At 41.5% G+C, this 144,179-nt stretch overlaps 1 protein-coding gene and 1 long non-coding RNA gene across 3 annotated transcripts; one reads left to right on the top strand and one right to left on the bottom strand.

The window, feature by feature from the left end:
* Positions 1 to 76,090: 76,090 nt before the first annotated feature.
* SMPD3 (sphingomyelin phosphodiesterase 3) lies at positions 76,091 to 143,978 on the top strand. Of its 2 annotated transcripts, XM_033940135.1 has the most exons (7): positions 76,091 to 77,422; positions 103,817 to 103,892; positions 111,967 to 112,122; positions 121,947 to 122,036; positions 134,454 to 134,517; positions 135,359 to 135,521; positions 143,025 to 143,978. In XM_033940135.1, the coding sequence occupies exons 1-7, from the start codon at positions 76,091 to 76,093 to the stop codon at positions 143,124 to 143,126; spliced, it is 1,983 nt and encodes a 660-aa protein (XP_033796026.1). In that variant the 3' UTR covers positions 143,127 to 143,978. The 2 variants fall into 2 exon arrangements, with proteins under 2 accessions (XP_033796026.1, XP_033796027.1); XM_033940136.1 differs by lacking the exons at positions 134,454 to 134,517; positions 135,359 to 135,521; positions 143,025 to 143,978 and adding an exon at positions 123,763 to 123,837.
* Positions 85,054 to 132,581, bottom strand: LOC117358659. The gene is made up of 2 exons (XR_004539052.1): positions 132,465 to 132,581; positions 85,054 to 85,315 (listed from the first exon to the last, which is right to left on the bottom strand). It is a non-coding gene; the product is annotated as an uncharacterized LOC117358659 (long non-coding RNA).
* Positions 143,979 to 144,179: the final 201 nt, after the last annotated feature.

Raw genomic sequence — 144,179 nt, 5'->3', positions numbered from 1 at the left:
GGGAAAAGATTTATATGCATGAAATGTTTAGAGGAAGGATGAGTTTTGTGATTATATATAGGAAATTTGGGGGAGGGAAATAGTATAGGGAACATCAATTATCTGGGTTTTTTTCTTAGCTTAGAAAGTATTTTAGGCAACTGTGAGGTTATTAGATATAGGATAGGGTTTTTCTTATTGATTTGGTTTTAGTTAGAGTAGTAGGTTGGTTTCAGGAAGAGAGAGTCTACTAGCAAGAGAGAGTCTGCTAGCAACAGCGCACCAACGTGGTACCCCTACACAGAAAGGACAGAAAGCTTCAAATACCCTAATCTGGTGAAAAAGAAAACTGTACAGAGGGAAAGTAGAATTTCATTGTCTAGATTTGATATACAGCATTTGTTTATTAAATTTTATTTCTATTTTAAATTTTGAATCCTTAGTGCTTCTTTATATCTATTTTGTTTATGGTTTAATTAACATTTTTAATTCCAGTTTAAATTACATTTTATTATATATTTTTTTTTTAATGTAATTCACTCCTTCTCCTGGGGAAAGGTATCAATTTAACCCTCGGTGTTCACGACTACAAAATAAATCTTATTTCAAGAGGGATACCTTTTACCTCAATCTGAGAAGGAGGGGGTTACATTTATCCCCTCCTTCCATCCAGTATGTGCTCCCCTTTCTTTCTCCTCCCCCCTTTCCTTCAGCGTCTTCTCCCCTCTCTCCTACCCACTTTCCTTCAGTGTCTTCTCCCCACTCTCTCCTCCCCATTTCCCTTCAGTGTCTGTTCCTCTCACCTCTCCCCCTCTGTCTCCACTTCCCTTCAGTGTACTTCATACGGTCCAGCAGCCCTTTCCCTCCCTTCCGATCGCTGCGGTCCAAGCATCTCCCTCCCTCCCTTCTTCTCACCTTCGCTGGAAATTTTCATTGGCTCCGAGCAGGCCGAGCCTTTTTCTCAAGTTGCGTGCAGCTGTCTGAAACTTCTCCTCTGATGCAACATCCTGTTTCCGATTACGTCAGAGGAGAAGTTTCTTTTTTTATTATTATTTTTTAATTCTTTATTAAATTCATAATATTCACAAGCATAAATCATGTTTCATTAAATACAGAGAAGGAAACAATCCCAAATAAAATCTTTCTACATAAATGGTATAAATTTATTTCTCTTCCTTAGACCACAATTTAGAGGAGTGGTAATCAGAATCTAATGGAGATAGAAAGGTATGACACATTCAAAAGAAAAAGGCTTAATGGGCTGTCTGTTGTAATTCTAACTTGAAATCCATTCCTTGATCAATCCTTAATGATCTTTTTAACTTTTAGAAACTCCCTCAAATGGTCTGGAGAATAAAAAGTATATTTTATTCCCAAATACCTAACCAGGTATTTACAGGGATATGCTAAAAGAAACGTAGCCCCTAGTTTAAGAGTCTCTTGTCGTAGGGATAGAAAATCTTTTATTCTCTCTTGCGTAACTTTTGAGACATCCGGGTATATCCAAAGTCTTTGATCTCCAAATAGTTTTTGGGAATTTTTAAAGTATAACTTTAAGATCATATTTAAATCTTGCTCAAAAACGAAAGACACTGAGAGTAGCTCTTTCAGTATCTATAGACAAAGTTTGTTCCAAAAGAGCAGAAATATTCCCAAAATCAATCTGTTTGTCTTCTCCGTTCTCTTTTCTGTCTTCTTTTCCCCCATCTTTATGAGGAATCTTTTTATTTAGTAGATAATAAATTTTATTCAATGGAGGAATATTGTTGTGGGGAATTTTTAAATTCTCAATTGGAAGCCTATTGTTGTTTATTTTATACCTATAAAATCAATAAAAATATTTTGAACAAAAAAAAAAAAGATCAATAGGCGGAGTTCCAGATAATAGTGGAAAATTCAAGATACGGAGGTTCAATCTTTTGTTGTAATTTTCAAATTGTTTTAGTTTACGATGTATTGAGGAATTATCTTTAATCATTGCTACTTTAAATTGTTGCAACTGCTGTATATCATCCTGTGTTTGTCTAGCTTGGTCTGAAAGATCTTTATTCACTGAGTCAACAGTTAAAGTTAAATTATCAATTTTAGCAGTAATAGTTGTTACCTCCTCAGTAGTTTGAGTCAATTTAGTCTCCAGACATTGAAGGAGTGTCCAAATGTCTCCTAAGGAGCCTCCATGGGAGCGGGAGAAGATCTCTTTCTCTCCAGTTGGTTCTTCAGCTGCACTACCTGTGCTGGCTGTGTGCCCTCGCCAGGAGACTCCGCGGATCCACTTCCGGGATTGCGAGTCTCCTGCAACAGAGCCCCGGTCATAGTTGGACGCGAAGGAATAGAAGGAGCCGGAGGGAACAGCGATGTCTCCAGTCCCGAAAGGTGGACAGGCTCTACAAAATCTCTCCCCAGTGCAGGGTAACATCCTCCGGATTCTTTGGCAACCAACGGCAGAGCTGCGAAGAAGCGGTCTACAGTTTGCTGGGCGGGTGTAGAGACAAGGGCCTGCGAGGGATCAGCCCTAATCACCCTCTTCTGCTTTGAATGTGGCATTCTCACTAGAAGAATCAAGCAAAAGCGGTAAGATAAAAATAATATTCAGACGGAAGGCACCAGCAAATGCGATGTTCCTCCGTCTCTCCAACAGCTACTCACACCGCCTCCATTTTGACCGCTCCTCCACAGAAGAAGTTTCAGGTAGCCAGGCGCAACTTGTTTAAAGGTTTGGCCACTCGGAGACAATGAAAATCGCCAGCTAAGTTAGCTAAGGAAGGGAGGGAGGAAGATGCCTGGACCGCAGCGATTGGGAGGAAGAAGGGAGGGGGCATGATCACAAGGGGTTTTAACTAATTTGTGAGCATTTCCTCACTTAACTTTGGGGACAAGGCCATTCACTGCTCCACAGGGCGGGTGAATGGCCTTGTCCCCCGTACCCGTGGCAACCATTTTTTTCCCTCCCCATTTCGGCGGGTTACCCATGGCTAGCCATGGGTAACAGTCACTGTGTCATTCTCGAAATGAACCTTCAATATCTGCACTTTATTGTAGAAAATTAAGAGAAATTTAACATACTTAGCTAATAGCTAAACACGTATACTTTGGTGTAGTCATCTACCAATAGCGTTCCAAACACTCAAGCATTCAATGTCATCAGGCTTGCAATGCTGTTCAATTCCTTGCAACAAGGCCTCACACTGTGGATCTGTGGTGATGGTCAGTTATCAGTTTAACATCTTACTCGGCTGTGTCATTAACCACCTTCACTGTGTTGACAAACTGTTCAGCAGTATGAATCTTCAGACCACCTGTCCATTGGCTTTGCCAACCATTCACTGGTAATACAAAGAGTGTGAAACAGGAAATGTGATTCATGTCCAACCAAGTCTCCCAGTGATGTGCTTCGGTTTACCTATTTAAAAACTGGCTTGCCCCATTGAAACTGTTTGGGTACTGGTGTGTTCAAGTAATGTCCTGTTTGACACTGTCAGTGAGTAAAGCATGTCTTCTGTCAGGTACTATCGGTAGTTATATTTACACTTTTAATCTATATCCATAGCATAATGATAGCATTATCACCTGTTTAGTGCAAAATTATCAGCCAATTTCAAGGGATTAAATGGATTTTGGTGGTGCTTATATTCATTGGCTTTGAGTGATCCTAGGATAGTCCTAAAAACCTCTTGCACGGTTTTGTATAAGGGGGTTAAGTTAAGGATAAGAGATAAGGACTTGTATACCACCTTTACATTCAAAGTGGTTTACATACAGGTACTCAAGCATTTTTCCCTATCTGTGCCGGTGGGCTCACAGTCCTTTTAATGTAGCTGGGGCAGTGGAGGATTAAGTGATTTGCCTAGGGTCACAAGTAGAGAATGGCACAGGGACAAATTTGTCCCCATCCCCACAGGAACTCAGTTTCCTTGTCCCATCTCCACGAGTTTTGTCACAATCCATGTCCTTGCCCCAATCCTTAAAACTCTGCCCTTAACCTCATAAGTCTCGAACACATGATTTTAAAGTGTTTGAGGCTTGTGCAGATGAGGACAGTGCTTGTAGGAATGGAGCAGGGACAGGAAAAGAATTCGTTGGGATAGGCCGGGAAAATGAGTTCCTGCGTGGACAGGGAAAAATTTGTCCCCATGTCATTCTTTAGTCACAAGGAGCAGTGTGAGTTAGAAGTACAGCGGAATAGGATTAAACTGCTGAACACCCACTTCTTCTTCCCCTAAGCAGGAATTTCTCAGAATTTCCTCCAAATAAACTTTTTTTTTTTTTTTTAGAGTAGTTACTATTTTGTATGCAGAGGCTGCTTATATATCTTTGTAAAACACAGTTTGAGGTTCCATTTATACCTTAATGAAATACTATAAAGTGGAGAAATGGGCTCAGTAGATGTTTGTTTTCCAAAGATGAATATACCCATTGCAGTGCTATAATGCTGAGTCCAGTAAGTCCTTGATTGCTGGGGGAAAAAGGATTCTTTTACCTTGGTTCTTGTTATATTAGCTCTTATGAGGGGGTGCTGAAAAGTTCTCAGCCCAACCAACCAACCAACTAACTAAATTTTGACCTTTATTTTGCCACTCTAGCTGGAAAGAGTGTTATCTTATTTCAAAAAATTCTATGTTTTAACATTGATTCAGATCATTGCTTGAACCATATCCACGTCATTCTCTTCTCAGTTGGTCTGAGAACCTTTCAGCACCCTCTCGTATATTACATTCCTTCCGCCATGAGTATTTTGGGTGTAGTAATTTATCTGTTGAGCAGCCACATAAACCTGCTAGTCTGCGTGGTATATAGAGTATTTTATGGCACTACAGAAAAATATTGAAATTGTTGGAGGAAGAAGAAAGACAAAAAAGGTCTTTGGTAAAATTTCTGGTTTAACAATTTCTGTCTCAAATGCATTTCCTAGTCAGTAGTGACCCTGCATCCTGACTAGTGTAGGAGTTAATAGAGCAGGAGATGTTTGTAAGGAGAATCCCTATTACCATATATGTAAATATTTATTTATTTATATATTTTGTTTTCTATTCCGTCCTCCCCAAAGAGCCAAGGACAGATCACAGGTAACAGGTTACAATTTGCCATAGTTACAGTACAACTTTTTCTGGAATAAGTTATTATCCTAATACAACACATACTAGGGATCTAATACCGATATACATAACATACAGTTTACATGTTAATTAGTCATAGTTACAGAGCAAGATTTTTCAATACAAGTTTTTATCCTAACGTGACACTTATTGAGGGTCTTGTATCAATATACATTTTTTTGTCATCTACTGGTTGTGGGCAAGGGAGTTAGGTGAACAGGTAAGTTTTTATTGTTTTCTTAAAGTTGAGGAGTCCTTCAAGGGATCTAATCTGTGGGGGGCAGTTGATTCCAGTGGCTCAGTATGAAGTGAAAGTAGGAACATCATTTGGCAGTTTGCAGTTGAAGAGCACAGCTAGGGGGCATTTTGAGGTGTATTTTATCCTAGGATCGAAGGGACCTGTTCGGCATGTACAGAGGAAGCTTGATAGTCATGCAGCCCGGTGCCATGTTGTGCAAGGATTTGAACGCTAGCATCAGGCCCTTGAAGACACAACATTTGACTATGGGCAGCCAGTAAGCTGATGACAGATCCTGGGAGATAGGGTCACAGGGATCGAGGTTTTTTAGAAGTCTGATTGCCGCGTTTTGTACTCGCTAGAAATGTTGTATATTCTTTGCCTTCAGACAGTTGAATAGCGCATTGCAGTAGTCCATGTGGGAGAGGACTAAGGCATAGAGTAGCTGGATGAAGTTGGACTCAGAAAAGTAGTTCCTTATTTTCTGGAGTTGGCATAGGTAGTAAAATGAGGAAGATACCACTGAGAGATGTGGTTGGAAAGCAACAGGTTGGAGTCAAAGAGTATTCCTAGGCTGCGCGCTTGATCTTTCACAGTTAGGGTAATCAAGTCCCAGCCTAGGGAGGGACGGATATAATTGCTGTGTTCTTTGCGGATCCAAAGGAGTTCTGTTTTGGAAGCATTTAGTTGTAATTTGTTGACGGACATCCAGTTTTTGATTTCTGAGAGGTAGTTTAGGAGTTTTGCAATCTGGGCATCACAGGTTTCTTCTAGCAGTAGGTATAGTTGTATGTCATCCACAAAGGAGTGAATCTGGGTTTGGTATTTGCAGGCTCTGTCTAGGACAGGTCTAACGTAGAGATTGAATAATAGGGGGGATATTAGAGCCCCCTGCAGAACACTGTATTTGATTAGTTTTGGTTTTGATAGCACATCATTGAGCAGTACACTTTGGGATCTATTATTCAGGAAAGAGGCAAACCATTGTAACGCAGCATCTCGGATACCAATTTCAGAGATCCGTGCAAGGAGGAGAGGATGGTCAATAGTGTCAAATGCTGCACTGAGATCTAGCAGCACCAGAAGGACATTGTTACCCTTATTCATGAGTTTCCAGCAGTCATCGATGTCGAGAAGGACAGTTTCAGTACTGTGGAATTTCCTGAATCCCATTTGGAAGGCAGATAGGGCTCCTTGTTCATCGATGAAAGAATGTAATTGGTTTAGCACTGTTTTTTCAAGGATCTTGGCGATGAAGGGTAGGTTGAGACAGGTCTAAAGTTCCCAGGCACGTTAGGGTCGCGTATGGGTTTCAAGATCGGTCTGAAGAATGCTGACTTCCAGTTTGTGGGCACTTTGCCTATTTGTAGAGAACTGTTGATGAAAGGAAGGATGGAGTCTACAAAGGCATCTTTCACAGCCATTAAGAGGCGTGGCAGACATGGGTGTAGTATCTCGGTGATGTCATCGTGAGAGACAGTTTTGAAGTAAGTTAGATTCCAATTTGTAGAATTTTCTTGTCTGTTGGGGGGGGAGGGGGTATGATATCTGTAGCGTGGTGGAGTCGAGGAGACTGTATTTTGTCTACTTTGTCAGCAAAGTAGTCTGAGAGTATTTCGCTATCAAGTTTGGTGTTAAGGCATTGGTTTTCTCCTTGGAACGTTGTATCTTTTTTGTTAGTTTTAAACAGGTTTTTTACTCTATAGGGGGTCTTCAATAGTTGTTGGGAGTAGTATATCTTTTTAGCCTCTAAGGTGGCTTCTTTATATTCTTCATGCAGTTCCTTCCATTTGGACCTGTCACAGATTTGTACCATTTTCTTTCTGCTTTCGTTAGTTCTCTTGTCTTAGTTATAATAAGTGAAAATATTTACGTATTCTGCATTCTTAAAGCAGCAAGAATTAATGGCCCCCTTTTATCAAGCTGTATAAGGGGTTTTTTTAATCACAGGCAGCTGCGGTAAAAGCTCCAACACTCATAAGAATTCTGTGAGCATCGAAGCTTTTACCACAGTGGCTGGTGAAAACAAACCCTTACACAGCTTAATAAAATGGGGCCAATATGCTGTGCAACAGTATAAAATTATATTTCTGTGGAAAAAAGGCAGACTATGCCATTTTGTTGCATTTTCTAAATAGAGTATATTATTTTCAGGCTAAAGACACAGATCAAGGACCGAATGTGTATTGAGATCTGAAGGACATCTGGACAGCTTTCTCAGGGTAAGTTAACATTTATAAGGATACTAAGGGGGGTAATTCAACAAAGGGTACTATTGGCCATATTCTATAAATGGTGCTTACATTAGCGATGCCTATGTTCAAGATCCGCACCTTTAATTTTTATTTTTTAATTGGCTTAGTCAGCATGGTAATCAACCACATCAGTTTTCAGCCAATTAAAAAAAAAAAGCATTAAATAATCTAAGAGTTTGGCGCCAAACTGTGAGGATGCCTAGCAATGCTTGAGGCACCCTTCCACGCCTAAGGATGCCTTACAAACCCTATGTTAAAAAGTGCACATGGTTATAGGCAGAGAATAAATGTGGTTGACTTAGGCATCGTAGGCTCCGACAAAGGTGCCACCAAATTAGATGAGTGAAAAGCTGACCTAATGGAGCAGTACCTATATCTAGGATGCCTAGCGATGCCTAAGCCTGCTTAGGCACCGCTAGGCGTGATTCTATAAATGGCACCATATTTTTGATTGACAACCGCTCCAAGCTTGGCGCCATTTATAGAATCTGTTCCTAAGTGCGTTAGCACACAGCAATTGCATTAGTGTATGCTAACCGCTAATGATGCCAACAGGAATATATTGATCATCTTTAGCGGTTAGCATACACTAATGCATTTACGCACATTAATATGCTTAGCACTCTGTTGAACCTCTTTCTAAGGAGATTTTTACTAAACTTCAAAAGCATCCCATAAAGGGCAGAATTTACTCACTCTTGATACTGCCTACTTATATCTAAACATCACAGCATTTAATTTTTTCTTTCAAAAATCTTCATATACCACACAGGTTATTTCAATAAGGAATCAATAGACAGTGCAAAATATGCTTCAAAAATACTTATAATCTCTATTTCAAGTTTCAAGTTTATTTAAAATATTTGATTTGATCGCAAAATCCAAATCCAATTCGATTTACATTTAGTTAAAATTGGGTTAAAATAAAAACTAAAAACAAGACAATTAGTACTATTTTAATAAAATAATACATTTGAAAAAGGGAGGAGGAAAAAAAAAGGATTAAATACAATTCATAAATAAAAAAATAAAAAGGGATAGGTAATGAAACAAGAGGTTGGGGAAGGTTACCCACTTAATTTTCACTTAGCAGTACTCCTAGTCCACTGTAAAATAATAAAATTTAAATGAATCAGTTAAAAGCGTCCTTAAAAAGCCAACTTTTTAGGAGACTTTTAAACTTACTAAGTAATTTTTCTTCTCTTATGTTGATCGTAAGCTGTAATTATCATTTAAGGGTTTCATCTATACCACCAGTGATTGTTGAACTGGAACCGTTACTTAGTTAGTTGATTTCTTAACTTTTATTTACTCAGATTCGATGCGGCCTGCGTTTCGCGGGGCCATCTTTGCTCCCACTGCATCAGGGCTTTTATTACAATGGTGTCTACAGATCAAAAAATCTTTTGTTACTCTTAATTCATCTAACGGATAATCACTATAGTATACAGCTTTTTAAATCTTCTTACGTTAACAGCAGTATTGTACCTCTCATCTGTCGATTCCAATCAACAAATAAAAATGGCTCCACACACGTTAAAAAGACTGATGTCTATCTAATTTGAATTCTGACTCCTATCGTGGAACTCACAGACAAGTTACTTAAATTTATTTTTATTTATATTTATTGCACTATGTAAACAATCCAGGAAACAATTAATGTCAGAAACTTAATAAAAATACTTAAAGGTAGAAAATTAGTTTAGATTTTTTAAATTATTTTCTTTCATTTTCTTACACACTTGTTTGTATTTGAGATAAATGAGAAAACAAAAGTTGTTCGTAAACACTTTCTTCCATGAAAGTGCAATATCTACTCCATTGACTTATGGCTGCCAATCGCGGTCCTTCTCAAGGATTTTCCTCTTGACCTGACAGATGTATTTGTTTAGCACATCCAATTTTTCCTTATCAAGCTCCACAGTGCAGGAGAATCAGCTTTCAGTCTTACAATTCCATTTCTAGCCTTCCTCCTTTCTCCAACATATCTGAAAAAAAAGTCACCACTTCTATTTATATCTTTAGTTATTTTTCTTGTTCTTGCGCATTTGCTAGCCATATTTCCTTCTTCGCTTCTTTGAGTTTTAGCCAATAATCTTTTCTGTGTTCCCTTTGTTGTGTTCTTCTGTATTTCTTGAACACTGCCCATTTTGCCTTTATTTTGTCAACCAACTCTTTGGAGAACCATGTAGGTTTCCTTTTCTCTTACATTTGTTTTACTTTCCTCACATAAAGATCTGTTGCCATATTAATAGCTGCTTTCAGCTTGGATCACTGCCTTTTCTCTTCTCCTATATCTAAGTGTCCTGTCACTCCTTCTTCTCCTATGTCTAAGTGTACTCTTTCTTCATTTACTTCCCCATTTTACTAAAGTCAGCCCAGCTGATATTCAGCTAGTGGCAATCAGGGGCTTGGGTTTTTTTATGCTGATTGTTGCCACCTAAATTAACCCTGGGCACCAGCACTAAATATCCAGAGCTAATTGCGGAGCTTATGTGGGTCCTGGCTAATTTTCAGCCATGACTCACATAAATTTAAAAACGAAAAAAGAAAACCAGGTCAGACATCTCACCCGTTCTGATCCCACCTCTTACACTCCATAGAAAAAGGGGGCAGACCCTTCACCTCCATGAGCCCCTAGGGCGTATCTGAAGAAATTCCTGTGTTATTTGTGTGTGTGTGTGTGTGTGTGTGTTCTAGGGGTAAATCGGGCAGAAGCGATGCCCACTTGGTCCTGTGTATTGCTAGGCTGCACTCCAAAATGGCTGCCATGACCTCTAGTGGCAGCTTTGTAGTACATTGTTTTATTCTACCTTACCTTGAACACTTTTATTAGGAAGGAAAATAATAAATATGTTTAAAAAAATGTGGTTAGAGTAACTTATGGGCCTGGGTCCTCCTCTCTAAGGTTCACTAGCCCACTCACCAGGCTACTTAAGATACTTGTGTAATGCTCTATGTTTATGTTTATTAAAAACTTTCCATACCGCATAATATCCTACAAAATTATCCAAGTGGTGTACAATATATAATACATATTCATTAAAAAAAGGAACTCCATTTAAAAATAGGATAGAGAAGAATAAAAGCAAAAGTTAAATTTTTTTTTCATCAAGTTTCAAGTTTATTAAAAATTTGATTAATCTCTTATTCAAAATTCTAAGCAATATACAAAAAAGTAAAATTACAAAATTTCTGGGGGAAACAAAACAAACAAATAAGACTAACCTGACAAAACATATTAAACAAAAGGAAGAAATGGGGAAAGAAATACAAGTTGTTGACAGTAAATAAGACAAGTAGGGGAAAAAAACAATAGGTGCTGCTGTTCTAGAGACAGGTATGTACTGTTTCATACAGATTTTTCAGAGGGTAGGAGGGGGGTCAGTGACCACTGGGAGAGTGTGGGGTTATAACTTTATCCCTCTAGTAGTCATCTGATAAGTTTGGGTATCTTTTTGGCACTTAGACGCTCTTAAAACTGGTTTAACTCACAGAATCAAAGTTCCATCCAGGACGTCATGAGAAAAGCTTGATTACCACCACAAGAAGTCCAAGTCTAAGCCCACCCAGAACACACCTCCAACATGCCCCCCCCCCCCCCCTCTTTGTTTTGGACACACAGTGGCTGGGATGCCTTGCAAGACAACCAGAAAGATGGTTTCTAAAGTCTGTATTTGGAAGATTTGGCAAGAAAAATGTTGATTTATGCTGTTTTTTGGACACATTAAAGTTTTGAAAATGTCCCTAATAGTGGAATTAAAAAATTTTCAACGAAGAGCGACCAAAATGATAAGAAGGATGGAACTCCTCTCATATGAGGAAAAACTAAAGAGGTTAGGGCTTTTCAGATTGGAAAAGACTACTGAGGGGAGATATGATTGAGGTGTACAAAATCCTGAATGGTGTAGAACGAGTAAAAGTGAATTGATTTTTCATCTTTTTAAAAAGTACAAAAACCAGGGAACAATCAATAAAATTACATGGGAATACTTTTAAAAGAAATAGGAGGAAAAGTTTTTTTTTTTGTTTTTTTTTTTACTAAAAGAATAGTTAAGCTTTGTAACTCATTGCCAGGGTTTTAAAAAGGTTTGTACAAGTTCCTGGAGGAAAAGTTCAAAGCATGCTATTGAGACAGATGTGGGAGAAGCCACTGCTTGCCCTGGATTGATAGTATGAATTGTTGCTACTATTTGGGTTTCTGCCAGGTACTGGATTGACCACTGATAGAAAAAGGAAACTGGATTAGATGGACCATTGGTCTAACCCAGTATGGCTGTCCTGAACATGGGGGGAGAGCTAATGAGAACACTTAGCTCTCTCTCATAGCTCTGGTGCAAATATTTGCTCCGTGGTTTCTGAGGCCTTTTCCCCTTTCTATATAGTAAAAAGTTCATTCGTTGATTTTCTGGCATTAGGGGTCAGGTCATAGTTGGCACAGTACCCAGCAAATATATAATTGGAATGTATAGTAGTAGTTGGCTTTATGTTCCTGCATTTCAGCCACTTTAATATTGTTTTTCACATAAAGTGCTACTTCTCCACCCCTTTGGCTCTCCCTATATGGTAATCCAGTTGGATTTGGGTGGGTTTTGATGGCCTCACACTTTCCACCACAAATGCAGTGGTTAGAGTGGCTTATGAGCCCGGGTCCTCCTCACTATGGCTCACTAGCTCACTCACCATGCTGCTTAAGACACCTGTGTAATGCTCTACTAGGCTTTCCCGTACTAGGTGCTGCTGTTCTAGAGACAGGTATGTACTGTTTCATTCAGATTTGGGGTGGGTGGGAGGGTGACCACTGGGGGAGTGTGTGGGTTCATTGCCTAATCCCTCCAGTGGTCATCTAATCAGTTTGAGTTCCTTTTTGGCACTTAGACACTTTCAAAACAGGTCTAGCTCCAGATGCCTAAGTTCCATCCAGTACATTTTGGGAAATGTTCGATTATTAGTATTTAACAAAATTTTATTTCTTTTTTGTGTTCCTGGGTAATAAGTGTCCTATCTGAATTGCCTATACCACACAAGTATAGGAAATCGGTATCATTCCCCTAAAACTTTGCTTTTGTGACCAGGATATGGATATTTTGAAATTGACCTTTTATGCAGAACATTCCAGATTAATTCCAAGCTGAGTAAACTGAAGGGCCTTTTTACTAAGGCGCAAACATCGGGAAGATGCATTTTGCTATGTATGCGGCCAATTCATCAAGACAAGAGGGAAAGCGTATAATATAGAAGCATCTGCTAAGATGTGTGATTCCTACAAAGCATATTTTGGCATGCCTTTGGGGATTAAGACAAACTATGGGCACCTCACTTCTCATGCAAGGTAAGACAATTTTGTTTCTCACCAGGATGGCGGAATTTTCTGCTATAATTTCTTAGAATGTGTAATTTTTAAAAGTGAAAATTTTTAAATTTTCACTGTTATTTGAAAATATATCATATTTGAAATATGAAGCAAGAATCTCATATAATTTATTGTTTTCATTGCCACAATTTAATTTTGTTCTACTCCAGGACAGTACAGAGGGAAAAAGAGAGTCATGAAGTTTGCTATCCCAAGAATTTGGCGGGAACCCACTAACCATTCAAGCAACTGCATGGTGGACCTTTCCAAATGTCAAACTGGCAAGCATGCATCTGCAATCACTTGTCCAGACATTCATTCATCCATCGCCTCAGTGCCACATTGCCCTGAGCTCTCCATACACACTCCCCTAGAAAGAGAGGAGCTCTTCAGAAGAGAGCAGCAAATCAGAGTGATGGAGACGTAGATCCAGATTACAATATCAGTTGTACAGCTGATGAGAGAAACCCATACTATCTATACCCAAAAAACCTCAACGACTTGATCAGAGATCTTGGTCTTACCAAGTTCAGTGCCAAGCTTTTGATGTCTAGGCTCAAGCAGTGGAACTTGTTGTTGTGTTCAAATCACAGATTAGAGGATGTGTCACCAAGCTTCTTCTACCTCCTTCAACAATCAAGATAGGCTTTGCTTCTCCCACAATGTGATTAATCTGTTTGAGGCTATTGGAATCACCTGTAATCTGAAAAAGAGGCATCTCTTCATTGATAGCTCATCCAGGAGCATCAGTGCCATGCTGTTCCATAATGGCTCACTCAGTGTACCTCAAAGAGGATTACAACAGCATCAAGACTGTATCTTTTTGGACCTAATTAAACAAGAGTAGCTCAATGCCTATATTTAGTATTGTAAACCGCTTAATACCTATGTTCAAGTGGTATATCAACTGCAATAAATCCAAATAGTCAGAGCTCTAGATAAGGAATTGGCATCCTTCAAGTACCTTCAAGACATCTTCCCTAATCTGTCTGAGGCAAAGGTTAAAGCTGGTGTCTTTGTTGGACCACAGATAAAGAAGATCCTGGAGTGCAAGGAATTTCCTAAGAAGCTAATTAGGAAGGAGAAAGAGGCTTGTAACAGCTTTGTTGCAGTGGTTTGGAGATTCCTGGGCAATCACAAGGCCAAAAACTATGTGGAGTTGGTTGAGAATCTGGTGAAGAATTACAGTAAAATGGACTGTAGGATGTCTTTTAAAATCCATGTCCTTGATGCTCATCTTAAGACATTCAAGGACAATATGGGAGCATACTTAGAGGATCAAGGTGAGTGCTTCAAGCAGGATATACTGGACTTTTAATGTCACTACCACAGACAATATAATAAGAACATAATGGGAGACTACTGTACATCTGGGGGCTGATTCATGAAATTGACTTATAGTACTCGTATAATCATAAATCTCGAAAAACTACTCACTTCTAAATCTCTGATCATCTTTGTATAATTTCAATGTTCTGTAAATACATGTTAATTGTGATTCATATGTTGTTTTTTATGACTTCATAAGAATGAAAAGATGAAAATTTGGCATTTTCACATTTTAGATAGGTAAATTGCAAAATTTGACTATCCATATTCCCTGCAATCTGTCACAGAGCCTATGAAAAAGCAGCATTGCAAATATTATACCGATCCCTAGAACAACAGGAAACTAAACAAGCAGGACAATAGATTATTACATGGACATTACACATTTAAGTTTAAGACCACACATTTAGTGGTTCTACTTAAATAGATAGCACATTTTAAAATTTGCATGAAGATATCCCAATAACATCTAAATATCAGTTTAATTTTTGTCTACATATTTCTGTTTCTAGCATGTAGTAATTTGTAATATGTTCTGCACTTGTTGAGTCTATCCCTCTAGCAGTATGTGGCTTGAGGCCATGTATTCTGGAATTCTGGATTTTCTATGGAAGGATCTCTAACAATTCAACTTGTTGAGTTTTCTCAGTAGGTATATTGATGTTCCAGAACTCATAGTACTATTTACAGTGCTTTCCTTCTCTGGGTAGGGTCCATGTGTAAGTTCTGTTCCTGAGTGTCTGTTGTAGGGTTCTATATTACTTCAAAACATACTTGCTACTGGAGAAGTTTTATGCTGCTGTGACTGAGATGAAGCCACAATAAGACTTTTTTTTTTTTTTTGTAAAGTAAGTTCTGCACTCATTGTTGGAGAAATGGGACTTCTGTGTATGCAGAGTATATGTTTACAATTAACACCATGAAAGTCCAATGTACAGGATTAGTAATTTTTGTGGTAATTTTGCTAAGTATAACCAGCATATAGTTTGGCAATCGCTTGACCGGTGTTCTCAGTGAAAGGACCCTTCCTTCCTTCCTGCTTCCCTCTTGGATTCTTTGAGGAGTAGCACCAGCTCATCATCCCTTGAGCTGCTCTGGAGGGGGATGGAGGTAAAGCATACCTGAAAGTTTGCTGAGGGCATCAGATACCTTTGGGTGACTTGAAGAAGAGATGTAGTAGGAGTTTATTTAGTATCTTCATTTCCAATAATTGTGGCTGCAGATATAAGAGAAAAAGAGTCTAAGAATTATTAGCTATTACTTTCTATCCTTGCCCATTAGAGAGGAGCGCTTAATCTCACTCCTTAGGCCTTTTTTTCCTGTCTTTTCCCCCTGATAAGAGCACAGAACTGTGGCAGAGGTACAAATAAAATATAGGGCAAAGGGTCATGAATTAGATATACTGCCTTTCTGTGGTTTAATCAAAGTGGTTTATATATATTATATGCAGGTATTTTCTCTGTCCCTAGTAGAATCATAATCTTAAGTTTTTTTGTACCTGGGGCAATGGGGGGGGGAGGGGTTAAGTGACTTGCATAAGGAACTGAGGTAGGAATTGAACCCAGGTCCCCATTGGAATGCTCTTCCATTCTGCTCAGGGAATGTTCAGGTATAACCTAAAGCTGGTAGCTTTGTAGCACTGAAAGCTTGTTACAATAAATATTAATTAGTCATATAAAGGTATCATCTTTATAAACTGCTTATGTTTTGCATAATTTTGTTTTTGATGGGTTAACAAAATATTTACTCTACTTCCACCAGCACAGCTGTGGTAGATAAGATACAGGTACCGACAGATCATCTGCTACATGTTTCTGAGCCACCAGGTTGTTTCTCATTAGGAAAGTCTTCTTTCTTCCTTTCTACATCTTCATTTTGTATGATTTATTCATCTCGTACAGTCTTTCAAGATAACAATTATATCCTAATTAGATGATTAGCTGGTTTGGCCATTAGCCAACCTTCCCATAAACTAGAGCATCAACTATTTTCTTTGTCTCTTTCTCATTAAACTGCTTTTATATACTTTTCACATAAAATGGTGATTACATTATTAAGTAAAATGGCAGCTTTGACAACTGTGCTATTAAGACAACATGCAATACAAACTTAGAACATTTTGTAACACAATGAAGTGCTAAAATCTACTATCCTTATAATCAGATTTCTGACCCTAGACAAAGGGAAATCAATCTTTAAAGGATTTTCTTAGGTAAATTGAAGTGTGTGAAAAATTCCCATCTGAAATCTAGCCCTCTCTGTTTAGAAAAAAAGTTGAGTGATGGGGACTAGGGCAGCAACTGGGAGTATAGCTGTGTGAGAGGAATTCCAAAAGGCTGTGAGGGTGAGAGAAACTCAGGGAGAAAGCACGGGCTGTGATGGAGGAAGTTTGCTAGGAGAACGACACATGATTTGGGAGAGAAGAAGAGCAGTTAGAGGAAACATAAAGCTGCAGAGAGAAAGGTGAGTAGAGAGGTAATGATGGAGAGAAGAGGCAGAAAGCTGAGAAAAAGATAAGAAATGAAATGAGAGGATGGGACTAGAAGGAAGTGAGATGAGAGAAGGTAGAGAGACAGGCTGTGAATAAACAGACACATTGAAGAAAGAGAAATGCAAAAAGAGTGGAAAGAAAATTGAAAAAGAATTCACCAAAGAAAAGGAACATGAGTACAGAGAGAAAACACAAGAAAAGATTTAAAAAAATAAGCAGAGAGTGAGGATAGAAAACTACAGACATAAAGTTTGGAAAATTGTTTAAGTTTAGTAAAATTTCTTCACTAGCTGGGAAGGATCAAGGATAGGGAATAGCTGAGTGCCTAAATGTTAAGGGGATGTTACTCTTCCCCTACAAATAATATAGTTGCCCTTCTCCTACAGCCCTGTGGTCACCAGATAAAGAAGTCATTTTACTGAAGGAACATGGGGGAGTGGTGGGAGGGTGACTTACAGTATGTGATGCCTTGATCTGAAAAATCTCTTAAAAATTGTTCCTCTTTGACAGCTCTGCAATGGAGAGAACTGAAAGTGGCATGGAGAGGAAATCATTGTTTTCACAAAAACAAAACAATCATCCCTCTGATACATCCAATGGAAACCAAGTCATAATGGACTAAGAGGGCTCATTATGCTACATCTGCCAAGTGAAATAACATGACAACAGCAGAAAAAGGGGCATGAGAGATGGGTAGAATTTGGAAGAGAGTATGAGGTACACTGCCTCCAAACTCTGTGTTTCATGGTTTGGATTCTCTCTTGGATCAGCTACTGGCTGGTAAAATGTAACTTAACCAGCTACTACTACTATCCATTCAGTCGTGTCCGACCCATGGATGCCCTGTAGGCCTGTCCTCACCATGATTCCCTGTTTTCCATAGCTTCTTTCAATTACTTTATGTTCATTCCCATATCATTCTTGATGCTATCCAGCCAACGGGCATTTGGCCTCCCCTGCTTCCTTTTACCATTGACCATTCCAAGTAGCACCTTCTTTTCTAGTGAAGTTACCCACATCACCAGGCAATATTCAGTAGGAGCTAGCTATCTCCTACTGAATATTGATGGGTAATGCTTAGTGGATAGCCAGGTGTTTTTTGGCCTGTTTAAACCTAACTGGCCAGTGTCTAATATTGACTTGGACAATTAAATTTAAACCAATCAAAAACCATGCAAATATTCAATGTCAGTCATCGTTATTGGCTCAGCATTGAATATCCAGGCTGACCATCAACCATTGGAGTCAGCCCGGCTGACTTATGTGGCCTCAATATTGGCCCCACAGTGTCCAAACACGGGTCCCAGAGGAGGCAGAAGCCATCTTCTCAATCTATGGATAAATGCTTCCAGTGTGAGAAGATTTTCATAAAATCCTTCTGAAAATCCTGATATGTTTATTTTGGAGCCAAGCCAAAGTTTGTGTGTGACTGAATTGCTGCACACTATCCTCCTCTTTTACAAAGCCACACTAGAGTTTTTAGCACCAGCCATGGTGGTAAAAACTCTGACGCTCATAGAATTCCTATGAGGGTCGGAGTTCTTACTGCTGCGACCAGCGCTAAAAACGCTAGCGTGGCTTTGTAAAGGAGTACCTATGTTTGGGCCTGAGAAGAAGCCAGCCCTGATCAATGTTATTCAAAGTACTTTGTCAAAGTACTTAAGTAAAAATAAAATGAAATGTATTTTTTAAAATACAGTAAAAAAACACATTAAAATTTTACTTAAATGAAAGTAAAACTGTTATTGCCTAATATAATACTTTATGAGTAAAAAGTGTCCTAACTACAATGAATGGAACTATTACTAATATTTTTATCTCAACAACTTTATTGTTCCACAATTTAATCCATTTTACTTTTAGTAAATTTTGAAAATACGAGGGGGTGCTGAAATGTTCTCAGCCCAACCAAGAAGAAAATGATATGGATATAGTACAATCAATGATCAAAAACAATGTCAAAAACAGATAATTTTTTTTCTACAAATTGGCACTTAACAAAATAAGATAGCATTCTTTTCAGCTACAGTGGCAAAATAATGCTCAGAATTTAGGAAGTTGATGAGAACTTTTCAGCACCCCCTCATAACTGTTGCTTATATGAGTGTGCTTTGAGTCATTATTAAACCAGCACAGCTAAAAAGACATCAACAGAAAGTGGATTACTCAGTCTGATTTAAAAAGTTCCTTTAAATTAGGCCATGCTGCAATATTATTGATATCTTTTGACTGAGACTGCAGATATTGATCAAAGGCATATCTGTCTGAAACACTCGACTTCCATATAGTAATGAATACTTTATCATTATCATTGTCATTATCATCTACATTAGAAGCAGTGTGGTCTAATTCATCATTTGAATCATCATCATCATTGTTCTAACAATTTTTCATCTGATGGCAAATTTTATTTAAATATCTGAGCCCATTTGACAGTGCCCATTTACAACATCCTTAAGGCTGTACCCATGAGACAGTGGGAGACTCTTGTTGTATATAGCCTATTCATAGGAAGGCTGACTAGGTATAGAGTCTAAAAGGTTCCAGATTCTGGAATTTCCAGCTATTGCACCACTCTATTGTCATTGAAACTCTGAAAAGAGTCAAGAGCTCCCAAGTCTCACTAGTCAGTGCTCCTGGGAGAGATACCTGGATTTTGGATTCTTTGGGGAGGAAAGCCTTTCAGAATGCTATGCAAGCTACCCACATACGTTCTTACCAGCTCTTCATGAGTGTATATTGTAAGTCCTTCGTGAACATTATGGCAGAATTACAGACACTCTGCTACCTTAGAAAGCTGCAGAATGCCTCCAGTAAGTAGCCAAGCTGTGGGAGTGTCAAAAGTTCATGGCAAGGGCAGCCTAGGATGCTTTTGATGTGGTGTCCATGGAATGTGCATACTCACCTAGCTGTATACTTCTGACCTAGAACCAGTTGTTCAGGAGCAGCTGGTGGATGTCACCTACTGAGGTGATAACCTCTTTGGTGAAAAAGTAGAGAAAGTTGCTAACCTTTCAAGCACTATCAAGTCTCTATCCTGGCTCACTCCTGCTGCAAGCTTTTCTTCCAGGAGGTATTCCAGGTCAAAGAAAGCCCTGCTATCTTCAAAGGCTTAGGGTCCTTCCTACCTCCCATCCCTTCCCAGTTGGCACAGAACTTTCACATTCATCTGAGGCAGAAAACTCAAAAGTCCCAACCAGCTCACAAGACAAAGCAAGGGATAATCTTTTGACTGGTTCCACAAGAGCATAACTGCAATATATGTAACTGTAACAGATGTCTTGCCAATAGGAAAGAGGGTGAAGTTTTTCCAGGAAAGGTAACCTCAGACCATTGGATTCTCAAAATATTTGTTTATTTGATTTTTTAGCCCATCTTCCCAGTGGAGCTCAGAACAGGTTACATACTTCATTGGCAAAGATTCTCTCCAAATTGCCCTCCCCCCACCCCCCAGAGCATCAAAGTTAAGATCTCAGCATCAAGAATTGGTTTCATAGGAGCTCTCTTCCTTTTTGCAGGCCAATATGGTCAGACCTGTTCCACAAAATATTTCCTGTCCACAATGAGACAGGAGGATTACATCCCATCTTAGACTTCAGGGCCTTGAACAAGTAGTTGGCAAAAGAAAAGTTCAGAATGATTTCCCTAGGCACTTTAATCCCTATGATTAAGACACAGAATTGACTATGCTCCTTGAAATTAAAGGATGCTTATTCCCAGACACATCTCAGTCACAGGAAGTATCTAGGATTTCATATAAGAAAACAGCACTACTATTACTCTATGCTGTCTTTCAGCCTCGTGTCATCTCCCAGGTTCTTTATAAAATATCTAGCAGTAGTCGCAGCATCGCTATGAAGGCTGGGAGTACACATTTTTCCCTACCTGGACCACTGACTGTTGAAAAAACACATCAAAGGAAAGAGTTCAGGTATATATGACCAGAGCTATTCAGGTGTTGGAGATGCCTAAAGTCCCGTCTACTTCCCATTCAAAAATTGCAGTTCATTGGAGCCCTGCTAGACATGGTTGAGGACCAGGCTTTTCTTCCAAATCAGCATGCAGATGTCCTTGTCTACACTGCACTCCAAATCTAACAAAACCAGCAGGTCACAGCCCATGTCACGACTTCACTGGAAACTGGCCCATTGTCCCTAACTTCCTAATGATCACAGCCCATGGGAAACCTATCAGATGTAGTCACTGTCACTCTTGTATTCCAGGACTCTCTTTTGTGTTGGACAATTCAATCCAATATGATAAAAGGATTTCCATTCCAAATTCCTACCCTATGAAAGATGTTGATTACAGATGTTTCCAACCTGAATTGAGGAGCTCATGTAGATTGGCTTCACATTCAGGCTCAGTGGTCCTCCCAGGAGTTTCAGTTACAGGTACATATCAATTTCCTGGAACTGTGGTTGACATGAACTTTCTAAAAGCTTTTAGAGATCAGCTGACACACCAGATTATTCTCATTCAAACAAACAACCAGGTTACAATGTATTTCATGGAGGCACAGGCTCATACCTCCTTTCTCAGGAAGTAGTCAGGTTGTGGACTTCAGCAGTCAAACACATCACAATGCTCCTAGCCACTTATTTGGTGGAAAATAGCAACAGTCTGGCATAAAGACTGAGCAAAGTGATACAACACAAGTGATCTCTCAGCAAACATTACATTAGTGACTTCTATTCCGCCAGTACCTTACAGTTCTAGGCGGATTACAAAAGAACATAACTGGACATTTCCAGGAAAATTACAAATTAGGGTGCTGTTTACATGGTTGAGACTTTGAAGGGAAATTTAAAAGAGTGGTTGAGACTTTGAAGGGAAATTTACAAGAGTGGGGATAGACATGGAGATGTGTTATGATTTCTTGATAAATATTTTGAATAACAGGGTTTTGATTTCTTTTCGAAATGATTTGAAGTCGGTCGTTGTCAGCGTGTTGGAGATGGGGTGATCAGGTTGCTAGTAGGTTGTCATACATCTTCTTGTGCTGTGTACCTTTGAATGGGGGTGAGTAAATAGGGTATGAGTTCTCCTTTGTCTGGTTGTTTTGTTCCAGTTTAGGCGATTGTTTAGATATGTGGGAGCAGTGCCATTCATTACTTTGAATAATAGACAGTAGAATTTGAATAGTATTCGCACTTGTATAAGTAGCCAGTGTGAGTAGGTATGCGGTGGTGATGTGGTCATATTTTCTTAGTGAATAGATCAGTCTGAGGGCTGTGTTTTTACTGTCTGTAATTGTTTTATCATCTTTGCGGGGCATGGCAGGTAGAGGATGTTGCAGTAGTCCAATAGTCCTAGGACTAGGGATTGGACTATGAGCCTATATTGCTCTTTGTTGAAAAATTTTCTTATTTTTAGCCCAAGAGATTTTCCAAGTGTGGGGCATCTCCTTGGAGGAGTATGGGGCACCCCCTTGGAGGATCTCATCACCATTTATTTGAACAACAAAGTCCCTTAATACTATTCTAGACAAAGATCATACAGCAGACTAGCCTTGGATGCCTTTCTCCTTGATTTGGGGACAGGTCTTCTGTATGTGTATCCTCGAGTACCTCTCACAATGAAGAACTTAATGAAACTCAAGCAGACAGAAGAACCATGAACTTCATTGCTCTTTATTGGCCAAGATAGATATGGTTCCTGCAATCTGGAGCTTTGGAGACTGGAAATTTTTCTAACCCTCATCACCTAGAATGAAGGGTCACTCTTACATCCCAACCTCCAGGCTTTGGCCCTCACAACTTGGATGTTGAGAGGTTAGTAGCTGATTCTTTCCAACTACATGAGTGTCTCTTGTGTTATGCTTGTTTCCAGGAAAAATTCCACTAAGCAGTTATATAATTTCAAGAAGACGAGGTTTGTCATCTGGTGTGAGAGCAGGGCCCTAGATCCTTTTCCTGTTCTATATAAATACTGCATGAGTACCTTCTGCATATAATCAGTCTGATTGCAAAACCAACTCAAGGTTCATCTAAGTGCAATTGGTATTTATCATCAGCAAGTAGAAGGTAAACCTATCTCCATATAGCCTCTAGTTGTTTGATTCATGAGAGATGTTCTATTACTCAAGACCCTGGTAATATGGGATCTCAATACCCTCCTCACCCACCTGATGAAAGCTTAATTTGAGTTACTTGACCCTGCCATCTAAAGTTTTTGACCTGAAAGGTCTTATTTTGGTAGCAGTCACTTAAATGTGAAGGGTTATTGAGCTCCAAGCTCTAGTAGCTGATTCACCTTGTATCCTTTGACTCTAATACAGGGGTTCCCAACTTGGAGTGCCCACACCCCCAGGGGGTGTGAGATGGAATTTTAGAGGGTGGAATAGTGGCTTGCGTCCCTTAATGGCAAGTCATGAGACATCAATCATCCAGCTGCCAGTGTGCCATGAACAGTGGTAGTAGGTGGTTGTGATATTACTTTTATAGGGGGGGTGAATATTGATCAAACATTTCCTAATGGTATGGAGTATAGAAAAAGTTTAGGAACCACTGCCCTAAAAGGATGAGGACAGCCAATGTTAAACATAGCTTATCCAGTTGACTAGAAAAAGTTTAGGAACCACAGCCCTAAAAGGATGAGGACAGCCATTGTTAAACATACCTTATCCAGTTGACTAACAAACAGCATATGTTTGAAGAAAATCTTATGAAGTGAGAGAATTGAAAAATCATCTTGCTATGAAAAGAGGGGATTTGGAGTCTCTTGATATTTTGACAGCAGTAGACACAGAGAATGTATTAACTGATGAAAGAGTGTCAGGCTTCTTATATACCTGAGTACCTTTGTTCATAGAAGATCTAAAGGGTTTAAAGAGAGAGTTAAGACGATCTGAGAGAGTGTGGAGAAAATATCCCTTAGCACTGACTTTAGAGCAGTATAATTTAAAACTGCAACATTATACTTCTTCAGTTTCAAATGGTATAAATAGTTATTTCAATAAGATAAAAACTTCTTCAAAATTAAAGGATTTGTTTACAGTAGTGAATCAGTTAGTTCATGATAAGAGGGTGATAGAATCTAACCCATGCTGTATTGGTAGTGAAGATTTATTGATGTCTTTTATCCAAAAGATAACACTTATTCTGGATCAGTTTAACAGTAAAAATGCTTCCAACTGAGATGGAGTGTTCTTTGAGGGATGAACAAGTGGAGGGGCATAAAAAAAAAGTCTAAGTCCTAAATACTGAAAGTAGCAGCAGGGAAATGTCAATTCTCAAAATAAAAACGTCAAAATGAGGGGGATATAAGAACATAAGAATTGCCGCTGTTGGGTCAGACCAGTGGTCCATCGTACCCAGCAGTCCGCTCATGCAGCAGCCCTTTGGTCAAAGACCAGCGCCCTAACTGAGACTAGCTCTACCTGTGTACGGTCTGGTTCAGCAGGAACTTGTCTAACTATGTCTTGAATCCCTGGAGGGTGTTTTCCCCTATGACAGACTCCGGAAGAGTGTTCCAGTTTTCGACCACTCTCTGAGTGAAGAAGAACTTCCTTACGTTCGTACAGAATCTATCCCTTTTCAATTTTAGAGTGCCCTCTCATTCTCCCTACCTTGGAAAGGGTGAACAACCTGTCCTTATCTACTAAGTCTATTCCCTTCAGTACCTTGACTATTTCGACCATGTCCCCTCTCAATCTCCTCTGTTCGAGGGAGAAAAGGCTCAGTTTCTCTGTATGGAAACTCCTCCAACCACTTAACCATCTTAGTCGCTCTTCTATGGACCCTTTCGAGTAGTACCATGTCCTTCTTCATGTACGGTGACCAGTGCTGTACACAGTACTTCAGGTGAGGGTACAGCGGCATGATAGCCTTCTCCGATCTGTTTGTGATCCCCTTCTTTATCATTCCTAGCATTCTGTTCACCATTTGCGCTGCCACCACACATTGCATGGACGGCTTCATCGACTTGTCGATCATAATTCCCAAGTCTCTTTCCTGGGAGATCTCTCCAAGTACCGCCCCTGACATCCTGTATTCGTGCATGAGATTTTTGTTACCTACATGCATCACTTTATACTTATCCACGTTGAACCTCATCTGCAATGTTGATGCCCAAACCTCGAGCCTGATTATGCCACGTTGCAGATCTTCGCAATCCCCCTGTGTCTTCACTACTCTGAATAACTTCGTATCGTCCGCAAATTTAATCACCTCACTCGTCGTACAATGTCTAGATCATTTATAAAGATATTGAAGAGCACAGGTCCAAGCACCAAGCCCTGCGGCACCCCACTGGTGATGCTCTTCCAGTCCGAGTATTGTCCATTTACCCCCACTCTCTGTTTCCTATGATCCAGCCAGTTTTTAATCTACGTGAGTATTTCACCCTTTATTCCATGGCTTTCAATTTTCCGAAGTAGTCATTCATGCGGAACCATTAGCCATGCTCTTCAATCTCTCCCTAAGTACGGGGAGAGTCCCCCTGGACTGGAAAACAGCTAACGTCGTTCCTCTGCACAAAAAGTGTTGCAGATCAGAGGCTGCGAATTACAGACCAGTGAGTCTCACATCAATAGTGTGTAAACTCAAGGAAATTCTACTTAAAGGTAAATTAGACACGATATTGGATGAGGGGAATCTAAGGGATCCCTGTCAACATGGATTCACTAGGGGCAGGTCATGCCAATCCAATCTTATAAGCTTCTTCGATTGGGAGACAGGAAAGCTAGACTTGGGAGAGTCTCTGGACATAGTGTACTTGGATTTCAGTAAAGCTTTTGACAGTGTCCCACACCGTAGACTATTAAACAAGATGAAATTGATGGGGTTAGGTGAGAAACTAACTGCATGGGTCAATGATTGGCTGAGTGGAAGACTTCAGAGGGTGGTGGTCAACGGCACCCTCTCTGAGATATCGGAGGTGACTAGCGGAGTGCCGCAGGGCTCAGTCCTGGGACCGTCCCTTTTCAATATATTCATAAGGGACTTGACCCAAGGGCTTCAGGGTAAAGTAGCACAGTTCGCCGACGACGCCAAACTGTGTAATATAGTAAGTGAAAGCAATCTCAAGGATAGTATGACGCAGGATCTGATCACGCTGGAAAACTGGTCCTCGACATGGCAGCTGGGCTTCAACGCTAAGAAGTGTAAGGTCATGCATCTCGGCAGCAGAAATCCATGCAGAACATACACCTTGAATGGAGAAACACTAGCTAGGACTTCAGAAGAATGGGACTTGGGAGTAATCATCAGTGCAGACATGAAGGCTGCCAAACAAGTAGAGAAGGCCTCATCCAAGGCAAGGCAAATGATGGGAAGCTTCGTCAGCCGCAAACCTGAAGTCATAATGCCACTTTACAGAACCATGGTGAGACCTCATCTGGAATATTGTGTGCAATTCTGGAGGCCACATTACCGTAAAGATGTGCTTCGAGTTGAGTCGGTCCAGCGGATGGCCACTAGGATGGTCTCCGGACTCAAGGGTCTCTCATACGAAGAAAGACTGGGCAAATTGCAGCTCTATACTCTAGAGGAGCGCAGGGAAAGGGGTGACATGATTGAGACGTGTAAGTACTTCACAGGTCGTGTCGAGGTGGAAAACGACATATTCTTTCCCAAGGGACCCTCGGTCACAAGGGGGTACCCGCTCAAATTCAGAGGAGGGAAATTTAGTGGTGACACCAGAAAGTATTTCTTCACAGAAAGGGTGGTAGATCACTGTAACAAACTTCCGGTGCGGGTGATCAAGGCCACCAGCGTGCTCGACTTTAAGAATAAATGAGACATCCACTTGGGATCCCTACGAGGGTCGAGTTAAGGAACTAGGTCATTAGCACTCAGACTTAACGAGGTAGGTCAGTAGAGTGGGCAGACTTGATGGGCTGTGGCCCTTTTCTGCCGTCATCTTTCTATGTTTCTATGTTCTATGTTTAACCTTGTCAAACGCCTTCTGAAAATCCAGTTATAAAATGTCGACCGGGTCGCCCTTGTTTATCTGTCTGTTTACTCCCTCAAAGAAGTGCAGCAAGTTCTGCACCATGAAAAATAAGGTGTATAAAATTATTGGTCAGTTCTGTTTTAGACAAGGAAAGATAAGAAGGTTAAAAGAGTATCTAAAGGAAGAAAATTACAGGACAGTCATTCAGAGCATAATAATGCTATGTTTTGATTACTGTAATGGACTATTAATCGGGATATTTAAAAATCTGTTGAAGGCACTTCAAGTGACTCAATATTCTGTTGCCAGAACTGTTGTGGCGTGTTCAAGAATTGTGCATATTACACCAGTTTTGAAGAGATTGTATTGGTTACCTATTGAACTGAGGATTAGATTTAAGATTTTATTGTTAGTTTTTAAGATGTTAAATGGCTATATGTCTCTGTGATAATTTCCTCCAGTTTGAAGATTTATCAGCCACCAAAAGAACACTGAGATCATATAATGCAATATTATTAGAAGTGCCCTCCGTTTGTGTGGTAAGATTATCTTGTGTGGTAAGGAGTATCTTAATTTGTATCTTAATCTTGTGTGGTAAGGAGTATCTTAATTTGATTTTTTTTTTATGTTTGCGGCCCAAGATTATGAAATGCTATTGGAAGTAATCTAAGAGCTTTGTCAAAGATGAAATACTTTAAGAAGGGTTTAAAGACCTTTTTATTTCAACAGTTTTATGGAACAGATTAGATTTCTCAGGGAGAAATAAGCTATACCACAATAGAAGATGAAGAATGATAGAATTGTTTTGAAGTCTGATGTTTGAGGAGGAGGGGGGGGGGGTTCGTGTTCTTATTGTATTTTATTATGGATGCTAAATCTGTACTCTGCCTAGAATGCTAGATAATAATGAAAATAAATAAATAAATCATTCTCCTTTTCTTATGCCCAAGCCAGACTAACTCCTGAAGGTCATGTCACAACTCACAATGTCAGAGCTGTGGTTGCATTGGTAGCCCACTTGAGGTCAGCCCCCATAGAGGAGATTTTCAGAGTTGTGACATGGTCTTCAGTACACACATTCACATCTCACTACTGCGTAGAACAAAACTCCTGATGCAGCAGTTGGTTTGGTCAGTTAGTCGATCTTCAGATCTATTTGGGGTTTAGAATCCAACTTCACCTCCCTAGGCTCAATTTTTGTTCTGTTTTGGCTGTTAAAATTATTATAATTGATTATAAAAAGCATAAATGTAAAAAGAAAGGGAGATAGAAAATTGCTGTAGTCTGTGAAGAAGGCCTTGTTACCCCCTTTTTTTAGTTTCGAACAGCCTGTTAGCTAGGGATTCCCTCGTGATAATATATTGTTCTGCTTGTCCTTAGAGAAAGCAAAGTTACTCACCTGTAGCATGTGTTCCCTGAGGAAAGTAGGACACATGTTCTCACATACCCACTCATCCTAAATGCCTACTTACACTAGTATCCTATAATTGCCATTATAGAATTTATGCTTAGTACATAATATTTTGGGAACTAACTTTAGACAACCTTTCTTGAATTGACACCTATGAGTATACATTCTTTTACTATACTCAAGACCATGTCTTTATCTATTGAGAAAATCCTTCAACTGATCCACAAGAACATCTATGAACTCTCTTAAATGCTCATTTTCAAAGCACATAGACTTACAAAGTTACATAGTTACATACAAAAAAGATAGACATCCAAAAGACAGCATAAAATGGAACATGGACGTCTTAATAGTAAAAAATGCCCAACTGGGCATTTTCGAAACTGACTTTCTAGATGTCTTTCTGGCTGTTTTGTCTACAGTGCCTCTAAATCTTAAATAGGCGTGTTAGAGGCATGTTTTGAGCAGGCTTAGGCCTTGGATTTTCTGCAGGGATAATCAAACTTTTAACAAAACGTCCAGGATACCATTTAGATGTTTAGGCCTAGACCTCTTTTAAAAATGAATAAGGGTCAAAAAGGTGGCCAAACTGACCAGATGACCACTGGAGAGATTGAGCGTGAACCCCCCTTACTCTCCAAGTGGTCACTGACCCTCTTCCATTACCCAAAGGTGTAAAAAAAAAAAAAAAAAAACCCAGTACATTTTAGCCTGTATTATAGCTTCAGATGGCCACACAGAAAGCTGAGCAGAGCAGATCAGAGGGGCACTCTTATTTATTTATTTTTTATACTGTTCTCCCAGGAGAGCTCAGAATGATTTACATGAGTTTATTCAGGTAATCAAGCATTTTCCCTGTCTGTCCTGGTGGGTTCACAATCTATCTAATGTACCTGGGGCAATGGGGGATTAAGAGACTTGCCCAGGGTCACAAGGAGTAGTGTGTGTTTGAACTCACAACCTGAGGGTGCTGAGGCTGTAGCTTTAACCACTCTGCCACACTCTCCCACTCTAAGGGGTACTGCAGTGAATGTCACATAAAAAATTCCAGGTACATATGTCACTATAACCTACTTATATTATACCTATACTAGCTGATGCCCCGGCGTTGCACGGGTATTTAATTATAGCAATAACACTGTAAATGGATTCAAATAAAGATACTTTATAGTGGTGAATGAAATTATTTTTTTACAGCTTTATAAAAAGTACAATATTCAAATTATAAAGTGAAATATTTGACAAAATGAATACAATACAACTAACACAAAACTTGATTATAAACAACATTTTTAGTTTCACCTCCAGGAGCAAGAACATATACATTCTTGGGTGAACCCACCCTTGAGCAAGCAACATAGAGTTGTCCATGGGAAAAACAGGGGGATCTTAAATCCACTCCACAGTATGTAATAGTCTGTCCTTGTGATTTGTTGATTGTGATAGAGAATGCAAGTCTCACTGGAATTTGCAATCTCTTAAACTGAAAAGGAAGATCTGTTGGAATAAGTGGTATCCGCGGGATAAATACGGTTTCACCTTGTCCCTTTCCGGTTAAGATAGTCGCTTCAATTACATTGGCCAGTAACCTCTTTACACAAAGCCTTGTGCCATTGCAAAGTTTTGGTGGGTCAAGGTTGCTAAGTAAAATAACTGGAGATCCCACAGCTTTTTACATTTTTTCCATTGACTTGAATGGGTGAAATCAGATTTTTATGTTTGTAGCTCCGCCCACGTGTGCAGGTGGGCCGCGAGACCCCCAGAACATATCACCCCAGGTAGTGAGGGATCTGCATACCAAGTTTCGTTCAAATCGGTCCCACAGCTTTTTACATTTTTTCCATTGACTTGAATGGGTGAAATCTGATTTTCTGTTTGTAGCTCCGCCCACATGTGCAGGTGGGCCGCGAGACCCCCAGAACATATCACCCCAGGTAGTGAGGGATCTGCATACCAATTTTCGTTCAAATCGGTTCCACAGCTTTTTACATTTTTTCCATTGACTTGAATGGGTGAAATCTGATTTTCTGTTTGTAGCTCCGCCCACGTGTGCAGGTGGGCCGCGAGACCCACAGAACATATCACCCCAGGTAGTGAGGGATCTGCATACCAAGTTTCGTTCAAATCGGTCCCACAGCTTTTTACATTTTTTCCATTGACTTGAATGGGTGAAATCTGATTTTCTGTTTGTAGCTCCGCCCACGTGTGCAGGTGGGCCGCGAGACCCCCAGAACATATCACCCCAGGTAGTGAGGGATCTGCATACCAAGTTTCGTTCAAATCGATCAAGCCATTTTTGCGTGATCGCGGCACATACACACACACATACATACACACATACCTCCGATTTTATATATATAATAATATATAATATATAAAATATAAAATAGAATAGATAGAAGATAGAAGAAGAAGATAGATAGATAGTGAGTCCTCCAAATCCTGCTTAACCTGCTTAACCCTAAACAGTTTATATCAAACCAAACGTAATCAGCATATAACTAATACATACATAGGTAAATAGATAAACACTTCTAAAGCATTTACAATCAGAATCATAATTCAAGAGAATGCCTCCACAAACAAAGTTATTTTCAACAGTTGCTTAAATTTTTGAATATCAAAAAGCAGCCTCAACTGTCCTGTCAACCTATTCCATAATAATGTGCCTGCAACTGATATTATAGATGCTCTTGTATTAGCATAATATACGTTTGCTAATTCATCTGTTGATAATCGAAACATTCCCTCTGATCTTAATGATCTATGAGGCTGGTAAAGCTTCATCAATTGTGTCACGTACCAAGGGATATTATAGTAAATAACTTTAAAAATCAGACCCAAGACTTTGAAGACAATACAAAATTTAATAGGCAACCAGTGGAGTTTTCTCAAACTTGGTGTAACATGTTCAAACCTGATTCTGCCGCATATGAAACGTGTGGCTACTTGCAAGGCTCTGCACCATGTTGACAAAATGACTAAATAAAGTGCATTACACTGCAGGTTATAGTGACATGTATGCCTGGGACTTTTTAAAGTGACATTCATTGCAGTACCACCTAGAGTGCCCCTCTGCTCTGCTTTGTTATGCTCAGCTATGTTCAGCTGTCTGTGGTCAGTTTGTTAAGAATGCTGTCTGCTTGGACGTCTCAATAGCTTGTCTTTGTGCATTTTTCATTTTGACGTCTTTGTATTCGAAAATGGCCAAAAAAGGTGCACAGATTGGTGTCCTGCTGTTTTGAAAATGAACATTTTCTCTACAGGATTTCTGGACATCTTTCCCAAAACGTCCAAAATCAGACTTAGACATCCTTTCAAAAATGCCCCTCCACATGTAACTTTGTATGTCTTTGTGTTTTGAAAATGTGCCTCATAAGGAATCTTTTAGAAAGGCACGGTAGCGATGATGCAGGAACTACACCAAATTTGTCAGGAATTGAACAGGATTCAGTGCATTTACCGTGGATGCATCACTACCGTGGCTTTGTTAAAGACCCTCTTAATGTCTTAACAAGTATCCATCAAGCCCCATAGCTTTGTCCACTGCTAGTTTCATACTCACCCTTTATTTTGTAAATAGTGCAACATTAACCCATCTACCAACTATACCCTTGCCAACAATTTGTTCCTTCTGCAATCTCTTGTTCAGTGCATGCCAAATAAATATATTTTTCAGTGTTTTGCTTTTTTCTTCTTCCATTGCCCACAGTTCTACTTTTCTCCTCTGAGTTCTACAATCCCATCTCCTCTCTCTTATTTCATTGGCATTCTTGAAATTTACCATGCAGCAGTGTTTAATTTAACTAGAGAAAGATTCAATGAGTTATGTTAAAAAAAGGATAAAGAAGCATATTATAAGGGCTTATTTAATATGAATGCTTTTATCTACTGGTATTTTTTAATTAAAAAAAATAAGCATACAGAGGTTGAAAGGCAGGTTATTACTGCCTTTCAGATGACTTCATTAAAAAGGATTTGCCCATGTAATCAAATCCTTTTATATAGCACAGTTGATTTATCTTAAGAAATGAATGCCTCCTGCTGGCTCTGGATTATATATTTGTTCACACATTTAAACTTAAAATTCTATCATTTATTCACTTTAAAATCATTCTTGTAGATATAGGAGGCCCTCTCTTGTTGGAGTTTTGATTTAAGACGCAGAGTTGTTGGGAGTGTACGACTATTCTCTCTCTCAGTGTGCATTGGTATTTTTGAATCCCGACTTTCCATCTTATTTATTTAAAAGACTGTTGTCTCTTTTTACACTCTTATTGTACTGTATATCTCAGTCTAGGTAAACTAGATGGGTCTTATAGTCTTCCCCCCTCGTTTACTAAGCCTTGACAGAGGTTTCTATCGCAGCATGGAGCGCTAAATGCTTCAGCCCTGCTCCGACGCTCATAGAATTCCTACGAGCATCGGAGCATATAGCGCTCCGGGACCCGATAGAAATCTCTGCCAGGGCTTAGTAAAAGGGGGCCTTTATTTGGTATCATATTCATTGTCTGATGATCTTACGGATTTCAGCATTGTTGCTTACATTGTTAGAATTTGCTAGTAATCACAGCTTTGCATATAGGCAATTGATTTAATTCTCTAAAGCAGGCTTTTACAAAGGTGTACTGCTGCACCACGCATGCTAAATGCCTAGCCGCCCATAGGAAAATAAAAGTACCTCAACATTTAGCATGCACTGCTTGGCAGCACAGCTTTGTAAAAGAACCTGTAAATTATTTTCAGAAAAGCTAAAACTGCAGGATTCCACATTAGGAGTCACCGATCAGGGAAAGGATCTAGGTGTCATCGTTGAGGATACATTGAATCTCTCAGATCAGTGTGTGATGGCAGCTAAGAAAGCAAATAGAATCTTAGGAATTATTAGGAAAGGAATGAAAAGCAAAGATAAAAATGTTATAATGCCTTTGTATCGCTCTATGGTAAGGCCAGACCTCAAATACTGTGTGCAATTCTGGTCACCTTATCTCAAAAAAAGAGCCGAATTGGAAAAGATATAGAGAAGGGTGACAGAAATGATAAAAGGGGATGACTTCCCTATGAGGAAAGGCTAAAGCAGCTAGGGCTGTTCAGCTTAGAGAAGAAATGACTCAGCGGAGATATGATAGAGGTCTATAAAATACTGAGTGGAGTGGAAAGGGTAAATGTGAATCACTTGTTTACTATTTCCAAAAATACTAAGACTAGGGGGCATCCAATGAAACTACTAAATAGTAGATTTTTAAAAAACTGATACAATTTTTCTTTATTGAACATAGAATTAAACTCTGGAATTTGTCTCAGAGAATGTGATGAAATCAGTTAGCATAACGAGGTTTAAAAAAAGGTTTGAATAATTTCCTAAAAGAGAAGTCCATAGGCCATTATTGAGATGGCTTGGGGAAATCCACTGCTTATTCCTAGGATAAGCAGCATAAAATCTGTTTTACTCTTTTGGATCTTGCAAGGCAGTGGCATAGCAAGAGAAACATGACGGTAGATAAAGACCAAATGGCTCATTCAGTCTGCCCTTCCATAGTAACCATTATCTCTTTCTCTCTCTGAGAGATCCCACATGCATATCCCAGGCCCTCTTGAATTCAGACACAGTCTGTTTCAACCACCTCTTCTGGGAGACTGTTTCACACATCTACCACCCTTTCTGTAAAAATGTATTTCCTCAGATTACTCCGGAGCCTATCACCTCTTAACTTTATCCTATGCCCTCTCATTCCAGAGCTTCCTTTCAAATGAAAGAGACTCGACTCATGTGCATTTATGCCATGTAGGTATTTAAATGTCTCTATCATATCTCCTCCCCTCTCCTGCCTTTCCTCCAAAGTATACAGATTAAGTCTGTCTCCATATGCCTTATGATGAAGACCATGCACCATTTTAGTAGCCTTCCTCTGGACCAACTCCATCCTTTTTATATCTTTTTGAAGGTGCGGTCTCCAGACTTGTACACAATATTCTAAATGAGGTCTCACCAGAGTCTTATACAGAGGCATCAGTATCTCCTTTTTCCTACTAGCCATACCTCTCCCTATGCACCCTAGCATCCTTCAAGCTTTTCAACCTGTTTGGCCATCTTAAGATCATCACATACAGTCACACCCATGAACTGCTCTTCAGTCCTGCACATAAGTTCTTCAACCCCTAAACTGTACTATTCCCTCGGGTTTTTGCAGCCCAAATGCATGACCTTGCATTTCTTAGCATTAAATGTTAGCTGCCAATTTTCAGATCATTCTTCAAGCTTTGTCAGGTCTTTCTTCATGTTATTCACACCATCCTGCATGTTTACTCTATTGCAGATTTTGGTATCATCCGCAAAGATGCAAATCTTACCCAACAACCCTTCAGCAATATCATCTATAAAAATGTTAAAAAGAACAGGCCCAAGAACAGAACCTTGAGGCACACCACTGGTAACATCCCTTTCCTGAGAGTGATCTCCATTGATTACTATCCTCTGTCGCCTTCCACTCAACCAGTTCCTGACCCATCCCAAGGGCACTCAATTTATTTATTAGATGTCTGTGTGGAGCACTGTCAAAGGCTTTGCTAAAATCTAAATACACCACACATCTAGCGCACATCCTCTATCCAATTCACTGGTCACCCAGTCAAAGAAATTGATCAGATTTGTCTGACAAGACCTACCTCTAGTGAATCCATTTTGCTTCCGGTCCTGTAATCCATAGTGAAGTTGGTGCCCGGTATCGCCACGCTGTGCGTCCCCCACTCTTCCCTGCCACTTGAGCACCCCCTCCCCCCATGACCAGAAAGTGATGTTAGAAGGGAGCAGAGACTGGTGTAACCATAAATTGGAAGATTTGAAGAGGTTCGCGAGAGGAGGAGAGGCATCAGTGTCCCCTGCAAAGATGGTATCCGAAGTGGTCTGTCCCCGCCCCACCCCTTAATATGCCACTATTGCCTGGTACTTGTGACCTGGATTGTCCACTGTTGGAAACAGGATATTGGGCTTGATGGACCTTTGGTCTATCCCAGTATGGTAATTCTTATGTTAAAATCACACACCCTCTGAAAGCCTTAGTGTTATTTATTTTTATTTTTTTATATACCACTTTTATCCTAAGTGGTTTGCACTAGCCAGGTACCCTGAGAGTTTTCCCCTATCTATCTTGGTGGGCCCATGGTCTAACTATGGTGTGAAGTAGGATTGAGTGACTTGGCCTGGGTCACAAGGAGCAACACTGAATTTGAACCCACTACCTCAGGGTGCTGAGGCAGCAGTTCTAACCACTAAATCATTCCTCCCCATTTTGGATTTAGATTTCATCCTAGGTTATCTGATATTTATTATCAAGTTTTACTCTCAAATATTGCCCAGAATTATATCTTAAGAAAAGACTGTTGCGGGGATATGTGGGACATAATACTTTCTATAGACTGCTTTGAGGTGTAGGGGATGTCTAAATTCCCCATGTACTCCTCAGTTCAGAGCTGTATAGTTATATAATCTCGGAGAGAGCGAGACCAAAAGGCTTTGAGCATGCGCAAATGCTCAAAGCCTTCTGGTAAGAGTTCGGTAAGAGTTGTATAAGCCTTCGGGTAAGAGTTGTATTTGTGGTGCTGGGGGGGATGTAGGATCGCAGGGGAGGGGGGGTGACGCGAGCGGGGGGGGGAGGATTCCGGTTCACAGGGGGAATGCCGGATCAGAATGTAAAAAAAAAATTGTAAATCGCACTCACATGTATAACACGCATGATTATGCACGGTTTGTAAAATCGTGTATAACGCGCGCGTTATATGCGTGAAAATACGGTACTCTTCCTCTTGGAATGAGAACTGATGTGCTTATTTTCTCAAGACAGATATTGTTCTGAGATATTCTCTATTACGAGGGAGTGCTGAAAAGCTCTCAGCCCAACCAAGATGAGAATGACAGTTATGGTTCAATTAGTGATCTGAAACAATGTCAAAAACATAAAATTTCATTTCTGCAAATTGGCACCTAATGAAATAAGATAACACTCTTCTCAGCTACAGTGGCAAAATACCACTCAGAATTTAGGAGGTTGGTTGGTTGTGCTGAGAATTTTTCAGCACACCCCCCCCTCATATGTTTTGCACATAAGTTGATTCTACAGTATTAGAAGTACCCTCCCCCTCCACACACACACATACCCTCTTACATGGGCATTCTGGTTTTGAATGCACTTAGTAAGTATCAACACAGTCTATCAAGTTAGCCCAACAAGGTAGCCAAATTTGACACTGCACAGATTTCACTTCTTGTAATAGTTAAAGGCTCATTAACATAAAAGATCTGGACCTTGCTATTGTTGACCTATGCTGAAGTATTTTACATGTTAAGGTATTTCTTACTGTTTAAGTATTTTGCCATGCTTTGGAACATTGTTTTGTTTAAGAAGACTGACAAGTATAAAAGCAAAGTTGCATAGAGCTGAATTTGAATTAGCACACTCAGGGATTTGTCTGGGCAGCCTAGATAGGCTATATGTCAAATGTTGTTTTGAACAGATGTCTGCCATCATATTGAATGATAAATGAAGATGGCAAGACTTTTTTCAAGTATACCAATGAAACAAGGGAGATGGAAATGAAATTGTAAGACTCAAAGGAAAGTTGGTAAATCGGATCAGAGTGTGTTAGTAAATGGAATTTGCTCGAAATAAAGTAGTGAAGTGTCTCAGGGTCAGTGCCAGGCAAAATAGTCTATTGTAAAGAACAAAATTGCAGAGCAACATGGATTTAGTCAAGAGAATCTTGCCTCACCAATTTACTGCATTTCTACAAAGGGGTGAATAAACATATGGATTAAGGTGAGCCAGTCAATATGATGTATCTGGATTTTCAAAAAACATTTGACAAAAGTACCTAATAAAAGACTTCTGAGGAAATTAGAAAGTCATGTGACAGGAGGTAATGTCCTGTTGTAGATTAAGAACTGCTTAAAAGGTAGAAAACAGAGTAGGGTTAAATAGTCAACATTCTCAATGGAGAAGGGTAAATAAGGACATAAAGAGTTGCCATACTGGGTCAGACTGAAGGTCCATCAAGCCCAGTATCCTGTTTCCAACAGTGGCCAACTCAAGTCACAAGTACATGGCAAAATCCCAAGGAGTAAAACAGATTTTGTGCTGCTTATTCTAGGAATAAGCAGTGGATTTCCCCAAGCCATTTCAATAATGGCTTAAATAGCGAGGTTCCCCAGTGGTCTGTGCTTGAATTTCTGCTTTTTAATATATTTATCAATGATGTAGAGATGGGAATAACTACATAGAAACATAGAAAATGACGGCAGAAAAGGGCCACAGCCCATCAAGTCTGCCCACTCCAACAACCCTACCCCCTTGAATTTACCCCCCTAGAGATCCCACATGTGTATCCCATTTCCTTTTAAAATCCTTCACGCTGCTGGCCTGAATCACCTGAGGTGGAAGTTCATTCCAACGATCGACCACCCTTTCGGTGAAGAAGAACTTCCTGGTGTCGCCATGAAATTTCCCACCCCTGATTTTCAGCGGATGGCCTCTTGTGGCAGAGGGGCCTTTAAAAAAGAAGATATCATCTTCCACCTCAATACGGCCGGTGATATATTTAAACGTCTCTATCATGTCTCCTCTCTCTCTACGTTCTTCAAGTGAATATAGCTGCAATTTATTCAGCCTTTCTTCATACGGGAGGTCTTTGAGTCCCGAGACCATTTTGGTGGCCATTCTTTGAACTGACTCAACTCTCAGCACATCCTTTTGATAATGTGGCCTCCAGAATTGTACACAATACTCCAGATGAGGCCTCACCATGGATCTGTACAATGGCATTATAACTTCGGGCTTCCGGCTGATAAAACTTCTTCGGATGCAACCCATCATTTGTCTTGCCTTTGATGAAGCCTTCTCCATTTGATTGGCAGTCTTCATGTCTTCGCTAATGATCACCCCCAAATCACGTTCCGCCTTGGTCCTAACTAAGGTTTCACCATTTAGTGTGTAAGTTTTGCATGGATTCCTGCTGCCGAGGTGCATGACCTTACATTTTCTAGCATTGAAGTTTAGCTGCCAAGTCGAGGACCAATGTTCCAATAGAAGTAGGTCCTGCGTCATACTGTCTGGTAAAGTGTTCTCACTTACTATGTTGCATAGTTTGGCGTCATCGGCGAATAATGTGATTTTACCCTGAAGCCCCTGAGTCAGATCTCCCACAAATATGTTGAAGAGGATCGGGCCCAAGACCGAGCCCTGAGGCACTCCACTGATCACCTCCGACGTTTTTGAAGGGGCACCATTTACCACCACTCTCTGAAGTCTACTGTTTAGCCAATCACCGACCCATGTAGTTAACGTCTCTCCCAGTCCCATTGATTTCATCTTGTTCAATAGTCTGCGGTGCGGAACGCTATCAAAAGCTTTACTAAAATCCAAGTAAACGACATCCAGGGACTCACCCACATCCAGTTTCCTTGTTATCCAGTCAAAGAAACTAATCAGATTGGATTGGCAGGACCTGCCTCTGGTAAATCCATGTTGGCGGGGATCCCGTAGATTCTTCTCGTCTAGGATTGTATCTAATTTATGCTTAATTAGTGTTTCCATGAGTTTACTCACTATGGATGTGAGACTCACCGGTCTGTAATTCTCAGCCTCTGTCCTGCAGCCCTTTTTGTGGAGTGGGATTACATTGGCTGTTTTCCAGTCCAAGGGGACTTTTCCCGCCTTCAAGGAAAGATTGAAGAGCACAGACAATGGCTCTGCCAGGACATCACACAGCTCTCTAAGCACCCTGGGGTGTAGATTGTCCGGTCCCATGGCTTTGTTCACTTTGAGTCTTGATAGCTCACAGTAGACGCTGCTGGGTGTAAACTCGAAATTCCAGAACGGGTCATCTGAGCTATGCCTTGCTTGCAACTGTGGACCGGACCCTGGCGCCTCGCAGGTAAAGACTGAGCAGAAGTATTCGTTTAGTAGTTCGGCTTTATCGGAATCTGATTCTGCATAAGTCCCGTCTGCTTTCCTAAGGCGTACTATCCCATTTGTGTTTCTTTTCCTATCACTGATGTACCTGAAGAAGGATTTATCCCTTTTCTTAATGTCCTTTGCTAGATTCTCTTCTATCTGAAGCTTGGCCTCTCTGACTGCCGTTTTGACAGCTTTGGACTTGGCCAGATAGTCTTCTTTTACTGCTCCTCTTCCTGAATGTTTGTAGGAAACAAATGCTTTTTTCTTTTTCTTAACGAGGTCCGAGATTTCTGTAGTGAACCACTGGGGTCTGTTATTCCTCCGTCGTTTGCTTGTTGTTTTTATATAGCGATTTATTGCTTCATGTAGGGTAGATTTCAGGTTTGCCCACATAGCCTCTACATTATTGGTTTCGGCATGGTCTTGCAGTGCCCGATGGACGAAGTCTCCCATGCGTTTGAAGTCAGTGCCACGAAAATTTAGGACCTTTGTTGTTGTGGTCGATCTGGAGAAACCCTTCCGAAGGTTGAATCAAATCATGTTATGGTCGCTGGAAGCCAGCGTATCACCTACCGAAACTTCTGATACGCTGTCTCCGTTGGTGAGTACCAGGTCTAGTAACGCCTGGTCCCTGGTGGGCTCCAATACCAATTGTTTGAGCTGTGCACCCTTTATGGAGGTTAACAACCTTCTACTGCCGCTAGTTTGTGCGGTAAGTGCATTCCAATCTGTATCGGGCATATTAAAATCCCCTAACAGTACTGTGTCCCCACGCAAGGTGATGTTTTCAATGTCTTCGATCAGTTCTATGTCCTTGTCTTCCTGTTGTCTAGGAGGTCTATATACCACACCAAGGTATAAGCATTTTTCGTTCCCTCTGGCCAGGTTCACCCAGAGGGATTCCCCGGAGTATCTAACATCTGTGATTCTGGTAGTCTTGATGTTTTCTTTAATGTATAGTGCTACCCCTCCTCCTAACTTTCCCTCTCTGTCTCGACGAAGCAAGTTGTAGCCCGGTATAACCATATCCCACCCGTGTGAGTCCGTGAACCAAGTCTCAGATATTGCCACCACATCTAGGTCTGCGTTCATTATTTCAGTCTCCAATTCCAGAATTTTGTTGCCCAAACTGTGTGCATTAACATACATTGCCCTCCATACCTTATTGTTGTTAAGTCCCTGTGAAGAGATTCCCTTCTGATTTAGTGTGACTCCCATTTTATCTTGTATAGTATGGGTACTTACCTTGGACTCAGAAGTGTGGTTGTGGCTCGCCACCTCAGGATAGTTTCTTACTGCTCTGGAATGTGAGTGGATACCCTCCCCCAACTTACCTAGTTTAAAGCCTTACGAAGTAGGCGGGCTAGTCGATGTCCAAATACGTTTTTACCTCTCCTGGTCAGGTGGAGTCCGTCTGGTCCCTGCAGTCCCTGTAGCGCCTCTCCGTGGTCTAGGAATCCAAAGTTCATCTCTATGCACCATCTGCGAAGCCACTCATTAGTCCATTTGATACGCTCTTCTCTGGCTTTGCCTTTGTCTCTTACTTGGAGGATCGATGAGAAGACCACCTGTGCTCCTATCTGCTTTAACTTCTTACCCAGGGTTCCGAAGTCTTCGGGTATGTTCTCCGAGGTGCTCCTGGCAGTGTCGTTCGTACCTACATGGATGAGAAGCATAGGGAAATGATCATGAGGTTTTAGAAGTTTATCTAGACAGGTGGTGACATCTTTGATCTTGGCTCCAGGGAGACAGCAGACCTCTCTGGAATGCATATCCGGTCTGCAGATTGGTCCCTCAGTGCCCCGCAGCATGGAGTCCCCAATGACCACCACTCTGCGCTTCTTCCGCGGGGGCTGAACCGTGAGCTCCTGAACTGAAGTTATGTGCTGGGTATCTTCTTGAGCCTCTTCTGGTACCTCCTCAGCGGTTCCATCTTGTAAGATCTGGAATCTGTTTCTTAGGGTGAGTTGTGGGGTTGATGTAGAACTACCCTGTTTGTGAGAAAAGAAAGAAGAGGAAGAGGTTACCAGCTGCCAGGATCCAGCATCTCCAATCATTTCCTGTACCCCAATTGTTGAATCTAAAGCTGGAGGTTTGGGTGTCACGGGGATGGACTTGTCATGGGTCTGGTCTGTGATATGGGACAGCTCCTGGATGACACCATCGATGAAGGCCTCGTCTTCCCTGATGCTCCTCAAGCGCTTCACCTCCTCCCTGAGGCTCCACAGTTCCTGTAAGGTGTCCTCGTCTAACTGTCCTACCTCCTCAGTCTGGGTAGAGGCTGTAGTGTACCGTGGGGGGGTGGCCTCGGACTGCACAGAGACTTCTGCCCTCCTTCTAGTGTCACCCACCTCCTTCTGTACACAGTCCTTGGCCATCCCCTGGGTCCCTCCGGTGACTGGAGTGTCGAACTTGATAGTAGTCTTGGTGCTCCGTGTCCTCCCTGCCATATCCAAGTTGCTGTTAACTAGTGAGATAATTTAATTTGCTGATGACACAAAGTTGTTCAAAGTCATTAAATTGCAAGAGGATTGTGAAAATTTATGAGAGAACCTTGAGAGATCGGGAGGCAGGACATCAAAATGGCAGATGATGTTTAATGTGAGCAAGTGCAAAGTGATGCATGTGGAAAAGAGGAACCCGAACTATAGCTACATGATGCTGGGTTCCATGTTCGGAGTCACCACCCAGGAAAAGGATCTAAGTGTTATTGTTGAGGATATGTTGAAACCCTCAGCTCAGAGTGCACAGCAGCTAAGAAAGCATATAGAATGTTAGGAATTATCAGGAAAGGAATGGAAAACAAAAGACGAACTATTATAATGCCCTTATATCACTCCATGGTGCAACCACATCTTGAATACTGTGTGCAATTATGGCTGATGTATCTTAAAAAAGATATAACAGAATTAGAAAAGGTACAGAAAAGGACAATGAAAATGATAAAAGGGATGGCATGGCTTCTCTATGAGGAAAAGCTAATGTGGCTAAGCTCTTCAGCCTGGAGAAGAGACAGGTCAAGAGAGATCTGATAGAGGTCTATAAAATACTGTGTTGTGGAAAGGGTAGATGTAAATCTCTTGTTTACCCTTTCCAAGGTGGTTGCCAAGGCCAGAAAGATAGTGGCTGCACCAAGAAGAGCGTAAACAGTAGAAAAAAGGAGGTGATTATACCCCTGTACAAGTTGCTGGTGAGACCATATTTGGAGTATTGTGTTCAGTTTTGGAGGCCATATCTTGCCAAGGACATAAAAAGACTCAAAGCTGTTCAGAGGAAAGTGACAAAAATGGTATGGGATCTGGGCCAGAATATTGTAAGCTCTTTGAGCTGAGACCATCTCTTGCATGTTTGTTTTACAGCGGTGTGTGTGTCTGGTAGTGCTTTAGAAATAATAAATAGTAATAGTAGTAGTATGTATCTTTTGTGTCAGGAAGCAGTCAGAATGTGACGTTAGGCAATCGGCTTTGCTATGCCGCTTAGAGTCACTTACCTGGCAGGGAAAAAAAAACAGTCTGGCGGTCAAACTGAGCTGAATTATGCAACTGCATGAGGGATCTCTCAATATGGGCATAGCTCCCTAAATGTTTTGAGACTGGGGTACCCCCTTTGTAGATTTCTTTGCCACTCATTTGAACAACAGTTTTCCTCACTATTTTTTTCAAACTGGAACCACACAGCACTAGTCTCAATGCCTTTTGCATACATTGTGGCAAAGGTCTTCTGTATGCATATCCTCCCATACCTCTCCATCATAGAGAAAACTTTGTTAAAATGTATGCAGTACAGGGGATCCATGGTCCTCATTGCACCTTACTGGCCAAGGCAGATTTGGTTCCCTCTACCTTTGCATCAGCTTTCAAAGGTTCTTAGAGACTGGACATTATTCCTAAGTTGACCCTCCTATAACCTTACCCCCTCTTTTACTAAGGTGCGCTAACTGATTAGCGCACGCTAATCGAATTAACATGTGCTAAACGCTAATGCATTCATAGACTAACATGTATGCGTTAGCGTTTAGCACGTGCTAATCGGTTAGCGCACCTTAGTAAAATGTCCTCTAGTTCAGTGTTTCCCAACCCTGTCCTGGAGGACTACCAGGAAGTCGGGTTTTTGGGATAACCCTAATGAATATGCATGAGAGAGATTTGCATATAATGGAGGTGAAAGGCATGCAAATCTCCTCCATGCATATTCATTAGGGCTATCCTGAAAACCGGACTGGCTGGTGGTCCTCCAGAACAGGGTTGGGAACCACTGCTCTAGTTTACATTCTGTGGGCAAGGCTGTAGACCCTTTACCCTACCCTACAAAAAACTGTAAATACTTTCTATACTGTCACACAGAAAATGGAGTCTCTTCTACATCCCAAACTCCAGTCCCAAGCCCTCAATACCTGTGTGTTGAGAGGTTAGACAATGACTCTCTCCAGCTGCATGAAGGTGTCTCAGTGGAAGAGGTAACATAGTAGATGATGGCAGATAAAGGCCTTCTTGGTCCATCCAGTCTGTCAAAAATATGCATATTTAATTTTAGCTGCCCTTGCCATTTTCAGGGCATAGACCATAGAAGTCTGCCCAGCATGTACTTAATTTTCAACTACTGGAGTTGGCATCGAACACATTTCCTGCCCAGTCAGATCTATAATATCTAGTCACAATCAGAACACAGACCATACAAGTTTGCCCAACACTTGTAAACTACTAGATTTGTTGCTTAAGCACAGCTAAATTGATTTGATTCTATTCTTTTTCCATATAGGAATTTTTTTGTGTTTATCTAATGCATTCTTGAATTCCATTTTCATCTCCACCTCATCCTGCAGGAGGGCATTCCAGGCATCCATCATCCTCTCCATGAAAAAGAACTTCCTAGTATTAATCCTAAGTTAAACCCCCTGTAACTTCAATTCATGTCCTCTAGTTTTACCGTCTGGTGTAAGGGCAAGGCCTTTGACCCTTTCTCCTGCCTTACACAAGAACTCCTTGATTACCATCTATACCTTTCTGAGTCTAATCTTAAAACCAACTTTGTAAGGGTCCACCTCAGTGCAGTTGACTCTTAACATCAGTGTGAAGAGGGTAAACCAATATCTAAACAGCCTTATTGTAGTTGGCATTCAATAGACTAACAAAACAATCCAACTCCCAACTGCTTTTGATGTAATCATAATCACTTCTACACTTTCCACAGACCACAAGTTAGCATTATCTAAATCCCAATCCTATTTTCCATAAAATAAATATAGTTCTCTGAACATAAATGGTTTAATAATACCACATCTAGCATGTAGGATCCTGACCTACACGGCAATGCCATGTTTTCCAAGGAATAAATTATATTTCTTTATATGTCATGATTTTTACAACATGTCCCTGATGAAGCAGTTATTGTGAAATGGACGAGCCACCGTCAGGACTGTACTTTAAGATTGGATTAAGGACTAGACTTTAAAGATTGGATTAAAAAGATACTTTGAAAGATTGGATCAAGGATTAAACTTTAAAGATTGGACCAGAAAAGATTGGATTAATTATTTGATCAAAGGACTGAATTGGCCCAAAAGGATCAGATCAACAGATTGATTGAAGGACTACACAGCTGATCTTTATAAGGACTTCTTTGGGTTTTTTTGCATCATTCCAACATAAAGTTAAGTGCATTTTGGAACATTATGAATATGTGGATGTATGTTTTAAAATGTTAGTGATGTTTTCACTTGATATTTTTGCACACAATGAATTAAGTTGTTAATATATTTAAAAAAAAAGATTTAAATAATGTAAAAATAAATAATAAATTAGATTTTCAAGACCAAGGGTCTTTTATTCCTTGAAATTAGACTATTAACATATTGACTTTCTCTCTTTGTTTGGGTGACATTACACATTTGTGAGAGAGGGGTTTTTTTTTTCTCTTTTTTTGACACTATCTTAATAATACCACATCATCCCCATCCAACCAATCCTCATTCATTGCCATTAAATCAATATCATTATTCATCAATACATCATATAAAAATACTTCTTATTTTTACTGACCTCATATTCAATACAATTTTAGATTATATCTTTTTCAGGTATTCTAGTTTTATTTAGAAGATTTGAATATGATGACATTATTTCCATAAGTGACCTCCCAGCATTAAACAGCCTATCTCATCCTGTATTGCAATGTCCTCTTTGAATATGCTGCCATGGAGTACCCAGTGGCACATTAATTAGGCTGTTTGAATAATATGGGCACTGATGGGGTGCAGAGTATTCATCTTTCTGGTCTCATTTTTAATTTATACTTCTAGAGATACTGTCTGCCTAATTGGAAAGTAATGTCTTTTTAATATTAAATTTTGCTGTAGTGCAGTCATTCAGCAGAAAAATATTGTAACCCCTGACATTTCAAAAGACCCTTCCAGACCAAAGAACAGCTTATTTATCTGTACCACACTGAATATTTTAAAGACTTCCCATAGTGTATAATTTTTCTTTATGCATATTACACTCGCCTGGTAAATTTTTTTCAGAGGGAGTAGGGCAAGGCAGTAATATTTATCGTTTTCTATTTGATGTCATTGACTCACTCTAGAATGAGGGAAAGCAGTTTATGATACGAATAGTTCAAGCTTACAAAAAAAATCAGGAGGAAACCTATGACCCATTTTTGCTTATGATTTGATGTTTTCAAGCTCCTTTTTAGTAGTCACCTACAAGTTACTTTTTGGATCACTTGCTTTTAGACAAGGTTTTCAAAACTTTTTGTGTAAAAGTATTTTGCACAGTAGATGTTTGGGAATGATTTCTCTCTGTGTTGGATATGTATGGCTGGCTCCTTTAATCATGTGTTCTGTGTCAGGTAATTTAAAAATGGATTTTGTGGTTTTCTAGTTTATTAGACTTGAGTATCAGGAGAGGACAGGTTAATAATAGTCTAAAGCAGGAGCTCTTCATCATGTCTTTGGAACACAATCTGCTAGTCAGGTTTTCCGAATGTCCACTATATATATATATATATATATATATATATATATATATATATATATATATATATATATATATGTGTGTGTGTGTGTGTGTAAGATAAATTTGCATATGCTACCTCTATTGTATGCAAATCTATCTATGCATATTGATTGTGCTATCTTGAAAAATTGACTGACTTGGTATGTCTCATGGACAGGGTTGAGAACCCCTAACTTAAATAGTGTTTAAAAATAATATGTTATAAATGAACTACAATATTGGTATGGTTTTTGAAGGTCTTGAATTCTTAGCTTTGGAAACAAGGCTGGTTATAGATGTGATTCCATATGTTTTAGGATTTGGGAGAGTAATTTTATAACAATGGGGCTCATAATCAAAATAAAAATACGTCTAAAAACCCACCCAAGTGAGCACTTGGATGATCTAAAAGACAGGTCCTCCAAGTGCCGATAATCAGAATGGGTTCTTAGACATATTCAGAGACTTTTTAGGCCTCTGAATCCCGCTGTACACCCAGAGCAGAAAGAGACGTTTTTGAAAGAGTGAGGGCGGGAGATGGGCGGGATGTGGGCCGACCTAAACTTACCCCCTCTTTTACTAAGGTGCGCTAACAGATTAGCTCACGCAAACTGATTTAGCACATGCTAAATGTTAACATGTCCATTATATTCTAATCGGTTAGCGCACCTTAATAAAAGAGGGGGTTAGTCGTACTGCAGTGATAATCAAAAGTTTTTCAAGGCTGTCTGGACGTTGTGACTTAGATGACGTAAAACCAGATCTAAGGGCCAGATTCTGTATAGGACACCTGGTCTCAGAAGCTGCCTAAGTGGCTTTTGAGATTCGCACACAGGCGTCCTATATAGAATAGCCTAACACCATGATTCTCTAACCGGTGTATATCTCATAAGCGCCAGTTAGAGAATCAGGTTGCCGCTGAGCTGATTGCAGCAATGGAATTTCCCTGCCACGATCAGTTTAGCGACCGTGGCAAGGAACCCTTCCCCCCCCCACCTCATGAGCCCTCCTGGAACATAAAACTACTTCCTATACTTAAATATATAAGTGACCTGTAAGCCTGAGCAGGGATGCCTAGTTCCTCCTGATGTCACCCCCCCCCCCCAAGACATCTCCAAGTAGGAGAGATGCCCATGCCCAGTCCCTCCTGCCGGAACCCCGAAAGCCGCCCCCACCCCTGAATGTCTGCACCCAATTCCTCCTGCTGCTACCTTGCCCAGACATCCACTGGCAGGAGGAGTGCCCAATTCCTCCTGCCAGTACCCCCATCCCCCCTTAAGATCATCGGCAGGATGGATGCCGAGTCCCTCCCTCCCTCTGGGAGTGTCATAAGGGAACTGACCAATCAGAATCATAGACTACTCCTAGTACATCCCAGAATGTACTGGGAGAGAGGCCTAAGATTCTGGCTGGCCCAGGTGCCTAAGGCCCCTCCTATGGAAAGGGCCTTATGCACCTGGGCCAATCAGGGCTTTAGGCCTCTCCCCGGTGCATCCCACAATGCATTCAGTTGGAGGCGGGCCTGCCAGACAGAGAGAGTAAGCATCCCTCCAGCCAGCCAACTTAAAAAAGGTACTGTGGCGTCCGGGTGTGTTTTAGAGTGTGTGTCAGGAGTGTGCTCTTATGGGGAGGGGGGGTTACCAGCAGGAGGGACTGGGCATCCCTACTGATGATGAACTTGAGGGGATACCGGCAATCCCTCATGCAGATGATCTTAGCGGAGATGGGGATACTGGCAGGCAGTGGCGTACCTAGGGTATGTGGCACCCGGGGCCCATCATTTTTTGACACCCCCCCCCCCATGTAAAAAATTTTTTTTTATTTTTTTTTTGCAATAACCATGAAATGGAATAAATGGTCAGAATAGAAACAGGCAGTGAAAATTTTCTTTTATTGAACCTCATATATGTAACCATTATTCCAAACATAACATAACATAAATTATGTCTAAATTGTCATGACATTAGAAGTACATATGGAGTAGTTGCAGGTGATGCTTGGGACAGTTCTGATTGTGTTAGTTCGGTTTTATGTGTTTTTTGAATAGAAGGGTTTTTATTTCTTTTTGAAGGTTTTGCAGTCTGTGGTTGATATCAATTGGTTGTAGAGTTGGGGGTCGAGTGTTGCAGCTCGAATGGCTAGGAGGTTGTCGAACAGTTTTTTTCTTTTGACGTTTTTGGTTGGAGGGTGTGTGAATGGTGCACAAGTTCTCCTATGTCTGTTTGAAGTGGATTGAATTATTTAGCTGAAGAAATTAGTTACCCCCCCATTCCACACACATTAATTCTCTTCCATTTTTGTTCCCATTATAAAAAACACTGATAAGTTCCCAGAAAAAAAATACATTAAAATAAGAAGTGAAAACAAAGGCCCCTACAGATGAGAACATAACATAAGAATAGCCTAACTGGGTCAGACCAATGGTCCATCATGCCCAGTAGCCCATTCTCCTGGTAGCCAATCCAGGACACTAATACCTGGTCAAAACCCAAAGAGTAGCAACATTCCATGCTACCGATCCAGGGCAAGCAGACACTTCCCTCATGTCTTAATAACAGATTATGGACTTTTCCTCCAGGAATTTGTCCAAATCTTTCTTAAAACCAGCTACACTATCTGCTTTTACCATAACTTCTGGCCACTTCATTTTTAAGTTTAGATCTTTCCTTTCAAACAGAGACCTTGCTAGATGTCAAATACAGCACAAGGTAACTTCACATGGACTTAGCTGTGCAGGAAATGTGAATCTCCTCATACACCCACCATATAGTGCAAAAATGTGCAAAGGTCTGTTTTTTTCTTTCAATCACTACATAGCCTAATGCCACACAAGCAGCGCTGTTACAAACATATTCTGTAGGTCAATGCTAAGGATAACAAAGTTTCCTTCCTTGGACCAGAAGGAGATAAACCACTGGAAGAGATCCCAAAACAACACCCAAAGACCCACTCAGTGTGTGAATCAGTTGAGTGGAGTGGACTAACTGGGGGGTGGAAATGGGCCCGGAGTTTGCTCAGCAGAATTTCCCAGACCACCTCTTCCTCTCAACACATTGACACGCTGCCACCATCACCACTAGGAACACCTCACTGGGTAGGCCAGCTATGCTATAAACTTTATAAAACACATTATTATATTTTCTTATAAAGCACATATTTTAACTGACCTCTCTGACATCCTCAGCCTTTCCATTCACAAAAATAGAAGGAAGAAAAGTTCCCATTTCCTGCTGTCTCATGTCCCCGGCCTATACAATATTTTTTTTCTGCAGACCCTTCAAAAGTTTGACCAAATCCTCGTTTCACTTGCATTATAAAGTACTGAGGATGCCATCTCTCCCCAATCCCAGGTCCTAAAGTCTAAGACAGTAGCGCAAACTAATGCTGCCAGATACAGGAAAAAAAAATTTTGATTCGATTCAGCCCTATTGAATTGGTTTTTCAATTCGATTTTCCTGCCCAGTTGGGTGATTTTTTTCAAAACTCCTGGTGGGTTTTATAGCTTTTTCACCCCCTTTGGCTTCTCCTAACCACACTGGCGCTGTTGTGTAAATAAAATAAAGAAACAAAAAGGACTTTTCCTCTTTCTGTTAAATCCTAGCTCACGTTTGCAGTCCAACACCAGCTCTGGCAGGATACACATTTCAAATCTGACATGTTATAATCACAAAACAGAAAATAAAATTAATTTTTCTACCTTTTGTTGTCTGGTTATATTTCAAATCTTGTTGGTCCAAGGCTCTGGTTTTCTTCTGATAACTTGCTTGCCAGGGTCTCCTTCTTTCTGCATGCTAACCATCCATCTGCCAACTCTGTCCTCCCTTTCCATTTCCCTTCCCTTCCCAGGAAGTCTGGTATCTTTCCTTTTTTTCATCTCCCTCCACAGATCCACCTTTTCTTAAATACCCTTTCATCCGGCATCTCTCCCTCCTTCCCCACCATCCCAGAGTCCACCATCTCTCCCTTTCTTTTCCTAATTACCCTCCTATCCAGTATCTCTATCCCTCCTCCACACCATCCCTTGTGTCCAATTTCTCTCCCTTTCTGTTCCTTCCCTCCCTAAATCCCATGGTCCATCATCTCTCTCCCTCTCCTCTATTTTCAGACCCATTATTTCTTCCCCCCCAAAGTTTGGCATATGCATGTCTCTTTGAACACCCCCTTCCCTCCGTGTACTTCTAAATCATGGTCCCCCCCCAAAGGCCCGTCCCCCCTTAAAGGTCTGCCTGTCCCACCTTGAAGGCCTGCACCCCCCTTGAAGGCCTGTCCCTTCCCCTTGTAGGCCTGTCCCCCCCTTGAAGGCCTGCCTGCCTTTCCCCCCCTTGAAGGCCTGTCTCCCCCTTGAAGGCCTGCACCCCCCCTTGAAGGCCTGTCCCCCCCCCCTTGTAGGCCTGTCCCCCCCCCTTGTAGGCCTGTCCCCCCCTTGAAGGCCTGCACCCCCTTGAAGGTCTGCACCCCCCCAAAGGCCTACACCCCCCCCGAAGGCCTGCACCCCCCTGAAGGCCTGCCTGCCCCCCTTGAAGGCCTGCACCCCCCCCCGAAGGCCTGTCCCCCCTTGAAGGCCTGCCTGCCTGCCTGTCACCCCCCTCCCCCTTGAAAGCCTGCTTGCCTGCCCGCCCGCCCCACCCTGAAGGCCTGATGCCCCGACCCACCCCGAAGGACCGCTCGCCCCCCTGGCCTCCCCGCACCACCTATGAAGCAGCCGCAGCAGGATCGCGAAGTCAGCGTCAGCGATCCCTGCGCTGCTTCCTGCGCCACGGTCCCGCCCCTCCTCTGACGTCAGAGGAGGGGCGAGATCGCGGCGCAGGAAGCAGCGCAGGGATGCTGACGCTGACTTCGCGATCCTGCTGCGGGCTGCTTCACAGGTGGTGCAGGAAGGTCAGTGGGGCGAGCGGTCCTTCGGGGGTGGCGGGGGATTGAACGGCAAGGCCGGGAACACCCCCTTAGGGCTGGCACCCGGGGCGGCCCGTCCCCCCCGCCCCCCCCTAGGTACGCCACTGCTGGCAGGAGGAATTGGGCACTCCTCCTGCCAGTGGATGTCTGGGTAAAGTGGCAGCAGGAGTAATTGGGCACTCCTCCTGCCGCAGACATTCAGGGGTAGGGGGTAGCTTCGGGAGTTCCAGCAGGAGGGATTGGGCATCCCTCCTGCTGGGGTATGTCTTGGGGGATGGTGGCAGGAGAGACTGGGCATCCCTGCTGCCGGTAGTCTTCGGTGGGGGGGGGGGGGAATCACATGGGTTCACCACTACAATAACTCTCAGGCTTGCAGGTCACTTATATATTTAAGTATAGGAAGTAGTTTTATGTTCCAGGAGGGTTTACATATTTGTAATGAAATTAAAGAGATAAATGGAAATTGAACCTCAACTCTGTTGTTCATTGTTAACTGCATTGACTACTAGACTATTCCATCCATTTGCTTGCTGCATTTTTAGGAATAGCCATAATATCTGGAGCTGTCATTACAGCCCAGTATCTACTGTCACTATCACATCTTTTGGGGGCTGGGAGGGCGTTAGCAATCACTGAGGGATTAAAAGGATGTCATTACTTAATCCCTTCAGTAGTTAGCTGGTTAATTAGGGCACCTTTTATGACTTAATCATGACTGAAACAGGTCTAATAAAATCGTTCTTCTCTTTTGCTCTGGGCCTTTTTTTTTCTGTTCCATTATCACTGAAAAAGTCCAGGTTTTAAGCCCTCCCAAGTCCTGCCTAAAACACAGCCCCTTGTGATTTAAATGAACTGCAAAGTAAAACATCCCAATTCCAAATTTCAAATATCATGACTTAGATGTTTTTTTGTGAGAAAAACAGCCTTCTGCCACTTTATGCCGATTTTGAGATGCTTTCACTTTTGAAAATGAGTGCCACGGTTAGATATCCCTGTGGCTTGACATGGGTGTTCTTAATGGAGCAAAATACTTCTAAAAAGTTTCAAGATCTTTTTATTTCTGTGTTGTTTTCAAAATTAAAATTTTAAACCACTGTTAGTCTGAAATTTACCGAGAGCTAAGCAAATTTAACCTGGCAGAAGTAGACAATGACCTATATACTATGCATCCAAAGACACAGCAGGAAAGCAGAATGACTCATACTGAGAATTCCATTAAGCAAAAACTGACTTGGATAAGAAGTGAGGTCAAGCTATCTGCTGGGATATAACCTTAGCTGCGTGGGCAGGAAAAACTGGGCAGACTGAATAGGCCAATTGGTCTTCACCTGCTGTCATTTATTTTGTTGCTATGTTACTATGTATTGTAAAGCATAGGCCTCCAATAACAATGTTACTTTCTTTATGGCTGAATGGGTCCCAGTGAAGGTAGCTGCAGAAACAGCAGGTCATGCTCAAAGTATCTTGTCCGTTAATTCTCTCTTGCTATCTCATCTACAAGTATGAAAGGCACAAAAAGAAAATATTGAACATGATGTTAAGGAAGTCGCTTGAATCATCTACTCATCTAATAATTATTTAATCTATATGTTTTAAATTTTTTGTAGAGCTGATATTCAGCCCTCAGGGGTCAACAGTCTTAAAGATACTGACCACTGCAGGCAGAATATGACCCAGATACTCAATGCCAGGTATAATCCTGGTACCGCTATTGGATATCTGAGTCTTGGCCTTATAAAGAAAGTTATTGAATAAAAGACCTCAAAGGAGCAACGGACCTGTAGCCTCAATCCCACTTTACGTTAAGCTAATGGAAGGCCTCGTAGCTAAAGCCCTAAACGTATACCTAGAAAACCACAACCTACTCCACCCCACACAGTCTGGCTTCAGAACCAACTAACTACAACACTGAGGCCCTACTAGAAACACTTATGGACATCGCAAGACAACAGCTCAGCACAGGCAAAAAAAATGCTGATCATACAACTAGACCTTTCCGCAGCCTTTGATCTAGTAGACCACGACATTCTTTTACAAACTCTATAGGAATTACAGGAAAGGTACTAACATGGTTCAAAGGATTCCTACAAACCAGAACTTATAGAGTCAAAACAAACAAAGACTAATTTTTGGGCTGAAGAAATGGGAACACATAAGCCCCTACTATCAAAAACTCCATTGGCTGCCCCTGGAGGCGCGAATCCTGTTTAAGTTCTCTTGTCTGTGTTATAATCAATATTTGGTCTGGCCCCCACTTACCTAGTTTCCTATTTTAATCTGGCAAGTTCTTTTAGGCCCACACGAAGAATACATTTGTTCACCTATCCGACAATAAAGGCCTGCCACTACAAAAGATTCTTGGACAGAACTCTTGCCTTCCAGGCAGGCAAATGGAACGATTGGCTTAGTAACTTTATCACGCTCTCCTCATCCTACTTCAATTTTAGAAAATTGGTAAAAACGAGTTTGTTCGATTGATTTGTAAACTAAGAATCTACACAGCTCTGCTAAGAACTATATAGCTTTCCAATTCTTTCATTATGTAAGATTGTACTGTTCGCTGATTGTCCAGTGCTTCTTGCTGTAAACCGCCTCAAACTTCCATGGCGTTGGCGGTATATAAGAATAAAATTATTATTATTATTTAGTTAGTTAGTTTTATAGACCATCCTACCCAGGAACTCAGAACGGGTTGCGATACATTCACAATGTTTTTGAGGCATAGGACTAAGGGTACATTCATATTTTACTAGAGATATAGGTAAGAGATATAGCGGCTTATTCATAATATATTGGCAGCCCAATGTACTGTACTCACATTTGATGTGGAGGTAGGGATCAGAACATTTCCAAATTGATGTTAAAAATCAGAATTAGGTAAAAGGTTCTGATAATTTTCCTTTTAAAAATTATACCACATACACCCTGTATTTAATAAACACAAATGTTACATGTATACACACATATCTCCCTAATTCTATATAGTGCGCCACAATTAGGTACTCAAATGAAAATTAAATGCCCAAATAGGAGTAAACCAGTGGTTTGGCCACAGGGCCCCCACACATACTTTTAGCTCAAGCCCCCTCCACAACTGAGTAGATATTTGTCTTTTGGCTCCAGTATGGGAAGTTGATACGAAGGCTTTGAAACTCATGTTGATGCAGCTATGTGATAAAACATGACACGATGGAATAGTGCAATGAAAACCCGAAGCAGTTGCAGCTCCTGAAGATGCTGGTTCAGCGAAACACAGTGTGGTGTCACCATAGTGCGGTGTCGAGCTGGCTGAAGAAAAGTTTTCAGTAAAGATTGGAGTGGTGGTGGTGGAGAACCAGGATGTCAGTTGCAGCTAAGATCATTGGAAATTTTATCAGAGGCAACATACAGCATATAAAGAGCTGGCGAGATTACTACTGATACAGAACACAGCAGTCAGACTGATCTACGGTCTGAAGAAGTATGACCATGTTTGCCGTTTTATTGTGAGCTGCATTGGCTGCCACTGGAGGCCCGGGTACTGTTTAAACTGGGTTGCTTTTGTTATAAGGCTTTATATGGCACAGCTCCTCTCTATTTGGTTAATAGATTTTCCATAGCTTCATATAAACACAGCAGGAAATCTCATGGTCTGTTTCATTTTCCTCCTCCATAGGGCTGCAAAAGTAAGAAATTTTTCAATCATACTTTAGCGGTTCAAGTAGTTTCCCATGATAAAGAATTCCGACCATTGTTGCTTACAGCTTACTCTTAAAAACATTTTAGAACACAGCTGAAGACTTATCTTTTTTCTAAGTACTTGGTCAATTAATTTATTCCTGTCTTCTAGACCAGTGGTTCCCAACCAGGTCCTGCAGGACCACCAGGCCAATCAGGTTTTCAGGCTAGCCCTAATGAACATGCATGGAGCTGATTTGCATGCCTGCCACTTTCATTATATGCAAATCTCTCTCATGCATATTCATTAGGACTAGCCTGAAAACCTGATTGGCCTGGTGGTCCTCCAGGACAGGGTTGGGAACCACTGTTCTAGACTATGTTTACTGTTTATACCTTTTTGTAAACCGCGTTGAACTTACTGTTACGCGGTTAGTAAGCACAATGTTATGTTATGTATGTTACTGGTAGTGGTAAAGTGAAAGGAGCAGTGGTTGAAAGAACTTAAATCCATTCCAGATTTTCTAACTCAGTGGGGATCTTTTTTCTTGAATTTCTCCTTTGAGTTATATAAGGAATATGTGAATTTATTTATGCGCACGGTGTGGTTACATAAATGGTATTTATAAATGTATGTAATTAAAAAGCTTGAAAAACTGATTGTTTGGCAATAAATGTATTAGAAATTGCCCAATAGGCTTCTTGCTGATATTGTATTATAGGGAAGTAAAAAAGGTACAGGGGAAGGCAAGGGCGTGCATGCATGTGGCGAGGAGAGGAGGAGTGGCGCCAAGCCCTTAGCAAGATGGCGCCCAGAACAGACCACCCCCCCCCCCGCCCTCCTTACTACAGCACTGCGTGCTTGCATTCTAAACATTTATGCATGCAGGAGCTGCTATATGTGGGTGCCTAAATTATACTGTAGAATTGCCCTTGCACATTTTCAGGGCATGATTAGGCTTCTTTCCCAACTTTCGGGCATTTTTTTGTTTCACATATTTTTGTATTCAGAATTTTTAAACATGTTTTAGAACTTTTTAACGTTTGCTAATTTGTAGATTAATTGCACACTGAATATAATAAGGCATGGTAATAAATTGATTTTGTGCTACTGAACGTTCATCCCTAATGCTAAGCCATTACCAGCCTCAGCCTGTGGGATGCTTCCGCCCAGTTCAGGTAAACTTATTGCATATACAGTACAGCTTGTACTCCTATGGGTGCACCTTTGCCTGCATCTCATTTGGGCAGTTTAAAAAAAAGCCTTTTGAATAAATCTCTGTTACAAGTGAGTAAATGGCTTTTAAAATTATCCCCATAATACATAAACATGATTCCAGTTTAGAATGATTAATTAATTAATTGATTAGATTAATGTTTTCTTTCAAAACAATAAGAAAACAAGATAAAATATCACTTTAGTCACTCAAACAGAAAATCAAACCTATAATTTAGGATAGCAAGGCAGCTCTTTGTGTGTTATTTTTTTAAACACTTAGCAGTATACACTTAACTGTGAAATCCTAATTCTTTTGCCCTATTCCCATGTATGTGGAAAAAGCTCTTGATGAATCAGTCTGTGGGCAAGGCAAGTTTCAAAGGCTTTTACTTTCGTTAATATCAATTAGTCGTCTTCTCTCAGTCTGGCTAAAAAGAACAAAGTGTCTTCAGAGGGATAGCCATGTTAATCTGGAGTAGCAAAAATTACATTGGCTAGTGGCATTTTGTATGAGGACAAGAGTTCATTTGTCAGATGCGACTTGATTCAACTCACCAAACAACTTTTTTATGGAATGCTCTTCCTATCCCCCTTTGCTCAGAGCCATCATATTCGAGGTTCGAGGTTACTTTAAAATCGCATCTGTTTTGGCAAACATATGACCACTTATTGGAGTTGGAGACTTGACCAGGTTGCCTGTTGGCTTACTTCTTCCTCTTTTAGTCTTCTCATGTCTGTCTTCTTTCCCGAGTTGCATACCAATGGATTTCCTTTCCTTCTTTGTTGCTGTAGTTGATAAATTGTTCTATGTATTCCCCATTTGGGCAGTATATTTAGAAATTACTAAACATAAGCATATTGGGCCTAGTTCTATGAATGGCGGAAAGCACCTACCGTTAGGCGCTATTTATAGATTCATGCCTTGCAGTGCCTAAATTGAGTTAGGCACTAGTAGGCATCTACAACTTAGGTGCTGTTATATTAAGCCAGGGTTTTCTTAGCCTAAAATACTGGTGCTTAAAGTAGGCACCTACCAGTACCTAACTCAATCCATGTCCAAACTCTACCCCTAACAACACCTACTTTCCAGGTAGGCGCCTCAGTGTAGATGCATATATTGCGCCTACTGAATTAGGCACCTACTGGTTCATTTTTAAAAAAAATAAATTGGTTTTTAATGGTGCTTTTCAATTAACAGTGCTGATTGGATCAATTAAAAAAATTAAGTTAGTCACTTAGATCATCTAGGTGCACCAATCCAGGTACCTAATGGTAGGCGCTTTTTATAGAATCAGGACCATTCAGCTCTGATAGTCAGATAAGCAGCTAGTGACAGCCAGATTTATAAGGTGTGTCAATAAAATATCAAATATAATTTTGTTCTTTGGTTTTATTCATCCATCTTATGGTCTTGTTTTGGTTTCTGCTTTCTTTATATTTAAGAACATAAGAATAGCCTTACTAGCCCAGTAGCCTGTTCTCATGGTGGCCAATCCAGGTCACTAGTACCTGGTCAAAACCCAAAGAATAGCAATATTCCATGCTACCGATCCAGGGCAAGCAGTGGCTTCCCCCATGTCTTTCTCAATAGCAGACTATGGGCTTTTCCTCCAGGAACTTGTCCAAACCTTTCTTAAAACCAGCTACGCTATCTGCTCTTACCACATCCTCTGGCATTGCGTTCCAGAACTTAACTATTCTCTGAGTGAAAAAAAATTCCTCCTATTGGTTTTAAAAGTATTTCCCTGTAACTTTATCAAGTGTCCCCTAGTCTTTGTAATTTTTGACAGAGTGGAAAATCGATCCACTTGTACCCGTTCTACTCCATTCAGGATTTTGTAGACTTCAATCATATCTCCCCTCATATAAATAAAGAAAGGATGTACACACAGACGAGCCTAAGTAGGATATGGATCTCCAGTTTTAGAATTAGGCCCACCCTTTCATGCTGTCCAGAAAAGGAAGAGGTATTGGCCAGCACAAAAAGACTGAAGGATAGTCATGTGAGCAAGAAGAAGCAAGCAGAGGCTGTGCGGGCAGAGGGAGGCATAAGCCATGTAACAAAAAGATGGGAAGTAGAGAATGACATGGGGACAAATTTGGCCTCGTCCCCGCAAGTTTTGTCGCTGTCCCTGCCCCATTCCTGTAAGCTCTGCCTTAACCGTACAAGATTTGAACACTTATGATTTTAAAGTATTTGAGGCTTCTGCAGATGAGGATGGAGCTTGCAGGAATGGGGCAGGGACAGGAAAAGAACTTGCAGGGACAGGACAGGAAAATGAGTTCCCGCATGGACAAGAGAAAAATTTGTCCCCATGTCATTCTTTAATGGGAAGACAGCATCAGCATATGCTGGAGAATCTTAAGGAAGCCTGTGGTCACCAAACTGAAGTTGCAGCCTCAAAGGTAGGACTCATAAGAAGAAGGAAAGAGAAAGAGTCTGTGCAATTTGTCTCCCCAGCTCCACTCTGTTCAGTCCCACTGGTTAACCTATGAGCCTTAAAAAAATAAAAAAAATTCTGGCTGTGCTAGGGACATAGGATTTAGTTATTACAGGTCTGCACAGAATGTACAGCGTGCTACCACCTTCCTCTTACTTTCATAAATAATGTCAATATCCTTTCAGATTATTAATGCCCTCTGTTTTTTAGTTATGACCTAAACAATAGGCCAAATCAATTCAGTAGATGTGGTATATGTACAGGAGGAAGATAAGTTAACAAAGTAAGAACACTTAAAATGATAAAATAAGACATGAGATTAAGATGAAAGTTTATAGTTTCCATGCCAACATTTTTTCCAAGAGCTTAGCCAAGCAGATATTGGCTTTGTGAAATCAAGCTTTGCTCAAAGAAGAGTTAACTCTCTCCAGTAAATTTATTTATTACCATAACCAATCATCTCACACAAAAATCTTTTATAAACTTGGGTTCTTGATAAAGACAGACAGAGAATATGCCCTCTTATTAACCCCTCCCCCCTTCCTTTTACAAAGCCCGGAAGCTCTTTAAATCTCTATGAGCTTCAAGGCAGTTACCGCTAAAGGCTGTGCTGAAATCTAAGTAAATTACATCTATGTCCTCGATTCAGCTCTCTGGTCACCCAATCAAAAAATTAAATCAGGTTCGTTTGACAAGATTTACCTTTAGTAAAGCCATGTTGCCTCGGATCCTGTAACCCATTAGATTCTAGAAAGTACATTATCCTTTCTTTCAGCAACACTTCCATTATTTTTCCAACAACCGAAGTGAAGCTTATCGGCCTGTAGTTTTCCGCTTCATCCCTGTGACCACTTTTGTGAATAGGGACCACATCCGCTCTTCTCCAGTCCCCAGGAGCCACTCCCGTCTCCAGAGATTTGTTGAACAAGTCTTTAATAGGACCTGCCAGAACCTCTTTGAGCTCCCTCAGTATCCTGGGATGGATCCCGTCCGGTCCCATCACTTTGTCCACTTTCAGTTTTTCAAGTTGTTCATAAACACTTTCCTCCATGAACGGCACAGAATCTACTCCATTTTCCCATGTAGTTTTGCCAGACAATCTCGGTCCTTCTCCAGGATTTTCTTCCGTGAACACAGAGCAGAAGTATTTGTTTAGCACGTTTGCTTTTTCCTCATCACTCTCCACATATCTTTTAGCATCTTTTAGTTTAGCAATTCCATTTTTCATCTTCCTCCTTTCACTGATGTATCTGAAAAAAAATTTTGTCTCCCTTTTTTACATTTTTAGCCATTTGCTCTTCCGGCTGCACTTTTGCTAGATGTATCTCCCTCTTGCCTTCTTTCAGTTTCACCCGGTAGTCCTTTCTGTACTCCTCTTCTTGGGGTTTTTTTATATTTCAGGAATGCCAACTCTTTTGCCTTTATTTTCTCCACCCCTAGTTTGGAGAACCATGTTGGTTTTCTTTTTCTCTTGTTTTTATTTTTTTCTTCACATAAATTTCTGTAGCCATTTTATAGCTCCTTTCAGCTTAGACCACTGTTTTTCCACTTTTCTTATGTCCTCCCATCCTAACAGCTCTTTCTTCAGGTACTCTCCCATTTTATTAAAGTTCATACATTTGAAATCTAGGACTTTTAGCATCGTGCAGCCGCCCTCCACTTTAGCTATTATATCAAACCAAACCGTTTGATGATCACTACTTCCCAGGTGAGCACCCACTCGTACATTAGATATACTCTCTCCATTTGTGAGGACCAGATCCAATATCGCTTTTTCCCTCATGGATTCCGTCACCATTTGTCTGAGCAGAGCCTCTTGAAAGGCATCCACAATTTCCCTACTTCTTTCCGATTCCGCAGAGGGAACTTTCCAGTCCATATCCGGCAGGTTGAAATCTCCTAACAGCAGCACCTCCTCTTTCTTTCCAAACTTTTGGATATCCACAATCAGATCTGTATCAATTTCCTGCGATTGAGTCGGAGATCTGTAGACCACACCCACATAGATAGAAGTTCCATCTTCTCTTTTCAGAGCGATCGATATCGCTTCTTCCTCTCCCCAGGTCCCTTGCATTTCATTCGCTTGGATATCAATCCTTACATAGAGAGCTACTCCTCCACCTTTTTGACCATCTCTGTCCTTTCTAAAAAGATTATATCTAAGTATGTTTGCATCCCATCCATGGGATTCACTGAACCACGTCTCTCTGATAGCAACAATATCCAGGTCTCCCTCTAACATCAGGGCTTGCAGATCATGAACTTTATTGCTTAGACTGCGAGCATTTGTGGTCATCGCTTTCTAGCTATTTTTCATCAGTAATCCTTTTTGTATAGTTTCATTTTACTTCCCAATGCAACGCTAAGAAGTGAGTTGCTAATATTGTTTGTGTTGCAATCTTTACTACCATCACATCTTGTCTTTTGCTGGGGGTGGTCTCTATAATTGTCCTTCATACATACGCCACCCCCACCTTCTAGTTTAAATGCCTAGAAACATATTGTCTAAATTTCTCTGCGAGGATTCTTTTTCCTGCTGTAGTAATATGTAGCCCATCAGTACAATATAGCTTCATGTCCTTCCATGAATTTCCCCATCCTCCTATGTACCTAAAGCCTTCTTAATGACACCAGGCTTTGAGCCACCTATTGAAGTCTTCTGTGTTTTTAACTCTTTGCTCTCCCTTTCCAAATGCTGGCAGTACTTCGGAAAAAGCTACAGTCTTTACAAAAGGTTTCAAGCCCTCACCAAGCTCCTGAAAGGCTTTCTGAGTTGCAAGTGTGGAGTTGTTGGCTAGGTCATTTGTTCCCAGATGGATAACCAAATCAGCTTTAGACTTTTTAGTTTCTTCCTTAATTATAGACAGTATATGTTGGGTACTCCTAGTAGCCGAGGATCCTGTGAGACACTTCACTACTTTAGGCTTTTTGTCTTGTGTTTCAATGTTTTTTTGTTTTTTTTTTTTCTATTATCACTTTTTCTTTCCTCTGTTTTCTGTATTTCAATGTTAATGCCTCTGATGATAGCATCCCCTAAAAGCAATAATTTATTGGCTTGAGGTTTCTAACTCTTCCTTTGTGAGTGCTTCTCTTGATAAGTTGCCTTCACTGGTTCCAGTTCGATTTCAGTTCTTTCTTGCTCTAATGGAGGAAAGGAATTCTGTAGGTGCAATTGTGAGAGTGTATGTTTCTGTGTCACGTGTCGCAGTCTGCCTGACCCTACTGTGATCCATTTATTCCTTGATTGTATTACTCTTTGAGGCAGTGGTGGTGTTCTGTAAGATGAACTATAGGGTCTAAATTTAACTGAGGGAGGAGGAGTGGTCATGGATGTATTCCATGGTCTAGTCTGTTTTATTGGTTATAATGACGTTTGCCGTTGAGGCGACTTGTATGTTACTTGCAAATTTATTTTTTGATGTATTTCATGGTCTGCCAGTTTTATTGGTGATAATGATGCTCGTCGTTGAAGCGACTTGTATGTTACATCTGTTTTATAGTGATGTTTATGTTGATATGATTGGTATATTAAATGTAATGCTTTATGTTGTATGTAAATGTGTAACTCGCCCTGGATAAGGGCGGGGGATAAATAAACAAGCAAACAAACAATCATCTGGACTAGTTTGCTGCGCACCCTTTAACTAAGATGCCACTTCCTCACATCTTATTCAGCTACACATATAATTTGCCTTTAATGTAGCCTCATGATTTAGTCCAGCGTCTTCTATATGGCTCAGCTGCACTTTTCCCTTCAGCTACCCATTAAGATGTTTCATTGTATTGAACTGGCATTATGAGCATCATATCCATGTTATTTGATTGTTCTAATGCATGCCTTTTAATATGTTTCATTTATATTATGCAGACATTGGAGATATCATATCTGTGTTTTATGAATGTTCTTTCCATGCTGCCCATTATGGTCTCATTTGTACTCTGCTCCCATTTCTATTATGCAATTGTTCTACTATCCTGTTTAATGTGTATACTGTATCATGTTACTCCTATTTCTAGGATTCAATTTGCCATCTCCAAGTTTATCTTATTGATTGTATTTATATTTATGCCTGATCATTTCCCTGTTGTTATGCCGTTAACAACATTGTAGGTTTTATGTCCAGCTGTACTTTGTTGTACATTGCCTTAGGTAAATCTAAAAAAAAAATGAATAAATATACAGGGCCTATCCCATGATCTCCTTTTTAAATATTGGTTGCAATTTTATGAGCTCTACCTTTAGGTGATTTGAGGCTATAAAACATATCAAACTATTAAAAAACTTCAAGAGCAAGATTGATATAGGCTGAGTGATTGCCCATGGTGGGGCTATATTCATAATTTAAAAAAAAAAAAAAAAGATTGTGGATTTAATTAGACATTAATATATTAAGGGACTACACTGGAACCTGTAGATGATTTCTCCAAGTGATGGCTTTATGGAATATTATGACAATCAAAATAGTAATACTATAACACTAAAGGGGGGGATATAGTTATTAAGGTGCAGAAAAAAAAAATCACTTTAGTGTACTGTAGGAGAGGCTAATCTGTGGAATCTCAGAACCTCAGGTTGGTGGCTCCCATGGTCCTAGAATAACAATCAACCTGACAAGCTGTGCAATTTATAGAGCCCTGGAGCATCAGGCCACTAACTTGCAGCCGGATACTCCCAAACCACATCTTAAAGGGGTCGATGCATAACAAAGAATCTAATTCCCCCCCCCCTTCCTTTCAGGACCCTCCCTTCTAAACATAAGCCCTCCACTTCAAAGAGCACACCCCACCACAAAACCCCATCCAAAAGAGCCCCCCCCCACCACCACCACATGACCCCTGACCACATATCCCCCTTTCCCCCAAAGCATCGCCCTCCCATAGCTCTCTCCCCTCCCTCGGGGCCTACTTGTTCAAATCCCTGCTAGGTAGGGATTCTGGACGGGAACCATCTCCTATCCTTACCGGCACTAGTTTTAAAACAGAAACTGGTAACCCCTAGTTAATTTAATTTGAATTTCTGTATCACACTTATCCAGTACAGGTTCAAGGCAATTCACAAGCTAAGAGGCCCATATGGGGAACTGCAGTTACATCGCATCAGTAAGTAAAAATGACATAGTTATTTTATTATATGTATTTATATACCAGCCTAAGTGGTTTACATTCAGATATTAAAGCATTCTTTCCTATCTTTGCTGGTAGGCTCACACTCTATCTAAATGTACCTGGGGCAAGGGGGGAGGGATAGCTTGCCCATAAAAGTTTTATTTGATTTTGGATTTTTTTTGTTATTTGGCATTGATATTTGAAATGTACAATGCGCAAGGAGAGCATGGGGTTAATCCATGATTTTCTCGCCATGCACATTACAAATCCGAGATTCACTACCGCACTCGCTATGCGCATTCCAGAAAAGTTTAAAAAATATTTCTAACGCTTATGTACATGAAAGTTTACATATATTTAAAAGTTTTGATATATTTTGGATTTTTGGATGGGTAGATATATATATTTTTAATGGGGTTCTTAACATGTACGTGTCAGTTGCTAGGCAGAAATAGTCGGCGAGGCTGTAAATGACTGGACCTCAGCAGTCGTAAATTTTTGGACAGAAAAGGCCAGTCGGTTTGGACGAAATGGTTTCATGAATCGACGCGTTAAGAAATTTACATGCCGTTTTACTCATTTGCATGCGCAGATCGGACCGGGTGCGGATGGGGTCTGGAGGAAGGTTAGTGAATCGAGACGGAGTCGGAAAGTGAGTGCAAACTGATCGGTACACGATCGGTTTGCTTAGTGAATCGAGCCCTTTGTTATCTGTTCCTCATGTGTTCCTGAAGAGGGGCATGACTCAGCAAACAGTTCTGCCATCCCCCAACTTAAAGCAAACACTCGGGAACACCTCTTTTTCATCCAGCCAAAACTTTACGCATTATGAAGACCTTTGTCTACTTTTTTTTAGCTGCTTTGAGGGCAGCAATTTCCACAGGCTTTTGAAATTTTGGGGGGTCTTTTACTAAGGCGCACTAAATGCTAATGCATCCATAGAATATAATGGGCGCGTTCACATTTAGCGCATGCTAATATTTAGCACACGCTAAATCGGCTAGCACACCTTAGTAAAAGGACCCCTGTATGTGTAGTTACCACACTGAAGATAGGAAGATCTTATTTATTTATTTATTTATTTATAATTTCTATACAACCAAAAATGGTACAAGTAATACTGAAATACATATAGTTAGTCAATACTGACTGAAAAAGATATACAAAGCAATATGCTAACTTATATAGTCCTCAATTTAAGGAGGTAGGCAAGACATAAACAGAAAAAACCCTGGGGAGAAGGGATATAAGTACAATTAAAACATAAAGCAAAAGAGCACTACCGAAAAGATGTGCTGAGAGTAGAGTCGGTGCAACGGATGGCCACCAGGATGGTCTCGGGGCTCAAGGATCTATCGTACGAGGAAAGGCTGAAAAATTTGCGGCTGTACTCACTCGAGGAACGTAGGGAGAGAGGAGACATGATCGAGATGTTTAAGTATATTACCGGCCGTATCGAGATGGAAGAAGAGATTCTCTTTCTCAAAGGATCCTCAGCCACAAGAGGGCATCCACTCAAACTCAGGGGCGGGAAATTTCATGGCAACACCAAGAAATATTTCTTCACCGAGAGAGTGGTTGATCCTTGGAACAAGCTCCCGGTGCAGGTGATCGAGGCAAACAGCGTGCAAGAATTTAAGAGCAAATGGGATTCCTATGTGGGATCCCTTAGAGGGTTAAGCCAAGGGAACCTGTCACCAGGAGTGGGATCCCTAGGATAGTAGACTTGGGGGTGGGTCAGTAGAGTGGGCAGACCTGATGGGCTATGGCCCTTATCTGCCGTCATCTTCTATGTTTCTATGTTTCTATTAGATATTAACCTACTATTAACTAAATTCCACACTGAGCACCTGATTCATTCTGGCTGCGTTAGAATCCCTTTACTCTCCATGAAAAAATCTAGTTGGGTAGGCTCAAAAAATATATATTTATTCCCTTGATAGGAAATATAACATTTGCAAGGGAATCTTAATTGAAAAGTTGCCCCCATAGAAATCACTTTAGTTTTAAAGTTTTTATTCATTTTTCATAATACAACAAGTGTATCATATAGAATAATGCGATCTCCTAAAATACACACTTGAATTTCCTTCATGTAACACTATAAATTTAACATATCATTCTATGGTTATGTACTATAATATCTAAAAAAGTATATTAATACATAATATGTATAACAATTATTACAGAAATTGAGAACCCACCCAACCCCTCCCCTCCCCTTAAAAATTTTGCACATAAGTATGACAAAAATATTGATAAATTCATATATATTATGAGATGAATAATATAATACCCACCCACAATCCCTCTTAACAAATAACTTATTATGGGAAAATATTATCATTCATTACAAAAGTCTGTTAATGGTCCCCAGATCTTTTGAAACTTACCAAAATAACCTCTCTGTGTTGCTAATGTTCGCTCCATTTTATATATATGGCATACGGAATTCCACCAGAAGTTATAATTTAACCTAGCATAATTTTTCCAATTGTATGTTATTTGTTGAACTGCTACTCCAGTCAATATAAATAAAAGTTTGTTATTATTTGAAGAAATTTGACTCTTTGCTCTCATTGCTGTGCCAATTGCTGTGCTTTTTGGACCCCTGTTCGTTTACAAAAACTAGATAGCTCTAGATCAGAGGTCTCAAAGTCCCTCCTCGAGGGCCGCAATCCAGTCGGGTTTTCAGGATTTCCCCAATGAATATGCATTGAAAGCAGTGCGTGCACATAGATCTCATGCATATTCATTGGGGAAATCCTGAAAACCTGACTGGATTGCGGCCCTCGAGGAGGGACTTTGAGATCCCTGCTCTAGATCTAATAGATGCTGGCATTGTCATCTTGAGGTTGGGACATTAGATCATCTTTTATTCTATTGTCCATTCATATTATTATTTTGGAAATCAATTTGGCCGCAAATAAATAGGATGATGGATAATCCAGTAGCCTTGACTTATGATACTATTTTAGAAATCATTTTAGGATGAAATTGCAAAAATTATTTTCTTCTGGATTGTGTCCATTTTGAGACATCTGGAAATATGTATACCCTTTCACCTAAGAAGGTGATTTGTTTTAAATTAAAATACAATTTCAACAGCATTTCTTTATCCTGTAAAAAGAAGATAGGAAGATCTTATAATTAACAGATGATTGTGCCCAAGCATTTTTAATACCCATAAAAGTGTATCCTCTGAATAATTTTAGCTGTTAAGAATAGATATTAATCTGCCCTTGCTATGCTTTATCAGACAGTTATATTACCATTTTACGTCTAGCTGTTAAAATCAAAATCACAATTTTTTTCTTTACTTTTCTCACTGCTAACTAGAAACAAAGCAAGAAGAATAAGTAACTAAAATACTGTGCTGGCAGCCTCGTTGCAATCCTGATTTAAACATTTGGTACATGCACTCCATCTGCCACCTGCTAAACAGGAAATGAATTTTGTATTCCAGTGCATGAATAAACTGTGCCTGTGAATTTAAACAAAATTACCGGAACATGAAAATTAACTGCATGATTGATAAATCAGCTTATTAATATGAACTCTTGCTGCCGTCTAAAATGTGTGCCATATTTAAACAGCCAGCTAATAAACAGATGGTATGTCCTTGGGATTTATGTGTTTGCTATTTGTTTGCTTCTGCTAGAAGTGTGCAAATGGAATGTATGGTTAACTTTTGTTTGATTAAATAAGAAGTCAATTTAATTAGAAGCAGATTCTGGTTTTGAAGTTAGGTTGACTAGTACCATTGTGTTAATTATCTCCCACTGACTAGTTGTGACATTGAAATTCTAAGAAAGGCACTTGGACCAAGTTTCATATATTTTATTTTTTTTTTAATAGGAAGAGAGGGATGAGACTTGCCTGAATATTCACTCAGTACATACTCTGTTGCTCATCTATTAAACTGCGCTAACAGTTTCTAGCACGGGGAGCTGCGTTGAATGGCCCGCACTACTCCCGACACTCACAGAGTTCCTATGAGTGTCGGGAGCAGCGCGGGCCATTCAGTGCGGCTCTCTGCGCTAAAAACTGCTAGTGCAGTTTAATAGAAGAAGGAGTTGGATTTGATTCCCGGATCAGGGATGTGTCACTGGCCGAAACTGAAAATGTTCTTATAGCATAAGAATATAAGAATAGCCTTACTGGGTCAGATCAATGGTCCATCAAGCCCAGTAGCCCGTTCTCAAGGTGGCCAATCCAGGTCAATAGTACCTGGCCAAAACCCAAGGTGTAGCAATATTCCATGCTACTGATACTGGGCAAGCAGTGACTTCCCCCGTGTCTTTCTCAATAACAGACTATAGACTTTTATTGAGAAAGACACGGGAGAAGTCACTGCCCTGTATCGTTAGCATGCCCTGTATCGTTAGCATAGATTATTGCTACACCTTGGGTTTTGGCCAGGTACTATTGACCTGGATTGGCCACCTTGAGAACGGGCTACTGGGCTTGATGGACCATTGATCTGACCCAGTAAGGCTATTCTTATATTCTTATGCTATAAGAACATTTTCAGTTTTGGCCAGTGACACATCCCTGATCCAGGAATCAAATCCAACTCCCTCTTCTATTAAACTGCGCTAGCAGTTTTTAGCGCAGAGAGCCGCACTGAATGGCCCGTGCTACTCTCCAATTTTTTTCTGGCCTATGTGCATAGGAAAAATATTTTGTGCACACGTTTTCAGTCTACTCGATGTATGTGTGGGTTTTTTTTTTTTTTTAATAGGAATTGAGGAAGGGGCTTATGGTGAGATGTGTACCTGGCATCCTTAATGTGAAGTTCACAGCAGTGCCCGTAGGATGCCCCATTGCTCTGCTGGGATGTCTATGTGGCCAGTCCATTAAAAATGCTGCCCCCCCCCCTCCTAAATGCAAATGGATTGTTTTGGATGCTTTTAATTTGGATGTTTTTATTGGATAATGTCAATAGTCTAGCTGGCCAAAATATCTAGCTCGGCCATTTAAAAAAAAAAAAAAAAGTTTGCATCTTGCAAGTTTGAAAATGGCCATTTCTTCCAGCTGATATTAGGATATCTTGCAGGAAGCATCCAAAATCAGACTTAGATATCCTATCGAAAATGGCCCTCCACCTTTTACTCAAAATTCTAAAAACTGAAAAGCTCCAAAACCCCAAATTTTTTTTTCTAACTTTGATGCATTACTAATCTGTGCAAGAAAAGCTCACATTTAGCATCAGAAGTGAAACCTGGCCCCAAAATCACCTAAAAGAATTAATTTTGATATTAGAAACTGGTTGACGGACAGATATCAGGGTGGTGGTTAATGGAATTCGCTCGGAGGAAGAAAAGGTGAGTAGTGGAGTGCCTCAAGAATCGGTGCTTTGGGCTGATTCTGTTCATTATATTTGTGACTGACACTGTCAAAAGGTTAGAAGATAAGGTTACCTTTTTACAGACTATACCAAGATTTGTAACAGAGTAGACACCCCATAGGGAGTGGAAAATATGAAAAAGGATCTGCAAAAGTTGGAAGAATGGTCTAATGTCTGGCAACTAAAATTCAGTGCAAAGAAGTGCAGACTGATGAATTTGGGTAGTAGAAATATGAGGGAGATGAATGTGCTGGGAGGTAAGATGCTGATATGCATGGATGGGGAGAGGGACCTTGGAGTGATAAAGGCTGAGGATCTGAAAGTGACAAAACAGTTTGATAAGGCAGTGGCTGTAGCCAGAAGGATGATAGGCTGCATAGAGGAAGGCATAACCAGCAGAAGAAAGGAGGTGCTGAAACCTCTTTACACGTCATTAGGGAGGCCCCACTTGGAGTTTTGTGTTTAGTTTGGAGACTATATCTGGCTTATTGTACCCTTATTGTACCAGTTCCTTCCTTACATATATTAATTGTATCTGTATCTGCTGATTGTACCCATTCGCTGACTGTATCTGCTGATTGTACCTTTTTGCTGATTGTACCCATTCGCTGATTGTCCAGCCCTTCTTTATTGTAAACCACCTAGAACTATTACGGCTTTGGCAGTGGTCCAGAGGAAGGCGCCAAAAATGGTAGAGGATTTGCACCAAAAGTCACACAAGAAGAGACTGGGAAATATATATACTTTAGAGGAAAGGACGGACATGGATGATATGATACATACATTTAAATACTTAAAATATATTACTATGGAACCAAATCTTTTCCAGACTAAATTGAAGTTGTAGGGTGGTAGACTTAGGAGCAACGTTAGGAAATTCTTTTTTCATGGAGAGGGTAGTGGATACCTAGAATGCTCTCCCAAGGGAGGTGGTGGAGAGGAAAACTGACATAATTTTAAAAAGTGTGGGATGAACATAGAGGATCTGAATTATAGAATATGAATGGTGTAAATCAAAAAACTAAAGTTGTTACTGGGTAGACTTGCACAATCTGTGTCCCGTATATGTTGATATTTCAGAACCTAAAAGTGTAAGTGCTGATCCTTAGACGTCATTTTGGAAATCTACACATCTAAACGATCCCAATTAACTTTAGAGCCTGCCATCAATCAGCACAATTGAAAAAAATACTGGGGATTAGGGGATGACCTTCCCAATCCCTCCTGTAGAGCACTGCCCAAAATCAGCAATTTTACAAAACCTATACATATCCTGGAGCAGTTGTTAATCCCACCATTGATTACTATGATCACTGATTTGCATTTCCTTCCTGAAATGGGAAACATGTATTTTTTGGTCCTTCCCTAGTCCCATCCAAACAATGCTCCTTGCCATATGCACATATTGCAGATTTACATGTATAAATTCCAATTTTAAAGTTGGGTTGTCAACATTTATTTGATATACATGAGTACAATCTTGTGACCATTATCTCAGGTTCAGAAAATTTTAAAAGCATTTCTGTACCAAGACAGGGAGCCAACCCTGAAGAAATTGAAATGGTAATTGTAAAAGCCCATTTCTAAACTGTTTAATGCAATTCCTGAGACATAACGATGAGTCATTGATGACCTACTTGAACTTGTAACTATGTATTTGTAACTATGACCTAACTGTATTAATAACTGTACTGATCTATCTGTACTAGCAACTCTATTGAATGTCCATGTCAAACTGTCCATTGTAACTTCCTCGGTAACTGACCCAACCTCTTGTAATGTAATCCGACCTTGAACTGAATAGACCCTGATTAACATCACATAACACATTTTTTGTGAACACCAAAATGTGTAGCTTTGATTTACATATTGATTTTCAGAAAGTTTCATATTCAATAGCTACGCTGCATGAATTTGTATTATACTAGCTCATAAATGAAGAATTTAAATAAACTCTCCAGAGATGCTAAAGGGGGAGGGGAAATTTTTAAGTATAAGGACATAAAAATTTCCTTACTGGGTCAGATCAATGATCAATCTAGATGTCATGATGAGAAGTAGTCTATTGTTATGTGAAGTTGTGGGACTCTTGGTCATCGATAACGTAACAAACAGCACATGTCAATGCCAATGGAACTTCCAGGATGTTATTTATTTGACTCCAAATGGATCGTCAAAAGTTAAGTATCAAGGGACAAAAGAAGAACAGATGATCCAGTGTCCCTACATCGAGACGACAGTGCCAGCATCTATTTGACTTAGAACTATCTAATTTTTGCAAACAAACAGGGGTCCAGAAACTTCTTTGTAACAGAAAACAAAGTACCGCATATTTTAAAAATCTAGGTGGCCCTTGATTTGTAATGTTTGGGGGTTTTTTTGTTCATTGTATTTAATTCTCTATTTTATGTAATTTAAGTGCTTGTTTTATATTATGTATGTTTTATTAGTAACCCACCTATATTGTAAGATAAATACAGAGAGATGGCAGTGGCAATAAAAAAGAACATTCTTGAGCTTGTTTTCCTCACATATTTCATCTGTTCTATTTGTTGCTAGTAAGTTTGCTTAGAAAGAAACACAGCGTTCACTGACATACCTTGACAGATAATATTTGTTTTTAACTTACTAAAATGTTTCTCCTTAGAGCTGGGCTTTCACGTGAAAATGTAAATCAGCATGGGAAAAAGTATTAATATCCAGGAGTCAGGCAGAATGTGGGAAAAGGTCAAACCCCAGTGGAGGTAGTAGGGACAAAAAGGAATTCAGAAAAGCACAAGGTATCCTTCATGGAGAGGAGATTAGAGAAAAAGCAAAAATTACAGGGCACTTGTGGTTTTGTACTGGTTGAGAAAACTGGGTTGCTTTAATAAATTTGCTGCAATAAGAAGTCCTTTTATTAAGGCGCGCTAACCAATTTAGTGCATGCTGAAGTTTAGCACACGCTAAGGCATCCATTATATTCTAAGGGTGCCTTAGCATTTAGCACGTGCTAAGTTGGTTAGCACACCTTAATAAAAGGACCCCTAAATTTGTTGCAGTGCATTCATTTACTGCCTTCATATTCTGTAGGTCTCCGTTTCTATGTAATAAAGGGCTCCTTTTATCAAGCAGCTGTAGAACCTTTTACCACGGGATGGAGAGGTAAATGCTCCGATGCTCATTCAATTCCAGAGCGTTGGAGCATTTACCTCACCAGCCAGCGGTGGAAACCTCTACTACAGTTTTGTAAAGTCCACCAAAAGTGTTGTACATAGGAATTATCGCAGTACATTTTTTTGCATAAATGATTAGGGAGCAGCTGCAAGGTTAAAAAATGGTTTGGTCAGTATTCAGTGGCAGTGGGAATTGCATTTTTTTAAACACCGGCCTTCAGATTTAAAAAATAAATTGGGTCAGTATATTCAAAATTACTTCTCTGTGTAACGACAACCACTATATAAATATGTACAGTTCATCCCAGCACTATCCAAATAATGCCAGGGTAGAGCATAGAAATTCTGCCTAGCTCTAAGAATAGTGGGCAAAATTCAGCTGCTATCTAGATAACTATTGGGCTTAATTTATGTTCATGTGTATGTTTATGTTTATTTTAAAACTTTATGGATCGTCAATCTTGGCCAAGACCAAATCAAGGCAATATACATTGTTAAAAATATAAAGAAGCAGAAAATTGAACTCCAGTAAATAAAGGAAAGGCACAATCATTCAAGAAGATAGAATGTGTTCTCTTACATGGCTACCCAATATTCAGAACAACACAAAAGAGGCACAGGAGATGTGCCAATATTCAACCAATACTCTCACAATGCTAGTCACCCTCTGTCCGGCGCTCCAGCATCCTTAAAAGCCAGATAGAAAAAGACCTAATTGCTTGTATTATATCTCTAATCCACCATATTTTTTGGACCATAAGACATACATGAAGAGGCAGTGGCATTGATATAAGTCACTGCAGCTGACTGTATATATAGTGGTTATATTCAGCCATTTTAGGCACTCTTGAGAATGTGTAATAGGAGCCAATTCTATAATGTGCCATCCAACAAAACGAACACAATTGGCCTTAAGAACGGGTTTCTCCTGAGACGCCATCATTGTTCTTCCGTGGCGATAGTTCAAAACAATTTCTTCACGCTCTGGAATTTTGAGTCAGCAGTAGAAAAGATTCTTCTGTCGGATGCAATTCATTCTCTATCTGCTCCTGATGAAGAGAACAAAGCGGAGCTCTATCGAGTGGTAGAATTTTCTGCATTGTTCGGATTACCAAGTACCCCTTGTGGATTCCTTTGTTTGGTTTCTTATACAGTGCATTTTCAATGTTTTGGATTACTTGATTTGACTAAGTGACTTTTTGTACTGTTTGGCATGTTTCATTAGTGACTTTATGAACTTTATGAACGGATTACAATAGCCAGTCTTACATGTCAATGCTTTTCAGCTGCGTTAACCAGTATCTTCGGATACTTTTTCTTGATTTCACTTTTACACTTTAGGTCGTAGTGTGCATGTAATTTATTTATTTATCGGTATACTGTTATCAGCTGAGGGGGCTTGATCTGAGTTTACATCTCATACTACATTTTTCACAATATTCTTCCTATTTATATATATTTGTTTAGGTTGTAGCATTTTAAAGTTTGTTGCACTCATTTATTCAGCACTAGCACCAGCACTTTATCTTTTATACCAGGCAACATCTTGGGAGTTTTTATTAAGCCTTTATATTAAGTTTATTTCTTAGAGGGACTGTTTATATGTGATTTGTTTAACACTTTCTTTTCAGTGTGGTTTACACAAACCCTGGACCTAATGATGTATGAGGTAGTACTTATTTAGACTTTGTCTGATGCTCATTATCCCTCGTTTATTCCTTAAGAACTCAAACTGAGGTCCTTTAAGCCTAAGTTCAAATTTTTCTTATATTGGCTTTTATAAGTTCACACAGTCCTTCCAAGAATTTACTTAGGTTAGCCAATCTTTGATATTTCTACTATACAAAGCAACCATTCAGAAAGTTACATACAATTCATTCCTTAGATTTCACAGTTGAATTTACAATTAAGAACATGGAATATAAATATGAAACGGTAAGAGCTAGTAGCCCAGCATGCTATTCGCCAAATTCTGCAAATGGTGCCTAAATTTGTGCATGCACATCGGTCCGCTTAGCTGATGTACATGGATAATGTAATTGATTAATTGGGTTAATCAGCCCCCAATAATTGGTAACTGACACCTTGTACTTGGCACTAATTGGGACGTATTAAAAGGTACACACACAACTGCCAGTTGCAGTGTGTGAATTTGAAAAAGGGGCACAGCCACTGGCAGATCAGGGACCTTCCTAAATGTTAGGCACATGGTTATAGAATACACCAGATGTGTGTATAACGGGTGCAGGCATTTAGATCTGGTTTTAGCTGACCTAAATGCCTGCACCTAAGCTATGTGTTGCACTCTGATGCTAGAGGTGTGCACGGGAACAGGGATCATGGGAATCCCGTGGGAATCCCCCCCTAACCCATGGGACTCCCACGGGGACTCCCCTCTGGCCCACAGGACTCCTACGGGGACCCCCCTCTAGCCAACGGGACTCCCACGGGGATGGAAGGCTTTGGAAGCAGGGTTCGTCCATATAATATAATGGGCACGTCAAGCCTTAGTAAAAGAGGGGGGTTTGTAAGTTAATTACCTGAACAGAAAACAAAAAAAGAGTTCCACCAAAGAGATTCCACAAGGAAAACAGCAGCGGAAACACAAAAGAAACTGTGGAATTGATGATCCTGTCAGAAGTAATTGCTGCTTTTTATGGGGATGGGCGGGGATGGAGGTAATTCCTTGCGGGGATGGGTGGGGACGGAGAGGATCCTGACGGGGACTGGTGGGGACAGAGAGGATCCTGGCGGGGATGGAGAAGATCCTACCGGGGACGGGCGGGGATGGGTGGGATTTCTGTCCCCATGCAACTCTTTATCTGATGCTAAGCGTGGTTCTATAAAAGGTACACACACCTTGTAGAATAGCACTAAGTGATTGTTTTTAGGTGCCATATATAGAATATAGCCCTATGTGTGTAATCTGCAGTGTTCTGTAAATTTCATGTCTAAATGGGAGATATGCTCATGCTTAGGGTTACCGGATGACTGCATTTACTCGGACATTCTTCTTTTTAGAGGACTGTCCAGTCATTTGGACAGATTTTCAAAAACCCGGTACTTTGTCCGGGTTTTGAAAAGCTTTGAGCTTGGGACCGTATCTAGAGGGCATCTGCGCATGCACAGATGCAATGTGGTGATGTCATACACCTGCGTGCATGCATGTGACATCATCACGTCACACCCACGCATGCTCGGAGGCCCTCCAAAAACAGCTCCAAGCTCAAGAAGAGGTGGGGCCTGGGTGAAGCAGGCTTGACTTAGGAAGAACAGATAGATGGAATTGGGCGGGGACGGGGGGCAAAGCCACGTGGCCAGATTTTACTGTTGTAAAATCTGGTAACCCTACCCATGCTCCACCCAAATGTACACCCCTGGGCAGTAACACAGTAAAGCATTTACGTGATCCCTTGTAGAATTGTGCATAGTACACTTACACATATAAGTACTGCTTTTCTGTGCACCTGTGTGTGCAAGGCATGAGCAACTGCACATGCACGGTTATAGAATTGCCGTTCACGTTATCTTGAGCTGATGATTTTATTTTCCTGAACAACAGTTGACCCAATCAGTGGCGTACCCGGCACGGTGGCCACACAGGGCAGAGCACCTCTCTCCTCTGTCCACAGCACTTCCAGGCAGTGGGGTGGGGGGGGGGGGGGTGCATGGAGCGGTCATGAGGCCGCAGTCAGTATGAGCATGACCATCGGCTCTGCCAGTCCTCTGCTCCAGAACAAGAAGTTAATGTCAGAGGGGGCAGGACAAGCCACCATCCTTGGTATACTAAGAAACACAATTATAATTTAGTAATACCGTATAGTCCCTTTCACCAGAGCACTTCAAGAAAAATAAATCATTCCCTAGGAATTAGGAAAAAATTAATAAAAAGGAGATCATAAAAAAAGGAATATATACAGGAAAACAGATTAAGTGTAAAGTTTGTATGTAAATTTTTTTACAAGCAAGTAAGTTAAAATATTAAGCATACCATTACAATTTTGTCTCCACAGATTTTTCATCAGCCCAAGCAAAAATTTAATATGGCATTCTCCAGTAAACAGTAACATCCCATGAAGAATACAGATGCCAGGAGGACAATTTTGCAGCTCTTCTGTTTATCCTTTTATCAAAAACAGTGAAATGTTTCTGCTAAGGTGATATTTTTCCTGCAATCTGATCCTGAGCTGGAGGATTTCTCCCCATCTCAGTATTTCTGTTGTCTGTTGAATGTGACATCATGTAGTGGGCTCTGAAGTGTTCCCATAACTAAGTTGCAATGGTTTTATACACTTCCCCATTTCCCAACAGCTTTCTGTCAATGCTGCATTCTTTTTCCTGGGCTTTGATTTTCCCATGTTTTTGGTTGGGCGACAGACTTTTGGCCTCTTTTGTGCCTACCACCTATGAAAAACGCCAGCGGTCAGATGACCCATGCTACTTTCAAGCACTTTGCATCATCATTACTACGCCCATCTACCTGGCTTTGCTAGTAGCTTCACTTCCTTTTGCCTTGATTGGATTTCTTGTGTGGTCACCACTTCAAGCAGTCAGACGGCCATATATTTATTCAAAGCTAGAAGACAAAAGTTATGGAGCATCCCTGCTTACTGAATGGAAAGCTACTAGTGGGGGAAAAAGCTTCTGCTTTGTCAGTGCCAATGTGTGCCTGCTGCCGGACTCCTTGGCAAGATTTACCAATCTTTTCAATACACAAGCACGGGCCAGAGAAATTGGACGAATGATTCGAAACGGGGCAAGTCGACCTCAAATTAAAATATATATAGACTCCCCCACCAATACATCAATTAGTGCAGCGAGTTTCAGCAGTCTCATCTCCCCACAAGGTAATGATGCCGCCAACCGTGCCATCAATGTTGGCATCAAAAGGACAGCATCTATGGAATATAAAGGAGACAATGCTGGTACTAACAACAGTGAGGAAAGCGGAGATGCTAAAACAGGATTAGAGCACAATGACGGTGAAGATAGTGCTTGTATCATACGGATAAGTGGTGATGACAGTGGAAATATTTCAGACCCAGATTCAGATGCCTTCACTGGGCAAGGTAATGTAAGTAGTTCAACCAATCCGCATTCTGCAGAGGCCGAAGCTGAGGAGCAGAAAGGTCAAACGCCCAAACAGAAGGAAGGAGATGCTGTGAGCTTAGACAGTTGCACCACCTCAAGGGAGTCCTTAGTTAAAGTTCGGATCGCAGATGGCACAGTGGACCAAGGTGTCATAAACAACAAATTGCTCTATAAAACCTCTATTATAAAAAAGACTTCCTCAAGAAAAAAGAAACATATGGATGATATTTTGGACCATGAGATCTCTGCCTTCTTTCCTGCCAATCTGGACTTCCTGTGCTTGCAGGAAGTGTTTGACAAAAGAGCAGCAGAAAAATTGAAAGAGCAGCTCCATCACTATTTTGAATATATTCTTTATGATGTTGGGGTCTATAGCTGTCATGCCTGCTGTAGCTTTAAGTTTTTAAATAGCGGCCTTCTTTTTGCCAGCCGCTATCCAATTCTGGATGCTGCCTATCACTGTTACCACAATGGAAAAGGAATAGACTCCTTGGCTGCCAAGGGAGCTCTCTTTCTCAAGGTAAGATACTTTTAAAAAAGCCAACAACTTCTTCAGTGGGCAGAAATTGTTCACTTAGTTCAGGGGTAGGCAATTCCAGTCCTCGAAAGCTGGAGCCAGGTCAGGTTTTCAGAATATCCACAGTAAATATGCATGAGATAGATTTGCATCTCAAGGAGGCAGTGCATGCAGATCCATCTCATACATATTCATTGTGGATATCCTGAAAACCTGACCTGGCTCTGGCTCTCGCGGACCGGAATTGCCTACCCCTAGTTCAGGGGTAGGCAATTCCAGTCCTCGAGAGCCAGAGCCAGGTCAGGTTTTCAGGATTTCCACAGTAAATATGCATGAGATAGATTTGCATCTCAAGGAGGCATTGCATGCACATAGATCTCATGCATATTCATTGGGGAAATCCTGAAAACCTGACTGGATTGCGGCCCTCAAGGAGAGACTTTGAGACCCCTGCTCTAGCGCCATTTAGTAAAAGGAGCCCTTGGGATCCACTTGGATTTGCACCATTTCTCAAAGATTTGCCTGTGGTAAAAAAAGATCCACCGAGATTTACCAAAAAGTGCTGCTACATAACGTACCTTATTAAGCATGTCCCATTTTATGCAGTGGGATCAATTTACTAATAATGTGCATTAATGTATATAACAGAGACTCAGAATTGCTTTCCATCCTACTATGTTTCTCAGCTCAGTACTGGACTACCCCCTTGCCAGTCAAGTATTCAGGATATCCACAATGAATATGCATTACATTGCATATAATAGAGGCAGTGTATACAACCCAAGCTTATTCATATTCATTGTGGATATCCTGAAAATCTACCTGGCAAAGGGATACTCCAGGACCGAGTTGAGAAACACTGCCTTAGTGCAGTCAATAACATTGCTGATTCTCCTCAGGGGCACATAAGGGATCAGAATCGTGTGGATAATCACAGTATAAGAGGCTGCATGAGTTTCTGAAATGCAAGGAATGTAAACCATGTTATTATAATCCTGTCTGAATGAAAAGCAGAATCCAAATGCAAATGATTACTCTGGTGTTAATATTTTATAACGTGTAACAAGTGGAAAAAAAAATCTCTTCACAGACCCGTTAAAGAGCAGTGCTGTGTTGATTATTAGATGTGTAGATTGAGTAATATGCATATCAGACTTCCAATAATGCACTGAAGTTGGACATGCATATTAAAAGTCTTTTACACATGATTTTTAAAAAAGCATTTATTTATTTATTTTTAAAATTTCTATTCCGCTTAAAACCTAAGCGGATTACATTAAAGCACATACATAAGCTCTTACATACAAGTTACATAACAATGAAAGCAACATGTCAGCCATCCAATCTATGTTCTACTTTCAGAATATCTAATTACTGTATATACATCTCATATAGAAAAAGTATTCTACATTAATTAAATGCTTGTACATTCTGAATTAAGGCCTTAGAAGGCATGTAAAAATGTGTTAATATGTATAAATACAGTATTTCTTCCATCTCTCTTCCCTTCCCTATCTTTCCCATCCCTCCTTCTCTCTCCCCGTCCTCCCTACCTCCCTCTCTCCCCGTCTTTCCCATGTCCTCCCTCTCTATCCCTGTCCCCTCCATCCCTATATACCATCCCCTCTTTCCCTCTCCTATGGTCTGGCCTCTATCTTTCCCCTTTCCCCCTCCTAAGGTCTGGGACACATGTGTCAAACACAAGGGCAGCCTGGCTGTTTTTGGGGCCTGTAGTTCAGGGCCAGCATTACAGGGGAGTAAACAGGGCTTCACGACAATAGCACTCATCAGCTTGTGCGCATCAGCAACACAACAAAAACTACCCCAGCAATGATTATAATCAGCGCCCCCCCCCCCCTTTGCTGCCTCAATTTTCTCTTATGGTCTGGCTTCCTCCTCTTCAGTAGTAATTTAACAGTGCTGGCCAGTAATTTACACCGCCGATACGATTGTTAACTTGCACGTGCCGGCAGCGCAGCAGACATTAATTTAACTGTGCTGGCCCCAGCTAGGAAGCATCGCTGGGGCCGGCACAGTTAAATTCATTTCTGGTGCGCTACTGGCATGCGCAAGTTGACACCACACCAGCTGTGTAAATTACTGCTGAAGAGAGGAGGAAGCCAGACCATAAGAGAAAATTGAGGCAATGAGGGGGGGGGGGGGGCGTTGATTATAACGTAGGCTTGCCCTCTTGATTTCCACCTCCAGCTCCACCTCCCCTCTTGATTTCCACCTCCAGCTCCACCTCCCCTCCTGATTTCCTCCTCCAGCTCCACCTCCACCTCCCTACTGGTCTGGCCTAGCAGTATAATGTGCACAGGGGTGGGGGAACATGAGTACCTTTCCTGCCTCCAGTAATATTCTGCACAGCCACAGTGGTGAGGGAGGGAGATGACAAAGGTAGGGGGAATGATTTTATTTTCAATTTAGTGTCAATTTTGAGAGTTTTAATCTGCTATCTTTTGCATTGCGCAGGAAGAAATACATTTGTTTATTTTTCTCGGGGGTTCTACTGCATGCAGAGTCTTGAATTGTAGGGTTTCATTTTTATATATTACTACATTTAGTTTTTGGCCCTGTATTTGCATAAGGGTTATCTATGTTCTGGTAGGAATGAATGTTGAGAAGCATACAGTGTGTTTTGTGTAGTTTAATTATGTAGTTAACTATTACCATTTAGTGTTAATAAGATTATATATTGTGTGTGTGTATATGTAAAATGAATGGAAAAAATTGTGTTATAATTAGTACTATTATGAGGGTGGGGTCTGGGGCAGAGATTGGGCGGAGTTAGGCCCGCGACTTTGCCTGTGTTTTGGATTTCAGCCCCTTAGTGTGATTGAGTTTGACACCCCTGGTCTGGGATCTTTATTCTCTGCTTTCCACAATCTAGCATCTCTTTCCCCTCCTTCTTTTCACTCCTTTCCCCTTTGTGGTCTGGCATCTCTCTGTCTTCCGTCCCCCCGCCTTAGTCTTGAATCCCTCCCTCCTTTCCCTGGTCTGACATCTATCTCTTCTCCCCACCCCCACCCCCCAACTCCATCCAATGATCTGATATCTCTCTCCTTCCCTTTCCCCGTGGTCTGGCATCTTTATCTGCCCCTTTCATTCCCTCCCCTGGAGTTCTGGCATTTTTCCTTCCCTTTTCTCCCCATCCCTGCAGTCCAGCATCTCTCTTCCCCTCCCCATGCTACCCCCAAACCTGGGATCTGGTGCTGCTGTAAGTCTTCTGGCTGCTGGAAGCATGAATGAAATAAACACGCTGCCTTCGGTGGCAGTGTCTGTTATGGATACATGAAAGGAGCTCTTGTGGATGAGAGCAATGCCGCCTCCTCTTTTGTCAGGTCTCGGGGTGTACAGGATACTTTAGTCCTGGGGGCAGAGATGGATTAGTTCAAGGCTATTTGTTTCTTTGAGCCATGTTTCTATGATAAAGTCAAAGTTTACGGCCCTGGAGTGTATCAGTTCATTTAATAGTAGGATTTTGTTCGATATAGATTTAGCATTGATGTATAAGCCTGGAACCTGGGTGGAGGGCCATTCATATGTGTGATAGGGGTTTGTGTGCTTGTTCCTCTTTCTGTTAGCTGGGCGGTTGCCATAGGTAATGGGTATTAGGTAGGATGGGCAATGCAACTAGTCGGTAGGAGGGAGGATGAATGCCTAAGAGGTTCTACGTGGTTTAGGTTTCCTGTAGGATGTCCAGTGGGTGGGAATGGTGTAGTGTTTTGCAGGGGTATAGGCTCCCAGGTTAATGAGCCCCAGCAGAACAAGGAATATCAGGTAAAGAACTTTCATAGTTACAAACCTGACACATTAGGTCAAGTGTTGTTTGGCTCCTTATTTGTTTTCTGCTGTATCTAGACAGTTGTTGATCAGTTGATTTTTGGCAACATTAGTGAGGAACGGGCATAGTTTCCTGCTGGTCCTGCTTGGTCTGCTCGAAAGGCCACTCAAAGGGCCCGCTGGCGGGAGAGGCTCACCTGCTAGGCGGCCCTGTAATGGGCCAAAGAGCAGTGCAGGCTCCTGGGAGGGCAGAGCTTCAGCAACAGCGTGAGGTCCAGTGCAGTGAAGGGAACGATTGGGCATCCCTTTCCCTTCACCTCACTGGTCTGAAGAGAAGCCAGGAAGATCGTCAGGCCCTTTAATGGGCCAAAGAACAGTGCAGGCAGCTGGGAGGGTGGAGCTTGGCAGCAGCCTAATAGGCAGCATAGGTGCATAAATGCTAGCTATGCACGCGCAGGGAGAATACAAAGAGGATGGGGGCTGAGCATGCCTGGGCTAGTGAAGTGTCACGGGTGTCAAGAGCAAAATAATCACGCCTCCTGATTGGATAGCAGCCCTAGTAACAAGGGAGGGGTCCAGGATTGAGTTTTATTGCTCTCATGCAAGAGAGCACAAGAGAGAAGGAGCAGGCAGCAGTCACAGCCATAAATAGCTGTTGCTGGATTTTTCCAAAACCCCTGGGTTTTTTTAAATGGTCCAGCGGTAAATGTTTGGGTGCAGGCAGTGGGGAAAGGCAGGTAAAGATGGATTTTTTTTTTTTTTTTGCTGGTGTGCATGAGTAAAATTGTGTATGGTGGTTGGGGGGAGGTTCTGAGAAAATGTTGGCAGTTGGAGACTAGCTCTGAGAGAATGTGGAGGTTTGATCTGTGATTGAGTCCTGTGAGAGAGTTCTTTAAAAGTAAATTTGGTTAGAAATAGCTAATTTAGTACTGTGAAAATGAAAACTGTGCTTCACAAGTTGCTTAAGTGAACTAAAAGTATTTCTGGATTTTAGTAAAATGAACTTGTTAGTGAAGCGTTTGAGTGTGAGTTTTAAAATTATAGAAAAGGCTGGAAAAGGTTGCCTTTGAGTTCATAACTATTTTGGGAAGGTTTGAATAATTTTTAAGTGGTTTTGCTGGGCTGTGTGAGGTTCCTTGGTGAGGATCCTGAAAAGCCTGAAAGTTAGCTTCCGCCTTTAATTAAGCAGAAGAAATTATTTGATTGTTGGGGGATTTTTCTTTCTTCTACCTTCCCTCATTTTTGATAAACTTAAGCTGGTTTCTTTAGTGCAGGGTTAGGGAACTCCGGTCCTCGAGAGCCGTATTCCAGTTGGGTTTTCAGGATTTCCCCAATGAATATGCATTGAAAGCAGTGCATGCAAATAGATCTCATGTATATTCATTGGGGAAATCCTGAAAACCCAACTGGAATACGGCTCTCGAAGACCGGAGTTCCCTACCCCTGCTTTAGTGAGACTGCTGAAATAATTAAAAAGTAGTTCAAGAGAATTGAGCTAATTGAAATAGCAGTTTAATTTAAAAAGAGAAAATTACAGTAGGTCTGACTGTTAAAAAAATAGATTTAATCTTGAAAGAGGCTGGAAGAAAGCCTGCAGCACTGTTTATGTTCTACAAGGAGTTTAAAGTGAGATGTGCTGTAGTACTATGAATGTGGCAAGAAAGCCATAGGCAGTGGAACGCTTTTTTATTTGGGGGGGGCCCGCAAGCTCCGCCCTAGACCCTGCCCAAGCTCTGTCCCAGAAGCTGCCTAAGCTCTGACACAGATCCCGCCCCTTAATAGTACTAATTGTAATACCATTTTCCATTCATTTTTCATATACATTACATTACATTTGTGATTTTTATTCCGCCATTACCTTGCAGTTCAAGGCGAATTACAGAAGAGGATTTCTGGACATGTCCAGAGGTGTTACAGAGTAGAGCGGGTTGCTTCAGAAGATTGAAATGTTTCATACGGTGTTAGTTAGTCTTCATGGATTTCTTGAATAGCAGGGTTTTTATTTCTTTTCTGAAAGTTTTGTAGTCTGGGGTCGTGATTAGTAGATTGGAGAGTTGGTGGTCTAGGTTTGCTGCCTTTGTGGCTAGAAGGCCATCGTACAGTTTTTTCCGTTTGATGTCTCTGATTGGAGAGTATGTGAATGGTGTCTGGGTTCTCCTGTGTCTGGTTGTGGTAGTTTGGATTAGGCGGTTGTTCAAGTAGGCTGGGCTGTCACCATTTATGGATTTAAATAATAGACAGTATAATTTAAATAGTATTCTTGCTTGAATTGGGAGCCAGTGTGAGTCGAGGTATACTTCGGTGATGTGGTTGTGTTTTCTTAGTGAATAGATTAGGCTCAGGGCTGTGTTTTGTACTGTTTATAGTTGTTTTATCATTGTTGCAGGGCAAGGAAGATATAGGATGTTGCAGTAGTCAAGGAGACCTAGGACTAGGGACTGGACCATGAGCTGGAATTGTTTTTGTCGAAGAATTTTCGAACTTGCCTTAGGTTTCTCATGAATATAATCTTATTAAAAATACATAATGGTTAACCACTAAATTAAACTACACAAAGCACACTGTATGTTTCTCAACATTCATTCCTACCAGAACACCTGGCCTTGGTCACACATGCAGAACACAGATAACCCCTATACAAATATAGGAACTGAAATTAAAGTACTAATATATACAAACAAAACCCTAAGATGCAAGACTGCATGCAGTACAACCCCCAGAAAAATAGAAACAAATGCATTTCTTATTGAACAGTGCAAAATATAGACAGCAGATGTAAATTCTCAAAAATGACACAATTCAATCACTAAATTGAAAATAAAATTATTTCCCTTACCTTTGATGCCTGGTGATTTTGGTTTTCAAACCATCTTTCCCAGTCTCTGGCTGCATTTACATTACATTACATTTGGGATTTCTATTCTGCCATTACCTTGCGGTTCAAGGTGGATTACAAAAGAGTTAAAGAGGGTGGATTACAAAAAGATATCTGGTCCTTATCAGGGAAAAAAAAAGGGTAGAGCAGGTTGTTTTGGGGGTTCTGGGGGTTAGAGGGAGGGAATAAGGAAGCTTGAGAGGTTAAGTCTTTTTCAGGAATTTCTTGAAGAGTATAGTCTTTATTTCTTTTCTGAATGTTTTGTAGTCTGGGGTTGTTAACAGTATGTTGGAGATTTGGTTGTCTAGTTTTGCTGCTTGAATGGCTAGGAGGCACTTCCTTGTCCTTCTGTCTGTGCTCTTAACTGTGTATCCAGGGCACCTTATCCATTTGTGTTTTTCTCTCCTTCACTTTCTTCCATACATCCATCTTTAGCATTAACTTTTAACATTCCACTTTCTTCCATTTTTCTGCTTTCTTCTCAAAATCTACTTTTCCATGTCTTCCCTTCCCATCTATCCATGTGTACCATCTCCTCCCTCTTTCTTCTCCCCTACTCTCATCTATCCATAAGGAGCATTTCTACTTCTCTTCCCTGTCGCACCCATTGCTGTGCATCATCTCCTCCCTCTGTCTCCCCTTCCCCTCCATCCCTATGCACCATCTCATCCCTCTCCCATGGTCAGACATCTCTGTCTTCCCCCTTCCCCCTCATATGGTCTGGCATCTTTCTCCTTTTCATAGCCTGGAATCTTTCTCCTCTCCCATGGTCTGGCATCTCTCTCTCTCCTTCCCTCCCTCTTCCTGAGGTCTAACATCTCTCTCCTCTCCTTTCTGCGATCTGGTATGTCTCTCCCCCCTCCTTTCTTCCGTTCTGTGGTCTGGCATCTCTCTCTCTCTCTCTGAAGAGAAGCTAGAGTCACAGGTTCCAGCTGGAGAAGGACACATATAAGTAACACCACAGAGAGACAGATTCTTTTAAAAATTTATTAAAGACAGGCAGTAGGAACAACTTTCCCTGTGAATGTCAGAAGTCCTGTTCAAGCTGGAAGAAAGTTCCTGAAAGCGGCTGGTCTTCTGGTTCCATCTTCCCTGAGTTCCAGTGCAAGAAAGCAGCCAAGGCTTGAGACAAGAGAAGGTTTTATCTTATTACATCTTTTCTTTTAGTGGGCACTCTATATTTTTTAAGTTAAATTTTAAAGGACATTCGGATAACACTTATCTTGATCTGAAATCTAGAAGGAAAAAAAAAAGAATATTGATTCAGTTTCAGAGTTAAATAAAAGTCAGACATTGAGAAAAAGGGTAAAAGTACTTATTCAAGCCATTGCACTGAGTTAACCCTGAGAGTAAACAATGCATGCAATGTTTTATGGTTGTTTTTAAAAGAAGAGAAAAGCACTTTTTGCTGGTACCTGTTTTTAATGGGGGTTTCACTTATTTAATACAACTTACCTGAATCTGGGAGAGGGCTTATTAGTTGTTGAAACTTCATGTAGGAACAAAAAAGAGAAAAAATGACATTGATGCAGAGTAACTTGGGGCTCCTTCTACTAAGCTGCGGTAACATTTTTAGCGCACGCTGAAGATTAGTGCGTGCTAACCCCCACACTACGCGGAAAAACTAACGCCAGCTCTATGGAGGCGGTAGCATCTAGCGCGCACGGCATTGTAGCGCGTGCTAAAATCGCTAGCGCAGCTTAGTAAAAGGAGCCCTTGGTTTTAAAGTACAACAAAAATTAATTACAGATTGAGTAAAAGGCTACTGTACTTGTAAGATGGACAGGTTTATACTGAGTGGAGCTTAGAAGAAAGTAATGAATACACATAAGTGCTAAATCTCATGAGATTCAGTTTAAAAACAATTTTAATGTCTGTTTCAAAGAAAAGCACTTTATTTTAATATTGTCAACTAGTGTTTTAGCCCGTTACATTCGTTACAGTAAGGGGTGCTAGAATAGCCCCACTTAAACCCTGACCCTGACTCTGACCCCATCCATGCCCCGCCTTTATCATGCCCGGACCCTGCCTCCCACTGATCCCAGTCTCACCACCTCACCTTTCACCATTTCCTTTGTACCCTTTTGGCCCTCATAGATCCTCCATTGCATTTATCACCTGACAAGGTCTTTACTTACCCGAGGCGGCAGCAGCAGTCCTGACGTACCAACCTTTCCTCCCTCAGTGCTCCAAAGCAGCAGTGGTCCTACCATTTCCAACTCTCCCTTTCCCCCTTCCTCTCTGACCCTGTTTCACCCCTTTTGCCATCTTTCCCTTTCCTGTCCCTCTCTGTCCTTCCCCAAGACCATCTCTCTCTCCTGCCCCCTCCACACTCCCTGAAGTCTATCTCTCCCTATCCCCTACCATCTCTCCTGGTCTTCCTAGTAGCCCCTCTGTCCTTCTCATCCATCTGTCTCTGTCTCTCTCTTCTTTCCTCACTTGAGTCCAACATCTCTCCCTTCTCCCACTCCCTTCCCCGAATCCATCACCTCCTGCCTCTGCGGAGCTCTCGCAGCTCCTCCTCGTCCTCCCTCCAGCCAGGCTTCAGCCATCTACACTGGCTCCGGGCTCGGCCGCCACGGCCTGCAGCCGCTGACAGCCTCGGCGGCCGACATCCATCTCGGGGGAGAGAGAGAGAGAGAGAGAGAGAGAGAGAGAGAGAGATTCTTGAGTGCGCCGGGAAAGGGTGCACGGGGGGGGGAGGGGGCCACGACGGTGGCGAACGACGGTGGCGAAGTTACGGTGAGGGAGGGAGGGAGTAGAAGTGCGCATGCACACTCTTGCCTGCGGGGCCCTACAGCTCACGGAAAACGGAACATGCAGGTGGGAATGCGCATGCGCGCTTAGGGTTTTATTATCTTAGAAGATTATTACAATTGATAAAAGCACTTTATTGAGCCATAAAGGTTTTTAAAAATGTTTAAGTATTGAGGTTCTGTTTTTACTCTAACTTGTGCAATAAATATTTGTTACTGCATTATTGCAATACTGTATGAAGCCTCTTCTTCCTACCAGGTGCCCATTGAAGTTCACACATGCTCAGGAATTCCTTAATAATTTTACAAACAACTGTACTGTATTTGGTGGAAGTGAGTTCTGACCCTGGGGAGATTTACTTGTCACCCGGCGCTGTGACCAACACAGAACTTGCTGTTGACTTGGGTCAGAGTAGTGCTGAAGCTTAGGGGGCGCTACAGGGGTTTTCAAAGATGCGACAGTTGGGTCAGGCAGTGCTCAAAAATTTATTTTCTCTTTAAAAGCCATCTTCCCTCCATCCTTAGGAATTTTACTAGTCTTATAACAGTTATATTTAGCCCTCTTTCTAAAGGCATGAGTCTGGCAGCTTGGAAGTCCCATATGTGAGAATATACTGCCTGCTTGGAGAAAGCATAGTTACTCACCTGTAGCAGATGTTCTCTGAGGACAGCAGGCAGCTTTGCTCACAACTCACCCACCTCCCCTAACTGGCTTCTTATTTTTCGGATGGAGCTGGCATCGTGCAAGAAGGCACACGCATAGTACAGACAGTACTAAAGTTTTTTAAGTGACAGTACACTTTGATATATGTCCACACCTGACTCCGTAGACGACAAATAACTGCCTGCTGTCCTTGGAGAACATCTGCTACAGGTGAGTAAGTATGCTTTTATTGGGACAGTTTTCAAAGCCCATACATACTTATACTGTGAAAATCCAGTAGACTGCATAACCATACACCAACATGTGCCCTGCGCTCGAGCCAAGAACACCTGCTGGAAATGCCCTCTTTCAGAGACATCAAATATAAAAGTGTCAGGACAAGAATATTCTCAGTGATGGCTCCATTATGGTGGAACTTCCTTCCAAAGGAATTAAAACTAGAAAAGGACACGGGAATGTTCAAGAAAAGGATAAAGAGCATCCTTTTCACAGACTACTTTAAATAATAATGCAACAGACAGGGGGCTACTTCCAACCAGGAACATGATAGGGTGAATTAAAATGTTCATGTTACTTTATGTCATGTTGCTTTATATCCAAAACAAAGAAAAATCCAACAAGTCTGCAGTAAAAGGTGAACACCAAAAACAAGGAAAGGACTGCAGAGTAGAAAGTACAAGGTACATGAATCTTTATTAAAAAAAAATTCTACAAAATTGTAGTCCTTTAAAATGGTTCTCATATACATGGAGTACGGACCCAACAAGGTCCTTGTTTCGGAGAAACACTCCTTCCTCAGAGGTCCGGGATATCCAATGTATCACATATAGAGTGTCATGCAGAAAACAACATTGTGATAAGGTCATCAAAATTTTTGAATCAGAGGCAAGAAATTCTCCTTGTATCACATATAGAGAGTCACGTTGTTTTCCATATGACTCTCTATATGTGATACATTGGATATCCTGGACTCCTGAGGAAGGAGTGTTTCTCTGAAACACGGACTATGTTGGGTCCGTACTTCCATGTATATAGGAGCCATTTTAAAGGATTACAATTTTGTAGAGTTTTTAAAATAAAGATTCCTGTACCTTGTACATGTTACTTTATATCGAATGTTACTTATACCATGTGATATAAAGTAACATGAGTGTAGTATGATATATAGACATAAGATGGGTGAATATGGTTATATAGGATGGGAAAGGTATGTATATACTGTATACTCAAAAAAACCTCTAATCCAGCTCTGTACTATAACACCCTTACAGAAGCTCCCTCATGGAAAACAATCACAGAAACACCCAAACTCCAAATTGTAATGCCTTACTGAAGCTCATGTATTATAACATCATTACAGAAGCTCATATATATCACTCTGAATTGTCACCCCAGTCATTAGTAGCAGTATAGAAGCTTTCAATAAACAATAGCCTCCAGAAATGTTAATTCTATTTATCAATGCAAGCAGTTATATAATATACCCCTAAAATGTGAAGTCCTGTTGATATTTAAATTTCAAAACCCAAATGTAAAAACATTAAGAGGTTCATATTCTGCCCACACAGCAACTGATATAACTGCTGATAGGGCTGTATGTGTTTTTTTAAGTACTCTGTTATATACTTAAAGTGTGTTTTGGATTTTATAAAAATATTTAGTATTTTAACTTTTCTATGTTGGGAACCCTAAATGCTCTCTTAACTAAAACTAAACCAAATGTTACTTGTAACCCAGGTTGTCCAATGTTGGAAACAAGATGCTGGACATGATGGACTTTTGGTTTGACCCTACTTGGCACACCTTTTATTCTTATATTCTTAAATTTATTTTTCAGACTTATCTGGACGTGCTACTGTATGTATTTTGCTTGCTCACAGTCACAGTATGCCCATAAGAAATTATAGTCTTCTAAGCTTAGGGACATACTTACGTGGTATATTGATGAGCAAAGTGTGATTGATTATATGCATGGAGGGCCATTTTCGATACAATGTCTAAGTCCGAGTTTGAATGTTTTGAGAAGTGCATCTAAAAATCAGGTAGAGAAAAAGGCCATTTTTGAAACTGCAAAACGTCTATCTTGTATTTTCAAAAATGACCATTTCTAGACGTGTTGGTCCTTAGTGCTTCTAATTTTTTTGACCATTTTTTTTTTTTTTTTAAACAAAACGTCCAAATGCAAAACGCACAAAATAAACCATTGGGATATAGGAGGGACCAGCATTTTCAGTAGGTTGGCCACACAGACATGCCAGCAGAACAGTGGGGCACCCTAGGGAGCACAACTGTAAACTTTACATAAAGGTTCCCAGGTACACATCTCACCATAACCCCCTTACATTGTATGGGGAGCCCACCCAAAACCTACTGAACCCATCTCTCTACTATGGCAATAGCTCTTATGTCATCTACTGTATATGTCAGTACTGAAGGGTTTTGGTGGGCACACACTTTCCACTACAAGTGTACTAGTTAGGGTGGGATATGGGCCTTTGTCCCCTTCTCTGGGATCCACTGCACTGACTACCAAGCTGCTCCAGACACCTTCTTGCTGCTCTTCTAGGACTGGCCATAATATTTGTGGCTGTCATAAAGAGAGGCATGTACTGTTTCTTTCACATCTTTGGGGGGTAGGAGGGGGTCAGTGACCACTAAAGGAATGTGGGAGGACTATGTCTTCATGCCTCCAGTGATAATCTGGTCAATTTGGGCACCTTTATAGCACTTGTTTTTTTTTAAACCAGGCCTAGGCCTTGGGCGTTTTGTAAAATGTTTATCGTTGCAAAATGTCCAAGTCCTAAGCCTACCCTAATCTTGCCCAAAACACCCCTCCATTATACTCCCCATGAGATTTCGATGTCTAGAAAGTAGGTTTCAAAAATGGTGATTTGGATGTTTTGCCAATCCAAATGGCCAAGTGCCACTTTATGACGTCTTTTGGATGTTTTTCTTTTATGTAAATGAGTCCCCGAATCATCTTATTTGGTTAAAAATGGCAAACATGGATCAGTCCCTCTCCAGTTTCAGTCTTCGAGTTAGATGATTAAGAAAACATGTACAGCTTATGTTATTTATGGAGAGTTTATGGCAATCAATTTAATCTTGTGCCTACTCAGACACCACATTTCACATCTTTTTATTACCTAATTGAATATGTAACAAAACAAAAATCCCATGATCCCTTCAACTTTCTTACTGGGTGCTAAACATACTTCATTGAATGCAACTTCTACACTTATGACAGCTCCAGGTTATCCATTATTTGTTTATGCATTTATATGTACAAACTTGATATTCCGCTATCGGAAATCACATCACAGCAGTGTACAGAAAGAGAAAATAAATAGATCCTAAAAATGCATTAAAATCAATCAAATAAGAGGACAAAAACTATGCCAATAAGAGTGAAGGGGAATGAAGGGGAAGTTGGGGTAGCACAACGCTATCAATCCATTTAACAAACAAGTAACGGAAAGCAAGAGGTGGGGAAACGTCAAGTCTAGCAACCTTTCAGTCCCTGTAACAGACCACCTGGTGGGGCAGGCTGGCCTGTATTTTTAGGAGGCTCAAGACACAAACACACAATTCCAGATAACAGACTTTTATTCCGGTTCGTTTGCCTCACATATTATAATAAAGCTTGGCTTACCTCAGCCAAATTGTGTCTGCCTCAGAACTTTCCTTTCTCCTTAGATCTCTCTCTAACTGAGTCAAGCCCAGGCAGAAATACTCCTCCCTGAGACCCGCCCCTCTGACTCAGCACTGATCCTAGCAGTGCAGGGCACTCTGGGACCTGTAGTCCTTCTCAAACACATGGTGCCCTCTGCTGCCCAGTGGCATAACAGCAGTCCCAGAGAGGGAAAATCCCTCACTCTGCCCCTAATACATATTTGTGGAAATAGGTCACCTAACTGCCCACAGAAAACTGAAATATCTGCCATTAAAATTGTAAATTCCTACTGCAGAATATTGAAAACCAGTAGAAGTAGTCCTAGTGGTAACAAAAATATCAGCTATAGCAGGTTCTATAGCAGGTGTAGCTAGACCTTCAGATATGGACATAAACAATGCTCCAGAGTTCTGACTCTGATCTCTCACCTAGAAGATAGCATTCATTACTTTGAACATGCTGGTTATGATTGAATCAGTCTCTCAGGTCTTCATGTGCAGAGGACAAACATCACATCTTACGATGATTGCTAAATTATTCTGACTTCCATTAAGAGGCTGACCTCTATCATAGCTTTAATAACTCTGCATGTGGATATAATCTGTTCTGATTTAGGTCAGTTTTACTTTCACTGTAACAAAGAGTGCATTCTGCAAACCTCCATGTAGGTAGATGATATACAAAGCTACATTAATAGGATTAGACCATCTGTCTAACAGATAAAGCACCCAATCTGCAAAGTTGAAATTCAGAGCTGGATGATAAAAGAAAAAAAAAAAAATCTCTGGAGGTTCCATGAAATAAATGTTTGGTTTCATTAGAAACATTATTTTGTATACTTTGGGTAACTGGATTATCAGAAAATTAGATCAGAGAGAGCACTAGTTATGGCATACTACAATTTCAGCAAAACATGTGACAAACTGTATATACTCGAATATAAGTCGATCTGAATATAAGTCGAGACCCCCTTTCCTCCCCCAAAAGGATGAAAAATGGTTGACTCGAATATAAGTTTCCTGCCCCGTCAGGCTCTGCACCCAGCCCCCTTCCATCCTCCCCTCACCTGTCAGGCTCTGCACCCAGCACCCTTCCATCCTCCCCTCCTTCTCAGGCTCTGCACCCAGCACCCTTCCATTCTCCCCTCCTTCTCAGGCTCTGCACCCAGCACCCTTCCATTATTCCCTCCCCTGTCAGACTCTGCACCCAGCACCCTTCCATCCTCTCTTCCCCTATCAGGCTCTGAACTCTCCCTCCCAGGCTCTGTCCTCTGTCCCCCCCTCCTTGCCCTATCTTCCTACCTCTGCCGATCTGGTGGAGATGCGGGTCCTCTGCCGATCGTTGGTGGAGGTGCAGCGGGCAGGAGCAAGCTTTCTGAACTCCTGCCCCGCTGCTAACCGGCTGCGCGGATCCATTTAGTCCAAATCAGTGGCATGAGCAACAGCACAATTTGGCACTGCTTCTTGGCGCTGAGCAGCTTTCTTACTGGCTCCCGCGAATTCTCATGATAATTCGTGGGAGCCAGTAAGGAAGCTGCTCAGCGCTGAGAAGCAGCGCCAAATCGTGCTGCTGCTCGTACCACTGAAATGGACTAAGTGTATCCACACAGCCAGTTAGCAGTGGGGCAGGAGTTTCAAGTTTCAAGTTTTATTGAATATTTGATGAATCGCCTATTACAAAATTTCTAGGCGATGTACATTTTCCAAATAAAAGTATTCAAGAGGCTAAAATATAACAATATTGAGTTCAGAAAGCTTGCTCCTGCCCTCTGCACCTCCACCAACAATCGGCAGAGTACCCGCTGTACCTCCACCAGATCGGCAGAGGTAGGAAGCTAGGGCAGGGAAGAGGAGGGGGGGCAGAGCCTGGCAGCAGCGGCCTTAATAAATTCTGAGAGGGGGCATTAACCCAAATATAAACCGGGACCCCCATTTTGGGCCAATTTTTGGGCCCAAAAATCCCGGTTTATATTCGAGTATTTACGATAGTTCTCTATAGACAACTTATAATGAAGCTGAGCGCCCTTGATATGGGTCCTAAAATGAAAGTCTGGGTTAGAAACTAATTGAGTGGGAGGTGACAGAGGATACTGGTACTTGGAGGGGCATTTTTGATAGGATGACAGGGATCCAGAGAAGTACATAGAGGAGACCTATAGGGATGTTGTAGAGAAGTCCGATCTCCAGTCTGGTAGCACCTATGCTGCCTTAGAGGAGAGAGGTCTCCTAGAAGGAAAGCATTACCCTAGTGAAGCAGGAAATAATCCTGTAGCCAGGACCAGCCTACCAGTGGATGCAATATCCTCTCGCATCAAGGATGTGTCTCCAGGGGCTTCTGCCTAGGAGGGAAGGGTTAGGACAGCTGTTGTAGTTGGTGATTCGATCATTAGTCATGTAGATAGCTGGGTGGGCGTGAGGATCGCCTGGTCATTTGCCTTACTAGAGCGAAGGTGGCGGACCTCATGTATCGCTTAGATAGAATGTGTTAGGAACTGGGAAAAGGGGAGCTTGTTCCGAAAGGATGGATTCCACCTTAACCGGGATGGAACGAGGCTTCTGGCACTAACATTTAAAAAGGAGATAGAGTTTGAAGGGGAAGTGACGTCACCGGCACGAATGGACGCTTGCTAGGTGAGCTCCGTTCTAGCCCGCGCTAAGATCCCCGTTTCGGCTGTGCAATCGCGCTTTGTTTTTTTGTCCGTCGGGTCCCGGTTGTGAGGGAGTGCGATCCGGCAATGGCGACGCGGAAACGGCTGCCTGGAGACAAACTCGGGCAAAGAACACTGGAGCAGACCCTTGGCAGGGGCGCACGTGGTGGCTCAGGCCCAGATGAAGGTGGCAGTGGGGCCCTGCTTGCGGTGGGGGATGCGGCGGATCCGGCAGCCCTGGAATCGGCTGTGAGCTCGGCTGACCCGTTGACTAAGGCTGACATGCAGCGCTGGATACAGGAGGTGAAATCTGAAATTGCAGCTGTAGCAGTGCAGGTTCGGGAGACTGTGCAGGAACTGCGCTCGGATCTCCTTGAGGTGGGCTCTCGTGTGGATGTGGTTGAGACCCGGCTGGACGCGTGTGAGGCTTCTGTCACCGGTGTACAGCGTAAGATGGAGGATTCTGGCGCTGATTACCTACTCCTGCTAGATAAAGTTGAGGATTTGGAAAACCGTACTCGTCGGAATAATTTGCGAGTGCGGGGACTCCCAGAGCTTCCGGAATATAGGGATGTTCGTGAGGTGGTTCTGCGTCTGCTGCGCTGGCTGCTCCAGGATGACTCCCTTGACCCGGGGATAGAACGGGCACACCGAGCTTTGGGCCCGCGGCTCTCGGACCAGCCTAAGGATGTGGTGGTTTGCCTGCAGAGCTTCGTGATCAAGGAACGGGCCTTGTGGAGGGCCCGGGAGTTGAGTACAGTGACCTGGGAGGGTCATCGCCTTGAATTTTATCAGGATCTGGCTGCTAGCACCCTGCAGAAGCGGCGCTCCTTCCGGGAGATCACCAAAGCTCTCCAGCGGAGCAATCTCCGTTATCGTTGGACATATCCCTTCGGTGTGGTTATTACCATCAATGGAGTCCATACCAGGGTTGTGACTGTACGAGAAGCACGTGAACTGCTGTTGAAAGCGGGCATTGAGGTGCCGGAGGTGTTGGGCCCGGAGCAACGGGACAGGGTCAGCCCTGGTAGGCCCTCTGCCCCTTCTGGATGGCAGCGTGTGGAGCGTGGTGCTCGAGGGAGCCGTGGAGGTCCGGGTGGTGGACCCTCCCCTCCTGCAGTGGCTTCTACCTCTTCAGGACTTACTTGACATGTGCAAGCTGTGGGTACTATCTCCCTGTGTGAATGGCTTGTGCCTCTGCCCCTTGGGGGGAGGGGATAAAAGATGTGCCTTAGGGCTAGGAGGCACCCGGGCTCGGGTGGCTGGAGGGGGATTGATGGTTGTTGTAACTGGTTTGTTATTCCTTTAAAAAGTGACTTTGCCTGTTGAGTTGGGGGCTGTTGTGGGGTGGGGATGGTTGTTGGTGGGTGGACTGTTTGTCTATGGGGATCAGTTTGCTGTATGTCTTGGGCTGTGTAAAGGGCGTTGGGGACTGTTAACTTCCGGGTTTGTACATGGGAGGTTTGGCTGCTCCCATTGTGGGGGTTGGGGGATGGAGGGGTGTGGTGGGTGGGTGCGGGGTGGGATGGGGTGGGGTTGGGCTGTGGGGGGTGACAGTTCTTGACTTGGGGGTTCTTCTTTCCATACTTTATTTTTGGGCCTTGGGTACCTGTTGGGTTTCTTTTTCTCTCTATGGCAGGTATTAAGTTTATCTCTTATAATGTTAGGGGGCTTAACTCTCCCCATAAACGGAAGGCTTTATTTCGGGAGCTGGCCCGTCTGAGGGCTTCCGTATGCTTTGTCCAGGAAACACATTTGTTACGGTCCCACGAGACTCTGGTCCGTGACCCCCGATTCCCTACCGCACTCTGGGCATCTCGGGCGGGTCGTTCCAAGACGGGTGGGGTGGGGATTCTATTTAGTAAGCACCTGAGGTGTGAAATTAAAAGGGTGGTGCGGGACCCTCAGGGTCGTTATATTATGGTGGAGGTGCTGTTGGAGGGCTGTCTGTATTCTTTGGTTAATGTTTACGCTCCCAATGAGGGTCAGGGCTCTTTTGTTCGGGACCTGGCGACCAGGATTTTGCAGTTTAAGGGTGGGGCCTTAATCTTGGGTGGGGATTTCAATCTTACTGTCACACCGCACTTGGACAACTCTGGGTCTGCTGGGGGCTATGGTAGACGAGATCGGAACCTATTGCGGGCTGCGCTCCGGGAACTTAATGTGGAGGATGGGTGGCGCTGGTTGCACCCTCGGGTACGAGACTATTCTTATTTTTCGCAGGTACATGCTTCTTACTCCAGGATTGACTATATTTTTGTTGAACGGGGTCTCCTTCGCAGAGTGGAGAGGGCGGGCATTGAGCGGACCACTTGGTCCGATCATGCGCCTGTTTGGTTACAGCTAGCTGGTACGGGTGGTGGGGTTGGGCAGAAATACTGGCGTTTCAATGACAGCTTGTTGGATGATTCTTCGGTAGCGGATCAAATTGAAGGGTGGATTCAGGATTATTTCACGGATAATTTGGAGTGTGGGGCCTCCCCAGAATCTGTCTGGGAAGGATTGAAAGTTACCCTCAGGGGTCGACTGATTTCTTTGGCATCCTTCCGGCGCAAACGCCAGCGGGAGGAAGTGGATGCCCTGTTGGCCAAAATTGGGAGACTTGAGGGGATCCATAAGCGCCAGCCCTGGAATGTAACTGTGAGCAGCCAGTTACAGAAGGCGCGTAGTGACTTGCATGCTCTTGAACTCGACCGCTTGCGTTTCAACCTTCAGTTATTACAGCAAAAGTACTTTGAGTTCTCCAATAAGGCTAGTCGTCTAGTCGCTCACCGGTTGAAGGTGCGTCGTTCTCAGAACCATATCTTGGCTCTCCGGACGGCTTCCGGGGAGCTTCTTCATAGGGAAGATGCAATGTGGGCACGTTTTGTTGAGTATTATGGTAAATTGTATACCCCTGAGGCGGAGGGTACCCCCCTTGATCGGGAGCGCTATATCGAGTCGGCCTCTTTGCCTCGGATAGCGGAGGTTGATGTGGAACGCCTGGATAGACCCCTTTCAGTTCTGGAAGCGACTGGGGCTTTGCGCTCTATGCATGTGGGTAAATCTCCTGGGTTGGACGGTTTTACGGTGCGATATTATAAACGCTTCCAACATTTGTTGTTGCCCCCGTTGGTGACTTTTCTTAATTCTTTGCAAGGGGGTGGTCAATTACCCTTTTTCATGCGCTTGGCGGGGGTTACAGTGTTGGCCAAGGAGGGGAAAGATCCTGCGCGCTGTGAGTCTTATCGCCCAATCTCTCTGTTGGGGGTGGATACAAAAATTTTTACATGGGTCTTAGCGGATCGTCTGATGAGTTGGATTCCCCGTTTGATTCATCCTGACCAGACGGGCTTTGTGGTGGGACGGCAGGTTGGGGATAGTGTTCGGAGAGTTTATGATTTGCTGGAGTTGGCTCGGACCCGGGGGGACGATACTGTGTTTCTTTCTATAGATGCTGAGAAGGCTTTCGATAGGGTTTCTTGGTCATTTTTGTTTCAGGTCTTGGAGGCTGTAGGGTTGGGGCCCCGTTTGAGGGAATGGATCCGCATCTTATATACTAATCCGCTGGCCTGTGTTAAAGTGAATGGGGGGTACTCTGCTACTTTCCCCTTATTTCGGGGTACCCGGCAGGGTTGCCCCCTATCTCCTATCTTGTTCGCATTGGTGGTGGAGCCCCTTGCACAGCGGATCCGCGCCAGCGCCCGCATTCAGGGAGTCCATACGCCTTCTGGGGATTACAAAGTGAATTTGTTTGCGGACGATATGCTTTTTACGGTGGAGGACCCGGACACCTCTTTGCCTGCAGTGTTGGAGGAATTGAAGGAGTTCGGGGCGGTGTCAGGTTTTCGGGTCAATGTTGGGAAATCGGAAGTGTTGAATGTGAATTTGTCGGCGGATCGGGTGGGGGAGCTACAGCGACGGTTTCCTTTTCGGTGGGTTAAACACTCTTTGAGATATTTGGGGGTGTACTTTGGGCCTCCTGGTTCGAATTTGTTTGATCTTAATTATCTTCCTTTGTTTCGTCGTATTCGTTTGGACTTGGTCAGCTGGGATAGTTATTATTTTTCTTGGCTGGGGCGAATAGAGGTAGTTAAAATGATGATTCTGCCTCGCCTCCTCTTTTTCTTTCAGGCTCTACCCTTGTGGATCCCGCGGAGGCTGTTAGAGGGGGTACAGCGGAGCCTTCTCCACTTTATTTGGGCGGGAAAAAGACCGCGGGTGAGTCGCCGAGTCTTGTATTTGGGCAAGGGTGAGGGTGGGTTGGCGGTACCTAATGTGCTGAAGTATTATCAGGCGGCGCAGCTGCGAGCACTCTTGGAGTGGCAGACTCAAGCCCCGAAACTCTGGGTGGACCTTGAACAGGGCTTGGAGGGGGATGTGCCCTTACTACATCTGCCGTGGGTTCCGGGGAGTGGGGGGGGTAGATGTCGGATGTCCTCCGTCCGGACAGCGATGCGGGTGTGGAGAGCGGTGCGCTGTGTGCTTTTACAGGGGCGGCGATATTCTTGGTATGCCCCTTTGCGCTTTAATCCTGAGTTTATTCCGGGAAGGGGGGCCGGGGTGTTTAAGAGGTGGGAGGCTCAGGGTTTGGTTTGTTTGGGACAATTTTGCGATTTAGAAACGAAGAGGGTGAGGCCTTTTGGGGAGCTCCAGCCTCGCTACCAGTTGTTGCCCCGGGATATTTTCCCATATTTGCAGGTGGTTCACTATGTTCAATCCTCTGGTTTCCTGACTGAGATGTTGGGGGGTAAAACAGGATTTGAGCTTTTATTGGGCCCTGTGGTTTGGAAGGGAGCTCTGTCAGCGATCTACAAGTGTTTGAATTCTGGGGGGGTGAGTGTATTGCCTTATGTGACGTCCTGGGAGGGTGATTGGGGTGCCCCTATCCCGAGGGAGGTGTGGGTGGAAATTTGGCGGGCGATCTCTTCTTCTGGTATTGCTACTTTGATTGTGGAAAATGGGTTTAAGGTTCTGCTCCGGTGGTATTATACCCCCCTGTTATTGGCCAAGATGGGGAGGGGGGTGGGGGTCTCTGTTGGAGGGGTTGTGGGGAGGTGGGCTCATATCTTCATATGTGGTGGTCCTGTAGGATTGTGCGGGATTATTGGATCGAAATTTTTGATCATATCTCTGTCATTCTGCAGCAGAGGATTCCAGCGGACTGGCGTCATGCCTTGTTGTTTTGGCATGAGCTGGACCTGGAACGGGGAGAATCCACCTTTTGCATTTTAGCTCTTACTGCTGCCCGCTTGCTTTTGGCCTCCAGGTGGAAGCAACCGGTACCTCCATCATGGCAGGAGGTGGAATTGAAGTTGCACCAGTGGCAACTCTTGTACCGCCTTACAGCGGCTCAGCATGGGCTCCGCCATAGCTTTGCTCATATATGGAGGAATTTTCGCTCCCTTACTTGACTTTTGTGGGACATTTCCTGTGGGGGGTGGGTCTATTTGGTCTATGCTTTCCTTTCGGGGTACCTTTTTCTTTACTTATTGTTCTTTGAACCTTTCCTGTCCACTGTTGGAGTGGGAGTCTGGGCTTGTCACCGGGGGTGGGGGGGGGGAAGGGCTTGGGACGTTGTTGATTCTGTATTTTTGCATATTTCATTGTACATCATTGTTTTTCTTATTTTGTTCTTGAGAGCCTGATTATTGATTGCCTTTGTTTTCGCTTGTGATGTGTATTGCCTTGCTCTCTTGTGCATTTTCTTAATTAATAAAAATTTTAATTATAAAAAAAAAAAAAAAAAAAGGAGATAGAGTTTCAAGTTTTATTTTATTTGATACTAGTGTTTAAGCCTGTTACATTAACGGGTGCTAGTAAAGCCTCCTTCCCTCACATGTCCCCTATTTTCAGCCCAAGCTCCAAACCCATTTTTACTCCCCCCCCCACAGCCCCCTTCTCCCATCTTTTCCCTTTCAGCCCCAGCCCCCTTTTCTCACCAGCAGCATTTCCCTCCCCACTCCACTTCCCTGTGCAGTAGCAGCAGAAGCATACCCTCCCCCTCCATTTTCCTGTGCAGCAGCAGCAGCATTTCCCTCCCCCAACCCACTTCCCTGTTCAGCAGCACCTCTTCCGTGCTCCCCCTGTCCCTCTTCCCTGCTCCCCTGGTCCCTCTTCCCTACTCCCCCTGTCCAGCAGCACCTCTTCCTTGCTCCCCCTGTCCCTCTTCCTTGCTCCCCCAGTCCAGCAACACCTCTTCCCTGCTCCCCTAGTCCAGCAGAACCTCTTCCCTGCTCCCCTGGTCCAGCAGCATCTGTTCTCTACTCCCCCTGTCCCCCCTTCCCTGCTCCCCCTGTCCCTTTTCCCTGCTCCCCCGGTCCAGCAGCACCTCATCCCTGCTCCCCCTCACTGCCTTCCATACTTTGTCCCTTCCGCAGCCTCCGAAGCCAACCTGCCTGCCAGCCATCCCCCTGTGCAGTAGAACCCTCTCCCCCCTGCCACTATTGCCTCATGCAGCCGACCCCACTGACCCTCCCACTGCGAGACGACCGTCAAACCTACTGGCTCCAGCAGCGGTCGCATCACACTAAAGACACTGCTTCGTGGCCTTCCCATGCTCTGATTTCCTCTGCCGCAGAAAGGGTGCACGGGGGGGAGGGGCGACGATGGCGGCAAACATACAGTGAGGGAGAGAGTCGAAGCGCGCATGCGCACTGTTGCCTGCCGGGGACCTACAGCTTACGGAAAACGGAACCACGCAGGTAAGAGTGCGCATGCGCACTTAGGGTTTTATTATATTAGATACCTCTTATAAAGCCTAAGCCGTTTCCATATGAATCATATACAATTTTTTTTTAAAAAAACAGAAAAATATAGCTAAATAAGGAGAACATACATTGTATTTTAAAACAACTGCAAAGGACAGTCAGACATGATGCATGAAACATGACAAAGAGGGAAAATCAGTGTATGGATACATATTAAAATAAAAAGGAAGGGAAGAGAAGCAAACCAAAAGGGAACATGGCAGGGAATAGATAGGGAGAAATGGAAATGGAGAAAGGATAGAGCACAAGAGAAGACAAGCAATGAAAAGAAGATTTATTATTTGAATAGGTTCAGGTGAAGATGTCCTAATTTAGATTGCAAAGGCTTTAAAAAGAAAGACTTTAAGACCCAATTTAAATTTTGGAAAACAGCTTTCTTGCCTAAGGTTAATGGGAGGAGCATTCAACATTGTTGGTGCAACAACAGCAAAAATTGCTTTCCTGGTGGTATCATACACTATTTGTCACATAGATAGGACTGCAAGAAGATTTTGATGGGTAGATCTAAGAATTCTAGCCGTGGTATATGGTATTAAGTCTGTCGATAAATGTGAGTAGTTCATTTGTACCTTGAAAGCAAAAAAAACTATCTTAAACATAATTCTGTATGCTACAGGCAGCCAGTGGGTATCTTTTAAAAGGGGTGTCATGTGGTCAAATTTCTTTTTTTTTTACATATATATTTTATTAATTTTAAGATAAATAATAAAAATATTAAAATCAGTAGAAATATACAATTAATCAAAATATACAAATATACAGTAGTTAACTATAACATGAAATCAACTAGTTGCTTTTAACACAAATGATATACATAAAATGATGTTGACTATAAGGCCATACAACTAATGTCTCATGTCCAATATATAGTAAGACCAGTACATTTAATTATGGCTGATAGTATGCATGAAGAGTTCCCAACAAGCTTCAAAGAATAGTTTCATATGATAACTCATATATTAACACTAAAGTACTACGTCAATGATCCAAATTTCTTGGCTTTATAAACTGAGATGTGGGGGAATACCGACGGGTTGCTCAGGAGTAGATGGTTCAGTATGAGGTATCCTTGGAGGATACTATTGAAACAGGATATTTAGGGAGTCCCAGTAGAGAGGTTTCAATAATGGTGAAAGAAAGCCAGGAGTGTTTAAGAGGAAGGTAGAGTAAAAGACTCAAATGTTCACTGTCTTCTCAGCAGCCTGTAGTTACAAGGAAAAGAAACCACAATTTGAAGTGTTTGTATACAAATGCTAGATGCCTAAAAAATAAAATAGGAGAGTTGGAGTATATAGCACCGAATGATGAGGTAGATATAATAGGCATCTCGGAGACCTGGTAGATGGAGGACAATCAATGGAACACTGTATTACCTGGGAACAAATTATATTGCAAGGATAGAGTAGATCATATTGGGGGGGGGTTGCACTATGTGTTAAAGAGGGAATTGAATCAAATCAAATAAACATTCTGTATGACATAGATAGCAGTGTGGAATCCATATGAATAGAGATTCCATGTGTGAAGGGACGGAATATGAAGGTAGGGTTATACTACTGTCCCCCAGGACAATGAGCAGACAGATGAAGAAATGTATTCAGAGATTAGGAAAGCTGGTGAATTGGGCAACAGTATAATAGTGGGTGATTTCAATTACAATAAAACCTTGGTTTGCGAGCATAATTCGTTTCAGAAGCCTGCTTGTAATCCAAAACACTCATATATCAAAGCAAATTTCCCCATAAGAAATAATGGAAACTCAGACGATTCGTTCCACAACCCAAAAACTTTAATACAAAATACTATACGTACTTATATTGCAAGACCTCACTTGTTTAGAACAGTCACTACACTCCCGCAGTGTCAGAGAGAGAACCACCATCGGCTCAGTTGTGATAATGACATGTGTATACTGTATGTGCTCGTATTGCAAGATTTTGCTTATTTAGAACAGTCACTAGACTCTTGCAGCGTCAGAGAGAGAAGAACCATCGGCTCAGTTGTGATGTGTGTATACTGTATGTACTTGTATTGCAAGACATTGCTGTATATCAAGTCAAAATTTAATAAAATGTTTTGCTTGTCTTGCAAAACACTTGCAAACCAAGTTACTTGCAATCCAAGGTTTTACTGTACTCAGAAATAAAGGAGAGGGTACGTGTTATCATTTACACACATCCATCATACCCCATAAGGAAAACAATAGAGACCCCAGCTAGGTTATACAGCATATAGCCACCACAATACACAATACAAGCACCAAACAAAACCAAAAACAGAAACAAATAAGTGGAAAAAGAAACCTCAGTTCAGCTTCATTGGTTTAAAAAACTCCACTTATTCTATGAGAAATACTCCAGTGCTGTTCTAACTGCCCATTTTTTAGGTACACAAATTTAAGTTAATTCTCAGCCACAACTTAAGAGGTTAGGCTGTGTTTAACAAAGCTTAAAATGGCATACCATAGGACACTCTCAGGCATCCTGTAGTAAGTACCAATTTAGTGTACACTAATCCACACGCTAAAAAACTTTTCTTTCTTTTTTTTTGCGAGGGGGCATGTCAGAGGGCATCCCTGTGCTAATCAGTTAGGACCCCTTTTACAAAGCTGCAATAGCGATTTCCTTGCGGCAAATGCATTGAAGTCCATTCAATTCCTATGGGCTTTTTCCGCTGCTGTGGCTTTGTAAAAGGTGCTCTTAGTGCAGCTACATTACCACGTGATCCTTTTTTTTACAAAAAGGATGGTAGTAAATGCTGACATGGTAATTTTTTTTAATGGCCAAGCTCTAATGGCAATATTAGTTACAGACGTTAATACAAAAGATGGAAAATTGGCCCTTTTATGGCTGAGGCAGAAATGGCCTTAGCATATGGGATAACCTACACAAGGGTGCGCTGAGGCCATTTTTTGCTGCAGTTTAATAAAAGGGCCGCATAGCTGGCTACCTTGTTACTAAGCAATGGAATCAATATTCTCCTCAAAGCAAATTGCACACTAGATGGCAAAGCACTGTAACAAGGATGGTACAATGTATATTCAACAATCTATTAATAAAGAACTGAGCAAGAAAAATAGATATAAGAAATATGATGACTTTTCTCACTTTAAATATGTGTCAAGAACTTATGAGGATGATATGTAAAAATGATCAGATCAGACAAATTGTAATCTATAAAAGTGGTTGTCTTCTGCAACCAATTATAAACTTCTTTAATTCCTGTTTCTTTTTCTGACTTTCAACAGGTGCAAGTGGGAAGTACTCCTCAGGGCCAAAGAATCATAGGATACATTTCCTGCACGCATATGCATGCTATAGCAGGTAACATAGTATACATGAAGGTTTGATTGTGTACAGTCATATACTTTTATCATTCATGTACAGAACAGTTATACAGGGTGCAGTAGTCAAAACTACCAACACTGAATAAAACTCCTTGGATGAAACTTTTAACCTATAAGTTTGAAATATTCAACAGCCTAAGTTAAAGCTTGCAATATATTGTAAGGCACCAGATGGCATTGTTCTGTTGTAGTGGTTCAAGTACGAGGAGAAAATTATTTCTCTTTTTGCCTGTTTTTTTTCTTTTTTTAGATAGCTGGTTTGTGTTGTTTCTTTTCTTACTGATCTCTTTCACAGAAGATGCTACTCTTTCAGTTTTTCAAGCTGTAACAAGATGAAAAGCCTTGTAAAGTCCTGTTTTAGATTCCTGCTTCATCTTGTTATCAAAGTACACTTTTACTGTCTCCAGAAATGTTATCCTTGGAATTTGCTGCTTTCTCTGTGAATAGTTTTTTCATCAGAAACAATGCATCTAGTTGTGATTTTACAGACATTTGCATTGTTGTGAAACCTACATTGTCCCTCTTTCCCAGGAACACCTCAACAGGTAATTTTGTGTGCATTTCTGTAGATAAAATGATGTTTTGTTCACAGATATGCCTTTGATAATTGTTTTCACAATACAGTATAAGGCTCATAATCAAAACTTTAAAACATCAGGGATGCCAGGGATGTTTGGGGGGGAGGATGCCAGCAGGAGGGAGTAGGTATCCCTCCTGCCAGGGATATTGGAGGGGGGGTGCTGGAAGGAGGGATTGGGCATTCCTCCTGGCGGAGATTGTTTCTGTTTCCTGGAATATTATTACAAAAGGATCTGTATTACATATATTTAACTTGTTTGACAAGTCTTATGCTAAATATTTTGGTTGGCATCATTCTAAATTCACTACACAACCTCTGGCTGCCAATGTGAACAAAATCTGTTAGCAGGCTTTCACCTTGTCTAACAGAGTGGAAAATTTATTTTATTTAAACTATCTCACATACAAACCATAGTACAGTGAATCTTTTACCCTTAAATAGACTGCTTATTTTGTTTATCTTGCACTAAAACTCTATTTAATACATCATGGGCCAGATTATAGCAATATCCAGGAAAAAAGATAAAACACCATAGAGTCGTTATTCAGCATGAGTTAACTAAGTAGAAGTAGCTTCTTCTTGGTTAACTCACACTGACTGGGTTTTTACAAGATATTCAGTAGTACCAAACCAGATAGTACTAAACTAAACTAAACTAAACCTTAAGTTTATATACCGCATCCTCTCCACGGAAGTGGAGTTCGGCATGGTTTACAAGAACTTAAAATATAAGAAGAGAAAGGAAAAGGTTTACATGAGCTTATATATAGAATGGAAGAGTGAGGGGGAAAATAGAATTACATGATAGAGAAGAGCCAAGTTTTCAGTTGCTTGCGGAATAGTTGGAGAGAGCCCAGGTTCCGCAATGGGATAGTAAGGTCGTTCCAGAGACCTGTGATTTTGAAGAGAAGAGATTTTCCCAGTTTACCTGCATAGAGAATACTGCGTAGAGAGGGGTAGGATAGTTTATATCTTTGGGCGGGTCTGATGGAGTCAGGACTCGAGGAGTTAAAGGATAGTGGGATTAGGGAAGGAAGGATGCCATGAATGATCTTAAAAGCCAGGCAGGAGCAATTGAAATGGATTCTGGAAATCACTGGGAGCCAGTGAAGATTGGACAGGAGTGGGGAGACATCGTCAGATTTGCGTTTTGCAAAGATCAACTTGGCTGCAGTATTCTGGATAAGCTGGAGTCTTTGAAGACTTTTTTTTGTTAGGCATAAGTAAATGGCATTGCAGTAGTCAAGTTTGGAGAGGATGATGGATTAGACGAGGACGGCAAAATGTTTTTGGCGAAAGTAGGATCTTACTTTCCTCAGCATGTGGAGGCTGAAAAAGCATGATTTTGCCAAGTTGTTGAGGGAGAAAGAAGAATCAATAGTGATTCCAAGGACCTTGCTTGAGAACTCAAGGTGCAGAGCAGCGCCTGTGGGTAGTGCGAAGATGGTGGGCAGGTGTTCTAACTTTGGGCCGAGCCAGAGTAATTTTGTTTTTGATTCATTTAGTTTCATCTGTACCATAGACTGTAAGCTCAAACCACTTTAGCACTACCTGGATAGTGCCAGGATGTTGGGGGCGGGGTCTGGGCAGAGCCAGGAGTTAGCTAGTTAATGGCAATTTTCAGTCCACCAACTGGGTAACTACAGAATAAAAGGCACCAGTCTAAATATCACTGGTACCTCACTAGGGGCTCCTTTTACTAAGCCACGTTAGGGCTTTAACGCGCGGAATAGCACGTGCTACATTGCCACGCACACTAGACCTTAAAGCCAGCATTGAGCTGGCACTAGTTCTAGTAATGTAGCATGTGGTGTAGTGCGTGGTAATTTCCTTCGTGCGCTAAAAACGCTAGCACACCTTAGTAAAAGGAGCCCTAGGTGTTGGCAACCACCTAAACCCCAAATATTGAGCGTTGCTATCCGGGTCACTGCTGAATATATCCACAACAGCCAGTGTTTATAAAAATGCTGACTGCTGCAGGCTAAATATCACCAAGCATGTTTTTGTCCAGGAGTTGTTTAAAGCCATGGTAGAATTTCAGATGAAGAGTTGTTTCTGCAAAGTGAGAGAAAAAAAAAAACTAATTTTAATGTGATTCTATACCATTATACTTGCTACAGATACTAAGACCAGTATCCAAAGGGTTTAGGATCTCAGCTTTGAATGATAGACTCCTGAATTTGCCTCTTTGAAAATTTACTATTTTTGAGATCTAATTTGTGCTTTTAGTTTTTCAGTAGGATTCTAATTTTAGGAACCTAAATGTGAGTGCAACAGAAGTTGATTTAGGAGAGAAAAACAAGGTAGGAGAATAATACTGGTATTCAGTTCTAGGCACCCAACACGGATGTCTAAATGTTGGTTTTCAAATTTCCAAAACAAGAATAGACTCCTAATTTTGGATGAAAATAGTAGATGCATTTTTCAGTACCAGGTCCTGTGAATATTGAAGCTTGTGCAATTCAAGTGTTTTGTTGCATGCATAAGTCAGATCATGTATCTCCACTCTTCTAACTGTTCCACTGGCTTCTTGGTTTTCAATTCAAGATTCTTATGCAGGGATAAATTCCATCTAATGCAGGGATGTCTAACCCACAGCCCATGGGCTGCATGCGGCCCCGTTTAATGACGATGCGGTGTTTTCCTCTGCCATCCCCAGGTGTTTACCATCTTGCCGGCTCCCTCCTCCGTCTTGCAGCGTTTGCTGAAAGCAGTGGGCAGTGGCTCCTATGTGCCTCCTGCGGCTGACCCAGAAGCATTCCCTCTGATGTTGTGACGTCAGAGGGAACGTTTCCAGATCAGCCATGGGAGGCGCGTGGTAGCCGCTGCCCACAGCTTTGAGTGAACACTGCAAGATGGAGGAGGGAGCAGGCAAGAAGGTAAACACCCATAGCACAGAAGGGAGGGGGGGAAGGGCGTTTTGGGACTTGAGAGGAAGGCGCTGGCCAAGGCTTTCAGCAAAAAAATGACTGTAGCAGTGAGGAGGGAGTCGGCCTGAAGGTAAATACCCGGGGCATAGATGGGAGGGAGGGAGAAGGGCATGTTGGGACTTGAGAGGGAGGGAGCACAAACTTAGGAAAAATGATGGAAAGAAGGAGGGAGGGGCATGAACTTAGGACACAGAATGAAGGAAAAGAGGGAGGGGGAACATGAGCTATAAGATGGAAGAATGGAAGGAGTGAGGGAAAGAGATGCTGAGGTGAGGAAGATAATAGAAAGGGAGAATTAGATATCTGAGAGAGGGAAAGAGATGGTGCAATTGGGGAGATAAAGAAAGAGGAGAACTGTTGGGCAGAGAGAGGAGGGATGGAGACGGAGAGAGAATTATTGGACATGATGGTGGGAGAGGAATGAGGTAGAGATGCATGGGCGCAGAGAGAAGGGGGAGAACATGCTGGGCCAAAGAAGCCTGGACGGGTTTGTTTTTTGTTTTTTTTGGGGGGGAGGGTATTAAAAGAACTGCCAGATTGGGCCTTGGGGAGAGAACTTATGGGGCCATAAACAAAGGACAGAGAGAGAGAAAGGATGAGCAATGGTCTGAAGGGAGAGAAGTTGGACCTGGGGTGATATGGAGGAAGAGGGAAAGAGATACTTGAAGGGAGAACTGTTAGGAAGAGAAAGGAAGAAATGGTGGATCTGGGGAAGGGAGGTAAGCAGGCAGGGGGAGAGTTGGGATGGGGGTAGTTGGGAATAGAAAGGGAGAGAAGTTGGATCTAGGGATGGGAGGGAGGGAGAAATGTTAGGCCTGTGGATGGAAGGCAGAGAGATGCACAAAAAAAAGGAAAATCCAACTTGGTCTGCAGTGGAACAAGCATTAAGCAGAAAACAACAAACAAACTGAAGATGACGTACAAGCTTCTACTGCTATTGCGCAGGATTCACTTGACCATATTCGTTCGATATTGGCGTTTGTTTGATATCTTTTATGCGGTTTGTCTTATATCTTAACCACCATGGACCCCTGAGGAAGGCATGTTATCCGAAACACGGACCGTGTCGGGTCCCCTGGTTGGCTATAAGGTTGTATATGTTACTGCATTTTCTCTATTACTAAACAATTCCTGCATCTTGTTCGTCATCTGCAGTTTGTTTGTTGTTTTAGGCAGAGAGATGCAGCATCTCTCTTTTTTTCCTCCATTTCATTGTTCAGCATCAAAGGGGGGAGAGAAGAAAACCAGAAAAGAGAGGGAGCAAAATGTTGGATCATGGAGATAGAGGAGGAGAGATGGAACCATGGGAGTGCAGGAGGGAAGAGAGCTGGGATAAGATGATGCTAGGGGATGGAAAGAAAGGGACAGGGAATTATAGCCTGACCAATGGAGAGAGGGAGGGGGATTCTGAAAGTGGTGAGCCATGTGGATGAGGTCAAAATGGAGATGACAAGAAGAGTGAGAAAGCAGTGAGTACGGTGGTAGAAATGTGGTAATGGGGAGTAGATAGAAGGGAATAGGAGGCTGGGAAAGGAGTGAGATGGGAAATGGAAGCTAGGGACTGAGAGAAGATGGAGAATTGAGAGGTAGCTGAACATTTATAAAGAAGAAGGGTGAGAAAGAAGGCAAGATTTGAGTGGACAGAGGCAGAAAAGAAAAAGTTAAGAAAGCTGAAAGGGAAAAATCAATACGTTGGAGATAGGCATAAGAAGGAAATGGAACGACAGAAGAGGAGAAAAAAATGGACAGCAGACACTAGAAAGAGAATTAATTGAAGACAGACAAAAATCAGAAAGAGAAACTGGGACCAAAATGATGGAAAAACAAAACATCCAGACAACAAGGTAGAAAAAAATTGTTTTATTTTGAATTTATTAACTGGAATATGTTAGCTTTGGCATATGCGCATCAGAATTATTTTTGTATTTAGTGGCGTAGTCATATACTATACAGCTAATTTGGGGGAGAGACTAGAGCCCCAAATTAGTGGATGGACACCAAAGTTTCTCCCCGCTTGAGTGCAATTTATAAATACATCTTCCTCCAGTCTGGCAACTCAAAATCTCCAAGCTTTGCAGCCAATGGCAATATCCTCAAGTTGCCCCTGCTTTCATGCAAGCATGAAAACCAAGGGGAGGAGGGAAGGCAGTCGCTCTGCAATATTGCTGCCAGCTGCAGAACTTGGGAAGTTGGAGGGGGAGGAGAAGGTGGCCGTCAGTTGGTGAGGCTTGGGGATCCCTACTAGCTACAGCAGGGGAGATATTCATTTTGAGAGAGCCTAAGCTCAAAGTGGGAGGCCCAAAAAAGCAATAATATTTACCCTGATTAAACGATCCCCCACGTGCGCTGCTGACAGCTGATTCAGCATCCCCACTCTGATGAGGCACACCTCTGAAAAGGCTCACCGTAGCTGTAATAGAAGTGAATGGGAAACCCTGGAGCGCGCATCCCTGCTCATCAGAGTGTGGATGCAGAAGCCTGTGTCCCTTTAATGAAGGTTTATTATTAGATACGTACATCTTCTATATTAGTGATTGCAAATTTGGGACCTATTCAAACTTTTTTTTGCTCATCGGCTAGTGTTAGTGTTTGTGCGGCACCAGAAAAAAAATTTTCAGCCAATGCAGCCCAGGGAAGCCAAAAGGTTGGACACCCCTGATCTAATGCATAAAACTTTGACTTTAACATGTAAGCTGTTACATTTGGGCCAACTTGTTTTTTTAGCAAAACTCCTGGTCCTATATAGAACAATTTGAAATTTATGTTCTTCTAATGCACATCAACTGACTTTGTCCTCATAATATGATGTAAACTCTTCTACTCTAAGTTTAGAAATCTTTTGAAAACCTAACTTTTGGTTTAGCTTTCTTATAGACAGGTTAGGAAAAATGCTTTTTAAATGCCTATGGTGGTTTTAATCTTGCAGTTTCTATTAAATCCATAGCTAATTTTTCTCCTTTCTTTCTTTTTTCCTATAAATATGGTATTCCTTTATTATATAATTATTTTTTTGTCAACCACACTGATGTTAAAGTGAAGTGTGGGTCTATAAGCAATAATAAGCATAAACAATAAAGGGAAAATTCTGTATAGGTTGCCTGTTTCTGCAGCAGAGAATCACACACCGGCATCCTATTCAAAATCATATCTGCTCTAAGAGACAGCAGCCCAACCCCACCTAACTGGCCTGATTCTCTAACTGGTGCCCATGTCACAGTCGCCAGTTAGAGAATCGCACCTGATCCCTTCCCATCAGCCGATTGCAGCAAGAGAATCCCTCTGCCGCTATCCGCTGAACGGCTGTGGCAGGAAACCCCTGACACCCCCCCTCTCCTCACAAACTTTGCTTGGCAGGAGGGATGCCTAATTCATCCCACCACTACCCCCGAACCCCCACCCAACACTGTCTGCAGCAGGAGGGATGCTCATCCCTCTCGCCGCCACCCCCAACCTCTCCCCCTTGAAGTCCCCCGGCAAGAAGGATGCCCACTCCCTCCTGTCACCGGCCCAGTCGATCCCCTGATCCCCCAACACCCACCTAACACTCCCCAACACCCAACAATATTCCCCAACACTCCCCAATGCACCCTGACACCCCCAACACTCACCCAACATTCCCCAACATCCTCCCGACACTCCTTCACAACCCAGCATTCCCCCTGACACCTCCAGAACCCCCTCCTATACCTTTAGGAGATGGCAGGCAAAAGGGATGCCCACTCCTCCTGGCCAGCAGGCCTACCTCTTCCAAAATGATGGGCCTTCCCTTACCTAGTGCATCCTGTGTTTTTTTTTCTTTCTCCCTTCTCCCTTAGTCCTTTGAACAAAGAACTACATGGTTCTGGTAGGCTCTTGGGTGCAATTCCCCACTTACTGCTCCTCTGCTTTCTTCTTACTGGTCTCTCCCTGGGAGAGGAAAGCCTTGGCTTCTTCCTTGTTCTTAGGTGTTATGCTTCCCTTCAGAATCACTAAATAAGTCACCTTCTTTTATAATCTGACACCTCTTTTCTGGTGTAGGGACTGTAATAACAGAATATTTTGGCAGTCTGCTATGAAAGTATAAAAAAATAAAAATACCTCAATTAAATCTATTTTAAAAGGTAACAGTTTTGCTTCTGCTAACATTTGATGGTCAGTTAAGATGATCATATCATCTTATAAAATTCAAATCATCATATAAAATTTATGCCCCTCACAAGGTAAGTTCAGGGAGGGGTTGCCCACAGATTTAATGGATTGGTGAAATGCTGGAATCAATTTAACTTGATTAGTAATAAGAATAGTTAACAGGTCTGTTTCAGCGGGTACTTTAAATTTAAGAATATTTGCCTTATCAGGTGGTCAACTACACTGGGTTGGTCTTCACTTCCAAATCTCAAGGGCTGCCAACAGATCAGGGAACCCCTAATGAATATGCATGAGAGAGATTTGCATACATCCTGAAAACCTGAACCATGGGTAGTCCTTGAGGTCTAGGAGTGAAGAGTCAAGGATTATCATTGCTGATATACTCCATTCTTTTCATTTTATGTTCCCTATAGAAGACTCTAATATTCGATGTGAACAACTGGATATGCTTCTGGACTGGCTGGCTGATTTCCGAAAATCTACCTCCTCCTCCAGTACGGCCAATCCAGAGGAGCTAGTGGCATTTGATGTGATCTGTGGTGATCTCAACTTTGACAACTCTTCTTCTGGTTAGACAGTTTCTTCTTACTAAATATTTCAGGAACTAAACATGTCACATGTCCCAGGTGCTAAGGTGCAATAAAGAGCTATGCAAAGGCACATGAAGGTACTCACAATGTGTCTTCATCTGGTTTGGTATTTGTGTTCATGCTGATGCTTTTTCTAGTAATTATGTCTCATTTTATAATTGACTTCTAAAATGCTGTAGATTTTTTTCCCTCTGTAAAATGTTTGATAGTTTTCCATAAGAACATAAGAATTGCCGCTGCTGGGTCAGACCAATGGTCCATCCTACCCAGCAGTCCGCTCACGCAGTGGCCCCAAGGTCAAGACCATTTTCCAAATGTTTGTTTACAAACAGGTAGCTTCACAATTATTCTTTTTAATATTTCACAGCAGTGCTCTATGACCTCGTATGTAGTACAACGCAGACATTTTTATTTTTGTTATAGTATTTGAATTAATTACTAAAAATTGACTATACGTAAAAGCAAGAATCTATTTAGAGGAAAATATTTTAAAAAGACAAAAGGCTGTGAACTAAAGGCTGCTAAAGTTCCTATTTACTAAAATAGACAAAGGTTTTGAAGTTAATATATGGTAACTGCAAAAATTAAATATAAATAAATGCAAAACTCTGTGCTAATTGTGGGGACTTTTCCCAGTATTTTTGGGAGGACTGTCACACCGTTAATGTAGAGTCCCCTTTGATATCACCAGTTGACTTGATGAGACAATACTCAAAGGAGACAATACTTAAGATACCGGATGAAGCCCTTTTTCCAATAGTAAAAGCTCAATATGTTTCTGGAAAAGGAACAGCGTGGGGCGGGGTCCTCGGGAAGATACGATCCAATGGTGAACTAACTGACTTTCTTGAGCCATTTCTTGAAATAATGACCCAGAGATTGACTCTAGTTGTGACATTTGCTTTAGAACTAGATCGCAATAATGTTTTGGGATTGCTTTTCTGTAATATGAATCAGCAGTTTATGGGGTCAATTATTCAGATTTTTCCTAATTTATCAAGAACGCCCTTGTTATGGTCCCCAACATGACAGACTAGGTGAGGAACTGGTTGAGTAGAAGGAGAAAGAGGGTAATGCTCAGTGGAGATTGCTCTGAGGAAAGGGATGTTCTTTTTAACATTTTTGTAAGCAATATTGCTAAAGGGCTATCTGGTAAGATTTGCCTTTTTGCAAATGAAACCAAAATCCGAAGTAGAGTAGACACCCCTGATGGTGTGGATAGCATCAGGAAAGACCTAACAAAGCTTGAGAGATGGTCTGAAATCTGGCAGCTAAGATTTAATTCTAAAAATGCAAGGTCATGCATTTGGACTGCAAAAACCTGAGGAAATGGTACAGTATAAGGCAGTGTCCCGCAAACTTTATCGAGCCATGGCACACTAAACATAGTGGCCGCTGCTCAAGGCATCCGGAAGTACACAGATGACGATACAATGACGTCATACACATACTGTATATTCAAATATATTTTATTGAGTTCAACAAAACTATCAAACAAGAAGCAATTCAAGTACAAACCAGCTCAACATTTTAGATAACAAAACCTGTCCCCACAAATAAGAAAGCCCCCCATCCCAACACAACCCTCCCTAAAGTAAATAACCCCCCCCAGAGTCCTCCTTCCGAGTACATCTCATCCAGAAAAATTATTACAAAGATTAGGCAAACCAGGTGTAACAAAAAAAAAACAGAATACAAAGATTCAACAGTTCAGCAAGCGGCTTCGTGCCAGCAGGTCATTGTTGTCCAAAATGGTTCCCAAGTGCGTTGAAAGTCCCGGCCCTGGAGAGAAGAAAGGTCCAACACATCCCTCCATTCCCACATCAAAAGGGTGATCATCCGACATCGCCAAAGAGAGTAGTCAGGAGCAGTAGCTTCGAGCCAGTGCAGCAAAATACATTTCAGGGCCACCAAGACAGTTCATTTAAGGAAAGCTGCTGCTCCCCACACACGAGGGAAATAGTGAGGAACAATGCCAAACAATAACAAAGGGGAGCAGCGAATCGTAATTTTCCAAATGCGCTCCACAAAGACAAAAACAGCATTCCAAAAGGTTTGAACATCAGGGCAAGTCCAAAACATGTGTCCCAAGCCTGCTTCTGGAGCTTGGCATCTAAGACAGGCAGCAGTTTCTCGAAGGCGGGATAAATAAGCCCTCTTGGGAGAGATGTACAAACGGAAAACCAGCTTATAGTGTTGTTCCCAAAAAGTGGTGTATTTTCGAAAGGCTGGCAACCTACGAACAGCCTGCAAAAGCACATCATCCGGCAGATCTACTGCAAGGTCACGAGCCCAAGCCTTGGGAATGGTCAAACAAGGGGGACTCATCCTTCAAATGGCGATGATGGAATTTAAGGGGGACTGGAAGTTGAGATCCAATGGTAAAAGCCGTAGAGAGCAACTCGTGACATGAGGCATTCAAAGAACTTGAGGGTAAGGAAGAAATATAATGATGAAGTTGCATATAAGCAAAATAATCAGTAGGGGGGAAACCAAACTCCTCTTGCAACTGTGCAAAAGGCTTAAGTTTGCCATCATCATCAACCAAATGAAATACCTAGTGAATTCCCCTTGTTTCCCACCGAGCAAAACTCGGCCCATCTATCCCAGGTAGAAAGGAGCTATTAAAGCGGATAGGCAGAAAGGGAATTACAGAAGCAGAAAGAGTATGGTATTTACAGACCCAGCGCCAAACCTTCCACAAGGGATGGTGGAGCACCTTCACAGAGAGAGATTCAGGCACAAGAGAAGGAAGAGAATGAAGATAGGCACTAAAGTGAGTAGAGCAAAAACAGGAAAGTTCCAAAGAAGTATTAGTGAACGCTGAAGTACCCCTAAAAAGATCATTAATGTGGTGCATACCACAACCAACAGTCAAATAACAAAGGTTCAATAAACCCAATCCACCCCTGTACCACGGAGCCGCAGCCCTCTTATAAGGCAGACGAGGCCGCTTCCCAGACCAAAGAAATCTCTGAACCAAGCATACCAGTCGTCTCTCATCTCGAGAAGACAAATAAAGAGGAAGGACCTGAAAGACATATAGCCAACAGGGGACAATAAGCATATTATAAAGATGCACCCGACCTAAGAGCGAAAAGGGAAGAGTTCCCCATAGCTGTAATTTATTCTGAAGGGCTTGGAACAACGGTTCCACATTCAAGTGGTACAGATTAGTCAAGTCCTGAGGAATAAAGACCCCCAAGTATTTCAATGTAGAGTCTTTGTCTAAGTTCCAGAACCTTTCCAAACCCCTCCCCCCTCCCCAATCCCCCCCTCCCCCCCAATGGTACTCTCCACCCTGCCCCACCAGTACTCGCCAGTACTCTCCCAGCCCGACTATCTGAGCGCCCAGAATAGGACACCCATCATAAGACCGCACTGCGGCCCTTTGGATGCAAGGCTTGCAGACATGGCTCCCAGATATTGAAGAACAGCATCTTTCACTTCCTAGCCCCTCCTGCATCTCATGCCTCCCAGATGGCCAACTGATGCAACTGGTTCTGCCAATACCAAAACGCCGGAGGATCAGGGACCATCCAGCATTGAAGAATACATTTCCTAGCCAGTAAACTCATCTTCCTGCACAGAGTCCGTGGTCCCCTAGGCAAGTGGCCAAAAGCCTCTAGCAAATCCAAGAGAAAGTGGGCGCAGGGCTCTCCCAATTAATCCGGACATGTAAGAGATTATACGCCTCCAGAAGCACTGGAAAATGGGGCAGATCCAGAAAGCATGTCCCAAATTGTGTCCCCCCGACCCACATTTATGACACAGTGGTGGAGGGAGACCCCCACTATAATACAACTGTGTACGAGTGTAATAGGCATGTAATGTCACCCTATAATGCGTTTCCCTCAGCCAAGTACATGGGATCACCCCAAGAAACGCACATTTAAACAATAAGTGGAGAAAAAGCCTCAAGATCCGGCAATCCTCAATGGATTTCAAGCCGCTCTTTATCATAGACAAAAAACTCCACTCTAACAAATTGTGGCTTTCAAACAGGGAACAAGGTCCACCACTCTGCACAGGGAAAAGAAAAACAATTGCCAATTAGCTCAATACACTGGCTTCCTCCTTCTCACTACAGTCTTCTCATGATTCTCATAGCCAGCGTTGTTCTTTTGTATCCAACGAGATCCATGTTTCACCATGTAAAGGCTGCGGCAGGGAGCTATATTTAATCATTTCAAATCAGGCTCTTGCTCTCCCACTGTGCACTAATAGTCCCAAGATGAAACTAGGATTACTAAGGTTTCGTTACTTCCAGAAAGATGACCTCATCACTTAACTATTGTTCTTAATAGAAGGCACACCATTCAATCCGATGATTTAAGCCTTTTGGCCAAATTATGTCACCGTTGCTTATGTTGATTTAATATTCATTTAATATCACTGTGTCGCTGGGATGTGCTGCAATGCAATACATCTGAACTCTTCAAATGAATGATTTTTCTCAAAACAGTGATGGGTGACCATTTAGCAAAAGTAAGCTCTTCTCAATCCTTGCAGTTGGCTTGCAGTTATACCAACGCCTCTAGACACACTGAATTATTCTTATAGAAGACGTTACACTCAGTCTTCTGCTACTTCTCGTTCTTATATCCAATGGTGACTCAGGAAACAAAGGCAACAAAAATCCTCATCTCAGCAGCAACCCAAACAACACTCTTTTTGACTCGCTCCTAGATATCATGACCAATATTTCCCTTTTTCTTCCACAGATTTTCCAATAGGGGTCCAGATTCATCACTATTTTCATCGCTAGAACCTCATAACATCAGCCTATGAAGTGTTTTCCCTATCTAGCACAGCCTGCAAGATAAATTCTGGTGGCATGCGGGAATCTGAGGCTTTTTCCCCAGATAAAAGTGATCTGCTGAGAATGTTCGGTCTTGAGTCAGGACTACAATGATGTTAGAAACATTTATTTAATATTGTGATAGATGGAGAGGTGTAGGGGTGATTGAAAGAAAAATTTTCTTCTCTGATAACCTGCATAATCTATGGTAGATAGTGGGGTTCCCCAGGGGTCTGTGCTAGGACCGCTACTTTATAACATATTTATCAATGATCTAGAGATGGGATTAACTAGTGAGATAATTAAATTTGCTGATGGCACAAAGTTGTTCAAAGTTGCTAAATCACAAGAGGATTGTGAAAAATTGTGAAAGGACCTTGGGAGACTGGGCATCAAAAATGGCACATGACATTTAATGTGAGTGACTGCAAAGTGATGATACATGTGGGAAAGAGGAACCTTAACTATAGCTATTTGTTTCAGGATTCTACATTAGGAGTCACTGCCCAGGAAAAGGATCTAGGAGTCATCATTAAGGATACCTTGAGACCCTCAGCTCAGTGTGTGGTGGCAGCTAAGAAAGCAAATAGAATGTTAGGAATGATCAGGAAAGGAATGGAAAACAAAGATGAAAATGTTATGCCTTTGTATTGCTCTATGGTATTGCTGCATCTTGAATACTGTATGCAATTCTAGTCACCATATCTCAAAAAAAAAAGATATTGCGGAATGAGAAAAGGTACAGAGAAGGACGATGAAAATGATAAAAGAGATGGGACAACTTCCCTATGAAGAAAGGCTTAAGTACTTTAGCTAGGGCTCTTCAGCTTAGAGAAGAGACAGCTCAGAGGAGATATGATAGAGGTCTATAGAATACTGAGTGGAGTGGAAAGAGTAGATGTGAATTGCTTGTTTACTATTTCCAAAATGACTACATTTCTTTACTCAATGTGTAATTAAACTCTGGATTTCATTGACAGAGAATGTGGTAAAATCAGTTAGCATAGCAGGGTTTTAAAAAGGTTTGGATAATTTCTTAAAAGAGAAGTCCATATGCCATTATTGAGATGGCTTGGGGAAATCCACTGCTTATTCCTAATATAAGCAGCATAAAAACTGTTTTACTCTTTGGGATCTTGCCAGGTACCTGGGACCTAGGTTGGCCACTTTTACAAACAATCTTAATGGATCTTTGGGCTGTCCCAGTATTGCAATTCTTATGTTCTTAGGAGCTATGTAAATCAACTTCTTAATCTGCCCCTTATGTGCGTGACAGTACTTACATGGATGCCAGCATGATGCTAGTCTTTTTTGAATAGCCTTTTTTGCAATAAATCTTTTTTTCTGTGTTTGCCAACCAACACATGTATTTTTCCTACATTATATTACAAAAGGCTCCACATTCAGTGAGCTTTTAATAAAATACCATACACCAGAAATTATAAACATCCTGACTGTGATACAAGGAAGTGCTGAAAAGTTCTCAGCCCAACCAAGAAAAGGATAACATGGATATGGTTCAATCAATGATCTGAAACAATGTCAAAACATAGGATTTTGTTTCTGCAAACTGACTTAATGAAATAAGACAACTTTCTTTTCAGCTACAGTGGCAAAATAATGCTCAAAATTTAGGAATTTGGTTGGTTGGGCTGAGAAGTTTTCATCATCTCATATTCCTTTTCCTACCTTCAGTAGATTTCATCTATACAAAATTAGGCTTCATGTCTTGTGCTGTATAACATCCCTTTTGTCTTGAATAAAAATAGTGCAAGCATACTTTTTATATAATCATGGGGAAATTCTTGTTTTCTTTTTAAGTGCTCAGGTTTATATGTGCCAGAGCTGCACACAACATGCTAAATGTGGTACACTGCATTGCAAATACCTGAAATTAATAAATGAAGTTGGTTTGTTATAAATTAAATACATTTTAAATGGAATGATTCATTAAACAGAGCAGAATGTTGGCAGGAGAAAAGACAGATTGCACAAAAATATAATCAGCACTGCAGAGAGTCATCATAGAAAGAGGTAAATAATGAAGTAATCTCTACTTTTAACAAATGTAGGAAATAATATACCAGAGTCAGATCTGCAGTACAGACCACAGCTGGTGTGTTCTGAGGTCCAAGGAGGAAAGAAAGAAGGCTGCCGGACATTTTTTTAATGTGGCTGTACTACTAAATTTAATCCCATTCTTTAGCAACAGAGCCCCCATTTGAATCGTGCTCTGACTGAAATAATACTTTCTTACTTTTAAAAAATTCTGCTCCCAGAGCGCCGGATCCAATCAGTGGGCGCACAATTCATGAGGATCCAGTGTGTTCATCCTCCTCCAGCATCCCAGTTGTTTCTTTAGATGATTCAGGCATCTTCAAGTTGATGAGTAGAAAAGTTGTAATGGAGAGCTGTAGAAAATCCGACCGATGGGAACGGGCGGAAATTAAAGACTGGGGATTAGGGGGAAATGGGTAGGGCTCGGGCATGCCCAGTGGGGCCCGGGCACTGCACGTGCTCAGAGAAAAAAAAAAAAAAAAAAATCTCTCTGAGCTATTGGAGAGCTTATCCGCAAATTGGGAGCTGTTGGGACAACACCCATATGTGGCTGACTCATCCTGCTTGTCCTAGGAGAATACTAAATTTAATCCCATTCTTTAGCAACAGAGCCCCCATTTGAATCGTGCTCTGACTGAAATAATACTTTTTTACTTTTAAAAAATTCTGCTCCCAGTTACATAGAATGGCCTAGCCATAACACTCTTTGAAGAAACAAAGAAGCATTCCTTCCTCAGTCATCTACATCAGTGCTTATCAACCTGACCCTGTAGTATCTGTTATCCTTTTGGCGTTTCAAAATATCCACAGCAGATATGCATGAGATAGATTGAAGTGCATCGCCTTTGTTGCATGTGTGCGGCACAGTGGTTAAAGCTCAGCACCCTGAGGTTGTGGGTTCAAACCTCTGCTGTTCCTTGTGACCCTGGGCAACTCACCTAATCCCCCATTTCCCCAGGTATGTTAGATAGTGTGTGAGCCCACGGGACAGATAGGAAAAAATGCTTGAGTACCTGAATGTAAACCACGTGGGTTATAAATGGTATATAAATAATAAATAAAATACATTTTAGATATCCAGAAAACAAGACTGCTAGGGAACAGAGAGTGATGCAGGGCCAAAGATTCATTCCCATTTCCTCCCTGCAACCAAAGATTTTTTTCCCCGTTCCCACTCCATCCTATAGTGAAGCGACATAAAAATCGGAATAAAAGTATACTTACCTGCCTCCAGAACATCAGCACCTGGTATAGGAAAGCCTAGTAGAGCTGTACAGAGGTGGCTTAAGTAGTCTGGAGGTGGGCTAGTGAACCATAGAGAAGGAAGACCCAGGCCCATAATGTGAGTCCACCCCAAGACCCTACTCTACTGCCATATAGGTGGTACCTGCAGTCTTAAGGACTATTGGGGTTGTAGACAGATGGTTATAGTAGGTTTTGGGGGTGTTTTGGGGGACTCACCATGACCTGCAAGGGAGTTGTGGTGAGATGTTTATGTGGCACCCTTTTTGTGAAGTTGACAGCAGTGCCCTGTAAAGTGCCCCACTACTCTGTTGCCATGTATGGGTGGCCAGTCCATCACTTTGCTGACCCCTCCCATGTCCAAAAGGTCTGTTTCTAGGTGTTTGGAACTTGGACAATTTTTTGGACGAGAATGTAGTATAAAGATAGATGTACTGGCGGTCTGGACGATCAAACAGCTAGATGTAGAAGCAGACGATTTAAAAAAAAAATGGGGGGGGGATGTATTTTTCAGGAATGGACTTTGGATGCTGCTGACTTTGGGTGATTAGCACCCTTGGCCCAAAACAGACTTAGGCATTTGTTTTAATTATGCCCCTCCATGTATTCAGTGTACGAACCGTCTTTATTCAAAGCCTTTACAATTTGTTTCATCAGTCCTAGCTTTATATGTAGTGGTGGCAGTATGATTCTATCTCATGCTACCAAAGGTTCATTGATTACATTTTGTCCTCCAACCACCATATATATTCCCTTGGAGGTCAATATATTTTTGCCCAATTTTCATGTTTGTCACTACTATCCCAAAGGCAAAAATTCAACCATATCTAAGAATATAGAGTTGATGTGGTCTATCCAATGCAGTTTTCTGAATCAGTGCTCCAAATAACCCCAGGAACAGGTCAAAAAACCCAAGGCATCAAGAAAAATTTTTTTTTTTTTGGCCTGTATAATAATTCTTTCTATGACATAAGTTAGTAGAAAAAAAAATAAATAAGTACAAGCTGAATATCCAATTAATTGAATTACAACACCCAAATGATATTCATTTCTTGAAACCAACACTGTGGGTAAAAATCAATAAAGGTCCCTATCAATTACGGAGAAAAGACCTCAGTTTCTTCCAAGGGACTTGAGTACTTAGAGGAACTCTATGATTGCATGTAAGCTATCATAGGAAAAAACATCCGTGGTCTACAAAACCTCTGTTTTTGCTAATTCAAGTTAGTCCATCATTAAATCATCCATAAATATGTTTAAAGCAGACCAGCACTTATCTTTTAAAGTTTTCTTTCCACTTGTGTCGGTACAAATCTCAGCAGTTGTAGAATCACAATCTTCTGAAGTTGTAACCACTGAATCTTTCGTAAGAAATAATCAAATCCAGAATTTCCAACAAGGCTTTGTTTCGTGAAATTGCTACATCAGGGGAAATTCATACAAACAAGAGCTACCGCTTCACAAATTGTCCATAGGGACCTTTATTGATTTTTACCCACAGTGTTGGTTTCAATATCATTTGGGTGTTGTTATTCAATAAGTTAGTAGAAAACATATTAGTAGTAGTACAGGAAGTTTAACACAGTAATCAAGCAGTGACTGAATATAGCGAAGAATATAGAGGCATCAGGGGTTTTTTTTGTGTGTGGATTCAGTTTAGATAAATAATTGCTTAACAGTGGGGCTGTTCTTTTCATTATAGAAGACAAGCTTGAGCAGCAGCATTCACTGTTTACACACTACAAGGATCCATGCCGGCTCGGTCCTGGGGAAGAAAAACCGTGGGCAATTGGTAAGATTTTCTGGATAGCTTTCATCATTCCTGTGGTTCAGAAATGCCTCTTGTTTAATGTTTATGACTCTTGTATGTCGACTCCTAGCATGTTTGGAGATGCAGTATAGGTTTTTTGCTGATGATCTTCAGTTCTTTTTTTCCGTTTCTAAGAAAGTGTTTGAGTTCCATTAAACAACAAATTCAGGACTCCTAAATTTTTCAATATACTTTTCAAACCCCTTTTTACCAAATATATCAAGCTTCAAATGCTTAAAACATATATATGTGCAGTGAAAGAAATGCTCAGAACCGTAGAGCTCTTACATAGAACTTAACGGTATTGCGGTATATAAACTGTTATTATTATTATTATTATTACACAATGGAGGCACTTCTTACATTCCTATCTATCACCCAGTACCACTGTGAAATAAATTCTACTTATCTTACAACTAGTAAGTACCAATATTTCATCAATAGCTTGCACTCCACAAAGCTATCTTAAAAACTTCCCACAGGTGAACCACACATATTCTTCAAATTATCACCACACCCCTCAAAATATATTTATGTGGCAGGACTTATAACCAACATTTTTATTCTCTACATAGTAACATAGTAGATGACGGCAGTTAAAGACCCGAATGGTCCATCTAGTCTGGATGTTGATGAATAGATTTAAGTTGAATATTTTAAAAAAACCACTGATTCTGTTTCTGTTAGGACAAACATTTACTTCATCTGAAGTTAATGCAGATGGGCTGGTCATACCTATTATTCAGGGAGTGCACTGTCTAGAGTTATGCTAGACTCTTTGTTGTCATTTTATCCACAGTTATGAAGTACTATTCAGAAGGTATTTTTTCTAAATTGAAAATCATTAGAGGACTAAGGGCCTCTTCTATCAAACTGACTAGAGCAGTCCAGTGTGGTAAATGCACCAAAGCCTATAGGGATTAAATGGGCTTTGGTGCATTTGCTGTGTGGCTCTCACTACTGCAGCTTGACAAAAGAGGCCCTAAGGGATTTATTATCTGCAGAGAATTTTAGGACAGCGGTCCAAACTATTGTTATGCCACATTTTAACTATTGTAATTCATTGTACAGTACTTGGGGCAACCTACATCCTTATTGCACTCACTTCAGGTAGCACAAAATGCGGCAGCATGAGTGTTATCTGAACTAACTAAATTTGATCCTATCTCCCCTGTTTTGAAAACACTGCACTGACTCCGTGTCAGGCGGCATTTTTAATTTAAGGCATTGACTCTTCCACATAAAGCAGTGAATTATGACACTCCTCTGTCAGTGGCCACTACTCTTCAGATCTGTCATCTTTCTCGCACATTACTATCAGCAGAGAAATTATTATTAGATTGAATTGTAGTTCCTTTCTGGTTTTATTATTGTATTTTTAATATTTTGTAAGTTGCTAAGATAGTGTCCTTTGGCAGTATATCAAATAAAATTATACTGCAGATTCACTTCTTCCATTTGAACTGTGCAGCACTGCTAGCATTCTCCAGTTCAGGAAACATCTTACAGCCTATTTATTTATGAAGACTTTTTAATAAATTTAACTGGTCAGGTTGTTCTTAAAATCCTATGTAATAGGTTCACATGGATGCATTCATTGTTATAATCCTTTGATAAAATATGATCAGATTACTGCACTGTTTACTAAAATATGTTTCATGCTTATTTGGATGTACCACTTATTTATGGTTTTATGTTTTATTTTAAGGTGTGTGCTTTATTGTTAGCTGCCTAATACAATAGATAGTGCAAGCTACAAGGTTTTTAAATAAATAAATAAATGAGAGAGATCACGTGATGCCTTGAGAGAGCAGCATGCAGGTCTGTGCCACTCTAAGGTCCCTGTGCTGTATTGCCTTTTGCTGTTTGGGCATTGCACAGGATTTAGGCTGATCCGCATATGGACAGGTTTGTGTCAAAATCTGGAGAAGAGATGTATAATAAAGATAAGATGGTGAAGCTTTAACTCCCGCTGTCATCTTCTTTTACTGACCAGCAATTAACACATGCGGTAAGCAAGGCTTTACACCCAAGCTTGGACAAATTATCAACACACAAGATGGCAGTGGAAGCTTTGCTTGCAGAAACCCTGAGCAATCAAGTGCACTGGAACAACAGGTGTTGGATCTGGAGGATTCTAACATGTCGACTCCATGCTGGAAGCACAAATTAAACAATAGGCAGAGAAAACTGATGATTTAGAAAATCGCTCCCACCATGGAAGCTTGCATATTATGGGCTTACCCAAGCATCTATTAGAGAAGAATTTATCTACTTTCTTGGAAAAATGTCTCATGTCTGTCTGACAAGGTTGGCCCACTTTGTTTAGAGCGAGCACCCAGAGTGGGCCGCATTCAAGATGGCTGACATTCTCTACATGCCATAGTAGTCAAAATCCACAATTCTGTTCATAAAGCTGAGATTTTGTGAGAATGTCATAAATATAAGGATACTCTTCAGTACGAAGAAGCAGCAGTTGAAATGTTCCAAGATTATTCTTTGGCATTACAGGAGAGGAAGAGGAAGTTTCATCATATTTGTTTATTATTGTCAGAAACAAAAATAAGGTTCATGTTGATTTATCTTGCAACTTTGAAAATATATTTGAATGGTCAATGGAAATCTTATGATTCTGCGCAGGCAGCCCAGTCTGCACTAACTATAATGAGACTATCAGATGGAAAGTGTGGCTCCTCTGTTTCTTTCAATATGCGGTCTGTTTGATGTACCAAGTGGGGAGATTTGTAAGGTAAATTAAGAGCAGATGGGATGTTTATCACTGTATGTTTCACATCATTGCATTAGGTCAGTGGTTCTTAAACCTGTCCTGGAGGACCCCCCAGCCAGCCAGGTTTTCAAGATATCCCTAATGAATATGCATGAGGCAGATTTGCATACCTGTCACCCCTCTTATAAGCAAATCTGCCTCATGCATATTCATTAGGGATATTTTGAAAACCTGACTGACTGTGGATCCCTCAGGACACTTCATTAGGTTATTATTGCTGCATTGATCTTTTGATGCAGTTGGTGGGGTGCAGGAACTCAGACATGTGGAAGGGCATTTTCAATAGGACAATGGGAGTATGGATGTCTTGGGAAAGACATCTAGAAATCCTGAGAGAAAACGTCCATTTTCAAAACTGGAAGATGTCTATCTTTTTTATTTGAAAATTTGTTATCTAAACATTTGGACCCTTAGTATGTTTATATTTTGTAGGCCATTCTCAAATATAAAGATGTCCATATGAAAAACACACAAAAGCAATCTTTTTGGACATCCAAGCAGCCAGCATTCTTAGCAAACTGTTCACAGACAGCTGAGCATTTCTGAGCACAGTTGAAGGGCACTCTTAAGGATTACTGCAGAGAATGTCATAGTAAAAGTACCAGGTACAGATGTCACTGTAACTTACTTATATTGTATGGTGAGCCCTCCAAAACCCATCTAAAACTTACTATACCCACCTGTACACCACAACAATAACCTTTATGCCTGCAGGTGTCATCTTTATGTAGGTACAGTAAGTTTTGGAAGGCTCACCATACAATATAAACATGTTATAATGACATCTGTACTTGGGATTGTTAATATGACATTCTCTGAATCCTTAGAGTGCCCTTCTGCTCGGCTGTGCTGATGTATGAGAGCCATGTGAATCTGTCATACAAGCTGACAGGGAGGGGTTCACATCTTTGAGTGATGGGAGGGGGTCAATGACCATTGGGAGATTAAGGGAGGGATCATGCCTTAATCCCTCTAGTGGTCATCTGGTCAGTTTGGCACCTTTTTAGCATGTAGATGGTTTTAAAACAAGTCTAGCTCCAAATGTCTAATAAAAAGCCCTGGACATTTGTTTAAAAGTTTGATTACCCCTGCCAAGCGGCCAAGTCCTAAGACCACCCAAAACAAGCCTCTAACACCTCCCCCCCCCTTAAGATTTAGACACACTGAAGCCAAAACGACCAGAAAGACGTCTAGAAAGTCTGTTTTGAGAATGCCCACTTGGACGTTTTGACTATTAAGACATCCAAATGCTGGTTTATGCTGTCTTTTGGATGTCTATCTTTTTTGAAGAAGAGCCCTGTAGTGTGGCTTCCTTTTTTTTTTACATCCCACATAGGCACAATAGATAATACTGTGGGAGTGTATGGGGATAGGTGAAGAGTTGGAAGAATTGGGAGGGGGAGGCGCAAGGGATATTGGAAAGGGTGGGTAGGAGGGGTGAGTGGAAGAATTGGTAGGGAGGATTTAGGTAGAGGAGGGTAGTATTTGTATGCAGGATCTATCTTCCTTTTTAAGTTCAAGAAATTTTATTGAGTTTGGTATATTAAGTACAATAAATGTTAACAAGGCAAGAAACATGCACGCTGCACCGATGCAATGAGTCACAAGAAATTATCTACATAATGTGATACAGCAGGCAGACCCATGCCTATCTAGAAAGAGGGGAGTAGCAGCACAACACGCAGCCAAAAGTACATGTAATATCCAAAGCACAGAGAGACACCGGAGACTCATGCAAACATTGGGAATGAGCCATAAGGAATGAGCCAGATTTAAATGATGACAATCATGTTTCCGCACATGAGCTGAATGTCGTCAGCCTGTGTTGCAATAGGAGTTAACCGGACTCCATATTTTAGTATAGGAGCTTGTGGCCTTGTGTTTTTCCGCTATAACGCTTTCATATTTAACTGTAAGGCATAGCGTATTCCACCATGTGTTGTAGTTCACCTTAGACATGTCTTTCCAGCAATGTAAGATATTTTTAAGGGCTAGAAATATCAATATGTTGAGCAGTCTCGCATTGTGATCAGGCAGCAAATGTAGGAGGCCATGATGACCTAGTATAATAATGCGTAAACTCAGAGGCTCTTCTATGTTTAGTATTTTAGAAATAGATTCCCATACTGTATTCCAATAATTCACTAAGTGTGCACAATCATAGATCATATGTGTTAAAGTGCCCTCCTGCATGTTACAAGACCAACACAAGGGAGAAAGTCCAGTTGAGAGTTTTGCTACCTTAATTGGGGTCCAGTGAGTTCTATGCAACATAAAGAACATAGATTGAAGAATGCTGGCAGATCGAGAGGATTTAAACAAATTTTTCCAGACTGCCTGCCAAATTTCATCCTCTAAAGATAGTCCCAAATCTCCATGCCAGGCATTCATCACCTTCGACAGGGAATAATTTGAAGATTTTCTTAATAGAACATACCATCTTGAGGCGACTCCTTTTTTATTTTTATTGATTAACGAAGTTTGAGAAATCAATGCTGGAGTAGTTCCCAATTTCCCCACATCCGGATACAAAGCTTTTAAGCAGTGTCTCAATTGTATCCAACGATATTGTTGATGATGAGGCAAATGATAGCGAGTGTGAAGGTCCTCAAAGGTCATCCATTGGGAGTCCTTTAGTAAATCTTGAAGAGTCCAGATGCCACAATTCTGCCACAACTTCCAATCAAGTGATCTGTTCTGTATCTTGATATGATCGTTATGCCACAGCAAGATTCGACGAGATTCATGCCATTTAATTTCATACAAGTTGTCGTAGACTTTGAGTACTTCGTGAGTGGAATAGAAAATGGGTTGGCATTTATCCATTGCTCATAAAGGTACAGATAAAGTGTAGGCAAGGCGAGTTGAACCATGCAGACTCTTTTCCAGTTTTAACCAGATGGGAGAATTAGGACTGGAATTAGAATCTAACCACATCGCGCCATGGCGCATAATGAAAGCTTGGTGATAGTGCAAAAAGTCTGGGAAATTTACTCCCCCCATCTCTTTGGGTTGCTTCAATTTATGCAACGCAATTCGTGGTTGTTTATTTTGCCATAAAAATGCACTCAAACAGCGTTCAATGTCATGGTATGTATGTCGTTTGAGCAAAAATGGAATCATGCTCAGGATATAATTTATTTTGGAAAGTAGCATCATTTTAATGGTATCCAGTCGGCCCCACCAGGTCAACTTGAGAGGTGACCATTTCCGAGTGGAATCCTTGATGGTATTTAGAATATAATCTGTGTTGTACTGCTCCATATCCTCCAGAGTGGGGCCCACATAAACACCTAGATATTTAATCTTTGTTGGATTCCAAAGAAAACCGTGTGAGTCCATTTCATGTTTGTCTTGAGCACAATTCAGCGGCATAATCTCAGATTTTGATGTATTCAGTCTATATCCAGACACCAAGGCATAGCTGTTTATCACGTTGAGAATGGATGGAATTGAATCAGGAGTTACGTAAAGTATTATGTCATCAGCATATGCAGATAACTTAACCTTCATGGTTTCATGGACAAATCCCTTGATGGAGTCATTTGCACGGATAGCAGTCAACAATGGTTCTAGAGCTAAATTGAATAACAGTGGCGAGAGTGGACATCCCTGTCGTGTTCCTCTCGATGGTCTAAAAGAGGCAGAAAGGTGTCCATTGATGCAAACTTTTCTAGTTTAATCATTTGAATAAATTGTGAGGGGAAGCCATATTTAGTAAGGGTGGCGAACAAAAAGGGCCATTCCACTCTGTCGAAAGCCTTTTCAGCATCTAGTGCTAATAGGGCAAGTTTGTGGGACTTAGACTGACATACAGATATAATATTAGACAGGGTGCGTGTGTTGTTGGAGGAGTGGCGACCATACATAAAACCCGTTTGGTCCTCAGTAATCAGCAAGGGTAAAACTTTCTGTAGTCGGGAGGCCAGTAGTTTAGCATAAATTTTAGCATCAACATTTATCATCGAGAGTGGTCTATAATTACTAACAAGTTTAGGATCTTTGCCCTGTTTGGGAATCACAATTATAGTCGCTTCGGTAAAAGTCCCATCTACTTTCCCCTGCAATGCAAGATGTTCAAAAAACTGCAGCAAAAGAGGGGCCAATGTCATCTTAAAGGCTTGGTAAAATTTGACAGTAATGCCATCTGGTCCTGGTGCTTTATTTGTCGCCATCTCGTTGATGATGTCAATGATTTCTGCAGTCGTCATAGGGGATGTCAATTTAGGATGATCGGAGTCAGGCAGAAAAGGCAAAGAGACTTGTTCTAGAAATGCATGTGGATTATCATTATGTGATTCAGTTGTGTACAAGACTTCATAGAACTGTTTAAATTCCTGCAATATCTCAGTTGTAGTGGAAATATCTGTACCGTCTACCTGGGTCAAGCTGGATATAGACTGACGTTCACTTTTATGCTTTAAGTATGAAGCCAATAAATGACCCGACTTGTTGTTGTCCGCATAGTAGTGGGCTGCTTGAAGAAATACAGAATGAGCTGCAGCTTTCCTCAATAAAGAGTTGTATTGAAATCTGTATCTCTGCAACTCCCCCATGAGAAGAGGATTGTTGATATCAGATTGGTGCGCAACTTCTTTTGTTTTGATCAGAGATTCAAGTTTTCGGAGTTCTGCAGCATTTTTCTTTTTAACCTTCGAGCTGAACGACATGATCACTCCTCTGATGTATGCTTTGAAGGAGTCCCAGGTGACACTGCAGCTGGTATCTTCAGGAATATTAAAAAGAAAAAATTCGGAAATAGCTTTTTCCACGTGCTCTCTGAATCCATCTTCTGAAATCAGTGACGAGTTAAACCTCCATGATTTGGATGGCATAGGCAATACTAAATTGTCCAGGGTAAGCATGATAGTGGCATGATCCGATATGGATATTTCATAGATAGAGGAGTCAGTAAGGGACTGGAGTAGTGAGGTGCTTATGAGAAACATATCAATCCTAGAATAGGATCCATGTGGCGGGGAGTAAAATGAGAATTCCTTATCATTCGGATGAAGCATTCTCCAAGCGTCGGTTAACTCCAGCTGTGTCATTATATCTAGCAAAGCAGCACTTGCCTTCGTTGGTCTATATGTTGCTGAAGAGATCCTATCAATGCTCGGGTTCAGAATGAGATTAAAATCGCCAGCAATTATATGATAAGTAGAGTTAGAGTTCACAACTTGATTTGCAATTTCCTCAAAAAACTCAGGGCAATCCGACGTTGGAGCATAAATATTAGTAACAGATACAGAACATTTATTAATACACAGGTTAACCTGGACCCATCTTCCACTAGCATCATTAGAAGACGACAGAACAGTGACATCTGGTCTATTTCTGACTAGGGTAAGGACCCCATTTCTTTTCCCTGCTGCAGGAGAGGAGTAAGGCAAGTGGGCCCATGGAAGCCGTATTTTGTTAGCCTCCGTAGCACTCAAATGTGTTTCCTGTAGTAATATAACATCCGGTTGTAAGGAGCTTAGGTAGGACAAAATTTTCTTCCTTTTAATAACATTATTAAGGCCCCTGACATTCAGTGATATTATATTAAATGTCATTGACAAGTGTCCGAATAGTGACAAGATCTATCCATAGTAGTAATCTCAATGGCTCAAGGGAACTTTCCTCCGGTGTCAACTCTGTGCAGGAATAGCAAGGTAAAGCTGCAGGCATGCCACCACTCCCCATGCAGGGAAAACATCCCGCAAAAAAACACATTATGGGATAGAGAGAAGAAAAGGAAAACCAGCCAGCACAAGCCAGTCTCCCCACAGCGTCAGAGAAGAGGAACTAAACTAGATAAGAACATCAATAGTTGGTAATCATTGTAAAAGTGACATAACAGGAACATAGAAAAGTAATGACCATAGGTATTTTCAGGGAAAAGTAGCATGTATACATCAATAACAAATCCGTGCCAGCATATAATTTTAACACAGTAACATCAATCGTTATGTCCAATCAAAAGTGTAATATATAGGCAATGAGCGTGAGTGAAAACCACACTCCAAAGGCTGCAAAAGAAGCATATTGTGAAAGGAAAGTTATAATAGAGTCTGCAATCTTGCACATTAAGGACATCAGAAGCAAGTAATCATCACAGGAATGACTGAGAAAAAATAAAAAATAAAAAAAACCAAAAAAACTATCAACAATGTGTAAGTAATATTCATATGCACAGTTATAGAAAAATAATATGAATGCTTCAATAGCAGATCTTTGCAAGCTTATAGTTGTTGCATAGTAATAGCAAGCAGTGTGGTTATCAGAGGCAAGATATAAAAACAATGCACATAAGAGAGAGCAGACATCTCATGCAATCATACATAGGCAAAATGGAAGTGTATAGCCTGCTAGCCAAGGGGGTCGGACCTAATAAATATAATCGTGAGCCAACCAAATAAGTCCATACTATGCACATCTCAAGCAGATAATTGATCCTCAGAAGTCAGTAGGCCGCAGGATCACGGATGTATAGAAAGGCAAATACAGTAGAAGTATAGAGAGGCTAGTGAAAGCCTCCCTATTTCAAATAACACAATTAGGAAACCAAGTCTAGCTTCTAAACAAAACAAGTAATTGCTGAAATTAGTCCGGTAGGTGCAATAATCAATTGAGGCACCCAGAGTTAAGGGGCAGACTCTTATAAGTATTATCCAAGCTAATAAAATCACAAGTCAACATAAACAGTAGGAGTAGCAGCTCATACTAACCAGCAATCACCTGCTAGTAGGTGCATGGAGCTTCAGTGAGGCGATTAAGTTTAATGATCCATAGCATAAGTTGCGATCAGAGTAATTCAGATCAAGCATAAGAGAAAGGTCAAGAAAACAGACAGCTTTCACAGCAATTATTCGTACCTTAAGCAAAGCACTATTCAGTGATTGCACAAAAAGCTGTATAGGCATTAGAATAAGGTGTTTGGAACAGTCTAATATATAAAATATGCTTAACATGGCAGTAATCCTTCTGCCTAGCTTCAGAATGATCAGCAGGTCATTTAAAAGTAGTAAGCAGGTGAGCTTACTAGATTAGATGTTGAAAAGGTACTGGTGCTCACTGGTTAAGCTAGCAGGGGTGTCCAATGTCGGTCCTCGAGGGCCGCAATCCAGTCGGGTTTTCAAGATTTCCCCAATGAATATTCATGAGATCTATTTGCATGCACTGCTTTCATTATATGCTAATAGATCTCATGCATATTCATTGGGGAAATCCTGAAAACCCGACTGGATTGCGGCCCTCGAGGACCGACATTGGACACCCCTGAGCTAAGGTAAGGAGGAAAAAAAAAAAAAAAACCACCAAAAAAAACAAAACAACAAAGCAACTTGGATGACAGTGAAATCAGCGCCATGTGCGATTGCCATGATATAAAACAATGAACGGTGCTAATACATTCTCTCATCACACGAGATATAGGTTAGCAGGAGAGGAGAGCCAATACTCCACTCCTAACCCATAAACAGCTCTAGCATATCAAGTGGCTAGATATATGAAACTGACTCAAAGAATGTGTTGAATGTCAGTCAAAGCAGAATCACACATTATGGGTTCAGTTTAGTCAAATTTGTCAGGAGTATCAGCAGTCAACAAGATTTAAAAAAAGGAAAGGAAAAAATTACCATACAGCGAGTCTGTCCTAAGTAATGGGAGCAGGGAGAATTGGTCTTGTTCTGCAGTAGGGCCAGGAAATCAAGCCCAGGGTCTGAGCAAGGTAGTTTGCACTTCAAAGGGACAACTATAAGCAGTGAACTAGCATGCTTGTTAACATAAACAATCGAAAGCTAGGCAGAGAAGAAAAGCAGGGGGGGGGGGGAGGGGGGAGGTAGTTGCACACAGTAATTAGTTCAATCTAGATATAAGAGGCTCTGTGATTGTAGCATAATGAACTGTGTGAGCAAAGCAGTAAAAGTGTTTTGTATAAGTTGCAGAGTCTATCATCTCAAACATAGGCAATCCAAAGAAAGCAGTTCTAAACAAAGCTGCCTGTGCATAAATTGACCACTCCACAAAAGATCCTGTAATTGTAGAAGAAAAGTTACTGCAGATCATTAATAAAGCCAAGGAGGAGAAAATAGTCCAGTAACCCAGGAAGGAATGGCTCCATCTTGTAAACTGCCATGGCAAATTTTAGAGAGCAGGACTGGAGAAGTAAACAGGAAGTAACAGCTCAGCAGAGTCACAGATAAGAACAAGTCATAAACGGAGGTAAATCGGTAATCAGGTCAGGCATTCAAAACATCAGAAGGGGACAAAATCAGCAATTAAGGGCTGTAAGTGATATTATTCTTAGATGAAAGGCACTCCAATATGGTGTTTTCAAAGCAGCAGTATTCACTGGCCCACCACGTGTCAAGCCTTGTCTATTGGAGTTGGGCTGTGCTTTTCAAGAAAGTCAGCCAGATCTTTTGGGTTAGTGTAATCCTTTGTAGTATTCTGAAATGTGACTCTCATACGGGCTGGGTAAAAGATACCAAATCTGGCTCCAAGGTTCTTCAGTTGAGGGCGGTAAGCCAGTAATTTCCTTCTTGCCTCAGCAGTTCTCTTGCTCAAGTCTGGCACAAAGAGCAAGGTATTGCCTTCATATTGAATCGGAGCTAGCGACCTAGCCTTCTGCATTATTTGCAGCAGCTATGGATATCTCAACACTTTTAAAATCAGAGGTCTGGGATATTTGCTGTTAGCTGACCTTGCTGCTGGGATGCGGTGAGCACGCTCCACTTCAAATTCCCTCTCAAAGGTGATATTAAGCACCTTTGGTATTAGCAGCTCCACAAATTTAACAATGTCAGTGCCTTCTTTCCTTCAGGTACCCCGAGAATTCTCAAATTATTCCTTCGGGCACGGTCGCTGGCATCAGCAATTTCTTGTTCTAAAATCGCTATTTTTTTAATTTGACCTTTAATCTGTTTAACACTGTCTTCAGTAGCAGTTGCTTTAACTTCAAGATCAGCTACCCGGATTTTAAATTTGAGCCATCTCAGATGTCAGGTTGGAAAGTTCTTCTTTAATGTCTCTTGTATCAGTCATTATTTCTTCTTTGGATTCTGTCATGAGGTCTCTCAAGGTTTTAAGTTCAGCAAGAACCTCAGACATGCTGCCATTTTCTGACAATGGCAGAGGTGTCTTGGAGGGAGATCTGGGCTCCGGTTTGTGCCTTTTTCCAGTTTTATTGGTGGCCATCACTTTTTTATATGTAGATATTCCAGTAGTAAAGAAGGTTGATAGTAGAATTAATAAGTTCCAGAAGAATTTCTTAATCGATGTTCAGTCCTTATTTTGAAATTAATAACACTGTGGGGAGAGCAACTCGATCAGGCTGCCATTCCTCTCAGGCACTCTAGCGCACCCCCCCCCCCCCCCTCTATCTTCCTTTTGAGTTTAGGCAGATAAAGTTAACCAGTCAGTGGGGGAAATGTTCAGTCAGAAGTTTAATCAATTCACTGCTAAAGGTAGCCAGCCAAACCTTTGGAAATTGACCCAAACTCTTTTGTGTGCATGTGTGTGTGTTGGTGTTATTACTCTGTAGTTCTGAGTATGCAGCATTCTACATATTAATAATGGAAAAGTTCAAAGCATGCCTTGACCTCTCTTTGTTGTTATATTCGCAGGTACTTTATTAGACCCTGAAGGATTATATGATGAAGAAGTGTGCAATCCAGATAGTCTGCAGAAGTATGTCATCATTCTAGGAATGCTTAGTGTCACAAATGTCTTTAGTAAAGATTTTGTCATTGACCTAAACCTTTATACTTTCCTTATGTATTTACAGTTACTCATTTTTGCATATAGGCAGTACAGACCACTGTTACAGATGTTTGTATGTACATCCAGCAAATTCCCCTTGTTTTGTTGCTCACAGATGTACAGAATTCTAAAATTTGCTAAAAGGAAAAACAAAGCAAAATAATTTTGATAGAGATGATACCTTTACCCTGACTGGACCATCACGTTTTGGGAACTACTTAGTTCTAATCCTTTGGATTTTTATTTGAGGCAGAGAATATAATCATTCTGAAATCACATTTCTTAAAAACATTAGCATCACCTCTACCAAACCAATTTTTTGTTTTTAACAAATCTTGTTTTTGACATCTATCCCTCTTGCATCCATAGAGATCTTTTCAGCATTCTGTGTTATATATAGGGCTTAATTTCTCAGGGGATGGGGGGAACAATCCAGTAGCTTAGCCAGAGGTGAATTTCTGGGTAGGCCAAGTAGTGGATTGGGTGGTCCTACGCATTTCCTCCCCCAGCATTAAAAATATCTTGGCTGTTGGTGATTCCCAAGCCCCACTAGGTAAAGACATCTTCTACCAGAGACCCCGGTGCTATGTGAACACTGGGGAGGTTGGTAGCTAGCTTCCATTCACCAGCCTGCATCCCTCATGCATGCTCAAATTATGCACATGCCTATCAGACTGAAAATTTATCGCATAGGCTTTAAACTGGAGGTACAATAGGGAGTCTCAGCTCTGCAGCTGACCTATTTTAACTGCTTGTCTCTTTGACTTAGGGTTCTGGAAAATGAAGAGAGCAGGAAAGAATATTTAGTCTATCCCACCAGCAAGAATCACTGTCCAAGTCAAAAGGGGAGGAAAGTACCATTGAAGGGCAGTGGCAGAAGGATTGATTACATTCTTTACTCAGAAGAGAGACTCAGCCTTGAATGGAAAGGGGTAAGTTTCACAATCAACTAACTTGAATCATGAATCAACTGAACAACTGCTGCAAAGTCCCAAGTAAATTTAAGAAATAGAAATAACTTTACTCGAAAGTGCCCATTTCTGCTGTGCACAGACATGTAAACGATTATACGGAACACTGATTCACCAAGTGCACAATACATTTGTGAGCCCTAAAGCATTACAAAAACAAAAAAAAAACCCAAACCTCTGTGGAGTGACGATGTTCCTAAATGGACTTTATTTGAAAGTGTCAAAGTTCCAAAGGTACACTGAAATCATCCACATAAAATAATTTCATCCACATAAAAATAAATCATCCACATAAGAGCCTTAAAGGACCTAGTCCTGTATCCCTAGCGGACTAGGTCCTTTAAGGCTCTTATGTGGATGATTTATTTTTATGTGGATGAAATTATTTTATGTGGATGATTTCAGTGTACCTTTGGAACTTTGACACTTTCAAATAAAGTCCATTTAGGAACATCGTCACTCCACAGAGATTTTTTTTGTTTTCTCTGGATTTTCTTCTTTAATGGATATTTTGGGGTCAATTCCTTTTGTTTTTTCCCTAAAACATTACTGTGTTTTGCATGCAGGCTCACAGATCTGAAGTGTGGTTCTATTGAGCCTCAATTCAAGCAATTCATGTGACAGGCGCCAACATTTGATAACCTTTAAGAGGGAGATTTGAGGTACAACAAGGGAAGTGCCATGGCAGAAGCAGAGATGTACTAACTCTACTTTACTGTTTAAAAGGATTGAAACCACAGAGAGAGCGTATAACAGTCTAACTGCAGCGGTAGCAGGTGGAGAAAAAGCCTTAGAATAAAGTAACAGTCATAAACATAGGTAGTATAGTGCTGTCATGAAATCAGTCATTGGCATAAAACTTGCAGCATAGTTGAAACACTCATAGCTGGGTTAAAGATGCACTAGAGTGGAGAAGGACACAGGGACAAATTTTTCCCCATCCCTGCGAGAACTCCTTTTCCCGTCCTGTCCCCACAAGTTCTTTTCCTGCCCTGTTCCTGCAAGCTCCATCCTCATATGCACAAGCCTCAAATACTTAAAAAATCACGAGTGTTCGAGGCTTGTGCGGTTAAGGCAGAGCTTACAGGAATGGGACGGCGACAAAACTCCCTGGGATAGGACGGGGAGATTGAGTTCCTGCAGGGCCAGGGAAACATTTGTCCCCATGTCATTCTCTACACCGGCGGTCACTTTTCTGACACCGTCTTGTAAATCTGAGCTTCTTCTCAAAGTACCGTATTTGCCGGCGTATAAGACGACTTTTCAGTACCTTAAAATCCTCCCCAAAGTCGGGGGTCGTCTTATACGCCGGGTACTGTTTACATCACAGTTCTTCAACCGCCGGTCCGCGGACCGGTGCCGGTCCGCAGAAAATTCCTGCCGGTCCGCACAGGACCGGCGAGATGGACCCGTTAAATTTTCTGCCCCGATAGTGTTTGCAGAAATCTTCTGTTCCTCCCAGCCCCGGGCGATCAAGACAGGCGGTCTGTGAGTCTCGCCTATGCGGAAACAGGAAGTTGAAACAAAATAGGCGGGACTCAGAGAGGGAAGGTCCCGACGTTTGCAGCCTGTCTTGATCGCTGCCCCTGCCGAGTCGCCGAAGAGGGCCGCGGGGAAAGTGCAGGCAGAGAGAAGATGGTCAGCGTGCGCGGGGAGGTCAGCGTGTCGATTGGGGCCATCAGCAGCGTTTGTGCTGAGTCTGCCCACGTGCAGGATGCGGCGGGTAGGGGCCTCCGACTCGTCTTGGGCGGCTGGGCCTGCGGTGCAAAGCTGTTTTTGCCGGCTTGGGGGGGGGGGTCGCGAATCGGAAGAAGGGGTAGTCTTATACGGCGAGTATATAACAAACTCTATATTTTAACTGTAAAAGTTGGGGGGTCGTCTTATACGCCGGCAAATACGGTAATATAGCTTCCAAACATTGCTCATTCAGATGAAAACCCAACAAGAAATCTTGTTTCACCGGTCAAGCAGGCAGTAATGAAAACACTTGGGCAGCTGTAGCTTATAGAAGTGAATCTTTGCCAAATGTCACTTTTGTCTTCTCTTTGGATACATCTTAGCCTGCTGGCTGTCCTCCAGTGAACAGGGGCAGTCAGTGAGCAGTGCTTACCCACTGGAGCAGCCTCCTCCTCTGACAGATTTCTTCTGTGTTCAGAGCCATGCAGAGCCCTGTACTTTTGCACAGGGTTGCATGAAATTAGGAACGGGATGAAATAAGGTAAATTAATGCTTGGAGATATAGGAGGGATAGATTATTGCCCCAGAGGGATATTAAGAGAGAAAAGCAACATCAGCGTTTTCCTCAAGGTGGAGGGAGGATGACAGAAGGAAGAGAAATAATTATGGCAGGTGATATGGCAGGTAAATGGATAGTGATGATGTGGCAGGATATAGTGAATCCAGTATCGGGTCTGCCATTACATGAAAATGATTAGTAGCGTAAGAGCCAGCTCTGTGGATATAGCGGGTGCTGATATTACATTACAATACAATATTTGATGACATGCCCCACCCAAAAAGCTCAAGGTGATTTACAGAAAAAATAATTTGACACTCATAGTTTCAAGTTTTCAAATTTTATTTAGACGTGATATAGCGCCCGTCGTGGGAACATCTGGGTGATTTACCACAATATTGAGGGGGAGAGAATACCATATATAAGTCAATCAAAATATAAGTCAAGACCCCCATTTTTCTTCTAAAAAAAAGGAGGAAAAATGTTTGACTCAAATATGACGGGTGGCTTAATATTCAAATACCCTGCCCTACCAGGCTCTGCACCCAGCCCCCTTCCCTCTCTCCCTGTCAGGCTCCATTCCCCTTCGTGCCAGGCACTCTACTTAGCCCCCTTACCTCCCTCCCCTGTTAGGCTCTGCACCCAATCCCCTCCCTGCCAGGCACTGCACCCAGCCCCCTATCCTCTCTGCCTTGCCAGGCTCTTCACCCTGTCCCCCCTCCCTGCCATGTCCATTGTACCTCCTCTCTGCTGATATCCAGCATGCCGTTGTGCTCCCTTATGATCCGCGTACCTGAAATCCCTGGTGGTCCAGAGGTGTAGCGGGCAGGAGCAAGATTTCTGCACTCCTGCCCCGCTGCTGAGCCAGTTGCTGTCCATAGTTCTGGCAGTTCAGCTGTACCGAATAGGAGCATGCTTTGGGTGCTGCTGCTCGGTGCTGAGTGGCTTCCTGAATGGCTGTGGTGAGTCTTGTGAGAATTTGTGGGACTCATTCAGGAAGCCACTCAGAGCCGAACAGCAGCGCCCAAAGTGCGCTCCTGCTCGGTACACCTCTGGACCACCAGGAATTCCAGGTACATGGGTCATACGGAAGGCGCGGCGGAATGCAAGATATCGTCAGAGAGGAGGTACAATGGACAGAGCAGGGAGGGGGAACAGGGTACAGAGTCTGGCGGCCTAGCAGAGGCCTGCAACAAGTCCAAGAGGGGGAGGGTGGGTGCTGGGCACTGGCCCAAATATAAACTGAGACCCCCATTTTGGTTTATATTTGAGTATATATGAGGGGGGGTGTATATAGATAGATAGATGTAATAATGGGGTAAGGGTAAGGAAGGGATTAAGAACTGAAGGAGAAAAGAAAACAGGGAAATTAATTGTATGCATCATTAAGAAGAAAAGTTTTTACGGCAGATCTGAATTTGCCTAACATAAATTCATGTTACAGGTGTGAGGGCAAAGCATTCCAAAGTGAAGGTCCCGTGACTGAAAAGATAGTGTGTCATATGGTATTATATGTGATTTGTCCGGTATTTGGGATAATCAAGAAATTCTGCTGGCAGAAGCAAAGGAAATGTGAAGGGACATAGGGAATAAGGAGGTGATCCAAATAAAGAGGAATGTGTTATTGGTGAATTTTGAATACAAGAAGGAAGATTTTATAAGTGAGTCTGTATGTTATCTGGAGCCAGTGAGTGGATATGAGTGGAGGGGAGGGGGGTAACATGGTCGAATTTATGGGTACCTGTGATCAATTTTATAGCAGTGTTCTGAGTGAGTTGAAGACTTATATCTTTATGCATTATGAGTGGGTGCTGAAAGGTTCTCAGCCCAACCAAGAAGAGAATGACCTGGATATGGTTCAATCAATGATCTGAAACAATGTCAAAACATAGAATTTTGTTTCTGTAAATTTGTCTCTTAACAAAATCAGATAACACTCTTTTCAGCTCCAGTGGCAAAATAGCGCTCAGAATTTAGGAAGTTGGTTGGTTGGGCTGAGAACTTTTCAGCACCTTCTCGTACAGTAGTCAAGTCGTAATACAACTAATGAGTGAATTAATATGTTTTGAGATGGTGGTTCTAGTAATTCTTTGATGGAACGGATCTTCTTTAGTTTATAGAAACTGCACAGGATAACAGGAAATCTGTTCTTGAAAATGTAGGTTCCTTTTATCAAGTCACATTAGGGGTTTTTTTTATCACTGGCCGCTGCAGAAAAAGCTCCAACACTCATAGGAATTCTATGAGAATCAGAGCTTTTACCGCAGCAGTCAATGATTTTTTTTTTTTAAATCCTAACGTAGCTTGATAAAAGGGGGCCTTAGTTTATGGTCTTGTATAACACCTAACATGTTAACAGAGTTTACCAAGGGTATGAGTATGTTATTGAGATAAATAGGTAAGGAAAGGTTTTGATCATTTGACCTGGCAAATAGTAGTGCTTTGGATTTAGACAGGTTAAGGCAGGGGTGTCCAATGTCGGTCCTCGAGGGCCGCAATCCAGTCAGGTTTTCAGGATTTCCCCAATATGCATGAGATCTATTAGCATACAATGAAAGCAGTGCATGCAAATAGACCTCATGTATATTCATTGGGGAAATCCTGAAATCCGACTGGACTGCGGCCCTCGAGGACCGACATTGGACACCCCTGGGTTAAGGTGTAACCTGTTATTTTGAAGCCAAGTAGCAATTTGTGCTTGAGATTGATTAATGGTTTGTATTTCTTAAATGTGCCCACCTCCTGACAAAAAAAGCAAATATGAATCTATAATGCCTTCAAAGTGTCCTTGAAACACCAAGTCTTTAGCTGTTTCTTAAATGAATAGCAAGCCCCTTCACTGTGTCCAGAAAGAGGTCATTTTTATTGGGTCTGTCATCCCCAATCACTTTGAAACCTTGAGGGTCTATGATTAGTAGCCACCGATCCAGGCATTGATTGGAGTGCTGTAAATTTACCTTGGATTGCAGTCATAGTGCATTTAATCAAGTAACTCTAATAACTGGGATCCTTGAACCCCCCCCCCCCCCCTGTACATAAAGTTCAAGAGTAGAACAGTGGACTGAGAACAAGAGAACCCGATCCAAATTCCACTGCTGCTCCTTGTGATGTTTGGCAAACTACTTAAGAGATGGTAAGCCCTCCAGGAACACAAAAAAAAGGGTCTTTTCCAGATAAGCCCTGCCACTAATGCAAAAAGTGCACGGGCGAAAACTTAAGCCCCGCCACCTTATAAATTATTAAACTATTGAAGCCCTCCGAGGAAATTATTCACATGATTTGAATAATGACTCGGGGGGGTTCAAGGGGGGGCTGCGCCCCCCCCCCCCCCTTGTATATCACTTTCCCCAAGTATTCACTTAGTATGGTGTTAGCTAAAACTGTGGCGGGGGTTAACTTTTTGGCGGGGCTTATCTGGAAAAGATCAAAAAAAAATTACCTACTCTATCTCACTAAGCTTTTTTACAGCTAAAAGATTTGGGGGGTAGAGGCAATCTTTTTAAAGGTTCCCTTCCAAATGTACATTTTTGTAAATCTAGCTCATTTGGATCAATTGCTAGCTAATATATTTCAGAATGCAGGTAGCTGATGAAGGAAGGTAATTGTTCAATATCTAGTTTAGTATGGGGGGGGGGCATTTACCCAAATGGGTTAGTTTTGAACTCCTAAGCCAGGGTAAGTGGAGTGTGATCTCTCAAATGTACTGCCAATGCTCACTGTAGCCCTTGCATTGTACTAACGAGAGCCTCTTTCTGGAGTTCATAAGATGTAACATGTGTAAGCAACTTATCCAGGTGTGCTTAGAAGTTCTTTTCGATCAAGCCTGTGGTGCCCCAAATTATGGGAAATATTTCTGTATCTTTCTGCTACATTTTATGAGTCTCAGACTGCATGTCTTGGTATTTTAGGATCTTCCTTCTCTCCATGCAATTCACTGAGAAATCACCTCTATAATCAATACCATTTTGGTGGTTTTCTATCTTACCACTATATCTGGTTTTAACAGTCAAGATGGGGGATCTCCCAGTCAGTCATAACATGTATGGTTACCTTGTTGATTTCCTGGAGTGTTATCATTGCTCATCCCCTTAATATGGGCTGGTATGGTTTAGTACTATTTTACCCCTCCTTTTATGAAGCCGCGTTAGCGTTTTTTATTGCCAGCCGCAGTGGTAAAAGTTCTGATGCTTATAGAATTCCTATGAGCATCGGAACTTTTACCACCATGGCCGGTGATTAAGAAAAGGCTAGCATGGCTTCATAAAAAGGGGGGTTAATTTTTGCTACTTGTCTTATTTACTTAACCTATATTTCTTTCTCTTGCTTTGTTTGAGATATAAATAAATTTAAATACAATAAAAAAGAAAGCAATAACTGTATTTTTTAGATGGATTTTTTTGAAAAATAAGACAAGACACAGTGTTACCATAAGGAGCATTTAAATGTATACCATTAGGATGCAGTTAAGAATAATCGGGGGGCACTAGAGAAACTGCCAACTATTTATCTCTAATATTCTACTACCTGGATTTATGGAGAATACAAACCTTTTTCACAGTTTAATCAGTCACATAGACTCTAGAAGAAGATAATTATTTGGGGTGGGGGCAAGATTAATTGCATGCAGCACACAAATAATACAGAATTCCATGAAAGGTTATTCGTCATAGTCTATGTCATGTTTTCTGTTATTCTCTCTAATAATCTTCCTGCTGACAAACTTGTAGCACAGGCATGAGTGGTTGTGAATCATTGGTAATCCCTGAACCAGATATATATATATTTTGTATTAATGTAAAATAAAAAAATGTATTCACATAAATTCATGTACTACAGCATCAAAAAATAACCACTTTTTTGCCCAGGTACTCTATGGCAAATGTGTGTAGTAGTTTTGATTATTTAAAAGTATATATTTAGGCATATTCCCGTGCTAAGAATGGTGCTTAAAAGCCACCTATGAAAGTACAGCTGTTGTGAAACAATGTGCATACCTTTATCCACATGCAGAACATGAAATAATTTTAAAAAGCCTAATCCCTTGAGTAAAATGACATGAAAAGGAGTGTCATGATTGTTCAATATATGCCAACATTTTCTGTATTTATTTACATTTCTTATATACCACTTCTATTCGAAGCGATTTACATTCAGGTGCTCGATTTAATTTGTATCCTGTCTGTTCATAATGTACTGAAAATAGATTCTTTCCTTTTGTGTTACTGCAGGAAGTGGAGGAGTTCAGTTTTATTACCCAGTTAGCAGGACTGACTGATCATGTGCCAGTTGCTATGCGTCTGATGGTCTCTGCTGGTGAAGAGGATTCATAAGGATAAACCAGAGCTCTGTCTTAGAGAAGACCCTAAGAGAGATGAAGTTTCAACTTGTGACCTCTGTCCTAGAATGAAAAAGCCAGTCTTACGGGTGCCACGTAAGCGAGAGCAAACCTGACCCACTGGGCTTTCAGGCTATAACATGACAACAGGAGGACCTGAAAGAAAAAGTAATTTGAGGGCTGGGACTAGTAAAAGCTACAGTTGCAAGTTGCCTAGCCATCAGAGCAGGCCTGTGTCTGGAAATGTTCACTGTGGATTGAGAGGAACAAAGTCCTAATTCCTTTTGAACCAGTGCCATTCTTATGAAGACATCTTTTTATACTACTCTATAGCACAATTTAGTTTGTAATCGGTAGGTGAGATAGTGTTCAACGTTTTTTTTGCATAAATTCTTTGTATATCTCTGAAAAGTTAAAACTTTTTTAGCCTATTAATGTTGTTGGAGCATGCCTGCATCACTAGCATGCACACGGATTGCATGTTACACACTTGAAAGAAAATAGCCATTACAATAACATAAGAAAAAGAAAAGTGAGCAGCTAGGAAGGAAAAGATCAGGACTATCTACCACCATTTTGGAATGGTTAGTCAATTTTCTATCGGCTTTGTCAGGATTTTTTTTTATTACCTTTATTTTGAAATCCTTATGCAACTTGCAGATTACGTATTCTGTTGCTTCTCCGATCTGCATTCTAGGATAATTTTAGAGAAATCAGACATGAAGCTCACCATTGCATCATGTTCATAGTGTATCTGATTGCTATTTGTAGACATGAGGAAGTGCTGTAACCTCATTTATCAAGTCTCCAATACTTCACCCAACCTCCACAGTATCCATCATCCCTCTCCACAAAATTACAAGTTGTTCCACATGCTCTCATATATTTCAAATCTGGCAAAATGTGGCCTCAGGTACACCTCCTCCACCCTTAGTAATGTTCAATAGAGGTAGGGATACCGGTATTTTTATTCCTCATTGGCCCACATTCTTTTATTGCAGTTATTTAGGTAAACTTTTTTTAAAAACTTTTTTATCCACCATAATCT

Source organism: Geotrypetes seraphini, chromosome 4 (assembly GCF_902459505.1).
Source record: "Geotrypetes seraphini chromosome 4, aGeoSer1.1, whole genome shotgun sequence".
NCBI classification, from domain to species: Eukaryota; Metazoa; Chordata; class Amphibia; order Gymnophiona; family Dermophiidae; genus Geotrypetes; species Geotrypetes seraphini.
Note: the sequence above shows the minus strand (reverse complement) of the source record. Positions and strands in the feature narration are given on the sequence as shown.

What these genes read in the sequence shown, in the direction of transcription:
- SMPD3 (XM_033940135.1), top strand. Translation starts at nt 76,091, where the DNA reads ATGGTTTTATACACTTCCCCATTTCCCAACAGCTTTCTGTCAATGCTG. An exon ending in GCATATGCATGCTATAGCAG is followed by an intron (nt 103,893 to 111,966) that starts GTAACATAGTAT and finishes TGTTCCCTATAG; the next exon opens with AAGACTCTAATATTCGATGT. An exon ending in CTTTGACAACTCTTCTTCTG is followed by an intron (nt 112,123 to 121,946) that starts GTTAGACAGTTT and finishes TTTTCATTATAG; the next exon opens with AAGACAAGCTTGAGCAGCAG.